The sequence below is a fragment of the Gopherus flavomarginatus genome, chromosome 15 (genome assembly GCF_025201925.1).
Source record: "Gopherus flavomarginatus isolate rGopFla2 chromosome 15, rGopFla2.mat.asm, whole genome shotgun sequence".
NCBI lineage: Eukaryota > Metazoa > Chordata > Testudines > Testudinidae > Gopherus > Gopherus flavomarginatus.
The window spans coordinates 11,213,641-11,355,470 of NC_066631.1; the positions used below are offsets into that span (position 1 = coordinate 11,213,641).

At 43.9% G+C, this 141,830-nt stretch overlaps 7 protein-coding genes and 1 long non-coding RNA gene across 12 annotated transcripts; 4 read left to right on the plus strand and 4 right to left on the minus strand.

Annotated features, from left to right (window-relative positions):
- Positions 1-557: 557 nt before the first annotated feature.
- TRIAP1 (TP53 regulated inhibitor of apoptosis 1) lies at positions 558-6,401 on the minus strand. The gene is made up of 2 exons (XM_050923673.1): positions 6,157-6,401; positions 558-843 (listed from the first exon to the last, which is right to left on the minus strand). Exons 1-2 carry the CDS (start codon positions 6,301-6,303, stop codon positions 760-762), a joined length of 231 nt encoding a protein of 76 aa, XP_050779630.1. The 5' UTR covers positions 6,304-6,401; the 3' UTR covers positions 558-759.
- Positions 6,402-6,447: 46 nt separating this feature from the next.
- Positions 6,448-10,931, plus strand: GATC (glutamyl-tRNA amidotransferase subunit C). Its single transcript, XM_050923667.1, has 5 exons — positions 6,448-6,660; positions 7,595-7,645; positions 9,101-9,267; positions 10,150-10,253; positions 10,676-10,931. The coding sequence occupies exons 1-5, from the start codon at positions 6,478-6,480 to the stop codon at positions 10,732-10,734; spliced, it is 564 nt and encodes a 187-aa protein (XP_050779624.1). The 5' UTR covers positions 6,448-6,477; the 3' UTR covers positions 10,735-10,931.
- A 1,747-nt stretch (positions 10,932-12,678) lies between these two features.
- On the minus strand, positions 12,679-19,579 carry SRSF9 (serine and arginine rich splicing factor 9). 2 transcript variants are annotated; one of them, XM_050923664.1, is made up of 5 exons: positions 19,238-19,579; positions 16,267-16,436; positions 14,443-14,615; positions 13,450-13,601; positions 13,121-13,212 (listed from the first exon to the last, which is right to left on the minus strand). In XM_050923664.1, exons 1-4 carry the CDS (start codon positions 19,450-19,452, stop codon positions 13,464-13,466), a joined length of 696 nt encoding a protein of 231 aa, XP_050779621.1. In that variant the 5' UTR covers positions 19,453-19,579; the 3' UTR covers positions 13,121-13,212; positions 13,450-13,463. The 2 variants fall into 2 exon arrangements, with proteins under 2 accessions (XP_050779620.1, XP_050779621.1); XM_050923663.1 differs by lacking the exon at positions 13,450-13,601 and having other exon boundaries at positions 12,679-13,212; positions 19,238-19,568.
- Positions 19,580-37,632: 18,053 nt separating this feature from the next.
- On the plus strand, positions 37,633-43,417 carry DYNLL1 (dynein light chain LC8-type 1). Its single transcript, XM_050923672.1, has 3 exons — positions 37,633-37,750; positions 39,802-39,939; positions 43,021-43,417. The coding sequence occupies exons 2-3, from the start codon at positions 39,808-39,810 to the stop codon at positions 43,156-43,158; spliced, it is 270 nt and encodes an 89-aa protein (XP_050779629.1). The 5' UTR covers positions 37,633-37,750; positions 39,802-39,807; the 3' UTR covers positions 43,159-43,417.
- A 1,581-nt stretch (positions 43,418-44,998) lies between these two features.
- Positions 44,999-60,821, minus strand: COQ5 (coenzyme Q5, methyltransferase). 2 transcript variants are annotated; one of them, XM_050923653.1, is made up of 8 exons: positions 60,597-60,821; positions 60,123-60,375; positions 59,183-59,332; positions 57,014-57,238; positions 48,101-48,207; positions 47,000-47,088; positions 46,643-46,754; positions 44,999-46,013 (listed from the first exon to the last, which is right to left on the minus strand). In XM_050923653.1, the coding sequence occupies exons 2-8, from the start codon at positions 60,289-60,291 to the stop codon at positions 45,912-45,914; spliced, it is 954 nt and encodes a 317-aa protein (XP_050779610.1). In that variant the 5' UTR covers positions 60,292-60,375; positions 60,597-60,821; the 3' UTR covers positions 44,999-45,911. The 2 variants fall into 2 exon arrangements, with proteins under 2 accessions (XP_050779610.1, XP_050779609.1); XM_050923652.1 differs by lacking the exon at positions 60,597-60,821 and having other exon boundaries at positions 46,635-46,754; positions 60,123-60,370.
- Positions 60,822-67,547: 6,726 nt separating this feature from the next.
- On the plus strand, positions 67,548-91,338 carry RNF10 (ring finger protein 10). Of its 2 annotated transcripts, none has more exons than XM_050923592.1 (17): positions 67,548-68,094; positions 77,227-77,429; positions 78,771-78,970; positions 80,184-80,274; positions 81,459-81,643; positions 81,724-81,860; positions 83,833-83,993; positions 84,685-84,819; positions 85,017-85,266; positions 85,519-85,652; positions 86,100-86,217; positions 86,623-86,724; positions 87,305-87,439; positions 88,206-88,306; positions 88,636-88,696; positions 88,835-88,993; positions 90,159-91,338. In XM_050923592.1, the coding sequence occupies exons 1-17, from the start codon at positions 67,932-67,934 to the stop codon at positions 90,233-90,235; spliced, it is 2,412 nt and encodes an 803-aa protein (XP_050779549.1). In that variant the 5' UTR covers positions 67,548-67,931; the 3' UTR covers positions 90,236-91,338. The 2 variants fall into 2 exon arrangements, with proteins under 2 accessions (XP_050779549.1, XP_050779550.1); XM_050923593.1 differs by having other exon boundaries at positions 85,020-85,266.
- LOC127034634 (uncharacterized) lies at positions 71,550-73,639 on the plus strand. The gene is made up of 2 exons (XR_007769443.1): positions 71,550-71,644; positions 71,692-73,639. It is a non-coding gene; the product is annotated as an uncharacterized LOC127034634 (long non-coding RNA).
- Positions 91,339-93,400: 2,062 nt separating the features above from the next.
- POP5 (POP5 homolog, ribonuclease P/MRP subunit) lies at positions 93,401-96,129 on the minus strand. 2 transcript variants are annotated; one of them, XM_050923669.1, is made up of 5 exons: positions 95,916-96,129; positions 95,704-95,846; positions 94,735-94,785; positions 93,905-93,988; positions 93,401-93,683 (listed from the first exon to the last, which is right to left on the minus strand). In XM_050923669.1, exons 1-5 carry the CDS (start codon positions 95,933-95,935, stop codon positions 93,574-93,576), a joined length of 408 nt encoding a protein of 135 aa, XP_050779626.1. In that variant the 5' UTR covers positions 95,936-96,129; the 3' UTR covers positions 93,401-93,573. The 2 variants fall into 2 exon arrangements, with proteins under 2 accessions (XP_050779626.1, XP_050779625.1); XM_050923668.1 differs by having other exon boundaries at positions 94,735-94,884; positions 95,916-96,126.
- Positions 96,130-141,830: the final 45,701 nt, after the last annotated feature.

Below are 141,830 nucleotides of genomic sequence, written 5' to 3' on the forward strand. Positions count from 1 at the left end.
AGTAGCACAGAGTTAAATTCAAGGTTGTGTCAGTGCCTTTCAACTCTGCATAGAGTGCCTGAGGCTGTTGAAAGTACCTTCTGAAAGCAGTTGCTCCTGTTCACTTCTGGGACAGGCTGTCCCCTTTCCATCTTAAAGGGCACAGGCAGATTTAATTGGAAGTTGTCTCATTTAGTCAAGCGTAACTTTACTTAACAGATGTGTATTCTATATTAAAATAACACCATGCGTGTTCAAACAAAAATAATTGCAACTCTAGCAGTGGTACTTCTATGACACCACTAAAGTTGGACAATATGAAGCAAAGCTGTAGCATATCAGTTTTCAGAAAAACTGAAACCAACCCTATCCCAATAAAAATCCAGCAGCACACTCCCGTAAGTAAATTAACTCCTTTCACATTAATTTTAGCATTTAAAATTGTCTTATAATATAAATAAAAAAGCAACTGATTATAAACCAGCTAATATCTAAACCCATTTCAATAAATATTCCCCTGTTCAGAGTACATTCACTGATGATCATAGATTGATTAAAAAGGCTTTTCACACACCGCATGATGCCAGACCACCAACATTCATTTAAGATGAAACAGTAATTGCCACACAACCTAGCTGAAAGAAACTGCAGAAAAGACTTCTTGCTTCTTAAAAAGCCAGGCAGAAATAACAGCTAATCCAAGGCAATCTTCTAGTCTTGGTGAGGTTCTTTTTCCAAGTCCAAAAGGCCATTGTAATGGCACAATATGCCCAAACAAGGTCAGGAGGAGTTTTCAGCTTTTCCTTTACTGGGACCCATGAATTCCAGCCCTTCAATTGGTATGTCTTTCTCCTTAATAGCTTTCTAGGAGGGAAGGGGGAAAAAAAGGCAAATTTGTTTTAATAATGTTTTGTGGTTCTACATGAAGACATGTTCCCTGCCTGATATAATTTAAGGCCAATGAAGGTTGCTATTAAGGTTTCCATCAAACCATACCATCAGACATGCTCAAAGAGATATTGCGAACATAGTATGAATTGTAGCCAAGACTCCATCAGATAAATTTATTCAAGCCCTAGACCAAACACTTCTCATCCATATATTGGAGGAATTACACCTGGTGCGGTGAGTGAAAGAGAAGCTAATGGGACCTAAAGATGACGTCTCAGTGCTCTGAGCAGAAGCACCAAGGCAACAGATCAAGTTTTCATGGAGTAATGCATCGTGAAAGAAATTGACAGGATGCCTGTTACAAAAGCACTGACTGCCTGTTCTTCCAACTGGAACGTCAATAATAAAGCTTCATGTAGGAGGGACATGGAAGAAAGGGAGGAAAGAACTATTACAAAATGTGTATGTATGAAGAAAAACACTTAAGTAAAGGTGACTGCAATTAAGCTTTATAGGAGAGATTAAAGAATGTACATAGTTTTATATCATAGAAATGTAAGACTGGAAGGAACTTTGAGATGTCATGAAATCCAGAGCCTTGCGCTGCACCAGGTAAACCTACAACATCCCTAACAAGTGTTTGTCTGACCTGTTCTTAAAAAGTCTTCAGTAATGTGGATTCCATAATTGCCCTTTGAAGCCTATTCCACAGTTTAACTGCCCTGACAGAAAGTCCTCTCTCAAGAAGACACATGCACAGTTTTTTTAACCTTTCCTCATAGGTCAGATTTTCTAAGTATTTTATCATTTTTGTTACACTCCTCCCGATGAAGCCATATTGGCCTCTTACTATTCTTCTCTTTCCTTCACATGGGGATAGTCTGTCTCCTGGAGAAACTGCCAGCACTCTTTAAGTATTCCCTCCACCACACACACTTTAGATTCTCTTCCCATGGGACCTTACCTACCAGTTCTTTAAGAAACTCAAAGTCGGCTTTTTTAAAGTCCTTTTTCCTTATTTTGCTGCTCTCACTCCTTCCTTGCCTTAGAATCATGAAATCTATCATTTCATGATCACTTTCACTACCAATTCCTCCCCATTAAATCAGAATCAAATCTAAAATGGCTGTCGTCCTGCTTACTTCCTCTACATTCTGGGGAAAAAAAGTTGTCCCCAATACTTTCCAGTAACTAACTGGAAGTTTTGTATTTTGCCATATTACTTTTACAACAAATGTCCACATAGTTAAAGTCCCATGATACTACTAGGTCTTTTGGATATGGAGATGTCTGCTTCATTTAAAAATGTCTTATCCACCTTCTCTTCCTGATTTGGAGGTCTATAGTAGACCTCTACCATGTTGTCTCCCTTATTTATTTTTACACCTTTTTTCTTTACCCAGAGATTCTCAAGTGATCTGACTCCCATTTTCTTTTAGACCTCAGAACGTGTGTGTAATACATATACTGTAAGTCGATGAAAGTATGAAAAGCATTTCTTAACTAGAAGAGCAGCAAGAAAGTAGCCAGTCAGCAATTTTAGCTACTCAAGTGCTATACCTATTGGTGAAACACACACAATCAATTTTAGAATAGAAGAAGAGTACCTTTCTTTCAACTTTGTTCAAGATCATTTGTTTCAGAACACTGTGAATGCAACAAGGTGACAGATAGCCTTTCCTTTCCTAATACACAGTCAAAGGCTAACAGATGTAAAAGCAAAGGCAAAGGACACAAATTAAATGAGTTTAGAGAAGAAAATAAAGGAATGAATCAAATTAAGGTACACACCTTAAGAAAAAAAGATAACTTTAAATTAAAAAAAGAGCATAAGATCTTGCTAACCAGGAGAGTAAAAGAACATAAGATACTTGTCCACATGCATCTGAAGAATGAATCAGAGTTAGGATGAAAAATAGAAATATTAAATATAAAGCAACCAATAAAGTGTTTTACCATAAGGAAGAAAAGAATCCATATTATGAGCAAATGTAAGAGGAGAGGAAAACAAAAACTCAACTGGAATCAATGTTTGGTGATAGTAAATGTCTCAAAAAAAACAAGGCCAAAAGAGGGCATCCAAAGATTTTAAATGAACAGAAGGAAGTACCACTAGCTGTGATTTTTGATTATTTGGAATACAGATGGAATAATCTGCAACTGAACAAAAAAGCCAAATATTATCAAAATTTTTAAACAAAGGAGACCCAGAAATATATCAACCAATTAGACTTCAACTTCAAGAATGAAGATCTAGGGGGCAACAAATTAGGCGTGAAGCCAAATCAGGGGGCAACAAAATTAGGCCCTGATCATGTGGTCAGACCTCTATGCCTGCATGGAGCCCCAATGAAGTTAATGAGGCTCATAGCACAGGGATTTACCCACTTGCAGCAGCGTGTAGGATCTGGGCCCTGTACATGAGCCAATACTGAGATGAGCAATGTAAGTAAAAAAAAAATAATGCTTCTTTCGACAGCCCTTGTAAGTTCATTGTTTTATGAAATTTCAGCCATTCAACATCCCCCCACAATCCTAGACATACCTAGCACTCAAAATAACGTACTATACTGAGTTACATAGGGCACACAAACTGTAGCAGCTTTTCAACATCACTGCACTTCCAGTAAAGAAATCCTCATTATATTGGGCTTTCTATGAAGAACAATGCAGTGAAACTAGGATGTTTCCTCTTCTTGTTAATGAAAAACAGAACACTGGAGAACATACAGAAAAAGACAAGTAAATGATGCAGAGACTACTGAATATGGCATACTAAGGGACCTCTAAAAAGGGCTCCAGAGGTGACCCCGGCAATTACAGGCCGGTAAGCCTGACTTCAGTACCGGGCAAATTGGTTGAAACTATAATAAAGAACGAAATTGTCAGAAACATAGATGAACATAATTTGTTGGGGAATAGTCAACATGGTTTTTGTAAAGGGAAATCATGCCTCACCAATCTACTAGAATTCTTTGAAGGGGTGAACAAGCATGTGTATAAGGGGGAATCCAGTGGATACAATGTATTTAGATTTTCAGAAAGCCTTTGACAAGGTCCCTTACTAAAGGCTATTAAGCAAAGTAAGCAGTCATCGGATAAGAGGGAAAGTCCTCTCATGGATTGGTAACTGGTTAAAAGATAGGAAACAAAGCATAGGAATAAATGGTCAATTTTCAGAATGGAGAGAGGTAAAGAGTGGTGTCCCCCAAGGATCTGTACTGGGCCCAGTCCTAGTCAACATATTCATAAATGATCTGGAAAAAAGGGGTAAACAGTGAGATGGCAAAATTTGCAGATGATACAAAACTACTCAAGGTACACCTCTACCTCGATATAACACTGTCCTCGGGAGCAAAAAAATCCTACCACGTTATAAGTGAAACTGCGTTATATCGAACTTACTTTGATCCACCGGAGTGCGCAGCCCTGCCCCCACAGAGCACTGTTTTACTGCATTATATCCGAATTCATGTTATATCAGGTCACATTACATCGAGGTAGAGGTGTAGTTAAGTCCTAGGCAGACTGCCAAGAGCTACAAAAGGATCTCTCAGAACTGGGTGACTGGGCAATAAAATGGCAGATTAAATTCACTGTTGATAAAAGCAAAGTAATGCACATTGGAAAACATAATCCCAACTACACATATAAAATGATGGGGTCTAAATTAGCTGCTCCACTCAAGAAAAAGATCTTGGCATTATTGTAGATAGTTCTCTGAAAACATCCACTCAGTGGGCAGCGGCAGTCAAAAAAGTGAACAGAATGTTGGGAATCATTAAGGAAGGGATAGATAATAAGACAGAAAATATCATATTGCCTCTATATAAATCCATGTTATGGCCATGTCTTGAATAATGCATGCAGATGTGATCGCCCTATCTCAAAAAAGATATATTGGAATTGGAAAAGGTTCAGAAAAGGGCAACAAAAATGATTGGGGTATGGAACAGCTGCCGTAAGAAAAGACAATAATAAGACTGGGACTTTTCAGCTTGGAACAAAAGATAACTAAGGGAGGATATGATAAAGGTCTATCAAATCATGACGGTGTGGAAAAAGTGAATAAGGAAGTGTTATTTACTCCTCAAAACACAAGAACTTGGGGTCACCAAATGAAAATTAATAGGCAGCAAGTTTAAAAACAAACAAAAGGGAGTATTTCTTCACACAACACACAGTCAACCTGTGGAACTCCTTACCAGAGGGTGTTGTGAAGGCCAAGACTATAACAGGGTTCAAAAAAAGAACTAGATAAATTAATGGACGATAGGTCCATCAACGGCTACTAGCCAGGACGGGTAGGGATAGTGTCCCTAGCCTCTGTTCACCAGAAGCTGGGAATGGGCAACAAGGGATGGATCTCTTAATACCTGTTCTGTTCATTCTCTCTGGTACATCTGGCACTGGCCACTGTCAGAAGACAGGATACTGGGCTACATCAACCTTTGGTCTAACCCCATAGGGCCGTTCTTATGTTCTTATGACTGAAAGTTAAATTCCCCCTGCATAAGAAGCAATTAAAGAGAGGTCATCACTAATGTGTGAGAATTTAATACTGTATGAGTGAGTGAAATATTCTATCAGTACTGACAGTAATAAAACAGGATACACACACACACCACAGTAATTACGAATAGCATCTCTATAACATTAAGTTTCTCAGATTAATGTGGTTCTCAAATGAAGGGAAGTTTTGAAGAGAAGGAGTCAAATCTGACTGATGCTTGTCCCCAAGAAGTCTTGCAAATTATGAACATTTTAGTAAGAAGATTTTAAATTTCTCATCACAAGTGATTTTCTTCATCTTCAAAATGATACTTAACAATACTTACACTTACTGTAATATCTGGATCTCAACACACTAAGGAATTTATCTTCATTACACGAACCTTCTGAGGTGGGTAAGTTCATCCTCATTTCAGAGATAGTTTATCTGAGCGCTGGTTTTGCTAAGAGATTTCACCAGGGTAACTCAGCAAGCCACCCTCTTCCATCTATTGTACTCACCAGTCATTTTGCCCCAGTAAAGCCCAACGTAACCAAGGCTTCGCAGCCCTGCTCAAGGGCAAGCGGGGCCGGGGCGGCGGCTGAGACACCAACTTGCCCAATGCAGCGCTTGGCTGGGCAGGGTTTGTGCGAGGGCGGGGGCGGGGAGGCCTTTCCCCAGCGATGGAAGCGGAAACCCGAGAACGGGCCACCCCCCTTCGACGAGACCTTCCCCACGCTCGCTCACTCGCCTCGCCCCCCCTCCTCCCTGCCGCGCCGGGCCCGCTGCCCCACCTGCACGCAGAGCTGGTAGCGCTTGAAGAGCTGCACGCAGGGGTCCCCCGCGTTCTCCCCCTTCAGGAACTTCTCGGCGAACCAGCGGTTGAAGCACTGGTCATACTCGCGCTTCAGCTCCGTGCAGGCCTCCCCCACGCTGTTCATGGCGGAGCCGCGGGCCCGGGGAACCGACCGGGCCTCACGTCGCCCTGCCCCAGAACGAAGGCCCCTTCGCCGCTGCTAAGAGCGCCGTTCCTGACGTATTTCCCGTTCTTAGCACGCTGGTAAGCGCAGCGCGATGACGCACTTCCGCTCAACTGCCTGAGCCTACGTCCCCGGATGCGGAAGTGCAGGGGTGGGAGAATGTGGATTCTGCGGTTCGGCCGCTACCTCAGGGGCGCTCCCTCGGGACGCGCCTCGTACTGGGGCGGCCTTTTCCCAGGAAGCCGCTTCACGCAGGCTGCTTGGGGAGGGAATGACGGCCGGCAGGAAGCTGCGGGGGACCCCCGGCGGAGGGGCCGGGTGAGACCCCGGAGCGGCCTCGGTTCGCCCCCATGATATCCGATGGGGGTGGCGCATCCAGCGTCTTCATCCAGTGCAAGATGCATAGCAAGACACGTGGGGACATCAGCCACCCGCCCCAGGAGGGAAGGAGAATCGGGGATCCTGTCATGAATGGGATGTTTAATCGACTGCCCCCATCCAACCTCCACCCAGCCGGTGACAGTAGCAACGAGACGCCTTGTAGGAGGAGTGGTCAATGGGTGACAGTTACAAGCCAGAGCCTAGCATTATTACAGCAGAATACGTAACACTGGATGTGTCTGTGGACCAAAGCGAAGCCCAAAGCTACATACAGGAATCAGGATCCATTCAACGGGCTACACTTAGTGTATTGTCACATACAAATACAGCAAAGAGACCGTAGCTAGAAGACAGTTTATAATGTATCTAATTTTCAAAACTTTTATTAGTCAAATTAAAAGCTGCAAAACAATAGATTAAATTACTGTAAGAAGTGGATTATATTTTGTAATCAGGAGTAAGAGGAACATGAGTAATAAATCAGCTAGCAAGTTTCAGGCAGCAAATATTGTTTAATGTTTAAAGTATAAAACTAGAAGTTAGACTCCTGGATTCTGTACCACAATCTTATTTGTCCCTTTAGCAAATCACAATTTCAGTAGGCTTCCCTGCCCTTAAAGCATTCTGACATGCGAAAGTGCAAAGTATATTTTGTTTTGCATCAACTGATTCATCACTACAGCCAATCTTTCAACTTTATTTCTCATTACATGTGGGTTTGGTTTCATTCTCCTCTCTAGGGCTAATTTCCCCTACAAAACAGAATCAATTTACAAGTATTTTAGACAATGTGTCTATGATCTGAGATTATTCATCCTAAATATTCAAACTACTGTTGCATATTTATCACTGCCCATCTCTTCCACTTTAGGTCTATCAGAATCCAACATGGCAGCATGTGGAACAGAGACCACTCCCTGAGGTATGGTGAATTCAGCAAAACATTTAAACACCTGGTCAATGTAACTTTCCTCTGTTAGCTAGTAACTGCAAATTTGAGAGGAAATAATGGTAAAATTAATTACATCCCTCCAAATCAAAACTCAGGACAGTTTTCTAAACCCTATACCCAACAATGCTGCCATGTTAGTTCCGACTAGAACTTGGAAGACAGAGCTACACAAAATAAGTTGTCATTAATTTTAAGATTAAACTGAAATAATTAAACTAACCCTATGGTGTTCTAGGGCAGCATTTGTTCAAATCAAGTGTTCTTGTGATAGCATTAAAGTTCATAGGTCACTCAAACTTACAGAGGCAGATCTCAGCTGCTATAAATTGTCAGGCTCCACTGAAGTCAACATAACAATGACAGTTTACCCAAGTTATGGATCTGCCCCACATTGCTAGATCTATGGAGAGAAGATCAATGGCTGTGGTAGTGCATTCTTTAGCTCCCCTAACCCAGTGGTTCTCAACCAGGGGAATGTTGAGGTCTTCCAGGGGGTACATCAATTCATCTAGTTATTTGCCTAGTTTTACAACAGGCTATGTAAAAAGCACTGTCAAAGTTAGCACAAACTAAAATTTCACACAGACAATGACTTGTTTATATTGCTCTATATACTATACACTAAAATGTAAGTACAATATTTATATTCCAATCGATTTATTTTATAATAAGGTAAAAATGAGAAAGTAATCAATCTTTCAGTAACAGTGTGGTGTGACTTTTGTATTTTTACAACTGATTTTGTAGGCAAGTAGTTTTTAAGTGAGGTGAATTTTGGGGGGATTCAAGACAAATCAGACTCCTGAAAGGGGTACAGTAGTCTGGAAAGGTCAAGAGACACTGCTCTGGCCAGCTACCTTGTGGAGTTGTGTGTATTGGTTATAAGAGTAACAGCTGTTTTGACTTACCTCTGCTAGACACCAAGTGAGGAGGGGAAAGATAGTGGGAATGCTGGTTCTTATGAACAGCTGGGCACTCGTGCTACATTGTTGTATCCATTCGGCAGTGTGCTTTTTAGGAGCTTCTAATCTGGTTTCACTAAAAAGATAAGGAAATATAAAATACAGCAAAATATCAAGATGCTCAAATACACCTCTACCCCAATTTAACGCGGCCTGATATAACATGAATTCGGATATAACGCGGTAAAGCAGTGGTCGGGGGGGGGGGGCTGCACACTCCAGTGGATCAAAGCAAGTTCGATATAACGCGCTTTCACCTGTAATGCGGTAAGATTTTTTGGCTCCCGAGGACAGTGTTATATCGAGGTAGGGGTGTATAATAAAACAGTTATTTCTTGAACAAGAAATGCTTTTACTCTGAAGAATTTTAGCAGCAATATTTATAGCTTACTCATCTCTGCCCACACCAACTCATCAGTATTTGGCAGTCTCCTTCTGCGACTTTGTTTCCTTCTTTTTGCAGAAAAAAGTAACTGTGGAGGTGCTCGATCACCTGGAACGTCTGGCACTAGTTGACTTCCGCAACTGGGAGGGTGTACAACGGCTGGAGAAAGCAATCCAATTTGCTGATCAACTTCATGCCGTTAACACAGAAGGGGTAGAGCCAATGGATTCAGTACTAGAGGACAGGTAACAAATCATGGCTATTGACCTGCTTATCTGTTAACTTACCAAGTTGTTTACACCCATTGTCTCAACAGAAACACTGTTTTCACTAATCATCCCAGCCACGAAACTGGTCCCTTTTCCACAAAACCTTTATCTAGTGTTCTACGTCAATGTGGTTCTATGTAGGAAAAGTGTCTGTGTAATGTCCCTGAACTAGGCACAGAAGCATAACAAAGATGTACTCCAATTCCGTAATGTATCTTGCACGGATTCTTCATGTCACAACATTCTGTCCCCCAAATGCCCTGGAACAAGATCCTCGGTCACTTCAGAATGTGTTTATCCCTGCTGCTCTTGATACACAGGCTGCCTACTTTGTATTGCTGTCACTTCTTCTGAAGCTTTAGTTGGTCAAGAAGTCAGCTTGACTGTACACTTTCATGTAGGGTTTGTCTCACTCAGCTTTTTACATAGTGCCAATAATCTTGAGCAGTAAGTCCAATGCAGCGCTTCTGTGCTTGTGTCCATGTACAGCTCAGTGCTGAAGGTCCTGCTGATTTGAGGACACTGGGAAATTTCCCAGGGTTTCACTGTAGTTTACAGTAGATCATTTGTATGGTTGTATGTGGAGCCTGACCAGCTAACTGAGCTATAGGACAGGCAGGAGGGAAGTTGAGGTTGCTCACCCACATGCCAGTGTCTCTAAGCAAGAACTATGTAAGATATACTAATAGCATTTTGAACTGGAACAAGCTTAGAAGATAAATGTTAATTGTTTTAGAGCCAGGCAATCTCCGCCTGGCTGTAGGGGCATGACTTTATATCCAGTACCAGATGCTCCTGTACTTAGTTGGCAAAGAAGATAAGTCTCAGAAATTGCTAGTACTCTCCTGTGCTCCTCAGATGTCTGTATCTCAGAGAAGATAACATCACAGAAGGCAACTGCACTGAGGAGCTGCTGCAAAATGCCAGAGAAACAGTTGAGGAATATTTCGTAGCCCCACCAGGTACCATCTTCTGATATACAACTCATTTGGACTTGATAAAGCCCAGGTAGATGGCTTGAGCTGATTTGAGAGATGTAACCTGCCACAGTTGAATGAACTGGTCAGTAGCAGGAAGATACTGAAATAGGGCAATGATAGCTTTGGCTACCCATGGAGAAACACTCGTGTCTAGCTCTTTATTACTTGGCCAGTAGTCATGTAGCAAGTAAAGGGTTTTATTGTACCCTAATGTTATTGCACACATTTGACTTATTCCAAGAGATAACTGTCTGTAAATTAAAGTGGAGCTTGTTTGCAGGGGAAAAGCTAGTCAGCTGTAAGTTTTTAAAGTGAGCCACATGGGCAAGTGTCTGTTTAGTAGGAATGACTAAATAACAAGCAGTTTGTCTCATGCTATCATTGTTTATTTTGTTTGCTAATAGGTAACATCCCTTTACCAAAGCTAGAGGAGCGAGATACTTTTCTGCAAGTCTCCGAGTGAAAGTCAAGCTCTGGAATGCCACTTCGGCTTTTAAGTCATCTGTGACAATTGGCATATATGCAACCATGGCTGTGGAGTATCTTGATGCAAGTGTCTAATCCCAAGAATAATACCGTCACATAATTATTTGATTTTTCTTCCTTCCTTTCTTCTGTAAGAGGACTTTGAAATTAAAGGTTTGGTGTATTTTTCTAGTATATACAAAGGTGGAAGGCTATGGGCCATTTACAAGTCTAGAAATTTGGCCTCAGTGCCTCTGATTAGTCTGTATTTTGTGAAGATTTCCAAATGTTAACCTTGAAAATATCATGCACAGTTAGTACTCTAGACACAGCAGGTGCCTACATCAACCCTGCTGATTGGGGGAGGGAAACTGGTACTATTTTACTGTCAAATTACTTAAGCAGAATGAGTAGAATGTTCCAGTACTTAGATTCATTTGGAGCTTCTCCCATCTTGTCACTCAGTGATCTGATACTTACCCAAAGTCCCACATAGGAGAATGCTACATAAAAGTGGTTTTTGCCTCTACTTACCTTTCCCTACGGACTAAGAAAGCACTTGATTTATTAGATGCTGCAATCTTTATGAACTATTTTGCTTCTACCAAGTACCTCCATGTCAACACTGTATCTTGTTCCACATCTACATACACTGCACTCTATCCAGTGCTTCGTCCAATTTTGAGCTTGCAAATTAGTTACCTAAAATTGTATTTAGGTTGTATAGGAAACGTGTTTGTTTCTTAAGTGAAATAATGGGTTTGGGCTGGAGATCCTTGCTCAGACAGAAAACTGGAAAGATTCTAGGGCCATTATGAAAGTGTATTCAAAAGACCAGTTGCCCTGTTAGAAATGAAGTCCTACTATTTTCTGTCCACACTGATAGCATAGTGAGCTGGTGCAGGATGCAACCATTGTGGGCTTTGCTCAGAGCGAGTGTAATTGCAGTAATGCTGCCAGTGTCTGTCCACCACTAAAAGCACTTCTACGGGATGCAAAAGGTGTTAAGCATTGCAATTGCTTGCACTACTGAAATTCTCTAGCATAGTTAAGCCTTCCTATCATAGGCTGAGGCAGCAAAACTATCATTTTTTTAAATACCTCCACTATATGAAAGCTAGACATCACGTGCAGTCAGGTGTGAAATAAAGATGCACAATAACTTTTTTGGTCACAGATCAGAGCAGATTTTAGAAAATTAAGCAGTCTATCAAGCTTCTGTAGCCCAGGTAGACACTGTGAGCCATGAGCTCAAAGAGAAGCCTCCACTAGAAGCAGTGTGCTCATGGTTAGAGCCATGGACTGGGTCTACTACTACCCTCCTGGATGACCTTTAGCAAGTCACTTCACCTCTGTGCCTCTCATATGCTATCTGTAAAATGGGGATAATGATAGCAGCCTCCTATGTAAAGCACTTTGAGATCTATGGATGAAAAGTACTCTTAAAAGTATTATTATTTAGAGGAAATTTTAGTAGAACAGCCATCACTCCTGGGCTTTATTATTTGTCCTATCATTGACTCCGTGACTTCATATAAATCATTCTGGCTGCATTGTAATTTTAGGCATTTGTAAAACAAGGAGTACTTTTGCATAAGCGTAGAGATGCTTGATAAATGCATAAAGCACTTGGAGATATCCAACTGAAAAAGGTGCTACAGCACAGTTTTATTTTCCCTTTTTTTCCTCATTAAGTTATTGTAAAGGGGAGAAAGCCATCTCATTGAGAGTAATAGCATCCCCTGTGTGAAAATGCCCTCAGGCAGTTCAGCCCTCCTCCACCTGCCATTCTAGAGTGCACTGTTCTGATGCTGCAAGGGAGAACCACTCTCTGTATATATTTAGGCACCTAGTAGCCCACAACCTCAGAGTTGCTTGCACCTGCTCCCACCACCTCTTAATGCCATGATCTTCCTCTAATTGTACAAAAGACAACCACTGCTTATGAGTTACTAAAACATTTAAATATATTTCTACACAACAGGCTGAGTCATACAGTCACTCCATTGCTTTTTATCACCGTCCTGCAGACAAGCCACCAATAGTTACTGTGCTAATTCTCAAGCTTATTTTTCCTCAGTTAGGAGGGAAAAAAGTACACTTGACATTTTCCAAACCAAAAACAAAACTGAACTGCAGAGGTTCAAAATATTTCATTACCAACAACATTTCCCTAGTAAAAACTGTAAGTCGTTAAAAAAAAGATTTTTATTTAATAAAAGGGAAAAACAAAGAGCTCCTACGAAAGACTATATCCATCAGTCTTGGAATGTAACTTCCGAGCAAAAAAGAGGCTCAGTTCACATTTTTAAAAAGTCCCTGTTGGATGCAATCAGTATGGCCTGAAGGGGGATGAGTAGCGTGGTGATCCCCTGCTTTGGTATGGAGAATCACGACCCCTTGAACCAGAACGGGACCGCGAGTAGCCATAGCTGGTACTTCTTTCGGGACAGACTCTGATATAGGAAGTTTCACCCTGAAATTTAAACAAAGAAGAAAACCCAAACATTTACATTGCATCCTGATTAACAGTCCTCCACTAATATGAATAACACCAAATGGACCAAAGCATAAATAACCAAAGACTGGAGTTTCCACAAAGAGGGCAGTATAAATCCATCTGCTGCTGCTTGGGTCAAACTCTGCGCTGGCACTTGATGCCTCGAAGAGGTTCTTTACAAAACAGTATTGTGCATGTACTAGTGAGAAATACCTTGCTAGCCATCATCATCTGCAAGGGCAGAGGCTCAGCAGCCAGAAGAGGACCATGGACAAGTGCCTCCCACATCCAACCACAAAGGAAGAGGCTGTGGCAACCAGTACAGCCAGAGGGTGAAGGTCCCAATGGTCTGACTCCATCCTTAACTGCTGGAGGGAAATAGTTATAGATACTAGTACAGTCCTTCAGCACAGTAAGGAAAGGCCGAACTCTCAGGTCACGATCATGTATCAGCATCTCAAGTTCTGTAAGGAAATCTCCACAGCAAGCACACTCAGCCTTCAGCTGAGAGGATGGTTGGAGCAGAACAGCTCAGACACTGGAAGGCGGTTGCAATGAAGTAGCACAGCTCCAAGAATGTAAAAGCGGTGGTTTACTGGCTCAGACACCAGGAGACCACCAGAAGAAGAATCTCCATGCTGGAGCATGGGAAAAACAGCTATAGAAACCAACATAGCTGTTCACCAGCTTGTTCTTTGGGAGAGTACTGTAGTTTGCTGACAAAGCCCCCAGCTGGCAGAGGCAGCATGAATTGGCTTAGTTGAAAGGAGAAGGCTGTGAGCCACTGTGGCCAAAGGGAAAATGCCACAACAAGCTAGCTTACCCTGTAGAAGTCAGAGGCAAGCAGTCCAAATTCTTGGCTTCCAGGTAATGAAGGGTGCAGCCAACAGTACAGCTCTCAGCTATGACAAATGGGCTTGTCTGAGCCCCGCCCCTTCCAAATGTTATATTTTTAAAACATTCAGTATTAGTTACTTCACGCACTGAGCCAAGACCCTAACATGCCAAGCCACAGTGGGGTATGTGTCACAAAAGGTAGGAAGGATCCTTTATATTATTGTAACAGGTCACTATTAACCACCAACTCCAACGTTATCACTAGGTTCTGTTCTTATGCCTCCTGAGACCAGCGTGACAAGGAAAAAAAGTGTATGCTCCTCCGTGACTGTGCACACACATGCTCTTCCCCTGAAGGCATGAACCCACCTCATGAGAGCGGAATTTGGTGTCATCCAGTTTACGCAATGCGTAGTCCATATCTTCCTTGCGGAGAAACTCAACTACACCCATTCCATCTTTCTGTACATCTGCATAACAAACATCACCAGCTTCACGCATATGATCCTTCAGGTCCTGCCAGCTGCCTGATGGAGGAAGCCCTGAGCATGGAGAACACAAAACATAACACACCATATAAACAAAAAGGCCATCTACTCAGGCTGTCCCAGGGATGCTGACCCTGCCAGGCCAAGGGCTCCATCACTTCAATGTGCTTTGTGATTTTTCCATAGGATCAGAACTGCAATAAGAATGGAGGGATCCAAAAAATAGCACTAAGTTCCATTCCAGAAAACCAGCAGCTGAGCCCTCCGTGGAAGGTACAAAATGCGGGCCTCCTGTCAGTAAGATAGTCCCTGGGTCTCTCTGGAATTCAACGTGCTGAGATTTCAGAGGAATCTGCTATTTGTACTGTTGCAAAGTAATTCAGAACCACCCCTCAAACCCTGTACGTCTGTAATGAAGATTTTGCTCTCAAAGCAGGACTTTTTTTTTCCTTAAGGTTCCTCAAGCTCAGCTCCCCATCCAAGATTGGCTTGTCCCATTCATATCAGTTGTATTAATTTGGGTCCTGAGATTCCAGCAGTTCATCCTCTGGTAGTGAGCAAAATCACATGCGTTTAGCTGGTAATTATCAGCATGTTTACCTAAAGGAAGGCAAAGGGTTGAGTTTCCCTGCCCCACAGCATGTTGGAGACTCTAATGTACTGCTGGTCCTGGCAATTTTCAAGAAGGCTTCACAATACCCTTTACCAATGCAGGTTTTCGTGATCATGTCAAAAAAATCAGATGATTTTCAGTTATTCTCCCCCAGCCCTCCCAGGCTCCTGAAGAGGAGATGTACTCCTGGTTTCAATGGATAGCGTTCAGATCCTGCTGCAATGCTGATGATATTTTATTGCTACAGTAGAGTGGCTTCCTTACAGGGAACGTTTTATTTTTTTAGTCATAAAGTCACAGGAGCATACAGAGAAATGGCGATGTGGGTATTTTAAGGTGATGCATGGAGATAAACATGTTTTTGGGAGACATACAAGTATGTTTTTTTATGGACTGTCCCAAGCATCCGCTGTCAGGGAGTAATGAATCTCCTCCTGGGATTTCATATGCATTGCAGAGCTTCCAAACATACTTTCATTTCACTCCCATAAAGGGCCCCCTCTACCCCTATTTCCTAATGTCAACTCACTACTTGAATGGCCTTTTCAGTTTGTTTCTTTGGTTTTTTGTATGAAGTCCCACCTCAGGAATCCACTGGTTGATTGAGGGGGCTCCCTTCCATGGTGCCTTAGTCATTCTTTCTCATAGTGAGTAGATCATGTGGAGCTACTGAGGTACAGACCACACTTTTTTTTTTTTAATTAACAAAATGTCAACACCTATCAGAGCATATTACATCATAGGAGATCTCTAACAAATCCTTTCTAATTATGATGAAATGTTAGGTACCATTCCATCTAGTGCCCAACTGTTTTCAGAATCCATGGCTGAGTTCACATCTGGCCCCTAAGAAGACATTTCTGCTCACCATTGATCAAGATGTGCTCCAAAAAGCAACAAGACTCCTCCTCGAGTCAAACTGGAAAGGGAACTGCACCGGGATACTCCTTTACAGGAAGAGGTTTCAGGTTACAGGAGAAACCTGAAACTATTTCAGTGATATGAAAAGCTCCTTTTTCGCGAGACACGGACACAATGCAATGAGGCACAGCATTAGGATGAGACCTAGCCAAATTGAAGTGTGTAACATACCTGAAACAAGGACTCGAAATTCAGAACGTCGTGACGGAGGGCCATTCCTCCCACGCAGCCCCCCACCAAAACCTCCACCCCGACCTCGGGAGGATCTGGGGAACTCAACACGCAGTCGGCATTGACCATAATCATAACCATTTCTCCCATAAACTGCATCTTCTGCATCTCTGCAAACAAATAACATGAATCAGTGATTAATGATGGTCAGTGATTCCCAACATCTCAGTGGGCCATCAAGCATGTTAGAAATATTGCAGTTTTAAAGTAACTGCAAATATATTTGAGGATATTTTGGACTGAATCTGAAATGGATTCATCAGTCAACAGTGTATCACATCTGTAAATTGTTAAACGCTTTTTCCAAGCTCTTACGTTCCTGTGCACCATCTATTTTAGGTTACAGCCATGTCCACTGTAAAGAACACAGGAGAGTCACATTATCTATCTTGCATTCACTGACAGGTTCTGCCTATCCACTATGCTTAGAAGCAGAGGCCATTTTCTCATTCTGACTGAATTCTGATCTGCATGGAACAAAGCTCTTTCATAATCTGACAGGCAGTAAGGGCGAATACTTAATCTTCACTAATAAGCCACTTATTAGAAACTGCCTCATTATGGTGTTTTGACTTGCATAATTATATACAAGGGATATTTGTTTTCCTGAGAGCGTTCTGATGTTGTATTAAAGCCTAGACCTAATCTCACTTTCCATCCCACCAAGTCTATGCTAACGCATGCAGAAGGGCATGAACTAAAAACTAAAGCTTGAAAGTAGTTACAAAGTTATATACAACCACAGAATAACTGTTCAATTAAACATAAATCTTTTCAAAATTCAGTCCTCGCAAGCTGAACTTTACAAGTGTGCAAACTCTCTTTAAAATTAATTTCAAAAAGCATTGTGGAAGGTAGAAATAGCACTGGAAGATCATAAGTGAGAACACAGTGCATTAACAGAGCATCCCAATCCTGAGAAGTTTAGCATCTATTGTTATTAGTTGCCACTTGTATTACCATAGGCCTAGGAGCTCTAGTCATGGACCAGGACCTCATCCTCGTCACCCTTATCAAGGTGTGGTTCTCTCTTTACAGTGTCACAAGGGATGGGAGAGAGGGCTATTTATATGTTTGTTTGTTTTTAAAAAGGCAGGAGGGACTACAGATTTAAACTCCTGTGAACCATCAACAAAATATCTCTAAACAAAACACTCTACCCAATAACCTAGGTGAAGAACATCCCTTCCTCTTAGATTGCCTGAGTGTTGCATGGGCTTACTTTAGAAGTGTGGTTCCCAAACTGGGTCTGATCCACCAGTGGTTCTTAACACACTGGCTCATGGTCCATGGAGAAATGGGTGGTCACATAGTTCTGACTCTTATGCCACTCCCACCCCCAAAAATGTTAATCTACATTAAAGGAGCCAAAAAAAACCACCCCACATTGTTTTCTCAGTTAAATGTTTTCTTCTCCCTGAAAATAAGTATTGTAACTGACAAAGGGATTTTGCTTTCCTTGTGATGGGCAATCAGTGATGTAGTGTCTCTGCTAAGCCAAAAATGGTGTCTCCGTAATGTCTGAGGATGCATCTACAATATGTCCATAAACCCTGATTCAAAAATAATGAATGCAGACATGTTATTCGCTTCCATGGATGATATTTTAAACACAATATTAGGAAATTCAGAGGCATTTCACCAGTAATAACTGTACCAAGCCACAGTATGCTCATATTAGAGACAAAACCATATACCTGCATGGTACATAGGGGTGGAGGTGAATAGTTACAATTGCTGCAGGAAAGCATCTGTTTTGAGTTTCTGAGTTGTGCTTAAGTATCAACTAGAATGATTTTTTTTTTTTAAGTGTAGAGAAGAAGATAACACCTTTATGTTTATAGTCAGATGAACAGAAATTCAGAGTCTGGGACTAGGTGTACATTACAAATTGTAACTGCTGGTACTAAAACCTTGTGAAAACATTCCCCAGGCTTGCCAAAGCCCCTTTGATGCTACCTGAAAAAGGTAAGATATGGAGAATTCAGAAGACAGTTAGTTACTTAGACCACTGCAATCAGCTTAACTCATTAAAGAGGACAATAATGAGCATGTATTCCTCCCTCATATTTGTCCATTATTTATTAGCTGTGTTATGCAAAGCAGTAACTGTGGACTACAGTCATACTGGGTTTAAAGTTTAAACTCAATCCATCTGTGCTCTCTCACACACAAAAATTTACATAGCCAAAGTGAATCAGTTCATTTCTCCTGCAAGCTCAAACCTTGGTGCCTGTAATATTACAATTGCTCCCATGCAGACAAAATTGTGACATTATACACTGCTTAGAAGTGGAAAATCTACACATTTTAATTAATACAAAGGGGAAACTAAACGACTTGGGAAGTATCAGAACAGACTGATAGGGCCGTTTCTGGGTGTTCTTTTAAGAGATGATGTAACGGTGTCACTTAGGCAGAGTTCCGTCAGCTCAGAGGGGGGACAGCAGGTCCCCATTCACAGATTTGCTGTGCGCGTCACTGTCACTTATTCCTAGGGAAGATTGCTGGGGGGGAAGTGGGCGAGTCCCTTGATACAGACGGAAGATGTCCGGGAGTGGGGGGCACACCAGGCGCGGAGTGATGCGTGGGGGCAGGAAGGGTGCATAAGGAATCGGGGGAGGAGGGCTTTGCCCGTTAGGAGAGAACAGGCCGGTAGGCTCCTTCTCCGGGGGAGGGACGTCCGGCCAGCCGGGGCCGAGGGTGGGGACGTGCAGCAGGTCCTCCCTGGGGACCGGGGGTGCGCGCCCGGGCTCTGGTGCAGAGGAGTTTCCCGTCGAGGGGCCGGGGCGGGAAGCGGATGTAACTGCCCGGGCGGGCCGTCTCCAGGGCTCCGTGACCTGGGGGAGGGATTCCACCCGCCTCAGGCCGGGCTGACTCTCCCGGGGGCCCGCTCCCCCGTCCCGCTCACCGCGGGTCCTCGAAGCGCACGAAGGCGAAGGGCACTAGGCCGCGCTTGCTCTTGAGCTCGATGTCGCGGATGCGGCCGTACTTGTAGAAAAGCTCCTCCAGGTCCTTCTCCCGCACGTCCGCCGGCAGGTTCCCCACGTAGATCCGCCCGTCCCCCGCGCCGCCCCGACCCGAGCCCCCGGGCCCGAAGCCCATCTCCCGGTCCCAGCCAGACATCCTCGCCTCGCTGCGCCGCGCGTGCACACACCGGCTAGGAACCAGCGCGCCGGGCCGCACACCCCGTCCCTACCTCCTGACGGAGGGCACTAAACAACCCGCTTAAAGGGGAGGATGCGCAAGCAACCGCACACAGCTTTCGTTACGCATGCGTTGTGCTCTGCGCCCCAGCACTGCGCATGCTCGCAGTACCCCCAGGGGCGTGGCTCTTACGCCTATCTGACTGCGATTGCGCAAATTTCCCGTTCAAGCGGACAGAGACGCTCGCCGTGAGGGCGCAGGCGCGAGTTTCAGTCACCCTGGGCTGTGATAGTTGTAGGCCTTTCTCGTGCACACGTGCAACCTTCTCTTTTCATTTCATTTCCCTTTTTGCTTAAAGTGACAGAAGCAATTAAAAGCTTAAATGTTTGTGATTTTCCCAATACCATGTAACAAAAGTATTTTCTCTGCCCTCCCCTGCTGTTCTATGAAAGACAAAAAAGGGAAAGACTACAGGGAAACTGACTCAACACAAAATACTGACAAACAAATTAAGGGAGCAAACAAACAAAAATTGAAATATACTTTTTCCATAATCCCAGGCCCTCATCCTGCATTTATGTGTTTATCACATTTTACAGTAGAACCTCAGAATTAGGAACACCAGAGTTATGAACTAACCAGTCAACCGCACACCTTATTTGGAACCGGAAGTACACAATCAGACAACAGCAGAGAGGGTGAAAAAGCCAGTACAGTACAGTATTGTGTTAAATGTAAACTACTACAAACACAAAGGGAAAGCAATATTTTTCTTCTGCATAGTAAAATTTCAAAACTATTAAGTCAATGTTCAGTTGTAAACTTTTTAAATAACAACCATAATGCCCTGTTCAGAGTTACGAACATTTCCGAGTTACCAACAACCTTCATTCCCAAGGTGTTAGTAACTCTAAGGTTCTACTGTATGTATGTAAATCCTATTGCAGATCAGATCATTGGTCCATCTAGACTAGTACCCTGTCTCCAGCAGTAGCCAGTACCATATGCTTTAGAGAAGCAAGGTGCAAGAAACCTTAGTATAGTTAGTTATTAAATAACATTTGCAAAAGGAACGTTTCTTCCTAATCCCACCACATAGAGGCTGGTTTCTGTCCTAAAAAAATTAGAGTTTACATCCATTCCAAACTTTTTTAATAAAATCCTATGATTGTGACTCTGGATATTCTCATTATCTATATAAACGTCCTATCTTTTTTCTTTTTTAATCCGGTCGAGGTCTTTTGTATTATGTGAAAACAAATATTTCCCTTTTTCAGTTTAAAATATGTTACCTTTCAATTTTAACAACTATCAGACAGAAAAGTTATTTTAAAACTATTAGTTTTGCAAAAATTGTAATTCATAGTTTGAGATAGTCTGCACTACTGAATTCTTTTCCAGTTCCCAGCTCTATTGCATATTCAGGGCTTATCTACACTTGAAAGGCTGCAGCAGAGTGAAGACATTACATACGCTCATGGGAGGGCTTCTCCAGTCAGCATAGGTAATCCACCTCCCTGGAAGGGATATGCATGCCATCTGTTGCTCCACCGCTGTTTGGGAAATCCCATTACTGCAAATCTATCCACTATGTCCTGCACATTACTGAGAGTCACAATCCAGGCAATTAATGGCCCTGCACATTTGCATTGCAACGTCCCTCACAGTGGGTTTCCTGACTCCAGATTTATTCCTGACGGACAGGCAGAAATCTGACTTTGTAAGTTTCCACAGTGTGATCGCCACTTGCTTCTCCACTGTCAGTGCAGCTCTCATGTTGGTGTCCCTGCACTGGAAAGCTGAGGCAAGCTCAGCCACAGATTGAAGAATGTGTCTTTGCACATCTGAAAGTTCTGCAGACACTGCTCATCATCCCAAACCTGCATTATGATGCAATCTCACCAGCCAAGGCTTATTTCTTAGTCCCAGAAGCGGTGTTCCACCATCTGCAACTGTTCCGTGAACACCACCAACAACCTTGAATTGTTTCTTGCTATGTCTACAGTAATCTGTCTTCCAAGGCATCATCTAGTTCCCCACTCATTTGGTTCTTCTTGTGGCTCCGCAAATACTTCAGGATTGTGCGCCCTGTGCTTCCAATGCTCATGACAACAGCGCTAAGCTGTGCAGACTCCATGCTTCTGTCACATATGGGGGACAGCAAGGAGGGACACATAGGTTTATGAGATGTTTTTTAAAAAGCATGAAAATTATGGGCTACAGATAACATTATGGGATGGAGACAGTTGCAAACTGGGAAATTGACCTCATACTCCCAGTCACTCCTGTGCAACTCATTCTGTGGCCCTACCATGCATTGCTAAAACTTCCAAAAGACAGTTTTCTGGACGGTGGTGAGCTGCACCATTGGTGCTGACTCCGTGGGTGCTCTGGGGTTGGAACACCCACAGGGAAAAATTGGTGGGTGCTCTGCACCCACCGGCAGCTCCCCGCCCCCCCGCCCAGTTCACTTCTGCCTCTGCTCTGCCTTCGCCTCCTCCCCTGAGTGCACTGCATGTCTGCTTTTTCCCCCTAGCTCCCAGGGCTTGTGCCACAAAACAGCTGTTTCGCGTGGCTGGGAGGGAGCAGGGAGGAGGGGGAACGCAGCACACTCAGGGAAGAGTCAGGGTGGGGATTTGGGAAAGAGCTCCAATAGGGGCACGGAGGTGGTGGAGTTGGGGCAGGGACTTTGGGGAAGGGATTGGAATGGGGGTGGGAAAAGGGTGGAGTCGGGGTCACAATACCTTCTTCACTCTATTTACTCAACTTCATTGTATTGTCATGGATTGGGTTAAACCCTCATTTAAACTGATGAGCATGATCTGCCCCTCCCATCAGACTAAAGGAGGGAGCAGTTAAATTCCCCTTTGTTTAGTAATAAAAATAGACACCCGCACCCCACCCCACCCCCACAGACCTCCATGGCAAGGCTGAGCAGAATCTTCGCCATGTAGGCTGAGGGGTTTTCTGGGGATTCAGAGAACGATATAGCAAACACAGGAGAAGCTAGGGCATTGATTGGTGGAGCTGTGTGTGTCTGTGTTTTTGAGAGAAGTAACAGAAAACACCAGAGAGCAAGGGCAAAAAAGCCAAGCATACATAGTCAGACCAAGACTGGGATCATAGCCCTGAGAAAAGCAAAGAGACAGAGATTTTAGACTAACTGGTGCTGACTGGAAAAGGGGTTGGAACCGTGAGCAGACACTGTCTCTTGCTTGATTCCTGCTGTTTGTAGATAAACTGGAATGCATCAAAGAAATACCTGACTCCATCACCAATGTTTCCTCCTATCTAGAAGAACCCACAAGACCCTGAATTTTTGGCTAACTGGATGGGTTAAAAAGGGTAGTAGAGGTAGGGTACCTTCTCATTCTCCGGAACAGATTTGCAAAAATATTCAGAAGCCACAACTGGGACCAGAGCTTCATAAAAGCTCAGTTCCCATATTTGGAGTGGTGGCAAAATTTTCAAAAGTGCTCAGCAGCACACAGCAGCTCCTGTTAAAATGACTAACACGGCTGCTACTCTGAAACCTGTTAAAATTTTGATACCTCATCTAGGAGTCTAAATGGGAAATGTTGAGTGCTAATCTCTTGAAAATCTGACTCTTAAAGTGTTTAGAATACTAGTGATAAGTAGAGTATAAGAACCTAGACAGATAGATAAGTGTAGTTCTAATCTGTACAAAAACTATGTAAAATGCTACCGTCTTTCTCCACAGATCTCAACCTTCTGTATGTTCAGAGTCATATCTACTTCTTTTAGTGACAAAAATGTTTTTTTACTACTTTTTTACTCTTGTTAAGCTCATCAGAGCAAACACAGTGTTTGCTGGTGGAATGACTAAGCGGAAGAAAAACATGGTTACAGTAAGCAAGGTCTTTTTTTCAGTGGCGAGCGCTCACAACAAAAAAGCAAAATACGCTTGTTGGCTTGCTACTTAAAGATTATGGGTCATATTCTCAGCTGACATATATTGACATAGTTATACAGAAGTCAGTGGAACTACACTGATTTTAACCAAATCTCCTCAAATTGTGCAGAAAAGTTGTCGGCTCACAACATTTTCCTAGAAGTTGTAATGTGTATGTCCTGGATTTCCTACAAATTCTCAGAAGGGATCATTAAATTCTATGTAATAATTCTTCGCTATTATAATATCCTAATGATTAATACCAACAATAGATTATATTAATAACTGCTGGAATACTGTGTCTAGTTCTGGTGCCAATAATTCAAGAAGCATGTTGATAAATTGGAGAGGGTTCAGAAAAGAGTAATGAGAATGATTAACAATTAGAAAACATGCCTTATAGTGACAGACTCAAGGAGCTCAATTTATTTAATGTAACAAAGAGAAAGCTCTTTGTTTAATAAAGAGGTGTCTTTATTACAATCTATAAGTAACTACCTAGGGAACAATTATTTAACAATGGGCTCTTCAATCTAGCAGAGAAAGATATGACAATTCAACAGCTGGAAGCTGAAGCTAGAAAAATTCAGACTGGAAATAAGGCATAAATTTTTAATGGTGAGAGTAATTAATCACTGGAACAATTTACCAAGGATTCTCCATCACTGACAATTTTTAATTCAAAATTGGATTTTGTTTAAAGATATGTTCTATTAATTATTTTGCAGAAGTTTTATGGACTTTGATAAACAGGAGGTCAGACTAGGCCAGGGTTTCTCAATACATGGGTAAGAACTCAGGACACAAAATTGGATTGCCAGAATGTTTCAAAGGGTCATGTGGCAGTTAGCTCCTATCTCATGGGGCTGGCTGGGCTTGCTTTCCTGATCCAGACACTGCAAGCTTTGGGGTATCACCACCACTCAAGTTTGGCCCAGTTGTCATGATGATGGGAGTCCAAGGTAGGCCAAATTTGAGTGAGTGGCACTGCAACCCCATGAGCCAGGTGACAACTCCACTCACGCAAATTTGGTCCAGTCAGGGGTGTGGCTGGCAATGCAATCCCAGAGGTTGCAACCCCCAGAGTGGAGAGCCAAGGCCAGCCCACAGGAGCTGCAAGAGCCATCACTGTGGGGGGAGTGCCAGACATGACCCAAACCAGGTCTGTCCTTACCCATATGCAAACTACGCAGCTGTGCAGGGCACCAGGAAATTTAGGGCACCAAATCTCCTTGTGCCATACACAGCTGTATGCTGCTCCAGCGGCCAGCCGATCCTCCGGCCGGCTGAGCCAGCCAGGAAAGCTGCCCCTGCACCTCCTCTACTCCTTCCCCAAAGCCCCCACCCCTGCCCCACCTTTTCCCACCCCTGCTCTACCTCAGCCCTGCCCCCACTCCACCCTTTCCCCAACACCCCCACCCCTGCTCCGCTCCAGCCCCACCCCCATTCCACCCCTTCCCCTGAGCTACATCCCAGGGGATTGCAGTCACCAGGCAGCAGGAAGTGCAGTCACCTGGCCTCAGCCTGCTCCACTCTGCCGGCTCCCAGCTGCACTGCCAGTGAGTACTGGGGGGTGGTTCCCCCCTGCCCCTCAAGTCCCAAGGCTGGGAGCCAAGGGAACAGAGAGGAGTGGTCTGGGGTCGGGTCACTCCACTTCCTGCCACCCCGAGAGTGTGGGGTTGAACCTGCCCTGCAATCACCAGGTGGCAGGAAGTGGAGCGACCTGGCCCCAACCTGCTCCACTCTGCAGGCTCATGCTGAGGGGCTGTCATAAACAGATAGTTAAGAGTTAATGCCTCTTTTACCTGTAAAGGGTTAAGAAGCTCAGTAAACCTGACCAGAGGACCAATAGGGGGACGAGATACTTTCAAATCTTGGTGGAGGGAAGTCTTTGTTTGAGCTCTTTGTTTTGGGTGTTGTTCGCTCTTGGGACTAAGAGGGACCAGACGTTAATCCAGGCTCTCCAAATCTTCCTAAACCAGTCTCTCATGTTTCAAAATTGTAAGTAACAGCCAGGCAAGGCGAATTAGTTTTATTTTTGTTTTCTCAACTTGTAAATGTCCTTTTTTACTGAGAGGATTTTACCTCTGTTTGCTGTAACTTTGAACCTAAGGCTAGAGGGTGTTCCTCTGGGCTACACGAATTTGATTACCCTGTAAATTATTTTCCATCCTGATTTTACAGAGATGATTTTTATCATTCTTCTTTAATTAAAAGCTTTCTTTTTAAGAACTTGATTGATTTTTCCTTGTTTTAAGATCCAAGGGGATTGGATCTGGACTCACCAGGGACTGGTGGGGGAAAGGAGGGGGGATGGTTAATTTCTCCTTGTTTTAAGATCCAAGGGGTTTGGATCTGTGTTCACCAGGGAATTGGTGAAGCCTCTCAAGGCTGCTCAGGGAGGGGAAGGTTTTGCGGGGGACAAGAAGTGCTCCTGACACTGAAATTTCTGGATAGTGGCAGAGTTACCAGATCTAAGCTAATAATTAAGCTTAGAAGTGTCCATGCAGGTCCCCACATTTGTACCCTAAAGTTCAGAGTAGGGAAGGAACCTTGACAGGGGCGGTTTCCACTCTGCCCCCCAAGCCTGCTTCTGCCCCCCTGCAGAGGCCTGGGGATGCCCCCCCCTGCTGTGGAGGCTTGGGGACCATGCAGGGAGCTGAGTAGGGCACCAAAATGTCTAGAGATGGCCCTGACCCAATCTCCCAGGGGGGCAGAATCTGACTGAAACCAATCCAGGGCCTCCACCCACAGACTATTTGTGGGTTGTGACAGGCCATAAACATACAAATGGGTCCTGAGGCCAAAAAGGTTGAGAACCACTGGACTAGATCACCATGGTCCCTTCTGACCATAGAATCTATGAATAGTAGCACCACAAGGATCCAGCACAGATCAGGCCCCATTGTGCGTGGCACAGGACATACATATAGCAAAAATCAGCCTTTGTCCCAAAGATCTTACAATTTAAATCAATTCCATGTATGGTTTGAATCCCATGACACCTCACTACACAATCTTCTTTTATGCCACCTACCTTACTCTAGCTATCATATTCGCCTTTCCCTGCAGCTCTCTACTGAGGGTGAGGTATACTTTGATGTTCTTGATTAACAAGCAATGCTTTCATGTTTTGTTTAAAGCCCTTGTATCTCCTATACATTGGTGTTTCCTGCAGTCATCATCAAAGCCTTTTTTTCCAGCTCACCATTGTTTAAGGAATGCTTAGAAATTTGTTGCAGCCAGCAAGTACAACCTCTCCCTGTCACCACTTATTTATGGGCATTTCTAAAGATAGCAGTATGTGCTGATCAAACTGCAGGATGCTTAATGGTTTATTTCTACAATTCCCGCATTCTGTCTACTGTTGGAAGAGGCACTGACTACACTGCAGATGCCACACCTCCCGATGCACACCCCAAGGCTATCCGTAGCAAAGGGAGGTTCTTCCTGGTAGGTACAGAACCCCTGCTTGCTGTGAGAGCCCAGAACTAGGGGATGTGGCCAGTCATCCCCTATGCTTGTCTATTCCCCACTGCTTCAATATCCCTAGGTCATGGCAACTCAGAGCTGCCCTAACTGGCACTGGGGGCCAAAGCAATCTCCAGCAGCCCAAGAATTGTGATGATACATTGAGGAATTCATGCCATGGTTCAAAATTGATCAAGAGCAGATAGGACCCAGACAAGATCCTCACTGACTTACAACCCTCCCATGTTGCACTATCTCCCTGGATGGGGCAATAGTGAATAGAGAGAGAGTCAGTTCCTGTTTCAATGGTTTTGTTGTGGGTCAGGGAAGCATATTTTGCTTTTTAAAGTTACAAGCAAAAAAAATCTTTCTTGACCCTTTAACTGTTCCATTACATCACATTGTTTGTTAGGCAGAATTCCTTAGTTGACCTTATGATTTGCAGAGCCCCAAGCTGCTAGTGGAAGTGAAGGGAGATCAAGCTGTAAGTTGCTTTTGAGAGACTCTAAAGTAACCTCTGCAATCCTTTTCCTTTTTCTATCATGAGAATAGCCATGCTTTGCTGAGGTTACCTTCACCCTACAGCTCACAAGAGCATGGAGTTGTAAGCAGTTGTGTTGCTTATGGGTGACACTGAGCCTATATCTGGATTTGATCAGCATGAACAAATATTTGTATTTCAGAGTGAGGTGGATGAACACTCTTGAAACTCTTTATGTAGTTTTTAATTTCTGCAGAGAACTTCCCATCAAACAACTTTTCGAAGGGCTCTCTCACATGCTGCCCCTTATGCTAGTTGCTATTTTGGTCAGACACAGGGGAGCCAGGGTAGGGAAGGGCTCAGATCTGGGAACAAAGAGATTCCTAACCATGGGACTCTCACCAGCAACACTAGCTGTTGTTGGGGGCTTAAGCAGAGAGTGGAACAAGGTAACACAGAAAGCCTTGGGCCTGGCAGAGATACTTCCTTCATGTTGCAACAGCAAAGATGGGACTAGACATGTGCCTAGAGATCAGACAGGAAGGAGAAGCCCTTATGCAGCTTTGAATGAACTCCCACTACAAATAGGTGAACTTCAGGCCTGTGCCAGATAAGCTTCCAAATGTGCAGAGGTTTATCTGGAACCTTATCCTATCCTGACTACATGAACACGTGTGCAAAGAGGTATAAAATGCTACCAAATCAGAATTTTCCACTCATCCCAGTGATAACATTTTATATCCACTTTGCACTCACTGGGACAAATCCATCCCTAGTGTAGCTCCATAGTACTCCAGGTGTGAATCTGGCACAATGTGCGCAAAGTGGGTGTAGAAAGCTACAAATACTGTGAATGGAGAATCAGGCCCACTGAATCTGCAAATATGGGCTGGAAAACTCTGACTCCCAGCACTTCTGATTCCAAGAAGAAAGACACTGTTAAATCTTGTGATGTATCTGTTGTAAACTGATAACATTCCAACCAGCAATCATTGCCTGTGTTCAGTTCAGTAGCTCTTTCCCAAATGCACATGTATCAGCCAATTCAAAAGATAACAAATGTAACAATGGTTGAATCTCACTAATCTGCACTTTGCTGAATTGCCAAAAAAAAAAAACTGTCCATTTTTCTCCACCTCTCAGAAAAGGTTTAAATGCAGAGTGTCATGAGCTGCCACATTACTAAGATTTAATTTGTTTTACAAACCACACAACAGAACATTTACTAGAGCATTATGATGTACATAATTAAAACCAAACTGCCATTGTCAAAATAAAGTAACTAAGCACATTTTGTGATATATCATCCTTTATTATTATTTATGTACGTACCTGTTAATTCACAACATTCAGTAATTTTCAGTTAATTTCTCTGCCATTAGTGTGAATTAACCATGTTCTAATCTGCAGCTGACCTGCTGAATGGATTACCTGAATAAAAATAACTTTGAAAAATTAACCCCTTCTCCCACTTCTGTGCTGCTATAGTGTTTCAGTGTAGACATTACCTATGCTGATGGGAGAGGTTCTCCTGTCGCTGTAGTTAATTCATCTCCCCAAGAGTGGGATAGCAAAGTCAATGAAAGACTTCTTCCATCAACCTAGTGCTGTCCACATTGGGGTTAGACCGACTTAACTATGCCTCTTGGGGGCTATGATTTTTCACACCCCTGAGCAATGCAGTTAAGCTGACAATTTTCTAGTGTAGACCAAGCCTTAGATTTCCAAGGCGGGGCCTGGTCTACACTAGAAAATTAAGTCATCTTAACGACTTTACTCAGGGGTATGAAAAATTCACCCCCCTGAGCAGCATAGTTAAGCCAACCTAACCCCCTGTGCATCAGCACTAGGTTGTCAGATTCTAGCCAGGAGAAGGATGGCTGTAGGTGGGAAACAGCAGCAGCAGTGCAGCCTCTCCTACCCCATGGCGGGCTATGCTCCCGGCCTGTACCTGCTGCTGCAGAGGCTGCTGCCACGCTGGACTCGGGCCGCCTAGCTCCCCCCGAGTGGCACCCGGTTTCTGCTGCTCTCAGCTGGCAGGTGCAGGCCCCAGCCGAGCCCAACCCCTTGTGTCTCCTCTGCGGTGGCGCCCCCTGTCCGCTTCCTCTCAAGTGGCTGCAGTGGCAGCAGCCAGGGAGCTTGAGAGGAGGAGTGGCCCCCGGGCAAGCGGGGGAGACTCTGAGGTGAAGAGGCTACTGGGGCGGACCAAGCACTGAAGACTGACAGGTACCTGCCTCTGCCCCATCCCGGCACCGCCTCCCCCCAGCCCACTGAATATTACCTGTCCCACCAGCCTCAGCGCCCTGCCCCATACTGTCAGCCACCCCAAGCTCACTGTGACACCAGCACCCTTTGGCAAAGGGTGCCCTGATCTTCACAAACAGCTGTCACCGCAGGCCTGACAAACTCACTGCACCCCACATGTGTCTTACAGGGCACTTACCCACAAAGAGGAACGTGGAAGGGATCTACACAAGGCTAGTAACTTGTCAAGATTGAGAACCTTTGTGAGATGTGTGCATGGGTAATATTGAAGGAATAATGGATTTACCTTAAAAGTCTGCTTTATAGGCTTGCAGTAGAAATTAGTTACCAGGGGATAATGGCCCTTTGGGTCAAGGAGGATTAGTTACCAGGGGATAATGGCCCTTTGGGTCAAGGAGGATTTGTCACCTTGTCTAACCTGGCTGGTGATGCAATGGAAGACTCAATTGTTTAGCTTTGCACTTTGACTTTGACTTTGAATGGGACACCATCAGAGGCAATGGCAAACAATTTAAACCCCTTAAAGGTCAAAAAGAAACATTACAGAGTCCTTACCCGTTCTGACAGGCTGTTTATAATGCTAAGTTTACTAGTTTTCGGAAGTTGTAGGGGGAGGGAGGGGAGGAGGGGGAGGGCAAGGTGGAAATTTCACCTAGGGCACAAAATATCCTTGCAGCGGCCCTGTCTCCTAAAGACCATCAAGTTCAGAACAATTGAAGCTTTCATAAAGACTTTACTGGGCATACATATTTCTACACAATAACACTGTGTACAATCAGTTGATTCAACTGGTTATTCTTTGGGATTCAGATCCACTGTTCTCTGCTGAGGGTGTCTGGAGCCTGATTGTCACAAGCAGCAATAATTTAAAAAAATCAAGATATAACAAATGGAAACATGTGAAAGCTGATGGTAAGGACAACAAATTAACAGTTAGGAAATGCAGACAATTAATAAGACAGACTAGAGGTGTAAATGAAAAACCATTGACCACTAGGATTAAGGACAATAAGAATAAATTATTTAAGCATATCAGGAACAAATTAAATCCTAATAACGCCATATATCCAACAGCATATAGATAAGCATGGTAAAAGTAAAAAGCAGCAAAGAGTCCTGTGGCGCCTTACAGACTAACAGACGTATTGGTAGATGTAGTCTACAAGGTGCCACAGGACTCTTGGTCGCTTTTTACAGATCCAGACTAACACGGCTACCCCTCTGATACATGGTAAAAGTGTCAATTATGATACAGAAAAGCCATGAGTATTCAATAAATATTTCTGTTCTCTATTTAGAAAAGAGCAAGATGATGTATTAATATCTTCTAATGTTAAATATTTTCTATTCTATCAGAAAATAGGGAGGATGTTAAACAGCATCTATTACAGTTAAATATTTTATGTCTGCTTGACCAGATAACTTGCACCCAAGAGTATTAAAAGAATTGACCAAGGAGCATTCTGAAACACTGTTGTTGATTTTTAACAAATCTTGAGACACTGAAGTTCCAAAGGACTAGAAAAAAAGCTAAAGTAATCTCAGTATTTAAAAAGCGTTAACACATTCACCCAGGTAATAGGCTGACATCAATCCCAGGCAAAATCATGGAAAGGCTGATTTGGGAGCCAATCAGTAAAGAATTAAAGGACATAGAATTTTTATTTAAAATAGTCCTCTGTCAAACAAACCTGTTATAATTTTAATGTAGATTACAAATTTGGTTGATAAAGATAACTGCTCACATAATAGACTTCTGTAAGGCCTCTGACTTAGTTCTGTATGACATTCTAATACAAAAAAATAGCACTATACAAAATCAAGGTAGCCCATATTAAAAGGGTTAAAATTGATTAATATGAAAATTGCAAAAAAGCAATTGTAAATTAAGAATTGTAATCCAGTGTGAGTATTTCTAAGTGGGGTCCTGCAGTAATTTGTTCTATGCCCAAAGATATTAAATGTCTTTATCAATAATTTAAAAGAATACATAAAATAATTCCTGGTGAAAGTTAAGGATAACACACAAATTGGTGCAGTGGTAAATAATGATAGAGACAGGTCACTTATATAGGTTGATTTAAATTTCTTGGCAAGGTGAGCTCATTTGAACAATATGCATTTTAATAAAATCTAATGCAAGATCATACATCTAGGAACAAAAAATGGAGGTCACAATTGCAAAATGGAGAACTGTCTCCTAGACTGCAGTGACAATGGAAAGGGCTTAGGAGTCATGGTAGATAACCAGCTGAACATGAGCTCCCAGTGTGATGCTGTGGCTCAGAGGGCGAATGGTACCTTTGGATGTATAATCAAGAGAAGATCAAATATGACTCAGGCCTTGGCTACACTTGCGTGTTATAGCGCAATAAAGCTGTCAAGAGCACTCTACCTCACTCCCCGTTCACACTGGCAAGGCACGTAGAGCGCTCTGACTCCGCGGCTGGAGCACTCCTGGTTCTCCACCTCCCCAAGAGGAATAACGCCTGTTGCGCTCTTGCTGGAGCACCATGGCGCCAACGTGGACACCTAACGCGCTCTGATTGGCCTCCGGAAGTGTCCTACAATGCCTGTTCTAGCCACTCTGGTCATCACTTTTGAACTCTGCTGCCCTGTCCTCAGGTGACCAAGCGTCAGTCCCGCCACTTAAATTCCCTGAGAATTTTGAAAATCCCCTTCCTGTTTGCTCAGCCAGGTGTGGAGTGCTATCAGCGCATCCTTCCAGGTGGCCATGCCTCCATGCGCCAGGTGATTTCCAGCATGGAGCAATGGCGAGGTCAGAGGTGAAAGTAACTTAAAGGACTTGCCGGTACTCCAGAATCCTGCAGAGGGGGAGGGGCCTCAACCGGCAGAGGAGTGGCCTCTATCGGAAGAGGTGGGGCCTTTAAAACCCAGGGCTTTTAAATCAGGATTTAAAGGGCTCAGGGATTCAGCTGAAGCTAGGAGGTGGGCCCTTTAAATCACCCCCATAGCTACCAGCTGCAGAGGCGGCTGGGAGCCCTGGGGTTTGGGCAGGGGTGAAAGTAATTTACATTTCTTACCCATATGGTCCAGTCGCAAGCAACCCACCGCTCCTACATACTTCATGGACTCCTCCCATTGCATGACATAGATAGAGAAAATAAAACTACAATTACTACTACCAGTACTGTCTGTAATAAAACTTTACTATTGGAATAATCTTGAAAAAGTGAAAACTCATTGTCACATTTTTCTCTGTGTCTTCCCTCCTCCTCCAGCCAGGCTGCAGACACTAGGCTCCATGCTTTCCCCCTGCCTGGCACTGAGCAGCAGCTGCAGGGGCTTCCCTCTAGCTTGCAGCAGGGAGCAGGGAGACTGGCTGAGGGAGGGAGAAGCCCGCCTCCTGCATAAGAACAGTTTAAACTCAGCTGTTCCCTGTGCAGTTCAGTATCATTTCAAAGAGGATCTGCAAGCAGTTTGGACATCACAACCATGATCCTCTGCTGGGGGAGAGAATGGGATAGATTTGAACTTGGAAATGGTTCCTGATTTTGATTGCGTTTTTTTGTGCATAGGAGATCTCCTCATCCCGGGGGCAGAAAAGAACTGCCCCTGCCATGGTCACACACACACCCTTCCCACCCACCAACAACAACTGGGAGTGAAATTAACAAGGATGCCAGAAACAGCTTCTAACCCTGGTGGCTGAACTGTGCAGGGAACAGCTGAGTTTAAACTGTTCTTATGCAGGCAGCAGCAGCGGGCATCTCAGCCAGTGTCCCTACTGCAAGCTAGAGCCTAGAGGAGAACCCCTGTTATGGGGGGAGGGGGAGGAATGCAGAGCCTTGTCTGCAGCTTGGCTGGAGGAGGGGGAGGGAGGAGATGAAAAACCAATGTGACAGTGAGTTTTCCCCTTCCACCTGCTTTTATTAGCTCTGGATTTAAGCTGTGCAGCCAAATGCTTGTATTTATTGTGTGTATTAGTATTGGAGACAAGATCCCCTCATCCTGGGGGCAGAAAAGGACTGCCCCTGCCATGGTCAAACACACCCTTCCCCCTCCCCGCAGCTACTGTGAGTGAAATTAACAAGGATGTCAGAAAACCTCCTAACCTCGAGGGCTGACCACTCAGGGAACAGCTGAGTTTAAACTATTCTTATGCAGGGGGCAGGCTTCTCCCTCCCTCAACCAGTCTCCTTTTCTTACCGGTCCTCCGTACTGGCCTACTTTTGCCTCTGGGTGAGGTGCTGGACCTCATCAGTGTTTGTTGGGAGGAATCTGTGCAACCCCAGCTGCGCTCCAGATGTAGGAATTACGATACCTTAGGGCACATATCAAGGGCCATGATGGACAGGGGCCATGATCGGGATGCGGTGCAGTGTCGGGCTAAAGTAAAGGAGCTGTGGAATGCCTAACACAAAGCCTGCAAGGCTAATAGCCACTCCGGTGCTGCCCCTGCAACCTGCAAATTCTATAAAGAGCTGGATGCAATACTTGGGAGTGATCCCACCTTCACTGCAACGACCATCATGGATACTTCCGAGCCCAGCACAGCAAGGGGGGGAGGAGGAGGAGGAAAGCACGAGCAATGATGCTGAGGTTGCGAGAAGACACCCTGGAATCCCCAGATGCATGCAGCCAGGAGCTATTCTCGAGACAGAAGGAAGGCAACCAGTTGTGGCATCCAGTGCTTGGGGAAGAACAAACAACAGAGGAGGTTCCTGGTAAGTGACTTTCTTTTCAGGAAGGAAGTTTTTAGGTACAGGCTCTTTGGGTGAGGATGGGGGACCACTGCTGCACACAGGCAAGCTGCGTATGGGCCAGGGCAGAAGCTGCACTGTAGGAGAAAACCCTCCCTTGCTTCCCTGGTCACCCTCAGCAGTGAGATATCTTCCAGGATGAACTCCTGTGGAGAATGTTGGGACACTGTTCAGTGTAGGTGCTCCCTGCAGCTGTTGGCTCTCCCCAAGGCACAGAAACCCAGAGGACAGTACAGCCATGAAACAATCAGTTCCCATGGACCCTGTGCTTACTCACCATTTTTGGGGCTCACGTGGGTTATGTGCACTCACTTTGGGACAGGCAAAGTATATTTTTTGTGATTGCCCTCCTTAAGTACAGGGGAATCATTGCTCTATATGGTGTGTACAATGCTGCCTCTGTTAAGTGTTGCATTTTCCCTGTATAGGTGCAACCTTGAGAGCTCAGTTGTCATTCTTATCACTGTCCAACAGATTGAGAAGACTCAGGAAGAGGCCGCGTACAAGCAAAGAAGACTGTCAATTTGGATCTTAAGCAGCAACTCAACTGCCAAACAAGACGTGCTGGCGAGACTCGTCAGCATGTTCCGCAGCAGTTTGGGCTTCATTCCCACAGACTGAAAGGGAAGACAAAGCATGCTCTGCACAGAAACCGTTGAAAGATGGTGCCAAATGTAGACAGAAACACAGGGATTGCTGGGATGTGAAGCGATGCATCATAGGGCATTGGGACAGGATCTAGAATGCCCCACACCCCATGCCTCCTTCCCACAAGCCACAGCACCAGAATGGGAAGAGGTGCTCTGTGGGATAGCTGCCCATAATGCACCGCTCCAAATATCACTTCAAGTGCTGCGAATGTGGCCATGCCAGTGCGCTTGCAGCTGTCAGTGTGGACAGACTAGCGCACTTTCCCTGGTGCGCTCTCTGAAGGCTGGTTTAACTCAAAGCGCTCTACATCAGCAAGTATAGCCATGGCCTTGGGAGATAGTATTATATCTGTACACAGCTTCAGTGAGACCATTACTGGAATACTGAGTCCAAGTCTGGTGCCCACATGTAAAAAAAAAAGTGTTGAAAAATTGTGAAGGGTAGGGAAAAGAGCTGCAAATATTTGAGGTCTGGAAACACACCTTATAGTGATTGGCTTCCATTTTTGTTTACCAAAGAGAAGGTTAAAAGGTGACCTGGTCACAAGCTACAAATACTGACTTGGGGAAAATATTTCTGATAGTAGATGGCTCTTTATCACAAAAATGCATGAGATTAAATGGTTGGAAGATGAAATTAGACAAACTGAGATTAGAAATAAAGTGCAGATAGGTAGCACTGAGGGTAATTAACCATTGGAACAACTTACTGAGGGATATGATGGATTCTCCATAGCTTGAAGTCTTTACCTCAGGACTGGATCTCTTTCTAAAAAGATATGCTATAGTTCAAACAGATGTTATGGTCTTGATGCAGAGATTACTGGATGATTTTCTTTGGCCTATATTATGTCCTAGGTCAAACTAATCATAATGCCTCTTTCTGCTCTTATCGCCTGCATTTGTTTCAAGCTGCAGTCACGCTGTTTTCATATGTTCTAAGTGAACTCGACTGACAGGTATTAGAAATTAATATCTGATCCTTGGTCTTCCATTGTATCTCCAAGGGCAACTTAATACATATGTGGTATGCTAATGAATTCATACCAATCCAGATATGCCAACTGTACATGAATCTTACCCAGGTTCCTGTTCCAAGAAATAAATTAATTGGCTCATATCCAGTGGGTAACAATAAAAAGTGAGTTGAGAAACTGAGTCACACATTGTTTTTCTTAACAATATTACAGAAATTCCTCACATTCGGTTCTGAGTATTTTCTCATTCTTTAAGCTCCCAGAGGGATTTCAGCAGATGCCACTAACCACCTTCAGATCAGAGAATGAGGTAAAGCTTAAAAGCGTTCCGTGGTCTATGCTTGTCTACTACCTACTGAGCTTCATTCCTGCTGCAAATTCAGTTCTTATTCTCTAGTGACTTCTGGAGGAAGATAACTGGTCCCTGAACACTGTTGGGTCTGTCCAAAAGAGATAGATCTGATTCCCCCCACAACTGCACAAGATGATGAAGTCCTTGCAGCATCTGTTTCCATTCCCGCTCTTTGTATATCTTGTCTACTTAAGAGCAGCAAAGAGTCCTGTGGCACCTTATAGACTTACAGAGACGTTTCGGAGCATGAGCTATCGTGGATGAATACCCACTTCGTCAGATGCATGTAGTGGAAAACTCCAGGGGCAGGTATATATATGCAGGCAAGCTAGAGATAATGAGGTAGTTCAATCAGGGAGGATGAGGCCCTGTTCTAGCAGTTGAGGTGTGAAAACCAAGGGAGGAGAAACTGGTTCTGTAATTGGCAAGCCATTCACAGTCTTTGTTTAATCCTGAGCTGATGGTGTCAAATTTGCAGATGAACTGAAGCTCAGCAGTTTCTCTCTGAAGGGGACTTCGGGACCAGACTTCAGAGAGAAACTGCTGAGCCTGCATATATATACCTGCCCCTGGAGTTTCCACTACATGCATCTGACGAAGTGGGTATTCACCCACGAAAGCTCATGCTCCAAAACGTCTCTGTTAGTCTATACAGATCCAGACTAACATGGCTACCCCTCTGATACTTGTCTACTTAGTCTCTAAGCTCTTTGGGCCAGGGACTCCTCTTTCTCACTTTGCGTGTGCACTACTTCAGATGGGGTCTCTAGGTGCTCCTAAATATAAATACCACTCTTGATCAGTGGCACCTTTTCTCCAAGGAAGGGGCCACAACCCTGGATCCTGGGGAGATGGACCGCCACATGCCAGTCTCTGGAGGAGGCTTCTGTATTCCCGGGCCCCTGTATCCCTGCGGAGATTTGAGCCTAGGCCTCTCCATGCCTCTGAGAACGGGGTGGGGGGGAATCCTGTCCTCAGCAACCCCCCGTCAATGACAGCCGCCCTCATCGCTGCTCCTGGGTGGGATCCCCCATCCCTTTTATCGGATGAGACGTTACGGGAGGGATCCTTGAACCCGGGTGGTTCCGCAGGCTCCTCACTCTCGAGAGCAGGCCTCGAGCTTAGGCCGGAGGACCACGCATCCTGTCGCTATGGGAACAGACGCCAGCGCGATGCATGCCGGGCTGAAACAAAACGCAAAAGAAAGACGCAGCGGTAAGCGGTAGCTTTCGGCCAATGACGTGCGCCTGAGATTGTTGCATAGGCCAATGATTGGTGCACGCGGGCGAGTCTTAGTCAGAGGGGCGTGGCTAAAAGCATTAGGCTACGGCGGTGGCGCCGCGCGCTTTCAGTCACATCGGAGAGCTGGCTGAGCGAGTGCTGGTTGAAAAGCTGCCTGCCCGCCCCATCCCTTCCCTCCGCGCTCGGAGCCGCCCAGCACACGGTGAGTTCCCGACCGAGGCAGGAGCCTCGAGCCGGTCACAGGGCGCTGGGAGAAGGCAGAGGCCTCTGGTCATCCCGCTGGCGGAGGGAGAAGGAGCGGATAAGAGGAGGGCGCCCCGGGGGCGTGGGTTCTTGTGAGGCTTGGCGGGGGGGGGGGAGGCTGCTGTGATTCTATGTGTAGAAGGGGGTGGGCGGTGGAAGTCCCAATTGGGGGAGGGTACGGGAGGGCGCCCTGGCTGGGTGGGCGTGGGGAAGGTGACGGGGGGGGTGTGTCCTGGCTGGGTGGGCGTGGGGAAGGTGACGGGGGGAAGGCGCCCTGGCTGGGTGGGCGTGGGGAAGGTGACGGGGGGTGTGTGTGTGCCCTGGCTGGGTGGGCGTGGGGAAGGTGACGGGGGGGGTGTGTGTGCCCTGGCTGGGTGGGCGTGGGGAAGGTGACGGGGGGGGTGTGTGTGCCCTGGCTGGGTGGGCGTGGGGAAGGTGACGGGGGGAAGGCGCCCTGGCTGGGTAGGCGTGGGGAAGGTGACGGGGGGGGTGTGTGTGCCCTGGCTGGGTGGGCGTGGGGAAGGTGACGGGGGGGGTGTGTGTGCCCTGGCTGGGTGGGCGTGGGGAAGGTGACGGGGGGGGTGTGTGTGCCCTGGCTGGGTGGGCGTGGGGAAGGTGACGGGGGGGGGGGTGTGTGTGCCCTGGCTGGGTGGGCGTGGGGAAGGTGATGGGGGGAAGGTGCCCTGGCTGGGTGGGCGTGGGGAAGGTGACGGGGGGGGGGGGGTGTGCCCTGGCTGGGTGGGCGTGGGGAAGGTGACGGGGGGGGGTGTGTGTGCCCTGGCTGGGTGGGCGTGGGGAAGGTGACGGGGGGGGTGTGTCCTGGCTGGGTGGGCGTGGGGAAGGTGACGGGGGGTGTGTGTCCTGGCTGGGTGGGCGTGGGGAAGGTGACGGGGGGGGTGTGTCCTGGCTGGGTGGGCGTGGGGAAGGTGACGGGGGGGGGGGGGGGTGTGTGTGTGTGTCCTGGCTGGGTGGGCGTGGGGAAGGTGACGGGGTGGGGAGAAGACCACCGACTGGGCATGAGGGGATGCTGATGGAAGTATTGTGGCTTCTTCGGTGCTTTAACCCCCCGCCCCCCAATACTGAGATTTGTCTTGGCAAAATGAGAGTGAGGACGCATGGCAGGACTGTCAATGGACACTCCCCAAAGAGCCCCATATCTGGGAATGCTACGCGATAGCTTGTCTGTGCCAGGGAAACTACATAGAATTTTCTAGCATCTCTCTCTTCACAAAGTATTCCAAGCTCTGAATTTAATTTCCTGAAAATGTATCTAGTATTTTAAACTGCTCAGGGTCTCTATTTGCACTCAAATTATGACTAAGGGCTACTAGGAGGAGTCCACCTCATGATGGTACTGACTATACCAGAGGTTCTCAAACAGGAGGTTGGGACCCCTCGGGGGTCAGGAGGTTATTACATTGGAGTCACGAGTTGTCCACCCCAAACCTCGCTTTGCCTACAGTATTTATAATTGTGTTAAATTAACAATACTTTTATATATTTATATGGGTGGTTGTGTTCAGAGGCTTGCTATGTAAAAGGGGTCCCCAGTACAAAAGTTTGAGAACCACTGGGCTCTATAGACTATCAGTTTAAACTGATAAGCTTTAGAGTTTAGCTTAAAAACCAAAAAGTGATTCTACAGATTCTGTCTTGGGAATGAGATCATGATTAGTGAAACTGAAAATGCTCCTAACTATGCTTTCAAACCAGTTACTTCAGCTGAAACAGAGGGAGGAAAGTAGTACTACAGCTGAAAAATTACATCCAGTTTACTTTACTGTCTGTATAACTTATGTCACTGGCTGTAGAGCTGACATCTGCATGCTTTGAGGAGATGTGTTTTGCATTAAGGCTGGGCCAATGTTCTTAAGCTACTAGATAGTGACCATAAAAATTATGCATTGTACAAGACCAAGCCTGTTAAACAGACTGTCTGTGGGAGTTTTGGGTGGTGGATGCTCCTACTGCCATGTCAAATTATTTTGTGTGCGCGTGCGTGCTCCCTAGGTAACCATGTGTGATCGAAAGGCTGTGATCAAGAATGCGGATATGTCTGAAGAGATGCAGCAAGATTCAGTGGAGTGTGCCACTCAGGCCCTGGAGAAATACAACATTGAGAAAGATATTGCAGCTCATATAAAGAAGGTAAATCCCTGTTGTAATAGCTTTTTCCCTCTGTTGCTGGATATGCATGTTTTAGAACCTAGTATGACAAGAGTACTGCCAGAAGGGACCTCTAAAAGAAAAAAAAGCTTTAAGTGCTCAGCTCTACAGAAGTTGTATACAAAGGCCTTCATTTGCCAAGTAATTTTATGTTTAACTCTTCTGAAGATCTGTGTCATACATACCTGTTCCTGGGTTTGGTAACTGTTCTTTTTCTTTCCTTTGGGTTTTTTCGTATCCTAGCCATATACTTGTTCTAGCAGCAGGGGAGCTGTTGGGAGAAGCTGCAGGTGGATGTTGCCAACTGAGCCTAGTTGGGAGAGGAAACTGTAGTTTACTATTTTTCGTACTTCTGAAGTTTGCTGAATTGGCAGTGCTAATGGAAGATGCTGGCTTGCCATAAGAGTGGGAAGGCTGAATTGAATTGAGACTACAGTGAGTGGAACAGACTTCTAAACAGCAGTCATTGACAACGTATAAAACCTAAGTCACCCAAGTGCTCTCCTTAACTGTTTTTTGAGTTCTTTATTGCTAGCAATTTCCAGTGAGAATAGCAAACTTCTTTAAAAAAAAAAAAAACCCACTCCTGCTTGAGATGTAGAAACAAGTATAGATTTTATTCCCTTTAGAGAATGCACCACTTAAAAATCACTGAAGCAGAAACATCAGTTTAATGTACTACAAAACAATTCTATCTCATTGTCAAACTTCAGTATAACTTCCCAATGGCTGTGGAGAGGGAGGGGATGTGATGACAGACACATTGGAAATAGAAACAATTAGCCTAGAGGCTTAATATAATAATCAAATACAAAACAGCTGGATACCTTTGCTTGTCCCAAAGCTCTAAATTTCATAACTGCTGGGCATAGATTTGTATAAAGCACTTTAACAAGTCTGACTCTTCGTGGTCATCACATTGGCTAGCAAAACTTGGAGTCAGACTCAAGTGTCTAACTGTAAAATACTACTCATTTGTGAATAAATTTGGTCTATTAAATGAAGCGAGTTCTTTTCTTTTAAGAATAGAGTATTAGGGCTTATTATGGTCTGATCTTTCCCTCTGTGGATCAACTCACTATCTTCATTTCTGATCTTATGAACTAGGATGATGCGAACTAGCATAATGGATTAACTAGAATGCCTCCTAAGCACTCTGCACTTTCATTGTGTGTGCCTGTTTGTGAGATCCTGTGTCACTCCTCCTCCTCCATATGCATTCCCTCTACTGCTTGACTTCCAAAATTTTTTTTGCAGATCACTAACAAGGGCTTTGCCCTATTGCTGGTTGAGAAACTGTAGCTTGAAAGCTATTGTGCTAAAGATCTATTAGGACTCGCTAGATTCTTGGATGCAAAGAGAGAATGCTTACACCTAGTAAACTGGCTTGATTTCTGCAAGATGTGGCAGGTGGGCAGCTGTAACATTAACCAGAGTACAGTCTGGACTGATGGACAGCTCTGTCCGCTCAATTCCCTAATCTGGGGTGCCTTTTGTAAACGCTGCTTTGCTGTGAGAGCAGCCACTCCTGATCTGCTCTCTATCAGCTTCCAGCATGTAAATCACTCCCAGCCATACTGTATGAGTGCTATAGGCAGCCACTCAAGAACTACACTGCAGGACAACACCAGCCAACTCCCAGTCCCAGACTTTCCCCCAGAAATGTTTGTCGTACTGCCCAGTACCCTCCTGGATGAAAAAAAACTTGTATCTAGTCTGTCATTTATTAATAGAAAATGATATGCACAAATCTTGTTAATCCCAAATGGAGTTTCCCAAATACTTCAATCCAAACCCACTGGTTTAGGAAAAATAGATTAAGTGACAAGTATAAGTCAGGATTGGTTACATGGAAATAAAAGGTAAAACACAACTATACCTAACTTAAGCTAAGTGAATATAAAGCAAAGGGGTCTCTCACCACAAGTTCCAGCAGTCTTCCTGGCTGAACCTCTTCATCAGGATTTCCAGCCCCCAGTCCAGTGGTCCTTCCTTTCATCTTCAGGGGTTGATGCTGTGGGTAGAGAGTGATGATTTGGGATGTCTGCCTTCTTCTTACAGCCCTTTCTCTTCTGCAAGTGTCATCTCCAACTGATGTAAGGTTTCTGGCCACCTTCTACTATATATATATAAAATATATTCCCCCCCGCACACAGAAGAGTGGCCACTTAATCAGGTTAGTGATCTGTTTGAGCTAGCTGACGCCTGGCTGAGGCACTGGCTAGCCTTTTATCTCTGGAGAACTTGTTTGTGACTGCCTTCTGGAACATGTCTTTGGTAATATCGTATGGTGAAATTTTCTTTCACAGTCTTGCCACACCTTTTACCAGGACAATAATTTGAAAACTCATGATTTCCTGATTATACATCGGTGTAGGCAACCTATGGCATGTGTGCCGAAGGCGGCACGTGAGCTGATTTTTTTCAGTGGCACTCACAGTGCCCAGGTCCTGGCCATGGGTCTAGGGGACTCTGCATTTTAATTTTAAATGAAGCATCGTAAACATTTTAAAAACCATTATTTACTTTACATACAACAATAGTTTAGTTATATATTATAGACTTATAGAAAGAGGCTTTCTAAAAAAGTTCAAATGTATTACTGGCACACGAAACCTTAAATTAGAGTGAATAAATGAAGACTTGGCACACCACTTCTGAAAGGTTGTCGACCCTTGCCTTACATAGTATGCTTTGTACAAAACTTAATAGCCTTAGGAATGGGGTGAATAAGGGTATAAACTATCACAGCAGTAAAATACTATCTGTACTCCTGCAGCTACCTAGTAAGACAGTGACTTCTGCTGTCTCATGATATAATACCTTTATTGCCCAATTGCTGGTTAAGTCAGCAATTCCACTTCTCCCTTATTATCAAAGCTGTGGTCTTAATGCAGAGCAAAGGATATGCTGTTCTTACCCTGCCACACACCTTAGTGTTTGAACATTTAATATAAAGATGCAGGTGAGAATACAGCAGTTCAAAAAATCTGCAACTTTTGTGTGTCTAAGAAAGGCAGTTCTGCTGTGGTAATATTGTGCATTTTGTTTTTTTTCTTCCAGGAGTTTGACAAGAAGTACAACCCCACTTGGCACTGCATTGTGGGAAGGAACTTTGGCAGCTATGTGACTCATGAGACTAAGCACTTCATCTATTTCTACCTAGGCCAAGTTGCTATTCTCCTCTTCAAATCTGGTTAGAGCACAGACTGTGCTATTCAAACTTGCATCCGGTTCCAGGACTGCACACTAACTCCAAATAGAGACTGAAATCTTAAGCCTTCCCTGGGGAACACACTTTGCTCTTCAAGCCTTTTGTTGTGGTGGTAATGGACAGGGACTCCTCTGTACCAGTTTGTTTTCATTGTTGCTATAAAAAATAGCAAAAAAGTCTTTCTTGTATTTATTTTCTTTCCAAAAACCTGCTTCCCTTTTTAATAAAACTGTTGGATATACTCAACCTTTAAGAGTTTATTCTAATAGTTTTATAGCCATCTATCCCACTGAGCCCTATATTCTTGTACTAAGCTCTAAATTTGTACTAAGCTCCATGAAAACAAGTGAAGTATTTCATAAAGTGAGTGTATTTTCTCTAACCCAAAACTTGATCTAAAGCTGTTAGTATAGAAAAGTTCACTGCTGTCATAGACAAGTACAACTGTCTTTACTAAAGTTAAGTTGGAGCTGTAATTCCTGTAAGGCTGGCCTACATTTTTCTCCATCTGAAGTTCATATTTTTCTTATTCACTCACTTAAAACATTTGTCAACGGGCAATATCTCCATGTAATTCTGGTCCAAGGCTGTGAGTGGCTGTACACTTGCCTTCTCTATTTTATAGAACATATTTGTAATATTGTCCAATAGTAAAACATTGAGTCTTAATCCATTTCTGTGTCACTTACAAAAAGTCTCTAACAGATTCCATGATGCTAGATACTACATAGATCCTTTAGGGTTGTGCTGGCAGAGGCTGCTATAGTCCCAGTAAGCAGGACCAGTTCTAAGGATGTTAGTGAGGAGCACAAGTAGTTCTTAATGTTGAAGCACTTTCCTAGGGCTAGCACTAACTTTGAGCTGGGAACTATATCCTTTCAAATGCTGACTGTAAAGCCCCAGCTTGCAACACTTAAGGATGTTCACCATCTTCAGTACCAAGAATCCTTAGCCATCATGTTTCTGCTGCTCTACACTTGAAAGTTACAGCAGCTTTTGGAGAAGGTATGCCAGCCTTATCAGGTACCAAGGCAGGAAAAGGTAAGGTAAAAAGGGAGATAGGGTAGTGCTTTTGTTTTAAAAGCCTCATTAGAAGTAGCACTGCAACAATTGTACTGTGAAGGATAGTAGTACAACAGCTATTCAATATGCATGAGGCTTTATGATGCTCTTCATTAGTATAGAAGTAATGTTCAATTACGTTATGCTTCCATGTTTAACACTTGAGTATTAATTGTTCTACAGTTATGAATCTTGCTTAATACTTGTTTGAAAATTTTTTTTGAGGTGGAAGAGTAAAATATCTACTTACTGATCTGATCTAGATTCCAGTGGAAGTAGTTTGACAGACAATGTCCTGAATTCTAAATGATTAGGTTAAGTGTCCTGCTGTAGCAGGAACCTGTTAACCTAGTGAATTAGGTGGTAGTCCTACAATAGATGATGCACCAAGAGCTGATTAATGTGATTTATCTAAGGGCATATGAAATCACATTGCATCCAAGCTCCTTTAATAGATATTTTATACTACTATATCGATTACCATTTTGCAAGTTACTAGCAGATTACAATAACTTCTGCTATGTATCAAGCCTGCTTATGATTTGTTTCTACCAATTATGCAGTCTGAGCTAGACAACTCTGTGGCTATCTTTTCCCTTGGGTACTTACCACATTTCAATCCTACACACTTATTCTGGTATAGAAACACAAATTACTAAACCTTCAGGAAGCTAGTAAGAACTGAATTAAACTACACACTTGAAACTTTGGTAAACAAACTACCAGAATGCAGCTCAAATAAGGGTAAGTAAAGACAGGATAAGATTAATACAATATTTCTAGTTTTTCCACATTCATTACTGCAGAAGTTTCCTTGGATCTGAGTAACTTGTCAGTCTTAACAGGATACAGAGGTAAAAGAGTGGAAAATTTCTTCAGACATGGTATAAGGTGATGGGTAGTGTATTTCACAACTATAGCACTGTTTCATGACAGTATAGTTAAAGTGAGGACAATGAACAGATTCTTTCAGAACTTTATCCCCATCATTGAGGAAATACATTAATAACTTACTACTTCTGCAGACAAGTCTTCAGAGATCAGTGAGACATTTACCACACAAGTGAAAGACTGATATATAAAATTTAATATGATCTTTAAAATAAATACACAAACCCTGTGTCTCACATCTGTAATTTTAGGTGTTGCCCATATTTCCATACCTACCTTGAACTAGAGTCATTACTTCAATACAATATAAGGTGATATCTTGTTTCAAGGCAAGTTGGTCCATATCTATCTTCAACCAGTTCTATTACTATATGGAGTATATGCTGTCAAGCTTAGATAAGTTAAGTGTAATTTTTGCCATATCCTCACACTGTACTTTAGAAAATAATATATACTAAACAAGTCTAATACAAAAGTCACTGTCTGCGAGGTTTGGGAAAAGTGGTAATCAGTTGAGAGTGAGCACAAACCAGGCATCAAGGAATCACTTGACCCATACTTACATAAGTACCTAATTGGCAGAGGGATTCCAGGTCTTGACCTGGTTGTAAGAACATAATTTAAACTTCTCAGAAACCCAAAGTCTGAAGCTTTAGATTCTGCAGAGGGACCAAATCTTCCCCTCCCCTCAGTCCATCTTGGCAGTGAAGTTTTTGGAGTTGCATTGGTTTTAGCTTCCTCAGGAGAAATACCCTTTATCCTTCAAGAGCCTTGCAAAGTAGGAGGGTCACAGTTTGAAACCTGAGTGAATGGCTACAATGCCCGATGTTAGATTTCGATATTCCACTTTCAGAAAACCTGCATCTTCAACCATTGCCTTGAACTCATCCTGAAATATAGTAATAAAGAACATAAGAATAGCCAGACTAGGTCAGACCAATGCTCCATCTAGTCCAGTATCTTGTCTTCTGACAATGGCTGGGGCCAGGTGCTTTGGAAGGAATGAACAGGACACAGCAATTATAGGGTGATCCATCCCCGGTCATCCAGTCGCAGCTTCTGGCCAGGGACACCTAGAGCATAGGGTTGCATACCTAACCAGCTTGGCTAACAGTTATTGCTGGACATAGCCTCCATAAGCTTAATTTTTTTTTAACCCAGTAATAATTTTGGTCTTTACAACATCCATGGCAATGAGTTCCAAAGGTGGACTGTTGTATGAAGTACTTTCTTATGTTTGTTTTAAACCTGTTGCCTATTAATTTTGTTGAGTGATCCCTGGTTCTTGTATTATGTGAAGGGGCAAACAACACTTCCTGATTTACTTTCTCCACACCATTCATGATTGTGTAGACCTCTCTCATATCCCTGTCAGTCATTTTGTGTGGGGGGAGGAGTAACTGAAATTAGCAGAAGTAAACTAGCATATGCCTTCTTAAAGGCCTAGTCTCTTTACCCATAACCCAGCTGACCCCATGGTGACAATACACTAAAAGTTCAAGCAGAGCACCTTGTTACCTGGGCTGGAAAACGTCGGATGCTTTCCACAAGGTACTGGTAGGATTTCCAATCTCCAGCAATAATCTCACCCAGAACAGGGATAACCTGGAAACTGTACAAGTCATAGAGCCTGTCCAAAGAGACGAATTGCAGATTAACATGCAGACACTAAAATAAAACCACCTAGGACTAACTTTTTCCTAAAGAGGAATTAATTAGTCTCTGTATATCATCTTTGCTGTGGATTTCTACAGAGTTTGGATTTAAGTGTGCGATAGTGTTTCAAGGGCTTAGGATTCTTCCACATGTTTTTGTCCCAGCTCAAGAAAAACCCTTATGAGAGGAGAGAAAAGACAAAAATTTACATATTCCAACCTGGAAATAAGGGGGTTGTTGACTTGACTGAATTCCAGACACAGAAATCTCCCTCCTGGTTTCAGCACACGATATGCCTCCTGTAGTGCCTGAGAGAGATCAAAAGTGGATGAACACAGTGTAGGAAAGCACCTTCCCTATTATAATCTCATGAGGATGTGAAACATGGATGCTCCACCTCCTTGGGTTGGGCACAGTCCAAGCAGAAGAAAGACTGTTCTGGTTAAAGTCACCAAAGTGTCCTGGGATTTTCATAGGGAAAATAAAATATTTAGACTTGGACAATAATACCACCCACCTATCCATTGTGGGCCTAAAACTGTATGTATGCTTTAAATTAGGTAACATTTTCACATAAGTCCCTTTCTGTCAGGCTAAACTCAACCCACTCAGGTCAGAGAAGCTCAATATGGCTGCACTATTATATTTTTAAATCATATCTGTTGCTTTTCGGTGAGATTGGCCTACTTTAGGATGGTATTAAACATTAGGTATTGCAGCCTACTAGCAAATATCCAAAGATTCATAATAAGATTTCAAGCTACATCCACCTTCTTCCTGAAGATAGGAGATAACACTACAAAACCAAAGCAAAAAGAAGCGGACATGCAGAAAGTCTTTCATCAGTTGTGTAAACAAGTAATTACACTTTAAGGGATTCAAAGCACATCTCAGCACATGGAATATTACATGCAATTCCCAGTTTGATCAAAAATATCCTCTCAGGCAGAACAGTTATAACCAATCTCAAAATACCAGGTCCCAATTGAAATCGGTGACATTACTTGCTAGAGTGCTTACAAATATTTTTTAATTTTTAAGTAAGGACTACTCGGAGCTTCCCAGAAAAATGTATGCAAGTATTTATACCATGCTTATCTCCATGGTAAAAATCTGAACCCTATGATGCCCCTAGAAGGGCAGGATATTTATTAACCTCAATTTCTTTTCATTCAACCAAACTGTAGGGCTATATCCCAGTTTCTTTTACACGCGAGAAGCTGAAACAGAGGTTCCCTCATAACAGGAGTGTTTCTTCTTTTCTTGGTGCCCAGAAAGCCCAGGAGAACTGTATATCCCAAGACATGTTGCCCTGCTTACCTGGTCAATATGAGTTACATTCCGTATTCCAAAGGCAATTGTGTAAACATCAAACTTGTTGTCATTGAAGGGCAGCTCTTCTGCATTCCCAACCACCCATGACAAGCCTTAAAAAAATACAACAAAAACTCACATATATACTAGGAGCTGCTCATCCCAGAAAACTTTCAGAAAGACTAGATCTTCACTCTGTTTTGGCAAAGGTAATACATATATAATAGGGCTGTCAAGCGATTAAAAAAATTAATCACAATTAATTGCTCTGTTAAACATTAATAGAATATTTTAATGAATATTTTTGGATGTTTTCCACATTTTCATATATATTGATTTCAATTACAACACAGAATACAAAATGTACAGTGCTCACTTTATATTTTTGAGTACAAGTGTTTGCACTGTAAAAAAACCAAAAGAAATAGTATTTTTCAATTCATCTAATACAAGCACTGTAATGCAATCCCTTTATCATGAAAGTTGAACTTACAAATGTAGAGTTATGTACAAAAAATAACTGCGTTAAAAATAAAACAATGTAAAACTTTAGAGCCAACAAGTCCACTCAGCCATACTTCATGTTCAGCCAATTGCTCAGACAAACAAGTTTGTTTACATTTGCAGCTGCTCGCTTCTTGTTTACGTCACCTATAAGTGAGAATAGGCGTTTGCATTGCAGTGTTATAGCCGGCGTTGCAAAATATTTATGTGCCAGATGCACTAAAGATTCATATGTCCCTTCATGCTTCAACCACCATTCCAGAGGACATGCGTCCATGCTGATGTTCGGTTCTGCTCGATAACGATCCATAGCAGTGCAGACCGACACATGTTCATTTTCATCATCTGAGTCAGATGCCACTAGCAGAAGGTTGATTTTCGTTTTTGGTGGTTCAGGTTCTGCAATTTCTGCTTTGGAGTGTTCCTCTTTTAAGACTTCTAAAAGCATGCTTCAATACCCCATCCCAATCAGATTTTGAAAGGCACTTCAGATCCTTAAATCTTGGGTAGAATGCTGTACCTATTTTTAGAAATCTCACGTTGGTACCTTTTTTGCATTTTGTCAATCTGCAGTGAAACTGTTCTTAAAATGAACAATATGATGGGTCATCATCCAAGACTGCTATAACATAAAATATATGGCAGAATGCAGGTAAAACACAGAGCAGGAGACATACATTTCTCCCACAAGGAGTTCAGTCATTAATTTAATTAACATATTAACGAGCGTCATCAGGATGGAAGCATGTCCTCTGGAATGGTGGCCAAAGCATGAAAGGGCACATGAATGTTTAGGCACATCTGGCACATCAGTGCCAGCTACAAAAGTGCCATGCGAACATTTGTTCTCACTTTCAGGTGCCATTTGTAAATAAGAAGTGGGCAGCATTATCTCCCATGAATGTAAACAAACTTGTTTCTCTTAGTCATTGGGTGAACAAGTAGGACATAGTGAACTTGTAGGTTCTAAAATTTTACATTGTTGAGTGCAGTTATGTAACAAAAAAAAAAAATCTACATTTGTAAATTGCACTTTCAGGATAAAGAGATTGCACTATGGTACTTGTGTGAGGTAAATTGAAAAATACTATTTCTTTTATCATTTTTACACTGTAAGTATTTGTAATAAAAATAATGTAAGGTAAGTACTGCACACTTTGTATTCTGTGTTTTAACTGATATTATATTTGAAAATACAGAAAAACATCCAGAATATATAATTCTATTATTTACCAGTGCGATTAAAACTGCAGTTAATCGTGGTTAATTTTTTTGAGTTAATCGTGTGAGTTAACTGTGATTAATCAGCAGCCTTAATATATAATTTTTAAATCATACTGTGATTCTTCTTTTTGTTAGGGAGGACACCTCAAGTTTATTCCTGCTACCCTTCAAGGTCCTGCATCATGGCAATTCCCCATCAGACAAGGAAGAAGGCCAACAAACTTGTTCCTAAATCAAAGACTTCCTCCTCCCCACTGGAGCGAGGCATGCTCTACCCACAGTACTTCAGACTGGGGGAAATGAGACGGAACCTACTTCTTTAGCATGGCAGAAGACAGCAACAGTTATTTGGCTGCCCCTATGTTTTAGTGTAAGGATTCCCTTCTGCAACATTCTCACTATTACAATCACTCATGGGGATAGTTTTTGCAATGTGTTGTACGAAGTCCACAAAACACTGAAAATGTATGCATTTGTTTTGATGTCAGAATGAGTTTCATGACAGAAAGTAAATTGTGGTCATGAATCCTATATGACTACAGAAGGAAGAATCATAGGGTGGAATTAAATAATCTTGGAGTCATATACATTTTTTAAAAATAGATAAATACTGGTAGGAGCAAATGTCCTGTTCCATCCACACATGGGAGTTTCCACGTTTTATATGGATTTTATGAAATGCAGACATTTCATAAAAAGTTGCCCCAAAACAACATTTCTTTGTTTGAACCCACTGGTTATTGTCTCTCTATTTATCAGCACTGGAGAGTAACAAAAGATTATTATAGCAACAAAGAAGATGATGGGCTACACAGGGGTAAGCAACCTATGGCACGTGTGCCAAAGGCGGCACGTGAACTGATTTTCAGTGGCACTCACACTGCCCAGGTCCTGGCCACCACTCCGGGAGGCTCTGCATTTTAATTTAATTTTAAATGAAGCTTCTAAAACATTTTGAAAACCTTATTTACTTTACATGCAACAATAGTTTAGTTATATATTATAGACTCAGCGAAAGAGATGGTCTAAAAATGTAAACGTATTACTGGCACATGAAACCTTAATCAGAGTGAATCAATGGAGACTCGGCACACCACTTCTGAAAGGTTGCCGACCCCCGGGCTACAACTAGAGGCCAGAAAGCCAGTGTTTGACCTTTGAGCTCCCCCTTCTGGAAGAAGGCATGAAGTCGGGGTAAGTGAGAAGAAATCAAGAAGCTGACACTGATACTTGAGAACAGGCATTTAAAATGATCTTATCTAGTTTCTAAGTCACACACTAGCCTAGATGACCAAGTTACTTCTATGAGAAATCATTAGCTTACTTAAGCAACTACTAGGATGAGGGGTGGGGCAGGAAATCACAGACATTATTAAAGTCATTCAGTGTTTCATCAACACAATACAAAACGAGCCCTCTACAGGATTCCTTTACATCATTTTACCTACATATAGCACATTTTCTTCTCCAGCTTAAAAAAGAAGAAACATTAATTATCTTTTGGTGTTCACCAATATGTGCAATTCTTTTGAATAAGCCTGGGGGGAAAATATTTTTACCTTGCTAATTTTTTCTCTACTTGAAAAACATTGATCTGTTTCCCCCACAGTTATTTCTCTATGCACTACCTGCACCAATGAGGTAATCAGGAGTGCAGAGAGAGCTGGGTGTAGTAATTGGTTTGGGGTACGTAAGACTAAAAATTGTAACTGCTCCCCCAAAAGTTCATCAAGAGGAAATGAGGGAGTTGAAATTCTGTTCACGTTTTCAGTCAAGTTTTAAAAGTTTCAAAAGGTACTTCAAATGTTGAGACTGACTGTATTTTCCAGTTACTGTTGATAAATCTTTAGTTTACTTTGAAACAAGGACTGGTATTAAACAGTGTTTTTAAAACCAATTTAAAACAAAGTTTTATATAAAATATACCACATTTAAATACATATAGTAAATCTTATTTAAGGAATGTTTCTGTAATTGAAGTAGGAGAGGACAAACAACTATTCTACAAATACTGTGCATCAAGCACAATTTATTAATTAATTACTTCTTAAATTAATCCTGATTGAAAGGACCAATGTGGTCCCCAAAAGGATTTCTAGAGATCACTCACTGAACTACCCCATTGACCTGCAAACTAAATATTTAATATGACTCAGATTCCAAAAGCACTATAACCTACTCTCTATTGGAGGTATTATCTCTACATAGGTTCCCCGCCCTTTGGGCTCATGACATTTTTATTCGCTGCTTTGATTTTTAAAGTATTGCTTATGAGATCTGTGGTGTAGTTAGATTTTTAGGGCCAAACTATCCTATTTTGTACCTATGCAGCTTGACTACACTCAGTAGAATTGCATTGGTGTAACAGAGCAGTATTTTGCTCACTGGATGATTCTGAAGGAGAATCAAACACTTGGTTTCAGATTAATACTCAGACTCATATTTTCAAAGAGATACAAGTGTTAAAAAGACTCACTGTGCCTCTATAGAGAGTAGCAAAGAATCCTGTGGCACCTTATAGACTAACAAACTGTTAGTAATAGTCTGTTAGTCTATAAGGTGCCACAGGATTCTTTGCTGCTTTTACAGATCCAGACTAACACGGCTACCCCTCTGATATCTATAGAGAGTATAACTCACAGTTGCAGAATTGTCATGACAATTGGCCAGCTCATGTACATCATCTTACTTACCCATTCTTTCCATACTGTTGAGGATAAAGAACCTACACCTGATATTTGTCCATCAGAACAGTTAGTGCTCCTGGCAAATAAGCAAGTAGAATTTTGGACTATTGCTACATAGGGATTTTTTAGCATCACAGGTCTGGTCTACACTACGCGTTTATACCGACTTTAGCAGAGTTAAACCGATTTAACCCTGCAACCGTCCACACAACGAGGCCCGTTATATCGATATAAGGACTCTTAAAACCGATTTCTGTACTCCTCCCCGACAAGGGGAGTAGCGCTGAAATCGGTATTGCCATGTCGGATTAGGGTTAGTGTGGCTGCAATTCGACGGTATTGGCCCCTGGGCGGTATCCTACAGTACACCATTGTGACCGCTCTGGAAAGCCATCTGAACTCGGATGCACTAGCTGGGTAGACAGGAAAAGTCCCGCAAACTTTTGAATTTCATTTCCTGTTTAGCCAGCGTGGAGAGCTGATCAGCACGGGTGGCGATGCAGAGCTTATCAGCACAGGTAACAGTGCAGTCTCCTGAGAATCGAAAAAGAGCTCCAGCATGGACTGCACGGGAGGTACTGGATCTGATCGCTGTATGGGGAGAGGATTCCGTGCTAACAGAACTCTGTTCCAAAAGATGAAATGAAAAAACATTTGAAAAAATTTCCAAGGTCATGATGCAAAGAGGCCACACCAGGGACTCACTACAGTGCCGTGTGAAAGTTAAGGAGCTCAGACAAGCCTCCCAGAAAACCAAAGAAGCAAACGGAAGGTCCGGGGCAGGGCCGAAAACATGCTGCTTCTACGTTTAGCTGCATGCAATTCTTGGGGGGTCCGCAACCACTACCCCACCCCTGTCCGTGGATTCCGAGGTGGGGGTGGTAATCTCAGCCATGGCTGAGGATTCTGCGGACGGGGAAGATGAGGAGGAGGAATAGGATGATGAGCTTGCATAGAGCACACAGCACTCCATTTGCCCCAACAGCCAGGAGCTTTTTCTCACCCTGACGGAATTACCCTCCCAGCCCTCCCAAGCCACTATCCCACACAATGAAGGGACCTCTGGTGAGTGTACCTTTGTAAATATAAAACATGGTTTAAAAGCAAGCGTTTTTTAATGATTAATTTGCCCTGAGGACTTGGGATGCATTCGTGGCCAGTACAGTTACTGGAAAAGTCTGTTAACATATCTGGGGATGGAGTGGAAATCCTCCAGGGACATCTCCATGAAGCTCTCCTGGAGGTACTCCAAAAGCCTTTGCAGGTTTCTGGGCAGGGCAGCCTTATTCCGTCCTCCATGGTAGGACACTTGACCACACCATGCATGTAGCAAGTAATCTGGTATCATTGCATGACAAAGCCTAGCTACGTATGGTCCCAGTGTTTGCTGGCATTGAAGCAACATCCGTTCTTTATCTCGCTGTGTTATCCTCAGGAGAGTGATATCGTTCATGGTAACCTGGTTGAAATTCCAGAATTTAATTAAGGGGACAGAGATGGCCATTCCTACTGGGCTCTTTGCCTGTTGCTTAAAAGAAATCCTTCCTTGCAGGTAGCCAAGCAGGGGGAAGGGGGGCAGGTGATTGGCGCTGAGCTTTTTCGCGTTTGGCTAGCAGGGATCTTCCCTGCTACCAGCCACATGGGGGGGGGGGAAGGGGGCTGTTTAGCAGTGATCTTCCATGATATGAACCACGCGGTGGGAGGAGGGGTAAAGCGATCATCCCAGAGAATTGGATGGGGGGATGGTTTCTGCTGCTGCATGTTAACAGGAAAGCAGCAGCACTGAATGGGCTTTGCTTGCTATTTGGTAAAGGAGGGGGCTGGATATAGGAAGGCTGCAGAAGAAAATGGCTTACCATGGCTGCATGCAAGCCGAATTCTGCTGCCCGGACCTGCGTCTGCGAGATCTCTAACAACAGAGCCATAGGCACTCAATATTAAGATGCAAAATGCGACCTTGTAGTCAAATCACATGTGCTATGTAAGGTGAATAGTGTTGTTCACTGTGAAAGAGTATAAGCATTGTTCTGTAAAATGTATCTTTTAAAATACTTCTCTCCCTTTTTTCCCCTCCCTCATGCAGCTGCAAATTTTTCAAGCCTCCCTATTCCATCCCAAAGGCTCTCTCAGATAAGGCGGCAGAAAAAAAAAGACACAAGACAAAATGTTCTTGGAAATCATGGAAGTGACCCGCAATGAAAGAGCTCATCTGAATGAGTGGAAAGACGTGATAGCAAATTACAGGAAAGATGCCAGTGAACGTGAGGACAGGAGGGACGCTCAAGATGAGAGGTGGCAGCAGGAAGATCAGAGGTGTAGGCAGGAAGATCAGCGGTGGTGGGATGCAACTCTGGAGCTGCTGTGTGATCAAACTGACATGCTCCGGCGTCTGGTGGAGCTTCAGGAACAGCAGCAGGGTCACAGAGTGCCACTGCAGCCCCTGTATAACCACCCTCACCCCTCAACATGTTCCACATCCTCCTCACCCAGACGTGTAAGAACATGTGGGGGGAGCCTCCGTGCACCCGCCCACTCCACCCCCATGGACAGCCCAACCAAAAGGCTGTCATTACTTTGTAATTTTTTTAGTGGCCTTTTCCTTCCCTCCTATCCTCCTCCCAAACCACACCCGGGCTCCCTTGTCAGTTCTCTACCTCTTTTTATAATGAATTAATAAGGAATACATGATTTTTAAACAATAGTGACTTTATTTCCTTAAGCAAGCTGTAACCTAAGGGGGAGGGTGGGTTGTTTACAGGGAAGGAGACAATCAAGGCGAGGGGGGAGGGGATTCATCAAGGGGAAACAAACACAGCAGTCACACCGTATCCTGGCCAGTGATGAAACTCGTTTTCAAAGCTTCTCTGATGTGCACCGCTTCCTGGTGTGCTCTTCTAATTGCCCTGGTGTCTGGCTGCGTGTAATCAGTGGCCAGGTGATTTGCCTCAGCCTCCCACCCCGCCATAAAGGTCTCCCCCTTACTCTCACAGAGATTGTGGAGCACACAGCAATAACAAAGGGGACATTGGTTTGGCTGAGGTCTGATTGAGTCAGTAATGTGCGCCAGTAATGTGCGCCAGCACGCCTTTAAACGGCCAAATGCACATTCTACCACCATTCTGCACTTGCTCAGCCTGTAGTTGAACAGCTTCTGACTGCTGTCCAGGCTTCCTGTGTATGGCTTCATGAGCCATGGCATCAAGGGATAGGCTGGGTCCCCAGGATAACGACAGGCATTTCAACATCCCCAACTGTTATTTTCTGGTCTGGGAAGTAATGACCTTGCTGGAGCCGTTTAAACAGAGTAGTGTTCCTGAAGATGTGAGCATCATGAACCCTTCCTGGCCATCCCACGTGGATGTTGGTGAAACGTCCCTTGTGATCCACCAGTGCTTGCAGCACCACTGAACAGTACCCCTTGCGGTTTACATATTGGGTGCCCTGGTGCCAAGATAGGGATATGGATTCCATCTATTCCCCCCGCCCCCAAACAGTTAGGGAATCCCCTTGAAGCAAAGCCATCCACTATGATCTGCACATTTCCCAGAGTCACAACCTTTCAAAGAAGCAGCTTAATGACTGCTTTGGCTACTTGCATCACAGCAGCCCCCACAGTAGATTTTCCCACTCCAAATTGATTCCTGACTGACTGGTAGCTGTCTGGCATTGCACAGAGGGTTATTGCCACTCGCTTCTCAACTGTAAGGGCTGCTCTCATCTTGGTATTGTGGCGTTTCAGGGCAGGGGAAAGCAAGTCACAAAGTTCCATGAAAGTGCCCTTACGCATGCGAAAGTTTCGCAGCCACTGGGAATCGTCCCAAACCTGCGGTCCCACCAGTCTGTGCTTGTTTCCCGGGCCCAAAATTGGCGTTCAATGGCTAGAACCTGCCCCATTACCAGCAGGATCTCCAAAGCGCAGGGGCCCGCGGTTTGAGAGAATTCTGTGTCCATGTCCTCATCACTCTCATCGCCGTGCTGCCGTAGCCGCCTCCTCCTCGCCTGGTTTTGCAGGTCCTGGTTCAGCATAGACTGCACGAGAATGCGTGAGGTGTTTACAGCGTCCATGATTGCTCTCTTGAGCTCAGCAGGGTCTGTGCTTGCTGTGCTATGGTGTTTGCACAGTTCACCCAGGAAAAAAGGCGCGAAACGGTTGTCTGCTGCTTTCACGGAGGGAGGGGTGAGGCTGCACCCAGAACCACCCACGAGAGTGTTTTTTGCCCCATCAGGCACTGGGATCTCAACCCAGAATTCCAAGGGCAGGGGAGACTGCGGGAACTATGGGATAGCTACCCACAGTGCAACGCTCCAGAAATCGACACCAGCTCGGTACATGGACGCACACCGCCGAATTAATGTGCTTAGTGTGGCCGCGTGCACTCGACTTTATACAATCTGTTTTAAAAAACTGGTTTCTGTCAAATCGGTATAATCCTGTACTGTAGACATATCCTAAGTTTCTATCACTCACAGACCTACTATAGAAGTGATATAATACAGGACTTACCTTCAGAGTAGCCAAGATGTTGTGCTTTCTGCTTTCCAACCTTTAGCATTTCCTTATTAATGTCACAGACCACCACTTGGGAACCTCCTGGCAATTTAAGTTCCTCTTCCTGGTAACTCTTAGAGATTTCCTCCCATGATAAATTCTGATGGGATTTCAGTTTCTGTTTGATCTGGTGCTCCCACTGGGACCGAACATAATTGATAAACCGAAAGGCGATGTCACCTGTATTAGTTTTGAAAGGGAGATGCAAAATATGGAATATTTTCTGACATTATAAAAATTAAATATTCAACAGGAAGTTAGGACTTTTAATATTTAGATAAACTGGAACTAACATGCTCCCTAGCTTTATTTTTTTAGATGAAACATTAACAAGTCACTTTCCCTCATTACTGTTAGTTGAAACAGAGTGTCTGTAAGCGTAAGGGGTGGCTGCTGGATCGCTAGACGGACTAGATAGCCTTGCTTGTGATGCAGATGCCTGGCCGGGCTCCAGAGTCTTGCTGCCCTGCATGGACCTATGCTGCTCTCTGGACTTTCCCGTTCCCATACAGGATGTCAGGGAATGCCCTCTTCTGGTGTGCTTCCCCTGCTTCTTAGCAGGTACCGGGGATTGGGACAGGTGCCAAGAGGCCAGTGGCAGTGGCACACTTCACACCCATGCTGCTGTGATTGCTGCAGAGTCTGATCTCGGGGGCTGACTCCACAAGGAGCGCTTACGTCCCGCTACTTTTTAGTCCTTTGCTGGAAGCTCTTGCAGATGTGACACATCACTAACGGGGGCTTCTCCCAAATACTTCAAGCAACTTTGATAAGCGTAGTTGATCTGCATAGGCTTTTTACAGCAATCACAAGGCTTGAAGCCCAGGTCAGGGCATGCCTTGTTCGTGGGGTAAGTCCTAGAGGGGACTATCTAACTCATCTACAATACTATTTGCTAGTCATTAAGGGACCAAATAAACTACTTATCTGGAACTATTTACACAATGTGATAGTGGGAAGAGGGGGGGGGAAGAAGGGTAAAGAAAACGCTTCCAGCACTGTCACTGGCAGTAAGAAGGTACTGCGGGAGGGGGCCAGTGGTGCCCTTATACTGGCAAATATGTATGCCACTCCTGAGGGCACCAGAGCCGGTCCTTATGGATACCACTGAGGGAAAAACTTCCCGCACTGGTGCATGTGGTGAGAGCACACACCTAACATGGAATGGACATGAGCAACACATCTCAACGAACAGCAGTTACAAAAGGTAAGTAACCGTTTTTTCTCTAAGTGTAATACTTTGCACTTCTGGAGCAGCTTTATTCAAGGATCTGAAGTGCTTCAAAACATTAGAAAACTAAGGGTATGTCTTCACTACCAACATTAAAGTGCTGCTGTAGCATTGCTTTAACATGGCTGTGTAGTTGTGGCACCAGCACTGTAAAAAAGCCAACCCCATGAAGGGAGTAGCTCCCAGCACTGGTGTACTATCTACACTGCCACTTTACAGAGCTGAAAGTTGAATCGCTCAGGGGTGTGTTTTTTCATACCTACCCCTGAGCAAGAAAGTTTCAGCGCTGTAAAGTAGCAGTGTAGACAAGGCCTAAGACTCAAACCTGCCCCTTGAAGAATAGAAGTTATCGTCATTCTCCAGATAGGGAAACTGAGGGACAGAGCAGTTAATTACTTGCTTAAGGTCATAGTGTGTGTGTGGCAGAACAAAGACTACAACCTAGTATTCCCAATATCAGGCCCCTTATTTAGCCACCAGACCAGTGGTCCCCAAACTTTTTATGTTGTGTCCCTGCTTACTCGTAATGTAATCTGTTCGTGCCCCCTGGAGGACTGAAGCTACAGCTGGGAGCCAAAGCTTGGATTTGGGCCAGGGCAGAGCAGGCCTGGGTGGTCTTCCCTCCCTACCGAGCCCCCCCGCCCCCTCACAAATGTTTCTCCGTGCCTCCCTAGAGGGCACACCCCACAGTTTGGGGACCACTGCACTACACAGTGTTCTCTGGAAAGTCATGTAAATGTTGTACTAAGTGCAGCTATGATTTCTATTGTCTATATTGTACTTATTTTCCATTTTAATCTATAGGTAGATGAATTTCTGCTCTCCATTAAGGAATCATTACTCCAGCAAATAGTATTCCTTAATAGTAGTACTAGAAATAAAATGGAGTGCACCTGTCCCTCCAGCAACGTCTAGCAGCTGAGTTCCTGGGTAAGGGTTCATTTGATGCAGCAGGATATCCTTCCAGAGCCGATGAATCCCCAGACTCATTGAATCATTCATTATATCATACTTCTTAGCCACGCTTTCAAATACATGGTAAACTGAAATAAAATTACATTATCATGCAATACATGTCACTTCGAGGTAGCAGGGGATAGCATGCCACTTAATTTCATTTCTACGTATTCACTGTCCTCTTCCTATGCCTATACTAACATATAGCCCTGTAAAGTCTCAGGCAAGAATCCTATTTTTTTAATTTCATTAGCTAGATTATCATACTTCATAAAGTTTATATTTTGTTACATGCATTTACTTTCAACACATTCCTATATTTCACCACATTCCCAATCTAGGAAACACCATGTGAAGGAAGTGCAATTTGTTTTAAAAGTTATTTATAGATAGATTACCTGAAAGCATTCAGGTAAGCATTAACTTGCTAGGAAATTCTCATCCCTCAGACAGCTAATCCTTGAACTACAGAATGCACCCATTTATTATAGGAGTAAATAAGCTATTATTTCTATTAGGGTAACTCTAACAACTTCCAACCAAGATCAGAGATCTGTTGTGCAAGGCAGCGTTCAGGTACAGAGCAAAAAACACTCCCTAGCACAGAGTTCTCACTATAAATGACCAGACACAGGGAGAAGAAAGAATATATGGAGAGAGCAAGTGACTGGGAGGAGGAGGAGGGTGGGTGTAGGTGTGTCTGTGTTTCTCTCTCTCTGTCTCCTCGGTCCATTTTGTTTCACAATAACTGGACCGCACTGCCTCCTACACTACACCAGTCATGGGGGTATTTAACGGTCCAGCAGTCATTTCCCCTCTCCCTCTCCCCCTCGATCCCCGGCCAAGTCGCCTCGCCTTGCTCCCACCCCCCCTCACCTTTCTCCCCTTTCTCCGTCTCCGACACATTCTGGAATCCGAAATGTGTCTCCCCCTCCGCGACAAGGCACCGCGCCCCACTGAAGAGCCCCTGACCTATAGACAGCAACTTCCTGTGGCGGCGGCTGTGCAGAGCCCTATAGATAACCGCGCCAATGGAGGCCGCCATCTTCGGTAGCGGCGTAAACTTCGCACTCGCAGAACGCGTCTCCGAGTCACGTGACGCTTCAGGCCCCGCCAATGGGAAGCCCGTCTGGAGAGGAGTAAATAAAGCGCGTGATTCTTACTGGCCCGACGGCAGGGAGGGCGGGTTTTATTATGTAAACCAGGCCCGGGGTTACCGAGGGAACAGGGGCCTGGTATGTCTGGTGCTAGTGGCTCGTTCGCCTCCTGCCCAGAGAAATGGGCTTATGCAGCGCGACTCCGGATTTACCGCCCTCGCGTGTGCGCTGTGACACCGCACCGCAAACCCACCGCCTGTCGCGTCTCTCTCCGCCCCCCAGCACCGCACTGCAACCCCCGATCTTCCGCTTCGCGTGTGCGCTGTGACACCGCACCGCAAACCCACCGCCTGTCGCGTGTCTCTCCGCCCCCCAGCTCCGCACTGCAACCCCCGATCTTCCGCTTCGCGTGTGCGCTGTGACACCGCACCGCAAACCCACCGCCTGTCGCGTCTCTCTCCCCCCGGCTCCTGAAATCAACATCATTCTCTCAGGCTCTCAGTTCTAATCTAACTTCGGAGTCCACAACCCTCATTCAGTTGCCTAGCCTCATCCACATCAGTGAAGCAAGCAGGTAAGTAAGAGCTGCACAATAAATATAGGTAAAGTGGCATTTAGGGTACTACTTTCCAATAGCTCACAAAGAATCTCTAGCAGGTTACAAGTGTTAGTTTAGTTGGCCTCATTTAAGGCTGATTTTTTTCAAACATGGACATTTGTATCAATGTATAGAACCATAATATGCATGGTTATAAAGACTCAGATCTATGAATGTATTTAGGAACCAAACTCCTATTGATTTCAATGCAAGTTATGCACCAAAATACCTTTGAGGATCTGGCCCATAATCATGTTCACATGTAAGTCAAACAACTTTATAAACCAGTTTAACCACAACTGCTTTTAAAAGATGTTTGAACATGACTGAAAGCCTTGCCTAAGCAGAAACGGAGAGCTAGCCATTCCCCATTACTGCATTTAAAATTTAATTATGTCATTACAAATTTCAGGTACATGAGTGTGTGGGTTATTACTCCATTGTGGTCTGATCTGTTTATTGACATTTTTTTTTAGGTACTGAAGTTTGTTTAGCTTAGAACAGAAAATATAAAATACCCAAAGCTTTGTACATTATTATTTAGGTTGTGATAGCACCCAAAATAATGTGTTACACACTTCCCCAAACCAGAAAAAGACACATCCCTGCCTTAACATATATCCAGTCCAAGGACTCTGATCCTACAAGTTGTTCCATATTGACTCAGGGATCCACTTGTGTAGAACAACTTACAGGATCACAACCTAAAAAGATGGACAAAGGGATACATTTTATAAGACTAAGATCCAATTCTGCAATTAATTTTGCATGGCCCTTCCCCTTTGACTTTTTGATTTTGGAGCCCCTTTAACTTCACTGGGGCTCAATGACCATGAATGGCTCTGCTTATGCAGAAAATTGTAGGCGTAGGGCCCTAGTGAGCAGTGTTCACAACTGATTACAGTTTACTTCTTATCAACCCCTTCTCTTAAATGAGTAGTTCACTCATGAAATAAATAACTTGATGATTTAGCTAAGTTTACATAGCTTTGCAGAAGTAATGGGTCTTCTCATAACATAGGAATGAGGGGACACCAAATGAAATTAATAGGCTGCAGGTTTAAAACAAACAAAAGGAAGTATTTTTTCACACAACGCACAGTAAATCTGTGGTTAATGGTTGATGATCACTTGTTCTGTTCATTCCTTCTGAGGCAGATGACATTGGCCACTGTTGGAAGACAGGATACTGGGCTAGACGGACCTTTGGTCTGACCCAGTATGACTGTTCTTGTGTTCAGGAGTAACTTAAAAAAGAGAACGGTGGCTTTGTGGACAAGCCTGGGGAGGGCATTCCATGTATGTGAGGCAATGTGGAAGAAAGTGAAGAGACTTGAGGGAGAAGCAGATAACCAGACATGAAGGTTAAAACTGATTTCTTCATAAATATGAAGATGAGATACTGAAGTACAAATAAAAAAGAACGAGGCGTACTTGTGGCACCTTAGATACTAACACATTTATTTGGGCATAATCTTTCATTGGCTAAAACGCCACTTCATCAGATGCATGCAACAAGACTAACCAAATAAGGTGGGCTATGATCAGCAGGAGAAAATTTGTTTTAATTAATTTGCATACTGGACACCATTAAATTAGGCTTGAATAAAGACTGGGAGTGGATGGGTCATTGCACAAACTAAAAACTTTCCTCATGCTAATTTTTCCCCTACTGTTACTCACACCTTCTTGTCAACTGTTTGAAATGGGCCATCCTGATTAACACTACAATTTTTTTTTCTCCTGCTGATAATAGCCCACCTTAATTGTTTAGTCTTGTTAGAGTTGGTATGGCAACCCCCATTTCTTCGTGTTCTCTCTGTGTGCGTGGGTGTGTGTGTGTGTGTGTATATCTATCTATATCTATCTATATATATCTTCCTATTGTATTTTCCATTCCTTATATCTGATGAAATGGGTTTTAGCCCACGAAAGCTTATGTCCAAATAAATGTATTAGTCTCTAAGGTGCCACAAGTACTCCTCGTTCTTTTTGCTGATACAGACTAACACAGCTACCACTCTAAAGTACAAATGTACTTCTTCCTCTGGACCTCCTTGACCGTGACCAGACACATTAACCTTCTAAATAAAGGTAATGTTGTATTAAGTTTGTTTTATCTTTCTAAGCATCTAGATAGCTAGTGGTACATTTCTGATGGATTCATCACCTTAGTATTTAGGCATCCACCTCTTGGTCAACAGACCATCTAGAGAATTTGTTGATCCATATAAAACTTCTCATACTTTTTTTGGGTATAATTAACATGCTAAAATGAAGCAGAGGTCCTTCTGGATTCCAAGAAATGTGGGATAGTAGCTGACACTCCCCAACCCTCAGGGTTATGGGGCGTGTTGCCTCAGATTTATGAGATACTGGATCCTGCAAGGGAGGCAGCATTTTATGGAGTCTCTGTCATGACCTGCAATCCTGCATACATAACCCATTAGCAAGATGGAAACAACTACAGCCTGTATTGATATTTTGCTTTATACCTTGATTTTCCATCCAGTTTTAAAATACTAGTACAGGCATATGAATTGGAAAAGGGGGTGAACAGTGCGGGGACAAAATTTGCAGATGACATAAAATTATTTTGTGATGTCCAATGAGGACTATGAGGAATGGTAGAAAGCCCTAAAGAAGCTAGGTGAAAGGGCAACATGACAGATGAAATTAACGTTGATAAATGTAAAATAATATACACTGGAGGGAAAAATTGGAACTACCTCTACACCTTAAAAGGGTTTAAATTAAATGGATCAGGTCAGGAAAAGGATCAGGGTATTGGTGTGGGTAGTTCAACAGAGATCTCTGGTCAATGTACAGCTGTGGTAAAAAATGCAAACAAAATGTTAGGATGTATAAGGAATGAGACGGAGTATGATACTGAAAGTATTATAATGTCATTGTATAAACTAGTGCTTCACTCTCACCTGGAATACAATGTTCAGTATTGTTCACTCCATCTCAAAAAAGATACTGTAGAATTAGAGGGAGTGGAGAAACAAGTGATGAGCATGATTAGGGGTAAGGAAAAACTCTTTTATGACAAAAGATTGAAAAGATTGGTTTACTTTGAGAAAAAGCAAGAGGCCTGTGATAAAAGTATGATAAAAGACTAACTTCTGTTGGTGAAGGAGACAAGGTTTTGAGCTTACACAGAGCTCAGGCTACCAAGGAAGAGCTCTATGTAAGCTCAAAAGCTTATCTCGCTTCACAACAGAAATTAGTTTAATAAAAGCTATAAGAGCTCTGTGTAGCTGGAAAGCCTGTCTCCTTCACCAACCAAAGTTGGTCCAATAAAAGATACTACCTCAGTCATCCACCTTGTCTTTCTAGTATTTTTCTATGGTGTTATGATTCTGTAACGTGCGTATAACACAGGTTGATTTCATCTGTATGTGAAAAACCATAAAATTGCTTTACAATATTCCGGGGTTGCATATTTGCATGAGTCTATAAAAGAGTCCCAAAACCAACTCAGATGTGAAAAGGATGACAACTCCCACAACGCTGTGCTCCGGATACAGTAATACGAAACAAAGCAGAGAACTAATGGCGTGAAACTAAGAAGCGATGGAATGGATAAGACAGGGTCTGTCTGGCCAAAAATCACACTGGGTAAAAAAGCAACTAGAGCTTCCCCTGAGATAGTGCTTGGGGTGTGCCATAGACCACCGGGATCTGATTTGGATATGGATAGAGACCTCTTTATTGTCTTTAATGAAGTAAACAGAAAGGGGAAATGTGTGATTATGGGAGACTTCAACTTCCCGGATATAGACTGGAGGACGAGCGCTTGCAAGAATAATAGGGGTCAGATTTTTCTGGATGTGATAGCGGATGGATTTCTTCATCAAGTAGTTGAAGTACCTACGAGAGGGGATGCCATTTTAGATTTGGTTTTGGTGAGCAGTGAGGACCTCGTAGAAGAAATGGTGGTAGGGGACAACCTTGGTTCGAGTGATCATGAGCTGATTCAGTTCAAACTAGATGGAAGGATAAACAAATGTAGATCTGGGATTAGGGTTTTCGACTTCTCGAGGGCTAATTTTAAAGAGTTAAGGAAATTAGTTAGGGAAGTGGATTGGACGGAGGAACTTGTCGATTTAAATGCGGAGGAGGCCTGGAATTACTTTAAGTCGCAGCTGCGGAAATTGTCGGAAGCCTGCATCCCAAGAAAGGGGAAAAAAACCATGGGCAGGAGTTGTAGGCCAAGCTGGATGAGCAAGCAACTCAGAGAGCGGATTAGGAAAAAGCAGAAAGCTTACAGGGAGTGGAAGAAAGGCGGGATTAGCAAGGGAAGCTACCTTGGTGAGGTCAGAACATGTAGGGATAAAGTGAGGAAGGCTAAAAGCCGCATTGAACTGGACCTTGCAAAGGGTATCAAAACCAATAGTAAAAGGTTCTACAGCCACATAAATAAGAAGAAAACAAAGAAAGAAGAAGTGGGGCCGCTATACACTGAGGATGGAATGGAGATTAAGGATAACCTAGGCATGGCCCAATATCTAAATAAGTACTTTTCCTCAGTTTTTAATAAGGCTAGTGAGGAGTTTAGCGATGATGGAGGGATGATAAATGGGAATGTGGATATGGAGGTGGATATTACCGCAACTGAGATAGAGGCCAAACTTGAACAGCTTAATGGGATAAAATCAGAGGGCCCGGACAATCTCCATCCGAGGATATTAAAGGAACTGGCGCATGAAATTGCGAGCCCGTTAGCGAGAATTTTTAAGCAATCAATAAACTCGGGGGTTGTGCCGTACGACTGGAGAATTGCTAACGTAGTTCCTATTTTTAAGAAAGGGAATAAAAGTGATCCGGGTAATTATAGGCCTGTTAGCTTGACGTCTGTAGTATGTAAGGTCTTGGAAAAAATTTTAAGGGAGAAAGTAGTTAAGGACATAGAGGTCAATGGTAATTGGGACGAATTGCAACATGGATTTACTAAAGGTAGATCGTGCCAAACCAATCTGATCTCCTTCTTTGAGAAGGTGACGGATTACTTAGATAAAGGAAATGCGGTAGATCTAATTTACCTCCATTTCAGTAAGGCGTTTGACACGATTCCACATGGGGAATTGTTAGTTAAATTGGAAAAGATGGGGATGAATATGAAAGTTGTAAGGTGGATAAGGAACTGGTTAAAGGGGAGACTCCAGCGGGTCGTATTGAAGGGTGAACTGTCAGGCTGGAAGGAGGTCACTAGTGGAGTCCCTCAAGGATCGGTCTTGGGACCGATCTTATTTAACCTTTTTATTACTGACCTTGGCACAAAGAGCGGGAATGTGCTAATAAAGTTTGCGGATGACACAAAGCTGGGGGGTATTGCTAACATGGAGAAGGACAGGGATACTATTCAGGAAGATCTTGACCACCTTGTAAACTGGAGTAATAGTAATAGGATGAAATACAATAGTGAAAAGTGGTCGATAGCAGGATGACTATGAGCCGCCAATGTGATACGGCTGTTAAAAAAGCAAATGCGATTTTAGGATGCATCAGGCGAGGTATTTCCAGCAAGGATAAGGAGGTGTTAGTACCATTATATAAGGCACTGGTGAGACCCCATCTGGAATATTGTGTGCAGTTCTGGTGTCCCATGTTCAAGAAGGATGAATTCAAACTGGAACAGGTCCAGAGACGGGCTACTAGGATGATCCGAGGAATGGAAAATCTGCCTTATGAAAGAAGACTCAAAGCGCTTGGCTTGTTTAGCCTGGCCAAAAGAAGGCTGCGGGGGGATATGCTTGCTCTATATAAATATATCAGAGGGATTAATATTGGGGAGGGAGAGGAATTATTTAAGTTTAGTATTAATGTAGGCACGAGGACGAATGGGTACAAACTGGATATTAGGAAGTTTAGACTTGAAATTAGACGAAGGTTTCTAACCATTAGGGGAGTGAAGTTCTGGAACAGCCTTCCGAGGGAAGTAGTGGGGGCAAAAGACTTATCTGGCTTTAAGACTAAGCTTGATAAGTATATGGAGGGGATGTTATGATAGGATAGTTTAATTTGGGCAATTGATCTGGATTATCACCAGATAAGTCTGCTCAATGGTCTGCGGGGAGATGTTGGATGGGATGGGAACTGAGTTACTGCAGAGAATTCCTTCTTGGGTGCTGGCTGGTGAGTCTTGCCCACACGCTCAGGGTTTAGCTGATCGCCATATTTGGGGTCGGGAAGGAATTTTCCTCCAGGGCGGATTGGCAGGGGCCCTGGAGGTTTTTCGCCTTCCCCTGCAGCATGGGGCAAGGGTCGCTTGCTGGTGGATTCTTTGCAGCTTGAGGTCTTCAAACCAATTTTGAGGATTTCAATAACTCAGTCCTGGGTTAGGGGTTGTTATAAAAGTGGATGGGTAGGGTTCTGTGGCCTGCCTTGTGCAGGAGGTCAGACTAGATGATCATATTGGTCCCTTCTGACCTATGAGTCTATGAAACATTAAGAACTACAACTCCCATAATGCCTTACGATAGGCAATACAAACCAAATTCGCTCAGACCCACCAGAGAACTACAACTCCCAGCATACATTAGGTCAGCCGGCTCCCTATATAATAAGTTCCATCCGGGTTCTTTTCTTGCTGCTGGCGACTCGTCGCCATTACAGGGGAACAGCTACAGTAAGCGGTAGCTGTAGGAGCGGCGCCGAGGAGCCCGCGCTGCCTGGGCGGCGCCGACCACCCGCACCGCAGCCAGTGCCGGGCCCCGCGGGGCTCCTCGTCCCGTTGCCACCCCGCCTCCCCTCCCCCGGAGCCCCGCAGGCCCGGCCCGGCCCGGCCTCCTCCGGCTCTCTCTGTTTAAGCGGAGCAGCGAGAAGATGTCGCCATGAAGGAGGCCGAGTCAGCGCTGCGCCGTCCCTGTCGGTCCCCTTCGCGGGCCATGAGCTTGGGCTCCCGGCGCCTCCCCCAGCGCCCGTCCTACCCCCTAGTCCAGAGCCGCTGCCGTCCACTCACCAGCGCCGTCGGGGCGCCCGTTGATGCTGCAGAGCTCGTCCAGCGCGGCCCCCGCCTCAGCTTCCGACATGGACAAGAACAGCCCCTGCGGCTCCGGGATCCCTGGCTCCTCGGCCGGCTGCAAAGGGCAGCAGACTCGCTCCTCCTCAGCCGGGCCGGCTGCGGGGGAATCTAAGCCCAAAGGCGGTAAGAGACGGGCCCGGGGGGAAGGGGCGCTGGGATAATAGTGTAGCTGAGTCTCCAGCCAGGGAGCGGAGCTGGCAGGTCTTGCGCACTAAGAGGGACGGGTCAGGGGTCCCTTTTGGGATTCCAGGCTGTGTAACAGTCGGAGGGCTTAGTGCTTCTGGAAAATGTTAACAACACCCACAGGAGGTCGACGTGGGGCAGGGATACTAAGTGTCCAAGGGGTTGGTCTGCAGCCCAGGTGGTAGTGATCCACTGTTGTCCTCCTCTTTCTAGCCCTTAACATACTGGGCATCTCTAGTAGTTTTGGAGAGGTCAAGAATTTTATGCTTGGCGTGCATTGCCACTGTATTATCATTGAATGGAGCTTGGAAACTTGAACTTCTCTTGCTTGTAGGTGTTCTTTAGGTCAGCACTGAGACACACTTGGAGGGGCAGGGGGGATGTCTAAGGAAACTTTCTTACTCCCATTTGTGTAGTACAGGAATGGACAGTCACTTTGCCCATGCTATCGCTTGAGCCTCTTGGAAGCAGGAAGTTCACTATGTTGTTAAAAAACAAAGGAAGCTTTCTATCAGTTTCTGGCCTTTCTATATCCTGCTTCGCTTAAACTTTCAGCAGAACTATTATCTCCTGAGTATGGATCATAAAATCTCAGGGTTGGAAGGGACTTCAGACAGTATCTAGTCCAACCCCCTGCTCAAAGCAGGACCAGTCCCCAGACAGGTTTTTGCCCCAGATCCCTAAGTGACCCCTTCAAGGATTGAACTCACAACCCTGAGTTTAGCAGGCCAGTGCTCAAACCACGGAGTTAACCCCTTTGTCGTGTTAATAGAAGAGTGTGGTGTATATCCAGGTGATGTGACCTGAAGTGGAACTGTGTCTTTTGAATGGTGGCTTCCTTCCTAGAATGTCTGAGCAAATTGCAACTTGACCCTCCTTGAGGCAAGGGCAATATCTTAACTACAGATGGAAAGACTGGGACTTGCCCAAAGTTAAATATTGGGAAGCTTTGTTCCAAGCTCTTCCAAAATCCAGCAATAATAAATCCTCATCCGTTGGTCTAATTAAAGATGAGTGGTGTCAAAGTTACTTGGTGGAGAGGATTGAATTCCACTCACATTTAATGGGACAGAGTATAAATCTAGAATTACATACATTACTCAGTCCACAACAGACTGCTTCCTTTTGGCAGGAGGCTTATACTGGGATCAAAATTAGAAGTGGAAATTGAACATCTCATTATCACTGTTACCTATTCAGTACCTCTTGGGAGAACATGCTTATCAGGACTATTATTATTTCTGCCCTTTTGTTTCTCTCCATTCTTCTTTGTTTCTCTCCCTCTTCCCTGTTTGTGTTCTGTCTTTCCCTCAGGTTCCCTTAACTGCAGCAACTCCTAGTTCTCTCTTCCAAGGGGGAACACTTCCATTCCTTTCCCCATTTTACTGCTCATCTTTTTAGCAAGTGAAGTAACCTTGTAACTGAGCTTTAGAGCCCTTGTTTCAGGCTGCCTGCAGACTTTGAGAAGACAGCCCTTATTAGCTTACACTTGGATCACATTTTTAAGGCTTTCTTTGCAACCATGAGTACTGAAAACTCTTAATGAATGTTTTCTGCATAGTTTGTCATGGAGGCCATAAAGAGACATCAGGGAGGCTGGATCAATCTTGCAGCCATATGTTTGACACACTTGCACTCTAGTACTAAAGGGATCTTGTATGAACCTATAGTAGTTAACTATAACATTTCCGTTTAGACTCTTATTGCACATAGCTTCTCTGACTAATAGTTTATAAACTACCTTGTGTATCAGTCTACACCATTGCACTACATTATTTAAGCTAAGGGTCTGATTGTCAGAAGTGCTTAGCAGTAGCAGTTCCATCCCAAGGTAGTTGGAGTTCCTGGAGCTTGACACTCTTGACAGTTCAGTCCTGTCTCTAAGTATTGAAATTTGCAACAATACTTGATATTGCTGGACTCTTTGACACAGAATTATGCACATTACAGTCTAATTGGAATGGTGCTGGGATGGCTTGTACTCAATTTCTTTCCTCTTGGGTGGTTTGTCTCAATTGTGTTATAAAAAAGTGTGTTGGCGTAAAGGCAATGTATACCTTGACGAGTTTGCCAGTGAAATGAAATAAGCTTCAAAGAGTAGCCATAGGCAGTTGAAATAAGTGGCTCTAACTCTTGAGGTGTTAGCTTCTCCCCAAGACTTCACTGCATATGTCATGTATTGGCAGCCCTTCAATTTGACATACTTGATCTGGATCTCTCACAGAAGCAACTGGAGTGTGACACATTCTTTTTAGGCTGCACTGTAACTGACATTAATTTTAACTTTAACCCAGTTTTTAAAGATGCTTTTTGTCATTGAGAGTCAAATACATGGGTTCTTTTTAAAAAACTGAAAAACCAAGTTCTACTAAGATCCCTTCATGAGTCAATACCTATTGGGTTTGAAGCTGGGCCTTTTAGACTCCCAGCACAGACCTCTGCCACTTGAGATAAAGGAAAAAATGTTATCCTCAGTGAGCCAGCTACTAGGAGGGGGGAAGGGGAGGATACTGAACAGTTCTGGGATTCTGGCCATGTAGGGGGAAGGGGAACAGGATGGTTTATTAGACAGAACAGCCAAGTACAGTACATACACTTATTCTGAAAGGCACTGTGACTGAATGGATGAATGGTGGATCTGTCATTGAACTATATTCCATTCTAGTTCTGCCAGAAATGCTCTTGTAAAATCCTTCTTATTTGTAAAATGGGGCACAGTGGTGATGCTTGCCTGCTTCCTATGGTGGGGATCTGGTGCTTTGCTCGGTGACAGTCCAGAGAAATATAAACAACTCCATGGTTTTCTGATACCCTTTAGCCTAGAGAGAGGTGCACTGGTCAGGGAATCTGCAGTGAAAGTTTCTTGTTTCTCCCATCCCCCAGCAGAACATTCTCCAACTTGGCAGTGCTGCAGAAGAGGGATGCTAATATAACTGAAATGGAGATCATACGTTAGAATCTGGGACTCTGGGGAGGACTGAGTGAAGAATTAAGTCATAGGGCTGTCTTTTACAAGAAGCAGTAAGGAAGCAACAGAGCCTCAAAGATTCCTACTTCATATCAAAAGTATGACCTATAGGCCATATACTAATACAAAGAGAATATACCAAGGGCTGTTCTTATGTCTAAATGTTTCACACTAACCTTTCTAAGCTGTTTCCTAAATAACTCCAAAGTGGAAAAATTGGGGGCTGTACCTTTTTTTTGAGGCATCAAGGTTGCCTGAAAGGATTTCTTCAACTTTTTTTTATGCTTGTAATTCAGGTTGTAGGCTGGAATAAACTAGACAGCTAATGTCAGTTACATTGCAAGAAGCTGTAAACTGAGCTGTTTTAAAAATTGTGTTAATGCTAGACTTAACATTTTGAATAAATACTAAACTTCTGAATCTTGTATAACATCTGAATGTATATCCATTCAGGTACCATTCTAATGTCTCAAAGGTATTGATGCAATAGCTCTCTTGCTTGCTTTTGTATATAGCTGTATTGTATTGATGCAATAGCTCTCTTGCTTGCTTTTGTATATAGCTGTAAGTCAGCAAATAACTGTGAGAATCTCTCTGAAACTGGAGGGATACCAAGTAGATGCAATTGAGAATTAAATGATTTAGGATCTTAGATCCCATTGACTTTCAGTGGAAATTAAGCTCTTAAATCATCTAGGCACTTCTGTAAATGTCACTTGCTGTGAACAGCTGAGAAACTGGAATAGAGTACTTTATCACAACTTCTGACTTGTGGCTTAGGCACCCTGTGCTCCTGCTCAGGGTGCACCTTGAAACAGTTTATAGAACTGCTAGTGTTCTAAATGTGAATTCAACCTTTGAAAAGTTAAACACAGTGCTCCCCTGTCTGAGGGGCCCCCACCTCTCACAATTAAAGATAAGAAATGTGATCTGTTCTACCTATAGTTCATATACTTGAAATAAGATAACTATAAGAAATGAGCCCTGCTTCATTAAAATGTGCTGGTTCTGGATTAACAGTTCTAGAAAAGATTAATGCTTTCAAAAGTGTTCATTAGACTGGAACAAAGAGCAGGGCCCCTCAAGTGAGGATGTTCGTTTGGCAACCAGTAGCAAAGGCCTGTTGGGAAATGATATGTACATGTTTTAAAAACAACTTGTCATTAAAATCATTTTTTGTGAAGTGGAGGTAGGGACAGGAACTGAAAGCTTTTTTTTCTAGGCCAAGGAATAAAATTCTGAATTAAATTTTATTCTAAATACAGAAGACAGCTGGATAAGTACCTTTTGGTAGGAGAGGTCACCAGAGGCAGTTCATAGTACCCTGAAATCCATAACTGAGGCATATCAGAGAAGAAAGATGACAGTGGACAGTAGATGCTTTTTTCTGATATGCTGCCTGCCAAAACAATCAGAGGGAAGAAAAGCAGTTTTCCTGTACTTGTAGGGAAATAGGCAATCCGCTCTAAGATGAGCTTTTGCAGCAAGACTAGACATTCATACTCTTTCTCTGGTTTTACATCTGACTCTTCTCTCATTTCTATCTTGATTTACTACAACCCTGGAGGTTCTTGGACATCTTGGGAATTTTCATGCAGACCATCCTGAAGAGGGGAAACTGCCTTCATCTAGTAAAGTTGTGAAGAAAAGGTGTCTGGAGTCTATACCATTCTGGATTCTTGGTCAAAAGGCACATTCCTTGACCATAAAGTTTGATGCAGTAAAGTTGTCATTATAATGATGAAAGGGGAAACGCCTAAAAGCCATTGAGTCAGGTTGAAGGGATGTAATGTGATAGGAATGTTCTGGTAAGAGTTAACTGACAATTTAATGTTCATAATGGCTGTAATTTTGTGTTTGCTTTACTAAGGTGAGAAATTTCCTTGCTGTCAACTGCAGGGGAAGATTATTGTCACACCTGACAAGAAGTAATCTGACCCAATCTAAAAAAAGTGAGGCTATGCAGTTATCTTGACCCCTGTCATAACTAAAATGGAAGGGTAACAACCCTCCTGTAGACAATGCTATAAAATCCCTCCTGGCCAGAGGCACCAAAATCCTTTAACTTATAAAGGGTTAAGAAGCTCAGGTAACCTGGCTGACACCTGACCCAAAGGACCAATAAGGGGACAATATGCTTTCAAATGGGTTGGGGGTGGGGGAAAGAAGGGAAGGCTTTTGTTTTGTGTGCTCTGTTTTTGGGTGTGGTCACTCTTGGAACTAAGAGGGGACTGGACATCAATCCATGTTCTCCAAATCTTTGTGCACAAGTCTCTCATATTTCAAACTTGTAAGTAACAGCCAGGCAAGGTGTGTTAGTTTTATCTTTGTTTTCTCAACTTGTAAGTCTTCCTTTTACTAAGAGGGTTTACCTCTGTTTCTGTAACTTTGAACCTAAGGCTAGAGGGGGTTCCTCTGGGCTCTTTGAATCTGATTACCCTGTAAAGTTATTTCCATCCTGATTTTACAGAGATGAACTTTACTTTTTCTTTTAATAAAATTCTTCTAAGAACCTGATTTTTGTTCATTGTTTTTAAAATCCGGGGGTTTTGGATCTGTGTTCATTAGGATTAATTGGTGAGGGTAGACTCTCAAGCCAACCTAGGAAAAGGGGTGTAAGGACTTGTGGGGAGGAGAAGGATTAGTCTCAGATCTGCCCAGGAAAGGGAGGCTTAGGGACTTGGGGGAAGGCAGAGTTCCAAGTGGCTCTCCCCTAAGATTTGGAACACGCTTGGTGGGGGCAACTTACTGTTAACCTAAACTGGTAAATAAGCTTAGGGGGTCTTTCATGTGGGTCTGCACATCTGTACCCTAAGTTCAGAGTGAGGAAGGAACCCTGACAACCCCCTTGTTTGCAGATACATTTTTCTGTCCCCTTGTGCTCATGAATTGAGAACCCAAAATTGCTGTGGTCTGGGAGGTCTATACCTGTCTAGAGTATGCACAGTGATTGTAGATGTAAGAAGGCTGTTCAGTGATGGACTTCAGCTCTATTGGCTTTTCCATATAGACTTAAAGTTAATTTATGAAAATAGCTAATTCAATAGCCATTCCTTGTCTTTGGAATGAATTTTAATTCTACCAGAGACGATATCCTAGTCTCAGTGGTGTAAATTACAGCTTCTTCTCTACACTTGGTCTGTCCAAATCACCAGAGTCCAGGCCTGGCTACACCCTAAATATTTAGCTGCAACTGGTGTGCTTCTCCAGATAAAACACTGCCCCTAAGGTGTCAGACTGACTTGCAGTCTCTCCCATGTGCACTGTAACTGTTGCACAATTCAAAGACATGCTGTGATGCCAATAGTAGGACCTGTTTGAGTTCTCAATAATTCGGAATTTGGCTCTGCCATTAGGCCAAGTACATGACCACTTTTGCCAGTAAATAATGGCAGAGTGGTTGCATAATGCCTCTTGAAAACTTCCCTGCTGCTTAACTAATGATTGATTACTATCCTCCTATTTCTCCATGTCATGTGAAAGGTGTTTGGCTTTAGTCTTAATTTTGAAGATCATCTTCTGCACGATTATCACTCTTTGGAAATCACAGGCACATCTAACAAGTAAAATTCAGAATTGCATGGGGTTGTGACTCCACTGGAATCTGAACTGTGAAAACTGATGCAGTAGGCCTCTTAAACTAGTTTTTCCCCCCACAACTCTAAAATGTGCTGGCTACACATTTCCATCCTGTGCATTTCCTTTCTACTAAGAGGTTAAAGCTTTAATTGGTCTTCAGATACATTTGCTTTTTTATTTATTTTTTTAAAAGCGTCTGGATGCTCAGTCATGAGGTATGCATAGCCCTTCTCACTGTTCCCTGAACACACTTTTGGGGGGCATTCAGGAGGGAGAAATGAAATTTTTGCAGTGAAAAGTGTGGAGAATAGACATGAATGAGATCATCTGGTTACTATGAATGTGCAGTTGGATTGCTCCTGATGCCTGTCACTCAGGAGTAATAGTGGAAGATAAAAGCAGCAAAGAGTCCTGTGGCACCTTATAGACTAACAGACGTTTTGGAGCATGAGCTTTCGTGGGTGAATATTCACCCACGAAAGCTCATGCTCCAAACGTCTGTTAGTCTATAAGGTGCCACAGGACTCTTTGCTGCTTTTACAGATCCAGACTAACACGGCTACCCCTCTGATAGTGGAAGATAGTTACCAGGGTTAGTGGAACAGTAAGTAATATGATCTTAAAATAGGGAAGAAGGGAACCTGTTAGCTGTAGAAGACTTATGCAGAATCCTGAGTGGTGAAAAAGGGGCAGAAGCCTGCTACTTCCCAATATGTGGATCTAGATGCAACTGATGTTCTAGTGCTGTTGTGAGGCATTAGATTTGATAAGTCACAATGGACCTGATGCAATGATAACTCCCTTTCTGAGAGGGAAGGGTGTATTGGCATATCTATGGGCTGATATTGAATATTAAGCTCTAATTTTATTCTGTTTCAGGAAACAAATGTATCTAGTGGCATTACCAGGTTAATACACAGGGAAGTGGATTGCCATGTTTGGACTCAACCTGATTTTACATTTAAGAACTCACTGGAACTTTAGAGGGAAGTACTTTCTAATGTTATGGAAAGATCCTCTGTAATAGTCTAGGAAGCATTAGCAACTCTTGTACACATTTTAGAATATCTGACTGCTTTCTATTCTTGTGAGCTTTAGAATTAAAGCCACCACTTTGTGCTTGATGCTAGTGCTTTCTGTGTTAAAATGCCAACAGTGCTCGGCACTCTCACTAGGCAAACAATCCCTGCCTCCAGGATTTGGGGATTTACTGACTAAAACACCGGTTAGATAAATACACTGGGAGACCAAAGGTGGTAGTGGTGTGTTGTGAAAGAAGTGGGTTTTTAAGAAGAGCCTGATGGATTGCACTGCCCGAAGCATAGGGCTTAGGATGAAAGAAGCACAAAGGAGAAAAGGAAATAAAGATAATAGTGATTAAAAAAGAGAAGTCCACATAATAGAGCAATGTGAGAGATCTAGAGACAGACAAATGCAGGCATGGTGGTATCTTTTACACAGTCTAGACATGAAAACTCACATAATCAACTAAGGGCATGTCTACAATACAAAATTGTCAACTGAAGTTACGTCAGGCATACAACTGCTGCAGTAATTAAATTGTGTTGTGTCCACACTATACTGCTTGTGTTGGCAGTGCAAGTCCTCATCAGGAGCCCTTGTACCAACTGTACTGTCAGTGCAGGGCATTGTGAGACTGCTTCTGAAAGCAGTTGATGTAAGCATCACAGTGTCTGTGCTGATGCTGTGTTGACCTAACTACATTGACATTGATTCTATGCCTCTCGTGGAGGTAGAGTTAAGTCAGCATAGCGGGGCAGTTATGTTGACAGGAGCAAAATTTTAGTGTAGACACTTACATGTTTAGGTTGATGTAAGCTGCCTTGCAGTGACAGATATCTCTAGCGTAAGTCAGGCCTATGTATTCCCAGAATAAAGAACTAAATGATGGCTATTGAGTGTTTTGGAAAAACACTGGAAGCTAGAAAATTCAATCTTGATTACTTGGTGTAAAATTGTTCTAATTAAACACACCCTGCTTGTGGCTGTTCCTGATTCTAGCCTGAAACTAGTTTTGTGAATGAATTGTGTAGTATCATACTATCCTCAGTTCAGCTACATACCTGCCTTATGTCTCTGGTCCTTTTTGCTTAGTATAAGCTCTAAGTAGTGGTAGATTTTGGTGTACATTTCAGTAAATGCTGATTAAGGAGCTGATTCTGCATAGAAACTATCCATGGTAGGAAGAATCCAGACAATAGAAGCAACTTAGCTGCATTTTATTTCAAGGCAGCTAAGAAGTCTCTTCCTTTATTTGCTGCATAGGTTCCTGGATACTAATGTGCCTGAAAAGTATTTTGCTGTGGGTTTGGTGGTGTAGTTAGAGAAGCCTTGGAGCTCTGGATAAGTGTCTACAGCAAGACAATACTGACTGGTATACAAATGATCCAGGCCAAATGCAGTCCTGTCTTAAAGGCATAAATTACTTGACAGCCACTAGAAAAGCACTGGAAGTATCTCACTGAGCTTGTGAGGTCTAACTTGTTTTTTGTTTTTTTTTTCAGATGGAAAGAATGCAAGTGGATCCAAACAACGTTACAATCGTAAAAAAGAAACTTCATATTCAAAAAATGAGAACTTTTCTGGCCAGTCCCGTCGCTCCAATTCACAGAAAAGCAAAGCTTTTAACAAGATGCCCCCTCAGAGAGGGGGCACTGGGGGAAGTTGCAAACTTTTTAGCTCTTGTAATGGTGGAAGACGAGATGAGGTGAGAATTGTAATGCCATGTCCGCAAGGCCTCTTTTTATGGGACGAGAGGATCACTCTGACCTCCTAGTTAGGTCTCCTGTGTTCCCTTTCTGGGCTAGGAAGGGCAAGAACCGTGAGGTGGTAACATCGCTGAGATGCCAGATCAGAACAACTCTGCAACATCTCAGAAGAGGATGCTCTTTGGTCTGAGATTCCTTCAGTAACAAGACCAGTGAAACGAACAGAAGTACAGTCTGAGGAATGGGTGTATAGACAGGCCACATACATATTGTGAAACACAGGTTCTTCATGTACAGTTTTCTGACACATTTATGTCCAACCACTTGTGTATTCTGAATCCCACATGATGGAATATTTAGCAAAGTAATCCGACTAGCCTTGATGTGATCTAGTGAGGAGTAAAGGCAGTAAAGTACTATGGGTGGTCTGCCTCCCCCTTGGCATATTTAACCATGTTACACCCATTTTTTGTAAATTAGCAATTTAATCTACAAATACACCTCTACCCTGATATAACGTGACCTGATATTACACAAATTCAGATATTATGTGGTAAAGTAGTGCTCGGGGGGCAGGGTTGCATACTCCGGTGGATCAAAGCAAGTTCGATATAACGCGGCTTCACCTATAAAGCAGTAAGATTTTTTTTTTGGCTCCCAAGGACAGCGTTATATCGAGGTAGAGGTGTCACATTCAGTTACTGTATGGGGGAAGGATAGCTCAGTGGTTTGAGCACTGGCCTGCTAAATCTGGGGTTGCAAGTTCAAGCTTTGAGTGGGCCATTTAGGGATCTGGGGCAAAAATCTGTCTGGGGATTGTTCCTGCTTTGAGCAGGGGGTTGGACTAGATGACCTCCTGAGGTCCCTTCCAACCCTGATATTCTATATTTTCTGAGTTCTAATTCTGTCCATTTCAACTATATGGAAACTAATCTAAAATCATGAAATCTCTGGAATGATCCTAAAACTTGCAATACTGTCTCTTTAAAGGGATGTTGTCATTTAAAAATAGCTTTTGTTACCCATGTCTCTAAAACTAATTGTTTAGGATTAAAAAGAAAGCTTTCACTTTCACTGCATAGGTTGCTTTTACACTTCCATTTGTACAATGGAAAAAGATAACTCAATCTTAACTTTAAGTTCCTTTGCATTTCTAATGCTGTAGTATTAGTATCAGATCTGGAGTGGGAGAAGGTGAGTAGGTAGGGGTAGTGCATTTCCCTGTATATCGCTGAAGGGAATGGATCTGTGTTTGTGCTGATAGGTTGCAGTGTACCAGCTTCCAGAAAATTCTAACCAGACCTTTGTGTCTTGTTTGTTTTTGTGATGGGTTTTTTTAGGTAGCAGAGGTTCAACGGGCAGAGTTCAGCCCTGCCCAGCTCTCTGGTCCAAAGAAGATTAGTCTGAACCACTTATTGAACTTCACCTTTGAACCCCGTGGCCAAGGAGGTCACTTTGATGGGAATGGTCACAGCAACTGGGGGAAAAGGAACAAATGGGGACACAAACCCTTCAACAAAGAGCTCTTCCTACAGGCCAAGTGAGTGGAAGATCAGGGCTCCTAGACATTCATACAAATGAACTTTAAGGGAATATGTATTCACTCTGTGTAGGTGACTGAGTGAGGGGATTATGTATTTAATTATACTGAATGTTTGTGGTGGTCTCCCCGCGCCCCGTGTTGGTTACTGAAGTTCTGTCTCCACAGTATTGGTGCAAGGGTTACCTTGTGTGTATACGGAAGGGTGAAATATGTTCTTTTCCTGATTATAAAAGGAGATATTGGTATCTGAGAGAAAACAAAGGAAATGCAGTTAAAGGGACTGAGTGTGAAGGATGGAAAGGGTAACACACCCTTCTGCCCAAATACTCAAGCACCACCTGTAAAATGTAATATTCCCTGTTTGGGTCCAGGAAGACCTGTGGTCCCTTTACCACTTAAGTAGTTCATATTTCCTTTCTAACTTGAGTAATGTGGTGTAAACAAAACAAACTCAATCCATCTTAGTAGGGTGAGATGTTAAAACTTTCTTCTTTTGAGATCAAAGCACGTCTCCATTTTTAAGTCCTCATGTGCAGAGGTCTTTGTTTTTAAACAGATACATTGTAATAGTTATACTGTCTTTAAAGGTGACATTAATTTTAACTTGTGTAGAAATATGTACTGAATGCATCAATAATCAAGGTAGTCAGTCAATATAGCAGATGAACTTTTTTTCAAGCTAATATATTAATGGCTTTATCTCTAATTTGGGGCAGGTTCAACATTTTCTGTATCTGATCACTTCCTTTAAGACCATGAAAAGTACTGCTAAAATTGCAGTCATTGGCATTTTTGTATACTATGGTAAAATGTGAATACACTTTATTTATATAGACTTACTATAGCACTTGTCTGAATAGTATGTGATTTCCTGCCTTGTGTTCTACCTATTTCAATAGTTTCCTTTACAGAAAGCTGTTTCCTCTGCATAAGTTCCCTTTCATTTAGTCTGTACTCAGACAAGAACTCCAGGCAGGATGGCCAAACTGCAGGGAGAAGAACTGTCCAAAGATGTGCTGGCTCTGACCTTAGCCCTGTTAGGTTCACTGATAACTGCCGGCCATGGTCAGCCTAGATTTCAAGTCTTTTCACATACCCAGCATATGACTTGGTTTCTTGAGGATCTTAGTGCAAAGGCCACTTCTGCCGTCACCTGGACACAGTTGGAATAGGTGACTTATCAATTTATGCCTTTGTGTCTTCCTTCCAGCTGCCAGTTTGTAGTGTCTGAGGAGCAGGACTACACAGTGAATTTTGCTGACCCAGATACCTTGGTCAACTGGGACTTTGTGGAGCAAGTGGTCAGTAGTGATGGGATGGGTTTTTTAAATGTATTTCTTTTCATCTACCTATCTAATATAAAAAAGTGCCTACCTGTTGCTCTAGTTCCATTTGACATAATGTGAATTTAGTTGCCATGAAGTCTCATTCCTTCCAGTATTGCATGAGTGACACGAGAATCTGACAGGGAATTACTTTTGAAAGACTGTACATAACAGGAGCTTAAGACTGCCAAAGAGTATTATGAGGAAGAAGATATCTTCCTCTGTGCTTTATGGATGGAAGTTGATTAGGAATATTAAGTGTTTCTGACACTTCACTTCACTTCACTTTTTCCCCGTAGTATTATGCAGAAATGTGGTCAGCCTTCTGACAAGGTCACAGGGATGAAGTTGATGGAAGCGTGCTGTGTAGAATGCTTTTACAGACTCTTATCCTGTGCATGGGCAAACGTCTTTTTTTGCCTCACAACAAAAATCTGTAGCTACTTGAAGCACCCCAGGATTCTAACCAGATCTAGAAAATAGCGCTCTCTCTCGATACTCTTCATCTATGATGTGGTGCATGCATTTGGGAGGGAGTGTTTTTACTGTTTTATCCTGAGCTTGATGCTTCTTTGGAAACTCGTGTGCATACTTCCCCCAGTAATCTTAAACAGATTACATATACATTACATAAAACACATTGTCTATTCTTCTAATGTCGTTTATTTAGGACCCATAGATTTTTCTTTAATCTGGGAGATACAGAGATATTTAGTTGTGTAATTAGGTTGTAAAGTCAATAAGGTGACACCAAGGAGTCCACTGCTGCCTGCAAGATTAGTTGCTTTCAGATGGCAATGCTAGTAATCCTGGATTTGGGGGTCAGTGAACACAGGAAAAGGGAAACTAATCTAGGATACCAAGCCTTATCCTTGTCACTCTCCAGTGTACATCCTGTAGATGGCTCTACCGACTACCCTATGCGCATTTTAAAAACATTGTTCCTGCTAAAATTGCTAAACCATATGATCAACATCTTGGTGACCTGAAGAAATCTACTATCCCTGCTTTCTTGGAAAGGTTCCAGTCTGTCTTGTCTCTTTCTCTAGAAGGCAAAAATATTTGGCCAACTTTGCAACAAATTCCCAAACAGATATCTCAATTTATAATCTCTAGTTTTAGTAAATTATTTGTATTATGCTTCTCTTATGGTCATCCAGCGAATCTGTAGCCATGAAGTGCCCTCCTGCCCAATATGCCTGTATCCACCTACTGCAGCCAAGATCACCCGGTGCGGACATATTTTCTGCTGGGCATGCATTCTGCACTATCTCTCCTTGAGTGAGAAAACCTGGAGCAAATGTCCCATCTGTTATGGGTCTATTCACAAGAAGGATCTCAAGAGGTAAGACTTGCAGACAATTCAAATCCCTTCATCTTTCTGTAAAATTAATTCTTGATACTTAGTCTGTTCCTGTATTGCAGTGTCATTGCTATGGAAACACGCCAGTATGCAGTTGGGGACACCATTACAATGCAGTTAATGCGAAGGGAGAAAAGTGTTTTGGTAGCATTGCCCAAATCCAAGTGGATGAATGTAGAGCACCCCATTCATCTTGGAGGTGGGTACTCAGGAAGACTCTCCTGGAACTTTGGCTGCATGTATGACTAAAACTTGGATGTGGAAGCTGGTTGCTATGGGAAAACCTCACTCTAGGTGCATTTATATTGGGCCGATTACAAAATGTTGCTTTCAAATACTGATCAAGTTAACTACCACCTCTTAAATGATTAACATGCAGTCTCCTACTCCATAACTCCCTTCCATAAACTTGCATCATACATACTTCTCTAGTTTCTGTGCTGCAAGGCCCTGCCATCCCAGAATAATGTACAGAACAAGCCAACATTCAGTATTTCATAACTATTAGTGCATCACTGCAGAGCTCACTTCCTTTTGTTGGTCTCTGTTCTTGTTCCCCATGTTTTTGTTTGGTTTTGTCCCCCTCCCCTCGGCTCAGCAGCAGAGTGAATTATTTTAGATTTGATTTATTCTGTAGTTTATGCTAAATTTATTTCAGAGATGCTGTGTGTAGGAACAGCATATGCATGATTCTACCAGTGGAATCTTCTAGTGGGGGAAACTGTGAAAACTATATTACCTATCTGGGGCTTGATCATAAAATCATAGAATATCAGGGTTGGAAGGGACCTCAGAAGGTCATCTAGTCCAAACCCCTGCTCAAAGCAGGACCAATCCCCAACCAGATTTTTTGCCCCAGATCCCTAAATGGGCCCCCTCAAGGATTGAACTCGCAACCCTGGGTTTAGCAGGCCAATACTCAAACCACTGAGCTATCCCTCCCCTCTCTGACCTGTTCCATATGCCTCATAATTTGTCTTCCCTTCTCTACCTTTTCCAATTCATAGTTATTTATATAGTCATAGCCTAATTTTGGCAATTAAATGTATCCCATCATACCATCTCCTCCATGCATTTAAAACACTAATGGATACAACAATGATACAACTTGTGTGACTGGTGATGAGGTTCTTCATATTATTACTGCTGCTTTATGGGTTATTTTCATCTGTGGTCTTTCAACCAATCCTGTAAGAGGAAATACTGTAAACTTAGCTCTAAAGGTCAGTCTCCCATTATAGGATCCTGGAGCATAGAACTCATTTCAGATGTTTGCCTTGGATATTTAAAAAGTTAAGATTTGAGTGTGCATCAGTAACTTTGGGTAAAAAACAAAACATACAGCACTACAGGGATATTGTAAGACTTGGTGTCAGGATAATTGCAAATGCAGAAAATTTCAGCATTAAGCTTGCACTTAAAAGAAATCCAAATATGGCAAGATATGCAAAATACACAGACAAGGGGGGGATTAAGAGACTCTTAATTTTGCTCTGTAGTGACACTATGAAATTGGGGTGAGGATTGGATTTAAAGGAATGAAGATATCTACTGTCCTTTTAAAAGTTTGTTTCTAATTGGGATTTCAAACACTGAAATTGCTTTTATTAATTTGGGACAGAGCAAAAGAAATGTTTTTTATCTGTTTAAACTTCAAGTTTAATACCAAACTGAGACTGAGTTTCCCACCCTCAGAATGAGAGCCAGCATGCTCTGAGGTCCTCCATCAAAATCAGGGAAGATCAGACTTGCTATTCCTGATGCTGCTAGGGGGTTAAGGCAGCAAATACCTTCTAGGCACTGCTTATTTCATAAAGAGACCAAAGCCCATCCCTTTTTTAAAAAAAACAAGCCCTTTGTGTGTTCTTTAAATGTGCAGAGTGTGTTTGTGACCAAGTCACTAAAACAAATATCTAGTGCAGAAATTATTGTTTAAATGTTTATGGAGATTTAATTTCATAACTTGCTATTGGGATTTACGATAAACTGATCTCCTATCCTAGTAACTTCTCACCAACATTGCTTATGTGCAGATCTAGTCTTCCTAGCAGACTTGCCCACAACAAGAGAGTAGATGAGATTTTAATAGGAATGGCAGAGTTTGAAATTGGAGCTTGCTGCACACTGGGTATCTGCAAAGGATGTCTTACTGATATTCTTTCCCTGGCCAGATGAGCAGCACAGCCAATTCTCTAAGCTGCTGCTGGCATCCAGGGAGCAGGTGCTGCAGTGGGTGATACTGGAAGAGAAAGCAGCATTATTACAACAGTACGAGGAGGAAAAGAACACCCCTGAGGCTTGCTTTATTGAGGCAGCTATCCAGGAACTGAAGGTGAGGACCCCTAGTTGTGGTGGACGATAATGGTTACTTCATGACAACTGTTTTTAATGGAGGCCAAGTACCAACAGCAGGTTTGATTTTGGGGGGATGGGCGAGTGAGATGAGAATCCTTTAAGCATCTAAATATAGAGATGTGTGGTGATTCAGTATCTGCAATAGTAATGAAAGAAAATAGTTAAAATCTCAAATATTCTTCCTTTGGGGCACAGAATATTGGTAAGGTAGTTTGATATTGGTGACACCTGCCAATCAAAAGCAGCAATATAAACACTGAAAGGGAATAAAAACTACATGCACCCCAATCACTGTTACTGACCAAACTCTGCCACCTGGAATACCACCAGCCTCTGAATAGTGTCTTAACTGTAGAGGTAGTTGTGGAAGCTTACCATTGGTGAAGCCAGGCTCTCCTTGTGCCAGGAGTAGCTAATTATTGGGATAATGATTCTTTAACCAAACCTGCAGGCAATTGCTTGTTTCAAAGCCAGTATGTGGCAGATGGCCTGCAGAGGTTCTTTCTAAGTAAGCTGGTGTCTCCCTCTATTATAGAAGTGGCCACTGGGTGAGAGAGAGTCTTGATCTGTGGCAGTCTGAGACACAAGGGGAGGGGATACTGATGTTTATCATGTCTCCTGGAATAAATAAATACACTGAAACGTGTTCTTTTTGGGGTGGCCTGTAGCATCGAGAGAGGGCTCTAACTTCACTGGACCAGAGTAGTGATAGTGATGTCGCAGGAGCTACAGCAGCTGTAGAAGAATTGGTCCTGATGGAGCCCTCTGTGGCCATGGAGCCTGCAGCTTCCCAGGAGAGAGAGGTGGGTTTTTTGGTCCCCTTTTCTCCCCCAAGACAAGCACAGTTAGGATCTAACTCCACCTCATCACTCTAGTGTAAGGTGAGCAGGCACTGAGGATATCTATCCTTCACAGAGCATTTGTGTACCAGAGATTATAGTTCTTCTTCTGAATGGGATGATGTGAGCTGGATACTGACTCTACACTGTTTGTGCTATAACAGTGTGTTCTGGAATATCTTTCTGCATTTGATGAAAAGATGGTGGAAGCCTGCTCTGATTCTAGAAGCTCCTTTCCTCTTCCCCTGGAAGCAGAAGAGGAGGAGGTACCTGAGGTGGACACTGAGGTGGTACCAGATGTGTGTGCTACAAAAGAAACTAGTCCATCAGAAAGTAACTACCAGGAATCTAAAGTTACAGCCAACAGTGGACGTTTGAGCAGCAGCTCTCCTTTTTACTATTTCTACCAAGGTTAGTGGAATGGAGTCTGTTTCTGGAGGGAGAGGTAAATGTTGACCAAAAAAAAGTGCCCCGGAGGAGGCATTTGTAGCTTGTTAATTAACCTCTATGAAACAGAACTTCACAGAAGAAAGTCTAACATTTCTTACCATTAATGTTTGACACTTTGTGGGGAGATGGGTGGCTTTGAGAAATCAGTAGTTCCAGGGGAGTTAAGGGTGAGTGGGAAGTAGAGAAGTGACAAGTGAATTTCTTCCTTTGTAGCGGAGGATGGACAGTGTATGTATCTTCACCCTGTGAATGTTCGCTGTCTTGTTCATGAGTATGGCAGCCTGGAGAACAGTCCAGAGAAGCTCATTGCAGCTGTGGTGGAGATAACTGGCTACTCTATGACAGAGGTAATTGCTGTAGCTTTCCCTTGTGTTATCAGTCATGGCCCTTTTTCTTAGGGAGGGCAGTTGAGAGCTGATGGTGGGTAAGATACTATTAGGAAAGGGTTGTCAAGTGGTTGTCAAGCACTTTCCAATACTTGCCGAAGCACTTTTTTTCCCCCAGGCTGGGGGTAGGATTAGGATCCTCTTCAGGCACCTTTGGAAGCAGCAATGTCTAATATCAATTCCCCTGAATTGACTGGTTTCGTTGGTGTTGCTTTTGTTTCCTCTTCCTGAGAACAGATGAATGGGGAGTACTTGGCATAACCATTTCCAAGACAATTTCCTAGAATTTCAAGTGTTTAGTGGGTGAGAGTAATGTCACCTCCTAAAAAGCAGATGACATAGATGGTTGCGAAGGGAAAGACTTGCAAGTTCTGCTGCAACAAGATATCAGATCTTTTCTCCTTTCAGGATATGCGACAGCGCCATCGTTACCTTTGTCACTTGCCTCTCACTTGCGAGTTCAGCATCTGTGAACTGGCTCTGAAGCCACCTGTGATATCAAAGGAGACCCTTGAGACATTTTCTGGTTAGTACTTTCGTTCGTTTTCCCAGTATGGGTGATGCCCTGTAACCATAAAGAGTTTGGAAGAAGGGATGTCTGTTTCTGTGGCTGTGGGAGGACAAATAGATAACAGGAATATAAAAGGCTCGCTTGCTGCTCAGTCAAACTAGTTCATGATTATCCTAGCTAGAACTAGGAATTGCCCTGCTGAGGTTAAGGAAATCCTGACTTGTCTGCAACAAGTGAGGTTTTTATTTGTGTGGATTAGACAAATGGTTTGGGAGAGAAGAGTATGGACTGGGGTGGGACACTGCACTAACTGGCTTACGGGTAAGTTAATGATCAACTAGTAATAGTGCTCCAAAACTGGAAAAAGCATTACCAAGTATTAGCTTTTACGTGGTTTCCTATTATTTGTGTGACACTTAGATGACATTGAAAAGAGGAAACGCCTGCGGCAGAAAAAAGCTCGTGATGAGCGGCGTCGGGAACGCAGAATTGAGATGGAGGAGAATAAGAAGCAGGGCAAGTGTAAGTCTTGCTTACCCACAACTGGTGGGTTTCTACATCTCTTCAAATCCTCGGAAGGCGTGAGGTTTGCAGATTAGGGGTTAATACATTGGGGTGAAGATTGGGGGGCCTGCCATGATAGATTAGGTATTCATTTGTAACCTTGCCATAGACTGGGCTTGCTGTAGCACTCTAGCACCCTTTCCTTATACGGTGAGATCATAAGTTGTGCTAGCTGGGTCAAATAAGTGTTTAACAGAAACTGCACAACTAACATTGAAGCTGAAGAACATGGTGGCGGGCTTGCCATGGAAAGGATATACTGTCTTAATGTAACTCCCAGGATTCTGTCTCTAAATCTAAACTAATCCCTTCAGCTGGAAAGGTGAAGGAGAAGCAAACATCTGCATAGGGATTACCTCTACTCAGCAGCAAGGCTTCTATTTGGTTTTTTCCTCAAGGTGGCAGTATTGTTACATTCCCTTCAAGGAAGAGACTACTCCCAAAGCCCTTGAAACAACTCAGCACTTGCACACCTGTGACCAATTACTCCATATTAAGCAATGTTCTTATTAAAACCTTTTTCTGGCTTTCTCTCTAGATCCTGAGGTCCACATTGCTTTAGAAAACCTGCAGCAGTTTCCTGCCTTCAGTGCTTGCTCAGGAGAACTCATCAGCAGTGATAACCAGAGCTGCTCTTTGTCCCTTCTTGGCAGAAGCTCTGTCTCTCTCACAGGTGAACAGTTGGAAGAATGCATAGATTGATGCAGTCCCTCCCTCAGGCTTTGACTCAGAACACAAAGCTAGACTTTCATTGCTGGCCACAGAACCCTTGGGTATTAGTGTGAAATCCAAAAGTTCAACACCCAGAAATAGGACTAAAGTATAGATCTTCATAAGTGTTGTTGCCTATCTTCCATTATGTCTTGTCTATATCCTGGGTCTGAGTGGTGGCTGCAATGCAATGCTTACAAGAAGCCTTATATTGTAGGAAAAGGAATAGCTGCCTCCAAGAAATGGACCCCCACTCCCAAGGGGAGCTGGGAAGGTTTGTAAGTAACTGTACAATTCTGCCTTGGGTGAACCACCATTTATTTTTCTTGTGTACTGTAACCCGAACCATGCTACCCTTAACACTGAATATAGGATATGTTTTCCCATGTTAGTCCCAAGAAGGATCAAGTCAATGACTCCACCACCTTAGGTGTATCTCACCTTGGGGTCTCCTTTCCAGCATTCAGAGACAGTTCTTGGTCACTTGCTCTCTAGTAAGTGTCCCTGTACAAAAACATCTTGGGACAATCTGTATAAGAGGCTAAATAGCAGAGGGGGAAACTGAAATATCTATAAGATATATTGAGATGAAAGCTGAAAATTAGGGACTATTATAATGCATTGTTTGACTTGGCTGGCACCAGCTTCTTTTTCGTCCATTGCACAAATGTGGGATTTTGCTCATGTAATTAGCTTTCCTGTTAACTGACTGAATCTTGTCTCTGCAGAGTCTGTCTCAACTCCATTGTCAACTGCTGTCAGCCTGGCTAGCCCATCACTCTGTATCGGAAGCCTGGAAGAAGAGTCTCCCTTACCCTCCTTTGCCCAGGTAAATCCCCTTCCCTTAAAGTTGCATATGCAACAGAACGCCCAGCTGACTATCCTACTTGCTGTTTCCTCACTAGTCTGAAATTTTTAAGACGTCCAAGTACAGTCCTAGTGGCTGCTAAGATGGGATGGTCCCTCTGCTCTTCAGTTAATCAGTGATAATATTTAGCAAAAGACCCATAATACTAGGCAACGTCCTGTTTTCTGGCTTGAAAGTTTTATTGTACAAACGGCCTGGATTTCCGTAACTTCTGGGGGTGTGGGAGGGGATGCTGGCTGATAGGCCTTGGTCTGCTTTCTTATGTATGCTTTTTTCCCCTCCCTTGGTAGATGTTGAGAGTTGGAAAAGCAAAGCCAGAAACGTGGCCCAAAGCTGCCTCAAACTCAAGAGGTAAGGAAACCCTACCTTCAGTGATTATCTTGCAAAATTTCAGGTGTAATGGCTCCTGAATAAAAGTGCTCTTGTACAACCTCAGCAACACAACCTTTCCATCATCTGTGGCCTTTCTAGAAATCTTCTTTCTTCCAGATCAGAATACCCTGGCACCTCTTGTTCCAGTGGATAGTGATGGAGAGAGTGACAACTCTGACCGTATGCCTGTGCCCAGCTTCCAGAATTCCTTTAGCCAAGCTATTGAGGCAGCCTTCCTGAAGTTGGACAAACCGTCCACATCTGACCCCCTCTCTGGTAAGAACAAAGCAGTCTGTTACCTAAAGTCTAACGTGCAGAGCTCCCTGGCAGTGCGGGGAGTCCTTCCCAGTGTACAGGGGCCATAAAAGCCCCATCACTGGCTGGGCAAGTTTCCCCCCAGTGCTGGCACTGTATAAGGCTTATATGAGGTCCTATGTAAGTCCAGGTGTAGTAGCGTATTATGTTGGGGATGGAACTGTAACATCCAATACTAGAAACCTTCTGAACAGTTCTAGGTTGTGGAGCTGCTCAGAGGCCACCTTAACACACAGCTGCAGTGAGTTGCACCAGCCTCCAACAAGTCCAGAATCTCATAGGCACAGAAGTGGCTTAAAACCACCTTTGCCCTCTCTCTCCCTGGACTGCACCTGACTTGGACCTTAGAGGCACAGCATGCAAATGTCTCTTGGGTTGTCATCATGCACCAGCTTCTGCTGGCTTTTCCAGCTCACCTCAATTCTTCTTTTTTGTGCCTCCGGCACTACAGTGATGAATTCTGCAGCCAATTGTAGTCATATACTAAACTAATTCATATCTAGACACTTTAATTTAAATGAATGGGCATTGATTGATACACTAGTCCTTGTTCTTATGCTCAGTTTCATGCTTCCATGAAAGTTGCAATGTATTGTAGACTCCATATTGATGACAGATAACTGTTGTAGAACTGTTTCTAGCAGTGGGAAGGAGATGTACTTATTATTTCTAATCTTTATGAATGGGGTTCAAGTGACCCCTTCTTTAGAGGCAAGCTACTCCTATCCTTGCTACCCAATATCTGCCTGCATGCAGCAGTGTGATGGATAAGTATGTTAGTTCAGAGCTACTAAAATGACAGCAATAACAGCTCATACTGCTTGACTATTTAAAACTCTAGAGACCCAGAAAACAACCCATCAGACTGCATGTGTTTCACCTTTGGACAGCTTCCTCTGTAGCCGCCATAAGGGCTAGTACTGTAGTTTTTAAAAAGTCCTAAAATTCTATAGCCTTGGGTGGGAAAAATTCCTCAGCAATAGAAAACAAAGTCCTAGGTACCTACATTGAAACTAACCCTCTTCCTCAGCCTATTAACCATGACATGGGAAGATCACTGTAGCTGGGGGAGAAATATGGCTTAGTCTAAGCCAAAAAAATTTTTATACATGTTTTTTCTTTACAGAGGAAAAGGGAAGCAAGAAAAGGAAGAAACAGAAGCAGAAGCTGCTATTTAGCACCTCAGTTGTCCACACAAAGTGATGCTGCTGTCCAAGAAAGTTGTCTCCTGGTTTTCATTTGCTTTTTGTCTTGCTGCTATAGTTTAAGCTTGAACAGACTAAATCCATGTTTCTAGGCCTGAGGGGGGAACCATAGATATCCACTATTTTTTTTTTCCCAGCACCTTCAATTGTTTGATACAAAATCAAAGTATTGAGAGAAACTGGAACCTGGCAACCGTTAGCCAAGGTTTCCAGTCTGTGCCAAGTTGGCTCTTTTGGCCCATCAGCAGTTTGAATGTGTTTTACTGCTGTCTGTGGCACTACCCGTTTTTTGTGGTATGGTGTCACTCAAAAGGCAGAGAAGCTCTACTCTTGCTATGAGTGTGTGTGTATATATATAGTGAGGAGACAGTACACAAAATCTAGCAGTAGGTGCAGTTAGCTGTAAAGCAAAATCCTTTTTCTTAGCAAGTGCAGTTGCTCCCACTGGAAACAGGCAATACTGAAGAGGTTCTTGTTTCTAGATCATAGCAGGAAGGAGGGTTCTTACTTTTTAAAATGACAGGAATAGCAGTTACTAACTCTTTCTGGTGCCTAAGGATTAGATCTAGAGTGGGAATAAAGTAGATCCTAATTACCAGACTCAAATTACAATACATACAGGACTCTCTGCATTTCAGAATGAATGTCAGGGAATGACTGTTTTATTGTATTATAAAGCAGCTATGTTACTGTGTTAACATGGATGTAGTAATAAGACTGATATTTTAGCCAGCATAGGTTAAAGAGAATCTTTGCCTCCATGATCTGGAGCAAACATTCCACTCTAGAGTCTAAAACTATATGCTGGGTGGATTTTTTGAGATCAGATGAATAAGTGATATCTAAAATCTGCAGAATTATTAACCCCACAGCAAGGAGCCAAGCAGTCCGGTCCTGGGGGGAACAGGGGCCTCATTCTGTTTTGTGCAGGGATGCAAGTTGGATTGTACTAGGCTCATCTTACTATAAACCTTTTTCTCTCCCCCCACCCCCCTTTTTATTGGAGCAGTCTCATTCTGCACTGCCTGTGGTTTAATTTGAAGCTAATGCATTAATTGGTGTGGATTTTCATTAAATAAAATGAACAGGAGGTGTAATGTACCAGCAAAGGCAAACAGTTGCAATAAATGATATGCACAATTGGAATTATAGTGTGGGGGGAAGGGCAGGAGTCCTTCCTCTACTGTACTCTACCCCATCTATTAAGGCTTGATTGGAAAGGTTTAACTTCTGCAGTTTAAGCTGAACAGCCACTACCTGAAAAAGAAGATCCTTCCCCTGGCTCCCTTTACCAACTGCCTGTAAAGGGAAAGAACAAAACTGTGCCCTTTAGCTTGCAGGTCCTCTTTATAGAACAGCAGCTTTAAGTTGCTTAACTATCATGAATACCAGCATGTCCTACCTTTTTTTCATGTGGCTATGCTGAAGGATTTACTATGCAGTGAGCTTTCTTGCCCTACAAAAAGGGGAAGATATTGGATTAATATGCTAGAGAGGACGTCTGGCACCTTATCAAGAGTCTTTAGAATTACATCTTGCCATGTTAGTTCTTCCTTGGTATCACAATATCCCTTTGCCAGCCTTTTATTCTAACATAAGAATGGCCATACTAGGTCAGACCAAAAGCCCATTTCATCCCCCTATCCTATCTTCTTACAGTAGCCAATGTGACATGCCCTCAGAGGGCATGAGCAGAACAGGTAATCAAGTGATCCATCCCCTATTGCCCATTCCCAGCTTTTTGCGAACAGATGCTAGGGCTATCATCCCTGCCCATCTTAGCTAACAGCCATTGGTGGACATACATTCATGGAGGATATCTAATTTTTTTAACCCTGTTATAGGCTTGGCCTTCACAACATCCTCTGGCAAAGAGTTCCACAGGTTGACTAGGTGTTATGTGCAGAAATACTTGAAATTAATAGGTAGCAGTTTTTTAAAAAACATTTTAGTAGCCCCCTAGTTCCTTTTAGAGTGTAAATTACACTCCCTTATTAGTGTATCTACATCAATCATTATTTTACAGGCCTCTGTCATCTCTTTCCTAAGCTGAAAAGTCCCCCTGTTGTTAATCTCTTCTCATATAGAAGCTGTTCCATACCTCCAATAACTTTGTTGCCCTTTTCTAAACCTTTTCCAATGCCTTTTTTTTTTTTGAGATGGGACTAAAAGTAAACTTCCCTATAAATCTTTCAGGCCTTCTTAAAGCAGCCACTGTCCAACCTACCCCTTCCTTTGCAATCCATTTTATTTAACACAAAGTAGGTACTCCATCTGACATAGGGTAGACTGCTTTGTTTACACCAGGACTCAACTGAAAACATCCCACTACTTGCTCCTGCAGCCAAGAGCAACTTCAATAGTCAGGTTGCATGGAGTAGTTTTGGTTTAGAGAAGGTGCTGGCAGCTCCCCAAAGCCTTGTCTATACCTCTTCTATGTGAGGAGCTGAATTAGTTCAATGATGGGAAAACTTTGGGGGAAAAAAATCAGTATAAAACTTTACACCAACTCCTATGAATATCTTGAGCTTGATTTGTAATGCCTGCTACACTGGCTGTTCTACAGTCTAAACTTTACTAATGTTATGATTCCACAGATACTTTGGGGGGGGAGGGAGAACACTTTTGGGAGGGGGCCCTCACATTCTTCTACCAGCAATGGGGCACCTTTCCTCCCTAGTGTGAATTAATACACTATGAGCACACTTCAATCAAAACCCAGAGGTAGATATTAGTGTTTTGCTGAGGGTAGTAGAGTAGTTATTCAAACTGCGTCTTTGACAGTTAGAAACACAGACTACACAAGCAGGGCACTATATTTAACCATCCTCAAAGATGGCATATTAAGTCAGTTTCATCTCTTCTGCTATAGAAAAGCAAGCATGATCCAGTATTAGGATATGATTCCCCTAGCTGGGTGTAGTTGGAGGTTAACTTAGAGAAGGCCTTGGACCTGTTTTAAAAAAAACAAACAAACCTGCTCTATCCTTCAAATAAATCCTTTTGATAAGAGCTTGCTTATGCCTCCCTTGCCATTAAAAATCCAGCCACTCCCTTTTCCCCCTCTTGGCTTGAAGAGATTCAGACTTTCTGCTTAAACAGAGTAACTGAAGAGTGCTGTAGTTGAGTTTAAGACTGCTGCACAGTGATTTTACAATAAAGCAACATTTTACCCTTTGCTTTATTTCCAAAAAATCAAATATGTTTAAAAGAGTGGGGAACAAGATGCCTTGATCCTTATCTGCTCAGCTTAGGGTAAAAAGCCCAGGATCTCTTTTAACTGCAAGTTATCTGCTTGTCTCTCAGGAGGCACCGCACTAGTTTTTAGGTTTATGTTCAGTCAGTCTCTGCAGTGTCATCTTCTTCATCCCCACTTTGAGACTGCTCCTCCTCTACTTCTTTAAGGCAACAGCTTAACAGTGACTTCTGGATGGACTGTCTTTCCTCTGCAATAATGAGGGTTAGGCACACAGTGAAAAATGTCACTATTCAACATGCCTTCACATATAGGGAAGTACAAGTATTTCACTTAACTATACTGACCAACTGAGGAGCCCAGCTCTAACAAATAACCCCACTGACAGGAGCGAAATGAAACAAATGCATCATACAAAGTCTATGTGTAACAGGGTCCCTTTTAGAAAGTATGAGTGGAGCAGCTGCTTACCTTCACTGGTGCAGTTGTGCAATAATAGCAGCAGCTGTTTCCTATTGTACTGAACAAGGAACTTCTGACATGTTCTTATTGTCCCTGTTGGAGAAACAAGTGCACCCGTTCTGTATGTTAGCAGAGGGCTGATGTAACAGAGCAGGGCAAGATTCCATTTTAATGCTGCTATGCTATATTCTTCCTACTCATGCAGGAAGTAGGAATGTAGTGGATCAAACAGCAAGAACATCACAGGCTATAATATTAATCAGCTACTGCAATAGTGCTGAATAACAAGGAAAAAACTCTTGCTATCCCTCCAGCCTTCCCTCCCTGTTTGAAACTTCTTGACAGAGACTCAGTTGCTACTTTGCTCCACTTGAGATTTGATCATAACAGCTCCCTGATGGCAGATTACCAAAGTGTGAGGGGGTGGCCTGCTCTTTGCTGTAAGTAGTGAAGCTGGGAGAAGAAAGTTACACCTGCAAAGTAGGAGGGCTTTTGCTTTTAAAGCAGTATCAGTATCAAGAAGAATAGATGAGTGATTAACTCAGCATAATGGAAAAAACAGCAGATCTTGTAGAGTCCATAGCAGAATGAATAATGTCTTAGCTTTTAGATGACCTATTGAAAGCCATTAATAGTGAGTTTACACTAGTCTCAGTGAGGCATTACATGGGCTTCATCTGTCATATAACTGGAAAAATATTAAATAACTTAGGGCTCTTCCCTCCTAATCATTACAAGAGTAATAAATTCAAGATCTCAAGTTCTGAGATGTTGCTGCACTAGGAGGAATTAGTAAGACATAACACAGGCCACGAAAGAAAAGCTACTGAAAACCTTACCTCCAACATGTAGTGTGTTGAAGAAACAGGAATAACGCTGGTTCCTGTTCTCTAAGTAAGTGATAAAGGGAAGAGCTGACCATAGGAGCCTGTAGAAGTCCTTTCGGCAACGCAAGAGAACTATGCCTGTATAGGCATTGAGATATTTCACTGGGTACACAAAACAGCTCATTAGAACAGTTGATCTTCCATCGTACACTTGAATATTAGATCGTATTTCAGAAATTCTGGTTTACGGAACCTGAGGTTCCAAGTAGCTTATAGTGAAGCAAAACCTCATGTTTTCCAGAACTAATTCTACATATTTGCTGGCTATGCAGCCACAGAATGAAACGCTGTACACTACACATAGCGAGAATTTATGCTGATTTTTCCTAAACCTCATTACTTGGCAGCCACTCACCTCCAGTCAGGAGGATGGGTACAACAACTGGACTGCAGGGGATCCTAGAATGGAAAAACTGCCACGTGCAAAGGGATTGCACTTCAATCTCTTAAACTGGGGAGCGGAGGGGCGGGGGTGCTGTAAGATTAATCCTTGAGGGGGGCTATTTAGGGAACTCGGGGTTTTAAAAACAAAACAAAACGGGGGATTGGTCCAGCTTCGAGCAGGGGGTTGGACTAGATGACCTCGTGAGGTCGCTTCCAACCCTGCTATTCTATGATTCTAAGCCCCGGGCAGTGCTCTGGGAACTGAGGGCCGAAAGACCCATTCCGGATTGGTCGGAGACCCTGGTTAGCATAAGGCTGTCCAGAAATGACACACATTTGTTGGTGATTTTTCAAGACTCATTCACTCCTTGTAACACTGAAACAAACAGCCCGCGCCCTACGTCCAGTGATAGATGGGCAACCCCCGACCCCGTCTCTGATGTGCGCGTAGTACTCCGAGAAACGGTGTCCGGCCCCGCCTGTGGGCCTAGCCCGAGGGTCAGCACCGCGGAGGCGGGGGCGGGGGCAGGGGGAGACCTGTGAAGGCGATGGAGCAGCAGGCCAGCCCGTAGTCCCCGTGGGTCCGGGCAACGGCATCCTTCGCCGCAGCGCCCACCGCCCGCTCGTCGATGCACTGCCGGCAGCGGGGGTCTTCGGAGACGATCTCACACAGCAGGTACCTACAACGCAAGGCAGCGCGTTAAGGGGGGAGAGGGGAGTGACCGCGCGAGCGGAGACTGCACCCTCACCTGTGCTTGAACCGCACCATCTCTTCCTTGTCCTCCCGCCGGGCTCCCAGGGACGCCGAACCAGACAGACACTCAGCTCAGCCAATGGGAGCGTCGTCTCTGGGCACTACAGCCAATCGACATTCGGCAAGGGCGGAAGCGGAGGGGCAAGAAACATCGCGAGGGAGCGTCGCGGGCGCGCATATTACGTTCTCGTGCGCAAGGCTCCGAGTGGCGCGAGCGGCTCTCGGCAGCTGATGTTTGCTCTCTTCCCGCGGCCGGCACGCGGCTGGCTGGTCGCGCAGGGACACTCATCGGCGGATAACCGCCCCTCCCCCTAATCACCGCGGGTTCCCTGCGGCTGCCCGGGCAGGGCCTCGTAGCGCAGCCCGGCCTTCACGCTCCCGCCCAAGGACCCATCTCCAGCGTTAGCCCCGCGCGGTGTCAGCAGAGCATCGCGCAGCGCCCCTCGCCTCCCAGGTCCTCCCATCTGCCCCGCCTCTTCCGGCCAGTGCGAGCTGGGGCAAGGCGGGCTGGTTGGCGGGTTTGACTGAGGTTCCGTCAGACCCCTGGCCCTGCCCCTGGCCCCTCTGTCCTCATCTTCCCCCCCCCGGTCTTGTTTCTGTTGCAGTCACTTTTTGGAGGCGCTTTGCCAAGCAATGACCCCTGCTCTGCCCCCAGTCACAGGCCCTCCTCCATGGTGAGAGGCTTACATCTGCTCTAGGTCCCCTCCAAGGATATAGCGCTCTCAGCTGGCCCATGGATCCCTACACAACCACTGTTGCCCATTCACCTTCTGAAAGACTCTTGCCATGTCTCATGTATGTGAGGGGGTGAGTGGAATCCCCCTATCCCAGTGAAGCCAGGGGGTGGGGCGAGAAGACCTTGGTTGAAAAATGAAGTAGAGAAGAGCAAGGGGGAGTAAGCGCACAAGGGTGTGAAAGATGGTGATGGGAAGACAGAGAGGGGAGAAGGGAAGACTGAAGAGAGAGAGGACAAATCAGTAAGGAAAAATACTGTGAAGAAAAAGACATGGAAATGGAGAGAAGCATACATGTAGAGGAAACACTTGGCTTGCAAAAGCTCAAAGAAAACATCAGGATAAATGAAGAAAAAGTTGAGAAGCAGGAAGGAAAGATTGAGCAAGCCCTTTAGCAAGTAAGTTCTTTCCTCTGGAGAAGTTAGTTTCATTTTCAGTAAGTGATTTCATGGTGACTTGTCTAATTCTAGTGCAAAAACTAAAAGTTGAAAATGTTTCAGGTTTTGGATGGGGAAGGGTTGGCCCCCACTGTCCTTAGATCTGATCCCACCCTTGGATTGGCATGGATTTCTCACCCTATCCACTTATTTTCTGATAAAGGTGCAAGTTAAGGCAGCCCTCAGCTCTTTTCTTGGTAATGGAGTTTGGGCAGCCACTGGAGGTCAAAAACACATGGTCTCCTAGTAGGAACTGTTCCTTGGAAACTTAGGATTTTTGTGCTCTCACTCTGGGAAACTACAGAGATTTATGTAAATCAAGTTTCCCTAATCGCAGTTTGTCCAACATGTAAGTAAAATTCCAAATCCGTGGGAGGTGGTTAGTGAAAGGATTTCTAAAAGAGAAGCCTGTCCAGAAGCCTGGTGCTTGGAGCAGTTTGGATTTGAGGGGGGGTGAATCTTCTATGTCGCTGTATGATGGGAACCTCATGCTCCGTTTGGCCATAGTGCTGACTCCAGTTTGGGTTGAAGATAGTGAAAAGCCAAAGAGATCTCAAATGAAGACATGTCCAAGTCCTTGAAACCGAACCCAGTGTCAGGGAAAGAGGGTCAGTGTGAGTTCCATTGTGGTGTGTGAAGTGGATGGGGACAGGCAGTGGGCACCGTGGCAACCAATGCAGTATGGGTGGTACAGGGCAGGGAGCTTGAGTTCCAAGTCACAGGCATGTATGGGTGGCATAGGGTAAGGAGGTCAGTGGCCCCAGGCAATAGGCACTGGGTATAAATGGTCTTGGGCAGGGAACTCTGTAACCTTGAGTGATTGGACTGGGCATGGATTGCATTGGGTGGGTTCCTCTGTGGCTCCAGGAAATGGCCACAGTGTGAATGGCACTAAGTGGGGGTTCTACAGTCCTGAGTGATAATCGGTGAGTGGGGCATTCCATTGCATTGAGCAATGGGTGGATGTGGATGGTATTGGACAGAAAATTCCGTGGCTCCATTGATGGGTGAAGTGTGGTTGGCTTCTCTGTGGCTTTCCTTTGTTTTGCACTGTTTTGTATTAAACCCACTAAAGGATACATTATTCAAAGGAGATTGAGGGGTACCATGCTTTTACTGCAGGAGCCAGGCATTGCTCTGGCACTGTCACCAATTTGCTGATGCAGAGGAGGAGACATTGTCAGTGCAGGTTATCCTGGTAAAGAACAAACAGAGACGTGCCATCTGGTTGCAATTCCTGTTGAGTGACAGGGAGGGTTTGGCTTTGAAGGGATCCCAGCCAGCTCCCCAACTTATATTGTTTTGCGCCTGTAGAGCTGCCAAGCTCCAACTCAAGATTCTGCCTGTTACACTTCCCACAATCCAATTGCCCTTTGAATTTAACAGAAAGAGAACAAGAACATAAAGTAACAGCAAGACACTCCAGTGAGCAAGAGGGTCCTTTATTCATAAACTACATCCAGCCCCACTCCATTTTCACATTCTACCTGCAACCAACTCCATTTCTAACTGCTGCCAACACCTTAATCCCTCCTGTTCTCTCCCTGTGGCACATAATAGTTTGTCTTCTGAGAGCTGTAATACTTTCATCTAATTCTGGTTGTTGGGCTTGATGTGGGAATGGCTAGGTGGTGTTTAGTGGCCTGTCGTATATACAGGCGGTTGGCCTAGATCAGTGGCTCTCAATGTTTCCTGATTACTGTACCCCTTTCAGAAGTTTTATTCGTCTTGCATACCCCCAAGTTTCACCTGACTTAAAAACTACTTGCTTACAAAATCAGACATACAAATACAAAAGTCACAGCACACTATTACTGACAAATTGCTTGTTTTCTCATTTTTACCATATAATTATAAAATAAATCAATTGAAACATAAATATTATACTTATACTTCAGTGTATAGTATATAGAGCAGTATAAACAAGCAATTGTCTGTATGAAATTGTAGTTTGTACTGACTATGCTAGTGCTTTTTATGTAGCCTGTATTAAAACTAGGCAAATATCTAGATGAGTTGATGTACCCCCTGGGAGACCTCTGTGTACCCCCAGGGGTACACGTACCCTCTGTTGAGAACCACTGGCATAGATGATATGGCGGTCCCTTCTGCCCTTAAGCTCTGTGTCTAGTCTTTGAAACTCAGATACACAAGACGTTTCAGTCCTAGATTTCAGTCTCTGGTTTGACAGTCAACGGCAGCAGTGGCAGCACATCTGGTAATACATTAAAATAATTCCCATTTCTCTCCTGTTTCCTCTGCTCTCCTGGCTGCCTGCTGTGAATCCTGGTGGCTTCATATAAGAGAAGCTTACTGCTTCCTTCTGAGAGAGACAATTGGCTGAGCAAGTAGAGTGGGAAGAAGGCAGTGTCCTGTGGCTTCTATTTCCCTGTCTGCTTGGGCATGTGGAGAACCTCATTTACACTTCAAAATCTGTTTGTCTGTGCTTGTGCTGCTGATCTGCAGACACAAAAAGATGCTTCTCTGCCATTCACCCCCTCTTCACTAAGTCCAGATTGGGCTGGACAAAGCCTGGAAGTTTCATTAAAGACTGAGGAGTAAGATGGCTCCACAGGACATCACACATGAGTCACCTTCACCCTCGTCTTGCCCTCCCCTGTATGCAGCCTTTGGGCCTCTGTCCTTTTGCTGCCATCATCAAACACTCTCTTAATGATTAATGCAAACATAACTAGTTTGAGTTGGTGCTGAAGGCAGTGAATGATGGATCCTGCAAGCTTTATCCTGTCACCTGTTAAAGCTAATGGGAGTGTGTCACAGTTCCCATGTTAACTGTGCCTCTGACCCCATTGTGGCCCTCTTGAGGGCACTGCACTTAGGTCTCAGGCCTCCAGCTGTCACCTTTCTCTAGGTGGGATCCTGCAATCGTTTTCCTCCAGACCAGGGACTTAGGCTTCAAACTCCTGTAATTCACCATGATCACCTCAGCCAATCTGATTTCATCCCAGCACCTGCAGTTTTACTCTTTCAGGGACAATAATAGGGTTTATTCAGTGGCCAGCCAGCTCTTGTGAAGCAAAGTACTATTTATTCAGAACAAAAGAATTTAAGAGAAAACCGACCATAAAAACAGTAATCAGCATCTTTTGCTTACCAGATGGTCATCCATCTCACACATGGAGACTCTGGTAGGGCTGATGTACTCTGACTTTCTCACAGGTCTTGCCTCTGTTGGTCACAGATCATTGCCTGAGCAAGCCCTCCACAGGGCCAGATGCTGTGGAGAACATTTTGTTATGAATAGAAGGGGATTTCCACGCCAGTACATCCATGGTTGGATCTTTCCACTTCCAGTCCAGTGCTGGCTGTGATATGGGGAGACCCAGAGCCAGTGACACAGAATATCAGTGCTGTCTCCAACACGCTTTGTGGAACATGCCTGTAGTTGTGTACTAACTGGTGTATGTGCTTAGCACTGTCCCTGCTGGATGGAATGTTAGACTGTGTGTTCTTTTGAAAGCCCACAGGATAAAAATCATATTACTAGCAGCTATTGGAGATTCTCCTTAGAGAAGGCATAGAGGCCTGTGAATTTTGGGACTCTGGGTCCTGGTTTGTCTCTCTCTTTGTCCAACCAGGTGAAAACAGACACAGAAATCCAAGTGTCAGAGCTCCTCTTTCTTGCTGCACTAATGTAGTGGTTCTCAGTCTGACTCTGGTCCCTGACAGACCACCTGAGAAAGCAGGAAATGTGCTTGGGAGGTGGTGAAGACTTGGTATTGGGAGAGCAATGAGGAGGCTGAAAGAGAAGGTGTGGAATGGGAGACCAGGTAGAGTATTTAGGTATGAACGATTGGGAGGGTAGAGCATTGGGGGCGGGGGGGGGGAGGAGGAGCTGATTGGGCTGGCATGTGATTCATGGGATGGACTCCCTCTCGCAGAGGGTCCTTGGAATGAAATCATGTGGAACTATTGGCATGCTGTATGGGAAGGATTTAGAGGAAAGTGGGAGCTCATTGTTAATTCAGTGTGGAAACATCTCCGTTAATTAACTGAATTCTAGACAGAGAGAACAGGATAAACCCAATGGAAATTCTGTCTTGGACGATAAACTCTTGCCCTCTGAAATGGATGCCAACTCCACTGATCTGGTTTTTCTTTCTTCACTCCTCTCCCCTCCACCTGGGATCACATGTTTTTCCTCCAAGCTTCTATGGCAGTTACAGATTGTGATGTGAATAGCTTTATGGGGAGCATGGACTCTAATATGGGTTTGTTGAGAGCCCTTCATCTTTGCCCTCTACAGGTGATGGGACTGATGAGAGGGTGTCATCTTGCCCTGACAATGTCATGGATCGAGTCTGCTTCCCTCGTGAGATGGAATGTATTGAGCAGGTCTCTGCTGCATTACCTTGTGTTTCAGTATCAAGATGATTTCACCTAGTCTTCCCATCCCCTGGGCTCTCAGGGAAATTAATTGTGTCTGCAACTCATCCCACTTATAGATGCAGTGAGCTCCCAGGTGATATTGATCTGTCCTCTCCACTTTTAGGTCTCACCAAGGCCTCTGGTGTTATCAACCAGGTTCCTGCTCTAGATACACACCAAGACTCATGTGTTTCCTGCCTATAGACTGGGGTCCTGAGTTATCATCCTGAGGTGCCTCTCCCCGCATGCAGAAAGTCTCAAATTACATCTGCTTGCTCATACAGTCCCAGGTGGAACCCTGTGCCCAGCCTTCTGACTGTAATGTGCAGACACAGGTTGCTTGCACATATACCCCCCTCATTCCCTTTACTTTCTGCAGAGACACAGCTGAGTCTCTGACAAACTGGGCCACGTGAGTGTGTTCTGCCCTGTAATCCAATAGGACATGTGCACTGTGCATGCTCAGGGCTTGGCCCTGTGCACAGCTAAGGCTTCTGTTTTCAGTCCAGGAGGCTGATTAGGAGAGACACAGAAAGCAAAGGAGAAACAGTGTTTAGAGAGAATCCTGTCCCACTTCATTTCCTGCAGAATGTTGCTTGTGCTTCACTGTTGCTGACGTGGTAGAGATACACAGAGCAGCCCTGAGCCATCCCTGTTCCATCTGCAATTAATGCTCATGTTAGAACATGCTTCCTGACTCTGGCCAGGCTTGACAGGGACTTGTCTTGCTTGGAAGAGGGGAACTCAGTGTAAGAAATCTCTGAGGGAGACTATGATAGCATGCAGTATATTCACTGCACGGCACCCTCATCAACATAACATTGCGACCAGCATCTATGATCCAAGAAAAGGTAACTGGCAGGACAACCCTGGCCTGGCTGCACTGGGCTCTGTTCTGGTGATTTCTTCATCACCTTGTAATGATTATGAAGGGACTGATAATCTCTTCATAGTTGACACCCCTTCACCCTACAGCTTTGGGTAGAAAAATTTTTGGAGGATCAAACTTTTTCTGATAATGAAATGTTGTCCTTCTATAATGCCATTTGTCTGAGAATCTCAAAACACTTTACAAGAAGTAATGAATTAGGAAGCCTCTTAACATATTTTTGTGAGGTAGATATGATCTCCATTTTGCAGGGAGGGAAACTGAGTCAGAGAAAAACTACATAACTTTCTTACAAGACTGTAGGATAGCCAGAAATAGAAGCAAGAATTCCTAACTTCCAGTTCATTTCTAACCATGAGAGAATGCTCCTTGTAGGCCTTGATGTGATGATTCCTGTGAGTATGTGAAGATGCCCAAAGCATCTGACCTCTGCTGAGCTACAAACCTCCACTGAACCTGCTGATAGGACTAAGATGGATCCTCCTGGATGTGGTATGTCTGCTGTGACAACATCTGCTCCCTTTCTTCTCAGAAACATTTACAATTGCTATATTTTCTTTATGGCTTCCAGATCCAGGACCCAGTATGACTGGGCATGTTGACCCTGAAGATAGTGTTGGTCACCACTGTTTGCTTTTCAAAGCTGAGTTCAACAAACACGCTTCACTAACTGTAAAAGCCTGAATTCATGCATCTGTGTGGATGAAGGATGGGATAAACAGCCATAAGGAGAGAGAGGCGTCTGCTGAGAAAGTGGGGGGTCAAAGATAGAGAAGTTCAGCAGGAGAGCGATTCTGGATAAAGACTAAATTGAGAGAGTTGCTGTGTCAGTGGGTAGGAGTTGCCTTGCTGCGGGAGACCTTAAGAGATGCTAGAGGAGACAAGCTGTTTTTGATTGGGGTGCCTCCTCAAAACAGAGTCACTCAGTGTTAAGGAGGGTGGGGGATGATAGTGTCCCTGCTCCGTACTGTGTATTAAGCACGTTGTAAATAGTTTGTAAAACACTTTGAGACCTTTGGATTAAAGACAGTCTATAAATATGTCTTCATCTTGGACTGTTACAGAGTAAACTGGTTAACTGGGAAAGGTCACCAGCTGCATGTCTTCAGTTGTAATCTATATACTGATTCCATCTCATCAAGAATACAGAGTGTGCAGGAAGTGGCTGATATAAATCCACATGCTCTGGGGAGTTGCAGAAACTGTGTTTCAGAGTTGCCATAACAGGTCCCAGAGTTGTTACCCATAGGTGAGCGTCAGAGCTTCTACCAGGACTGCAGTTAGATATATTCTAGCTAACATTCAATGATCTTCCCCCAAAATGTCTAAGTCTATTAGAAACATCTCAGAGTATCCTGGACCCCACTGGCCTTCCCTTTCTTATTCTGAAACTTCCTGAAATGCAGAGTGGGATGGAAGCAGGCAGAGGATGAATCTGCTTGTGGGATGGAGATCTAGCATCCTCTGTCATCCTTGACCTTTAAGCAGTTCCACTCCAGAGACAGCCAGCCAGAACACTGGTGCTCAGCAGCCTAAGCCCTCAGCCAGGCCTGCAGGAGCTGACATAATGTGCTTCACCTTTTCACTGTGTCTGTTCAGGGCCTTAAGAGGATGAGTCAACACAAACTGGCTCTGACCTTCCTGTGACTCAGTTCCATATCCGCCTATATTTAGGGACATTAAAAATGAGTCTTTATGGCATTAGCCTGGAATTTGGAAAGGTGAATAGGGGAGGCTGAAGTCTCTCTTATCTCCCCAACTTCATTCCTGGGGGGATTTCAAGAAAAGCTCATCTCCAAACAGACCCATCTGGTTCTGAGTGTGGTGTTACCAACTGCATTCATCATCTAACCTGTCATAGCTGACTTCAAGATCTATGACCTGATCCCTGGTATATAAATTACTTTTCATCTTCAAGAGTCTTTACAGAAAGTACCTAATTACTCCTCAGGCCATCCTTGTTTAGGAGGTATAGGGTTGGATTGGATTTGTATTAGGAAGAGCTGTGTGAATAAACTGCAATGAACAATTTACATAATGAATTTATACTTTTTTTCTATCTGCAAACATATCTGAGAATTAGCAACTATATTGCTATTTGAAATTACTGACAAATATCTCCAGTGGAAAAATTCCTGGTTTGAGGGTAGTTTGTGAAATACTTTCCATTCAAAGATTGCAATTTGTACTGTGTGGTCTGTTTCTATAAGTCCTGTGGTATTGTTTCTGTTCCCTGACTGGATGACTTATGTAACTAACTGAACCGGTGCAAAATGTGAAATTTACAAGATAAATTAATTTTTAATAGTATATTTTCATGAGGATTTGTGGCAGTTAAATATTCGTGGGCAGTGAATGTGAAGGGATGTGAATATGATTAAATCAAAATTCACTTTCAAGTTTGAATTAATATTTGTGAATGTTTTCTTCACTATTGGCTAATATCTATTATTCTTATCCTCATTTACAGAAGGAGAAACTGAGGTACTTAGACAGTAAGTGACTTGTTCAAGTCCCAGAAAGGGTCAGAGGCACAAAGAGGTTAAGTGAGTTAGTGACAGAGCTGGGAATATAGCACAAGGACCCAGTGAGAGGAAGAAGGCAGACCTGGAGCAGCTTTGTGATGAGAGTATCTGCTTTGTGCATCTCTCATAATACCTCCTGACCCCTATCTATGCAGCTAAAGTAATGGGTTTAAAAGTCAGGTTGTAATATAATAGTGCTCTATCCTTGTTATAATGCAGTTTGATCTTTCCTGTATAGCTAGAACTAAACCATGTAATAACCATGTCACCCAGCCATATTAGAGCTTTGTTTTTTAATATGAATCTGTTACATGCATATAACACTATTTGGTCATAATGTAAGATCAAATGATGTTAAAACATGATCTCCTAACACAGCTAGTTTGGCTCTAGACTAAGGCTACATTTACACCAGAAGCGCTGCTGTGTCTCTCTGGCACTTCTGGTGAAGATGCTCTAAGCTGACAGGAGAGAGATCTCCGATCAGATTAATTACTCCACCTCCCATGAGAGGTGGTAGCTATGTTGGGGGAGAGCTGCTCTGGATCAGTCACTCCCTTGAGTGCTGTAAATTCTACTGAAGTAAGTTCTAGTATAGACAAAGTGTAAGGGCATGCCTACAGTAAAAATGTCAACCTAAGTTATGGCGACATATAGCCACTGCAGTAATTAAATCGCTTTTGCATGTCCATACTATGCACCTGTGCCCATCCTGCTGAGCATTCATCCCTCTCTATCTCCAGTCAATTGCTTCTAATCATTGTGTGTGCATGTGGGAAGATCAGCTTAGGGATCAGGTACCAGATTCCACAACTGGGTGGTGTCCCTGGCAGCTGATACCCAGATCCTTTTGAGCAGACCAACCCAAAAAGGTCAGAGAGAGCACTCATCAGCATTTGATGGGATGGCAGCCCAAGGAGAGAGGAATCCCAGAAGGACTGCAGTGTGGTATGACATAACGCAAATGTCTTCCTCATAACAGCAGGGTAGGGCTGAAAAAGGAAGTGCTAGCAAGTGTAGTGGTTACAAGCACAGGACTAGGAACAGGAGATCTAAGTTCTGCTCCTTGCTCTACTGCTGTCTTGCTGGTACACACATCTTTGTGTCTCCATTTTCCATGCAGAGCTAAGAATACTTGTCTACCTCACAGGGATATTTGAGGCTTAGTTAAAGATTGTCAAGGACTTCGAGATCCTTGAATCAAGGGTGTGCTCTGAGTGCAGTGTAGTAGTAGTATTAACATTGAGAGAGCAGAAGGTGGAAAAGAATGTTTTTCTTTTGCCGGAGTCACGTCGGTGGGCTGAAGGTGTGCTTCCAAAGTGGGAAGAATTGGTTTGGATTTAGAGGTCCTGTTATTATTTTAAGTCCCAGGCATATTGGGGGGCTGACAAATATCTTGATCTTTACCTGTATCTTATTCCAGTGTAAGTACATTTTATCCCAAAATAACCCCATGATTGAACATACAAAACAAACTGGCTAAAATTAAAACTGCCTTTTAAAGCCTCCATCTGCTGTTGCCTGAAGCTTTTTGTTCTGTTTCTCATTTTGCAAGGTCACTGAGACAGAAGAGCACATTCTTCAGGCACATTGGCTTCTGCACAGACTTTCATTTTAAGGGCTGGGAAGTCCTCTCTCAGCTTCTGGTCCCTTTCTCATCTCTCCCCTCCCAGCCTTTCCCCTTGAGCTCAAGGCCCTCAGATCAATAACAAGTCTGTCCTGACCTTTACACTTAGGAATAAAAGCAGATGCTGCTTAGCGGCCACATGTCATTGCTGCTCATTAGCCTTTCAAGCTAGTCTCTAATTAACAGGAGGCTTCTTCAGGTGAAAGAGGATGTGATGTCTTATGATTTCTTTTTTAAAACAGGCACAACACCCATTTTTCCTTTGCCCCCTTTCTGTTATAGTGGCAGAGCTGAAAGAGCATCTGCCTAGGCTGCAGAGGGCCTGTACTTGTTGGCTTATCAGCTGGAACTGCCAAAGGTGTTGCTCGGAGCATCTTCAAAGCCCTTCCCCTTTATCCTGCCATGTGGAAGGTGTGTTTGAGAGGCCATGGTCTAGTGGTTAGAGCAGGGGGCTGGGAGTCAGGACTCCCAGGTTCTATTTCTGCTGTTTCCCTGACTGAAAACATGGTCCTGGGCTCGTCACTTTGGCAAAAATGTTTTAATAGGGCCGAGCATCCTAAATGCCAATTTAAGTGAATGGGAGGTATGTGTGCTCAGCATGTCTGAAAATCAGTTTCAAGATCTTTAAAGCTGGGCTTTCAATAACTGAGACATCTAAAATTTGAGACCATCTTGATGATCTGAGCCTAAACTGTTGAGCTCCATGTTTGTTCATGTGTAAAATAGGAATAATAGTAATACTTTACTCACTGGTGTATATTGAAGGGGTAGCCATGTGAAGCACCCTCTTGTATAGCCTTGACTTCCATTAAACTTAGAAAAGTTTTTTCATAGTGGGAGATTTAAGCAGGAATGGAGGGGCAGCACACTGCTCATTAGCAGCCCTCAAGCTGCTCTTCTGCATAGCTGATTCCAAACTAGTTAATTCACTTAGGGAGAAGGCTAGGATACTAGTTGACATAATGTAGGATTGTTCACGGTTCTCCGTATGGAAACTTTGCAACTTATCTCATCTAAGTCTAGTCTATGTACATACACTGTATAAAATACATATTTAATACCTGCCTCAGAGGGGTGTTAGAAGGGTAGTAGAAGGCTCTGAAGATAAATGTAAGTTATTAATTAATTATGTGGAATTCCAAAATTGTTCATCTTCACACAGCCTCTGTCAGCAACTGGTAGCCCTTTAACCTCTTGCCATCTGTAAGGCTGGAGTAGAGCACTTCAGTGATGCTACAGGGAGAACTCCCACAGACCCAGTATGCTGTAATGTCCTTAGAGATTCCCATCTAGAACAAGCTCCTCAATGCCTGCTGGTGGGACAGGACCCTGAGACCTTGGTCAGTGCCAAGGGAATACCAGGGCAGGCCAGATGCAATTGCTAAAGTTGATTGTGTCCAACAAAGGAGCCTCCAGGCTTTACTTCAAAGTACAACTCATGGGGATAAATTCCAAAGAAGTTCTGGCTGCCTGTCCAGGAAGACAGCTTTTGTACAAGATCCCCTGATGTAGAACTCCTTGGTATCAATGTATCACCCATTGGTTAAGGACAGAAAACAGAGATATCAGCCATGGTAACAGGTTGAGATTCTTGAATCAAGGGCAAATGTTAAGTTACTGATTATTTTCAGGAGAGCTGAGCACCCCAGCCTACAGAGGAAGGATGGTGGTTAGGTGCTAGCCTGGGGTTCAGTTCCCTCCTCTACCACAGACTTCCTGTGTGACCCTCAGCAAATCACTTAAGGCTAGATTAAAAAAGGGTCTTTGGTGCCTAATTGCCTCATTAGGCAACTAAACCCAATATTTAGATGTCGCTGACATTCAGAGCATCACTACTTCAGGAGAGGATTCGTGGGAGAGAACTCCAAATGGAGATATGGTCTCCCTCCAACCTGTCAGGCACCAAAGGCCCAGATCAATGTGAGTTAGGTGCCTAAATAGCTTGTGGATCTGGGCTCTATGTCCTACCCCTTTCCTCTGCATTTTACTCCAGGCTGGCTTAGGTGGCTCCGCGCTCAGCTTGCTGGCTTCTGAGAATCCCTTTCTTAGGCTCCTAATTCTTCCCATACAATGCCTGGGGAACCTGGGTGCCTAACTCAGGGCTTTGAATTCCACTGGGTGGCAGGGTATCTAGGAGTTAGGCATTGCCCTCAGTTCCCCATATGCTGATATGTAAAATGGGGATAATAACACTTCCATACCTCATAGGGTGTTGTGAGGGTAAATAAAAAATACTCAGATTGCGAGATGCTTGGGTATTGTGCTAATGTGGCCCATATAATTAAGTACCTAATGTATATAGATAGATTGCCCTGTCCCTTTTCCATCACGTTTGGGTTGGCGCTAAGAGGCTCAGTCTTCTGAAGCAGGGAATGCACAGATTCTTTCCCCCTGCTTCCCTCCCCCAAACTCCCATATGGATATTAGTAGGGGGTCCTAACGTATTGTAGAATGGATCTGCTGTTATCACTGAAAGATGACAATCCTCTCTTAGTTCTGTGTCAAGCCTCTGCAGCCCAGAGTCAGTGATATCTTCCACACAACACTGCCTCTCTCCCTAATGAGGAAGGCAATGAAAACCATTTGCCTGTGCATCCGTCATTAAGGCAACTCGGGGGTGATGGCACAAGGACAGGCATTGAGGGATGACTTTATATAATCTGTGCTTGCTACATGGGATTTGGTAGGGCAGCAGCAGCAACAACCTTTGACAGGAGGAGGGGAGCTGCAGTGGATTAGCTGTGTGGGGATGAGACTCTGATTGGCAGCTGGAGGGTCTCAGCTTGTGCTGGTGTCAGCTTGGTGCCAAGAGTATGCCATTCACTGACTAGTTGGGGTGCACAGATCTGAATTTCATGGCTGACCCTCTCCGACAGAGAGCTGCCCATCTGTCTGTTTCAGCTTTGATCAAATTCTGGTTGCAACATCCCACTGACCACAGCAAATGAGAGCCGCTGGGAAAGAGAGTGTGGTGCAGCCTGTGAATGAAGCATCAAGAGAGGACATGAGCACACATTTTTCCTTGCTGCTGAGCTGATTGGGTAGCTCATGGAGACACATGTCAGAACCCAGTTGGGTCCAGCACAGAGAAAACAATTATCTGGGGACATCTGCTGTAATTAGCTTGGAGACAGAGAGCTCCGGAGACCCTTGTGGGTTTTTTACATGTTTAATATTATCAGTTTTTTCAAGAGGTGTTTGCACTTAAGTCAAAGGGGTTGGAAATAGCTGTCACTTTTCTAGCTGTGCACTTCACAAGGATAGGAACAAACTAAAAAAGTCCTGTTGCCTTTGCTTGACTTACTCCACCAGCAGCCCCAAGGGGATGGAGTTTGAACTGCACTTGGGATGACTCCTGCTGCTGCTGGCTGGTCCTACACCAGGGTCTTCAGTGATGGACGCAGCAGCCTCCTTGGAGAGCTAGATGCCCTCTCCCACAGAGAGGTAATTGAGAGGTGATAGACTCAGGTCATCTATCTCATACCACCTAAGCTGGAGCCTCCAGAGTACCTTGTGAAACCCAAACAGTTGGTGCTATGTGACTGAGGAGTTTCAACCCCATCCCCACACCTGTGTTGCTTGAAGGCCGTATTCATCCTTGATATAAATCCAATGTCGTCTTCAGGGATGAATTTGCCCCAATATCTCCAGACATAACCAGTTTCCAGCAAGTCAACTAACGCCTCAGTTTCTTCTCTCTTAAACCACAGGGGGCATCTGTTTTCTCTTTCCAACTGTCCTGGCAGAGCTCACTTTTCCACATTTCAGCATGTGCTTTTTGCACATCAGCACTAATGGCTGCCTGTGTCTCAATTCAAGCAACCAAAGAGAACCATCCTCTACAAGGGACCCTATGCTTACAGTGCAACCCAGACTCTACAGCAGAGGTTCTCAAACGGGGGGTCAGGACCCCTCAGGGGGTCATGAGGTTATTACATGGGGGGCTGCGATCTTTCAACCCCCATCCCAAACTCCGCTTTGCCTCCAGCATTTATAATAGTGTTAAATATTTTTAAAAGTGTTTTTAATTTATAAGGGGGAGTCGCACTCAGAGACTTGCTATGTGAAAGGGGTCACCAGTAAAAAAGTTTGAGAGCCACTGCTCTACAGTTAGGATGGGAAATCTAAATCAAGAGTCCATTTTGTGGATCAGATTCATTTCAAACCCAGTGTACGCAGGTGGGTCAAGAATCTAACCCAGAGCCAATGAAGGTTTTTCTCTGTCTGTGAATCACACAGGTGCCAAAGTTTCCACCCAGCACTGCCACAGGAGCTGGCATTTCATACAGTGTGGATCCTCTTACACTGTTATCTCAGTCTCTTGAGCATTTGGCAGGGTGAATTATACATTGGACACTTGCTGGTGCATTAACAGGGCTATCAGAAGACTTGTCTACTTATATGGTCCCAACACCACAGCTTCCGAGCACCAAATGCCAAACCTCTTCCAGAACACACAGGGGTGACCCTATTTTGGCAGGGTGATAATGAATGTTGAAGGTTTATATGGGAGTGAGGAATTGGTTGACTCAAATAACTGATTATTCCCAGACATGCTGGCACTGAGTTTTCTACACTAGAGGCTTACCTCCAGATGCAGATTGATTGTTCCCTCTAACTCACCCCGCATCCCAACACAAAATTCCCTCAATTGTGTGTTGCTCATGGCATAAGTTGGAGTAGCTACACTAGAGTGCCATTTTTAATGTTTTTTTTTAAGTGTAGGATATTTGATAGGAAAGTGTAATATGATGGTTTTGAGCGTAGGCCGGCCTCCACTGAAACACTGTCAGTCCTTTAACTTGTTTGAAAAAACCTACCACATTACTCTGTATAAAACCCTGATCCCTGGGTGAGCACCTATACTTTATTATATAAAAATACCCAGTATTGCCAGCCCCAAGCATTCAAAATTCATGAATTAGGTAATAAAAATGGATGTGATTGCCTTACAAATCATGAGATTTTAAACATTTAGGATTCTCTTTATTTGCCTTCTGGTTTCTGAACCTTTAGGGTGCATTTAGGGCACAACTTCAAGCATTTCTCCACAAACATAAGGGCTAAAGGCTTACTTTTTGTTTTAAATGAAAGTCAACAAACTCATGAATTCACATTATGACGGGACCTCAGGCTTCAAGTAAAAGAAAAACCAATTTTGCATGACTCGCAATAAAATCACAAGAGCTGACAACACTGAATACCGCATTACTCTCCAGATAGTGAATATTATATCTTTCCACACAGGTACCACAGTGTCCTACGTGTAAAATATTCTGCAGTCGAAGGATATTTTAAAGTTCAAATTCCATTTGTTTAGTAATTGTCTTGTCATAATCTGCTCTTCTACAGGTGAATGTGTTTAGAGGCTAGGGCACAGGTACCTTCGGATTAAACAATGGAGTTAAGCCTCTGTATGTAAATTGGGCTCACTTTCTGGCTGTCAGTGCTTGATACCATATAACTAATATCCAGCCTGATGTTTCCTTTATTATTATTCATAAGCTTCCTTTCCTAACAGCAATCAGACTCTTCAGGCTGCGCTGTTCTTCTGGGGATTATCACTCTTGCTGGGTGTTTAAAGTCGCTCCACCTCAAGTCCCCTGCCTGTGACGAGCACCCGAGGCTAATCACCACAAAATGTGATGCCTGTCATGTCTTCTTGCTTAAGTACATGAGGCAGACCTGTCATTCACTAAAAGCCTTTACATCTGTTATTACGTGGTAATCCTCACGCATCAGGCTTCCATGTAAGGAATCAGTGGAGCCCAGCAATCTATAGCTCAGTCTTAGTTTGCATAATTCCCACAATGCAAGGCAGCTCACTTTCCTTGCTGAAATCATTAATAAGCAATAAGAGCATTATATAAGTAGTAGCATCTTTTTTTAAAAGTATGATCATATCAAATGCTCTTATAATTAGGACAAAGATGAAGAGTTGGGCTGAGGGAGGGAGTGGATGAAGCTTTAAACTGAACCCCACCATGATGTGAGTGGGTTGCTCTGTATGTGATCCCTGTCAGGGATGCAGTCTGATGTGTAAGGAGGGAAGTAGATAATTAAATTATTAATTATGTTTGTTCTGATGGAGCAATGTTGAACATCATAAATAACATTACCCATTTATACCTCTCTAGCCCATTTATACTCAATTAGCTCACCCCATTAGAAGATGCCTGAGAAGATATAGGCCTCATGATGTGCCCTTGCAGCCATCAATTCAGGACTCTGTTGGATAAAGCAGGGAAAATTGTTCCAGTGTTAAGAACTCCCTCATGTTTCCACATTTAAATTAGGGTGACTGCCAGTTGGAGTGTTCCATCTGATTGCAGCTACATTGCTATTGCTTGGCAAGAGACATGGCCGCTCAGGTACCCAGCTCCCAAATTGTAACTTAGATCAGATGTGAGAGACTTGTAGATTTTTCTCCAGGAAGAAGCTATGTGACTGGGTTTGAAGAATCAGTACCTACTGGTAAATGAGAGCCAGGGGAAAGTATGGTTAATGGATGTAATTAATAGGCTGATTACTTCTGAATAGGAGAGATTTAAAAAGTCACCTGTCAGAATTGGTTTCCCTCTAACTCTGCAGCAGCCCTCAGAGATTAGTATCTTCCTGATGTGCCCCCTCAGTCACATGCATGAACACGGGAGAGGGGTTGGGGGGGGTTAGGTGGTGGGAGGCAGCTGCACTGACACTATGAGGTTGCAGGAGCATGATGGCAATTTAGCAGAGCGATTAAATGATTGCAAACATTTATTAATAGCTTTGCTGCTGCAGCAGCTCCTCTGGGGAAATCTTGCTCCCTCAGGGATGCTCTTATGTCCTGCTCGCTTCATTCCAGGGCTTCAGGATTTGGAGATGCAGCTGTGGGCCGGATTTCAACATAAAGCATTAGACTTATATAAAATAGCACACCACCCAACGGCACACAATTGCCCAGAAAGAAAATGCCCAACTGTGAGAAAGAAACGAGCAGGAGCTTTCCAAGGAAAAAAAGGAAAGGAATATTTTCCAGATATTGTTTGAGCATCCCTTCCTTCCTGGGCACAGTGGCTATTCACTCCAGTCCATGGTTCAGTGGTTCCCTAGGGCCTGGCTGAAGTGGACTAGCCTCAACAGCAGGGCCAGAAATATTTGTCATGCTGTGCAGAAAAATCAGTGAAAGGCAGAGCAGTATTAAAACAGAAATTGAGAGGATCTGTTAAAAGAACCCTGCAGAGCAGTCAAACTTTACAAGAGCTGGCTCTCCCACTGTTGCGGTGGCTGCTTTCCATTTCTTCAACATCAGAAGGGGGCAGAGGTTCTACAATAAAGAGAGAGGGAGAGAAGAACTCGCTCAGCAGGTGATCGCCTTAAGTTTGAGGGCTGAGCCTGATGAGCAGCAGGTCAGTGCTGTCCAAGGTGTAGTTGAGATGACTGTGATGGATTGGATCACAGAAACTCCCTTGGGGCTGCCAACTGATGTGCCAAGACTACTTCTGCCCCTGCTTTCCTGCCCTGGCAGCTTAGGACTTCAGTGCCCTGCCTGGTTTGAGTCAGACCCACTAGCCTGCTGCAAACCCAGACTCAGGGTCTGAACCACATCCCCTAACAGCTGTAGGCTTACCTGAAAGCAACTTACAGAAGTGTTCCTGTCTTTAACACTCAGATGTCCAACTCCCAATGGGGTCCAAACCCCAAATAAATCCGTTTTACTCTGTATAAAGCTTATACAGGGTAAACTCATAATTGTTTGCCCTCTATAACACTGATAGAGAGATATGCACAGCTGTTTGCCCCCCTATCCCAGGTATTAATACATACTCTGAGTTAATTAATAAGTAAAAAGTGATTTTATTAAATGCAGAAAGTAGGATTTAAGTGGTTCCAAGTAGTAACAGACAGAACAAAGTGAATTACCAAGCAAAATAAAATAGAACATGCAAGTCTATGTCTAAGAAACTGAATACAGATAAAAATCTCACCCAGTAAGCTTCCTTTTACAGACCAGTCTCCTCCTAGTCTGAGTCCAGCAATCACTTACACCTCCTGTAGTTACTATCCTTTGTTCCAGTTTCTTTCAGCTATCCTTGGGAGTGGAGAGGCTCTCTCTCTCTTTAGCCAGCTGAAGACAAAATGGAGGGGTCTCCCGGGGTTTAAATAGACTTTCTCTTGTGGGTGGAAACCCCCTCCTTTCTCCTATGCAAAGTCTAGCTACAAAATGGAGTTTTGGAGTCACCTGGACAAGTAACATGTCCATGCATGACTGAGTTCCTTACCAGCCAAGCCACATTCCTGGGAAAGCCCAGATGTGGATTGGCATTTCCAAGTTCATTGTTGGCTTAAAGGCTTCTTGATTGGGCTCTTACTGAGAATGGTCTTTTCTCAGGAAGCTGACCAACTGCTTCACTAAAACCTACTTAGAATCAAACAAGTGTGCAGCCCATATTCATAGCTTCGAATACAAAAAACGATACATGCATACAAATAGGATTACTCGATTCAGTAGATCATAACCTTTACATAGATATGTTACATGGCATATGCAGTATAAAACATATTCCAGTTGGGTCATATATACATTCATAAGCATATTTCCATAAAGCCTTATGAGGGGCACCATCACAATAGCTTTACCTTTTTGCATCTTATTTGAGACATCTCTACTCCACTGGAGCTGATCATGGCTCCTGACTGGTGTGAGACTGCAATAGGAGGATGAAAATATAAGCAATTGCACACTCTGTTGCCTGCCCTGGATTCCCTATGCAGAGGGGAAAAACTAGTTCCTTACAAATCTTTCTAACTATATCTAGGCCCTAAAACAAGTTAAAATGGCCCTGAACAGCATATTGGGAATGAAATCTTTCTGTCAGGCACCAACAGCAGCAGGTACAAGTGTTTGGACCCCTATGATTGTTGTAAATCAGACCCAGAATTATGTGGGGAGCACAGAGCACCACTGCACTCTTTCCCTCTGAATGCTTATTCCCCAGTCATTGCTACTCCTGTACAGCATGTCCAAGCAACTGGAAATGCCATTGGGGCACCAGCTTCTGGCCACCTGGGTTTGACTTCTTGGCTCCATCTGGCGGTTTTATCTTTTTTTCAAATGTACTTGCTCTGCATATGTTACAAACAAACCACAGGGTAATTTTTAAAAATGCCAGTGCACAATCTGTGCATCACTGCTCTGTACAGTAGAATGGGCAGCTGGGAGAGGTGAGGGAACAGAGGAAGGATTAGAAAAAGGAGGTGTGGAAGGGAGTGAAGGATGCAGGAAGAGGAGCAAATGAGAGAGTGAGCTAAGCAGTATAAGGCCTACATGCTTACCATCTGAGCCAAGCAAACTCCATTTTTGTGTTATTTCCATAATGTTATAGCTGGGCTTGGTTCTTTCCATACAGATCCCCCTCCCCACAGAATTTACAGTCAAAACTTTTCCTCACAGACCCTATAATATAATCAGCTGTATAGCATCATTTTAAAGTGACCATTTTCAGGTGCTGATATAAGAACTGGTTAAAAGCCATTGATGGACCTATCCTCCATGAATTTATCTAGTTCTTTTTTGAACTCTGTTATAGGCTTGGCTTTCGCAACATCCTCTGGCAAACTGTTCCACAGGTCGACTGTGTGAAGAAATACTTCCTTTTGTGTGTTTTAAACCTGATGCCTATTAATTTCATTTGGTGACCCCCTCAGTTCTTGTGTTACGAGTAAATAACACATCCTTATTCACTTTTTCCATACCAGTCATGATTTTATAGACCTCTATCTTATACCTCCTTAGTTGTCTCTTTTCCAAACTGAAAAGTCCCAGTCTTATTAATCTTCCCTCATATGGAAGCTCTTCCATACCCTAATATTTTTTGTTGCCCTTTTCTGAACCTTTTCCAATTCCAATATATCTCTTTTGGGATGGGGTGACCACATGTGCACACAGTATTCAAGATGTGGGCATACCATGGATTTATATAGAGGCAATATGGTATTTTCTGTCTTATTATCTATCCTTTTCTTAATGATTCCCAACATTCTGTTTGCTTTTTTGACGGCCGCTGCATATTGATGTTTTCAGAGAACGATCCACAATGATTCCAAGATCTCTTTCTTGAGTGGTGATAGCTAATTTAGACCCCATTATTTTATATGTATAGTTGGGATTATGTTTCCTATGTGCATGACTTTGCATTTATCAACACTGAATTTCATCTGCCATTTTGTTGCCCAGTCACTCAGTTTTCTGAGATCACTTTGTAACTCTTCACAACCTGCTTTGGACTTAACTATCCTGAGTAATTTGGTATCATCTGCAAATTTTGCCACCTCACTGTTTACCCCCTTTTCCAGATCACTGTTTACCCCTTTTTCCAGATCATTTATGAATATTTTGAACAGCACTGGTCCTTGAGGGACCCCACTATTTATCTCTCTCCATTCTGAAATCTGACCATTTATTCCTACCCTATGATTCCTATCTTTTAACCAATTATGGATCTATGAGAGGTTCTTCCCTCTTATCCCATGACAGCTTACGTTACTTAAGAGCCTTTGCTGAGGGAATTTGTTAGGCTTTCTGAAAATCTAAGTACATTATATCCACTGGATCACCCTTGTTTACACGCTTGTTGACCCTCTCAAAGAATTCTAGTAGATTGGTGAGGCATTTTTGCCCTTTACAAAAACCATGTAGACTCTTCCCCAACAAATCATGTTCATCTATGTGCCTGGGAATTCTATTCTTTATTATAATGTCAGCCTGTTTGCCTGGTACTGAAATTAGGCTTACTGGCCTGTAACTGCCAGGATTGCCTCTGGAGCATTTAAAAAAAAAAGATGTCACATTAGCTATCCTCCAGTCATCTGGTAAAGAAGCTGATTTAAATGATAGGTTACATGCCACACTTAAAAGTTCTTCAATTTCACATTTGAGTTCCTTCAGAACTCTTGAGGGAATACCATCTGGTCCTGGTGACTTATTACTGTTTAATTTATCAATTTTTTCCAAAACCCCTCTAATGACCATTCCATGAGATGAGACTGTATCTTCTGCAAAGTGACCATGAGATGGTTGAGTTCAAGATTCTCACAAAAGGAAGAAAGGAGAGTAGCAAAATATGGACCCTGGACTTCAGAAAAGCAGACTTTGACAGCCTTGGGGAACAGATGGGCATAATCCCCAGGGAGGCTCCAGCCGGGGCCGCAGGGCTTGCCATGCTCCCGCCTGCGCTTCGCTCAAGGGAGCGGGACCACGGAAGACCCCTGAGCAGATCGCAGCCAGGGACCCGGGGTAAGTTTGAAAAAAAAAAGTGTCTAAGGTGCGGGGCCCTCTTAGGCACGGGGCCCGATTCCTGGGAATCGGGCGAATCGGCCTAAAGCCGGCCCTGACCTGCCATATTTGCTATTCTTTCTGTACATCGGAATGGCTCTCCTGGCTGGAGCCCCGGCCAGAGCGCAGCAAGCCCCGTGGCCCTGCTCTCCCGGTTGGAGCTCTGGGCCTTTAAATAGCCTCCAGAGCCCTGGGGTAGTGAGGGGCTCCGGGGGCTATTTAAAGGGTCAGGGCTCCAGCTGCCTGCCTCTGCCACCCCAGTCCTTTAAATAGCCGCCAGAGCCCGGCCACCCCCATGCATTCCCCAGGGCTCCGGCAGCTATTTAAAAGGTCCAGGGCAGGGTAGAAGCTGGGGAGCCCCAGGGCCTTTAAATAGCCCCAAAGCCCTGGGATAGCAGGGAGCTTGGGGGCTATTTAAAGGGCTGGGGCTCCAGCTGCCTCTGCTGCACCCCTGCCCTGCCCGCACCAGCCCCGCTTCCCCTGCCTGCAGCCAGCTCTGCACCCTGTGCCCACAGCCAGTCCCTGTCAAACCCCCTGCCGTGTCTCCAGTCAACCCCTGCCACACACCCCTGTGGCCCTGCCCAAAGCCAGCCAGCCCCACACACACTGCTGCCCGCACCAGCCCTGCACACCCTGCCCTGTCTCCAGCCAACCCTTGCTGCACCCCCCTGCCTGAAGCCAGCCAGTCTCACACTCCTCTGTCTCCAGCCCTGCCAACCCCTGCTGCATCCCCCTGCGGCCCTGCCTGAAGCCAGCCCGCCCCACACACCCCCCATATCTCCAACCAGCCCCGCACCCCTTGCCCTGCCTGCAGCCAGACCCTACCTCCAGTCAGCCCCTGCCCTGCCTCCAGCCAGCCCCATGACCACTTGTGCCCTGCAGTTCCCAGGGCAGTAACCCTGCACACTTGCTTCAATGAGGTGGGCAGGGAGCAGCTGGAACCCACACATGTGAAACGGCAGTCATTAATAACCAATCAACAGCATATATGATGCAATGTATATAATATATAATTTTATTATTTATATAGTTATGGAAAGTAAATAATACATGAAAGAAATGAAAGGCTTTTTTTTCCACTTTTTTTTTAAGTCATCCCTGCCAGGGCCCCTCCGAAAATGTTCGAATTGGGCCCTCACTTCCTAAAGCCGGCCCTGTGGCAGGTGACCATCTTGGCTTTACAGTGAAGCCTTTGGTGAGCTTAAACATAAAAAGGAAGCTTACAAGAAATGAAAACTTGGTCAGATGACTAGAGAGGAGTATAAAAATATTGCTCGAGTGTGCAGGAGTGTAATCAGGAAGACCAAAACACAACTGGAACTACAGACTGGTCAGCCTCACCTCAGTTCCTGGAAAAATCATGGAGCAGGTCCTCAAGGAAACGCTTTTGAAGCACTTGGAGGAGAGGAAGGTGATCAGGAACAGTCAACATGGATTCACCAAGGGAAAGTCATGCCTGACCAACCTGGTTGCCTTCTATCATGAGATAACTGGCTCTATGGATATGGGGAAAGCAGTGAGTGTGATATATCTTGACTTTAGCAAAGATTTGATACGGTCTCCTACAGTATTCTTGCTAGCAAATTAAAAATGTGTGGATTGGATGAATGGACTATAAGGTGGATAGAAAGCTGGCTACATTGTCAGGCTCAATGGGTAGTGATCAACTGCTTGATGTCTAGTTGGCAGCCGGTATCTAGGGGTCAGTCCTGGGGCCAGTTTTGTTCAACATCTTTATTAATGATCTGGATGATGGGATAAATTGCACCTTCAGCAAGTTCACAGATGACACTAAGCTGGAGGGAGAGGTAAATACGCTGGAGGGTAGAGATAGGGTCCAGAGTGACCTAGACAAATTGGAGGATTGGGCCAAAAGAAATCTTATGAGGTTCAGCAAGGACAAGTGCAGAGTCCTGCACTTAGGACGGAAGAATCCCATACACTGCTACAGGCTGGGGACCGACTGGCTAAGCAGCAGTTCTGCAGAAAAGGACCTGGAGATTACAGTGGATGAGAAGCTGGATATGAGTCAGCAGTGTGCCCTTGTTACCAAGAAGGCTAATGGCATATTGGGCTGCATTAGTAGGAGCATTACCAGCAGATCAAGGGAAGTGATTATTCCCCTCTATTTGGCACTGGTGAGGCTACATCTGGAGTATTGTGTCCAGTTTTGGGTCCCTCACTACAGAAAGGATGTGGACAAATTGGAGAGAGTCCAGCAGAGGGCAACAAAAATGATCAGGGGAATGGGGCACATGACTTACGAGGAGAGGCTGAGGGAACTGGGCTTGTTTAGTCTGCAGAAGAGAAGAGTGAGGGGGGTTCCAAAGAGAATAGAGCTCAGCTTTTCTCAGTGGTGGCAGATGACAGAACAAGGAGCAATGGTCTCAAGTTGCAGTGGGAGCGGTCTAGGTTGGATATTAGGAAACACTATTTCAGTAGGAGGATGGTGAGGCACTGGAATGGGTTACCTAGGGAGGTGGTGGAATCTGCATCCTTAGTTGTTTTTAAGGGCTGGCTTGACAAAAACCTGGCTGGGATGATTTAGTTGGTGTTGGTCCTGCTTTGATGAGGGGGTTGGACTAGATGACCTCCAGAGGTCTCTTCCAACCCTAATCTTCTATGATTCTATGATGGAGCCTGCCAAGGGGGTCTGGCTATCTTTCTATTCCTAGACCATGTGCTTGGAAAGATCACAGCAGGTTGATCACATTGAGGCAGAACTGAGAAAGTATGTGATCTGAAAGGGTGGATGTGCCCTCTACAGGAATCCACACTGGGGCATTTGAAACAATGTGGTATACAGCACTAGAAATCCTGGTGTAAGGACACAATGCTGTACTGGCTTCCAGTGTATGGACTAAGTAGTCTAACAGGCCGGCAGTTTTTGTGGCCTTGTAGAGCAATGCTCTTCCAGGGACTACAGTAAGTCACGTCTGCCCCCTTACCCCTGATCTGCAAGCCAGCGTACCATTGCCCAACTATAGTCCACTCTGACCCTGGAGAATTAATTCTTTAATTTTATTCCTCCGCTCCTTGCTTTTCTGGCCATAGGGGAAGTCACCAGAGACTGTGGTGACCCATGGATAGATAAGGGAGGAGGTCATCATGTCCTGAATGTTCATCACAGGCAGGAGACGGCATGGATATCTGGAAGGGGTGGGGGAAAAGCGCCTTCCACAGGTGGGGAGGGAGCTAGAAGGGGACCCACAAGTGTCAGTCCCATAAAGAACAGTCCTGCCAATAGGTCTCTTCCATTGCTGATTTCTCACCTGGAGACCTGACAGCCCAGGCCTTTCTGATGTCAGCAGCCGCATTGCTCCAGCTGCTCCTTGAAGGCTACATTTCCTCTCTTGGAAATGTCTGTTTTGTTCAGCCAGCATCTTTAATCTCTGAGGTGGTTCTGCATAACTACAGGAGGATGTAGGAACCTTGCAGTCTTGGGACAGAGATGAGCATGCCCCTTGCGGGTTTGAGGTTGAGTTGTCAGTGGCCAGAGAGGCCAAACTGCAAAAGACCAGTTTGTTCAGAGCTGGTCTTTACATGTGTTTAGAGCACTGGTTTTTTTTTTATCCACACCTTTCCCCTGACATAGAGCTCCCCATGCTGAGTCTAATGCCTCCCCAATAGCCCATCAGGATCTTGCTGCCAGCCCATCTTCTTGATAATTAAAAAGAGAGATTACTGTACCTCCTGGGGCTTGACCCACCAGTGCTGACTGCCAGCTGTCTTTGCTTGCTGCCCAATGATCAGTGAGGACAGTGGCCTGAGCACTTCCTCCTCTCAGGACAAATGCTCCTCTTCCTTACATTGGTCCAACTCCATTGGAATCATGGGAGGTTACACCATCATAAACAAGAGAAGAATTCAGTCCCTTGTGTTTTGTCATTCTGCCTGGTGTGAAGTTAAGAGCATGCCACCTTTGTGGGCTGTACTTCCCTGGAGTTCTTTGCAAACTGGCAGCCGTATTAAAACTGGCAGTTACATTAGCTAAAAAGCATGTGGTTCTGCCACAGTGATGTTCAGACACCTGTGTGTACTTAGGGTTCTATTTGTTCCCAGCCATTCTTCTTGACTGGGGCAGGTAAGCAGCACTGCTGTAAGTGTTGAATAAATTGAAAATAGGATAGAAGAGATTAGGTGAGAGGTTGGGGTATCCAGTTCCTTTAGAGGGGTGCTTAATGCAGGAAATTGGCAATTAGGGCTCCTAGCTTTTTTCCAGCTCTTCTGACTTGTTGTCACTTCCCCTTTTTGTGTCTCAGTTTATCCATCTGTAAAATGGGGTAATAGTTGTCTTTCTGATAGGGTGTTGCGATGCTTAAATTCAGCATTCTGAGAGCCCTGTACATCAAGCACTAGAGATGTGCAGAGTTTTATTTATATATGCCCTATATTTTCTCCATTTTGTTGTCCTCACTCTTTAAGGCAAAGAATATTTGCATGGAGACAGAGAGCCAGATTGTGAGCTGATGTAAATCTGCATTACTTCACTGAAGTCAGTGGAGCTACACTGATTTACATGAGCTAGGATCAGTCCCAGAATCTTTGGGCAAAGTCATCTCTGTCACAAGAAAAAATGATGGAAAATGAAGCAGAAGTGACCATGAAGTGGCAACGGCAGCCAGCCAAGGAGTTGGAAAGCTCGGCTGTGAGCCTTCACAGGACCCATGTTTGACTTAGGTCAGGGAGCTTTTGGAGACCCTGTGATGAGTCTTGTATCCTTTAGTGACCTCACAAAGACTACGAGGGACTGCATTGATTCCCTCACTTTGATGATGTCTCTTTATTTTTCCCTTTTTTGCAGCGTGCCTCTCAGTCTGAGCAGCAAGTAAAAATATTACAGCTGAGCTACATCTAAAATAAATTGCACGAGCCTCCAAATAGAACAAAGGAGCAAAGTGCTAAATTTCTCATTTTATAAATAAAGCAGGAGAGGGAATATTTTTCAAGATTTTAAATAAAATTCCCTTAATTAGAGATGTGAGAAAATGTTGCTAAAGAATTCATCAGGTACCAGGGATTTGCCTAATCTGCTCCTCTCCTACTATTAAATAGAGATCTGGTCTTGTAACAGATCCCATGGAATTGACCCATGAAATTCATTTGCTCAGCCATCATACCACATTGGAGTAGGGATTGGGATTTGCGCACAGCCATAGGAAATACACTCCTGGGATGCACCTAACCAGTTCACAGACTTTCATAGACTTTAAGGTAGAAGGGACCATTATGATCATCTAGCTGACCTGCACAACACAGACCACAGAATCTCACCCACCCACTCCTGTATCAAACTTGTGTCTGAGCCACTGAAGTCCTCAAATCATGGTTTAAAGACTTCAAGATGCAGAGAATCTTCCAGCAAGTGACCCGTGCCCCACGCTGCAGAGGAAGGTGAAAAATCCCCAGGGCCTCTGCCAATCTGCCCTGGAGGAAAATTCCTTCCCAACCCCAAATATGGCCATCAGCTAAACCATGAGCATGTGGGCAAGACTCACCAGCCAGACACCCAGGAAAGAAGTCTCTGTAGTAACTCAGATCCCACCCCATCTAACATCCCATCACAGGCCATTGGGCATATTTACCGCTAATAGTCAAAGACCAATTAATTGGCAAAATTAGGCTATCCCATTATAGCATCCCCTCCATAAACTTATCAAGCTTAGTCTTGAAGCATGATATGCCTTTTGCCCCCACTACTCCCCTTGGAAGGCTGTTCCAGAACTTCACTCCTCCAATGGTTAGAAACCCTCATCTAATTTCAAGTCTAAACTTCCTGATGGCCAGTTTATATCCATTTGTTCTTGGGTCCACATTGGTACTAAGCTTAAATATTCCTCTCCCTTCCTGATAGTTACCCCTCTGATATATTTATAAAGAGCAATCATATCTCCCCTCAGCCTTCTTTTTGTTAGGCTAAACAAGCCAAGCTCTTTGAGTCTCCTTTCATAAGACAGGTTTTCCATTCCTCGGATCATCCTAGTAGCCCTTCTCTGTACCTGTTCCAGTTTGAATTCATCCTTCTTAAACATGAGAGACCAGAACTGCACACAGTATAGGCCACAAGATACCCCTGGGAAACCTTAATTCTGCATTAACCAAGGTTTTTGTCAGTGAAAAAAGGAACTAAGATGGAATAGGTTGGATACCCCATAAATTCTGTAAGGAATATAAAGGCCCATAGTAATGTAGATAGGTTCTTGTCAAGTGCTGGGTTGATAGAAGAAGGAAGGGATGGTGAATCTGCCTGTGTAGGTGTTGGGGTTGTGGAAGGGAGGGAATGAGGTCTTTAGTTTTCAGGCATTGACATAGAAGCAAGGCAAGAGACACAGCAGTCTCTCCACTGCAGTTCTTGGGAAGGGAGAGGAGGAGAAAAAGTGATAATGAGAAGGAGAAGTCAGAAGTGGGAGTGGGAAGGAGAGTTGGCTTTTCGAAGCACATGGGTGTAGAGCTGGGGTAACTTTTAAAGGCACTAAAGAGCAAGGGTAGAGAGAGGGTAGGGGACTTTTCAAGGTGCTTTGTCTCTGGAAAGCCTCTCTTCTGTTTAGAGAAAAAAAATCTCTTCAAAGACAAAATGCTGCCAGGCAACATGAATTTAGAACAGTTGAATGATGAGGCTGCTCATGATGAAGTTGGAAAACTCAGAAGTAGGTCAAGTTTTAAACTATATGAGAACAAAGACATTAACATTTCACAGAGGAGGCTTTCTTGTTCTGGTGGTAAATTAAAAACTGGAGGAATAAATGCAAAGGCAGTTGATATAAAACTGAGTGGGAAACATTCCAACAGGATTATTGTATCACCCTGTCATGACTGCATTACTCAGGATTCTCCATCACTGAGACATGACTACATCACTTTTTCTTTTAGAAAAACATCCACCACCTCTTCTGTATCTCAGCACAGCACCCAAGAGCCTTCATCACCAAGACATGACTGCATCACCTCTGCTATAGCACAGTACAGCATCAGGGAGCCATTTGCAGTGAGAAACTGCTAGGTGATCTCGGCTGTATTTCAGCCAAAGTATTGAGTGACTGAGTATTGAGAAACTGAATGAGCTGAGATCTTGACTATTCTGATTCTATCTTGAACCTCATCATTCCTGTTGGATTTTATTTCTTTTCTTTTCTAACCATTGCCACTCATGTGTTTTCCCTCTCTTATTCACAGGTACAGCTCCTCTTGTGAACCACCAGCAAAACCATGGCTTCAGTTCTCTCACCAGATATTACTGAAGGGAACAGCCAGGTTGTCCCATTGGCTTCACTCAGTGTTAGAGCTCGCTTTCCCAGATGTCACTCATGAGATCTGTCACTGTCGTCCAGTGCAATTTGTGAGAAACTGAAGAACAAGTTTCCATAGTTCATGTTTCTTTAAACGCTACATTTCAGGAGACCAGCGTCACATGATATCCTCATTTTCTTCCCCACAGTCCTGCTCCTTGCACACCAAGGAGACCTGCTTCCGAGACCTTGCCTGTTCGTCTCCTACACCATCAGATTCATATTCCCTCCCTCCCTGATATTCTTTTTCTTCTCTTTAATCCCATCTCTTCCCCTGACTCCTGCCCCTGCTGTGAAATTCCCCCATCACTCATCGTGTCTCAGGCAGACATGGAGTGCCCCATTCACATAGCCCCATTTCTCTAAGTGAGGGCTCTCATTCTCTCACATGCTTGTTTTCCTGCAATTCAGAGGGCATTAGCCCCTTTTATCTTGTGTTTGGGGTAGGCCCTTCCTTAGTGAGGGTCCATTTGTCCACTAACAAGCCCCACACAAGCAAAGCAAGTTGCTTCTGGAACCTCTCTTCTTTTGGAGGCCTCGCATCCCATGCGAGTTCTGGGACTCTGCACTGAGATACCTTCCTCTCCAGCAGCAGGACCGGAGGAAGAGGTGTCAACCCCATCTTTTCCCCTCACCAAAACAGGAGGCAACTCATGGCCAGATTTCCCCGTTCTAGCAGTTTGGGCACCTACAAAGCACAAGGATGGCTTTGTTTCCTATTGTCATTCCCTGCTTCTGTCTCCAGTCTCTCCCCTGGGGAGGCAGAGGCAGTTCTTGGAAAAAAGGTACATGGCAGGTCTCCTGGTACTTGACCTGCCAATTATCAGGGGTTGGATAGCAGAAATTTCCTGCATGGAGACTGAAGGATTTGCCCCATAAGGGGACACTTATCATCTCCATCACACACCAACTAATGGGCTACAAGTTCTTATCAAAGGCCAGGCAAGCAAGGAAGATGGTATGGACAAAAGAGGCTCAGGGCACCAGTGTCTCCATTTCTAGATCCTCTTGAGAGTTTCTCTGGAATAAGCATTATTCTAGCTCACACAGAGATGGACTTTTTTGGGAGCATGTGGGTAAGGGGTAGGGATTTGTTTGTTTAGCCTCCCTGTCCCCAGATTACTGCCCTTTGAGAGAGAAGAGTGTGTTCTTTGCTCCTGGCAGCCACACGCAACCTGACACAGTTGGTGTGGTGGGAGCCACAGAGCAGGCAGGGATAACTCATTCTGCCTCAATGGCTCATTCAGGAGCTGCAGGGAGAAGCTATTTATAACCAGCCCTTTCAGGTTCAGTGCAGCAGCATCTTCAACACTGTGGAAAGGGAGGGGATTTTTCAGTTACAAATATAAACACTACAGTGCCTCCAGAGGCACCCAGTGAGCAGCTGACCTCAGCCAGTCCTCTATCCCAGTCCCTTTGCCCAGCTCTCTTCATGTGTTCTTGTCCCACCTTGGGCTCTGCTCATTACCCATGTGCACAAAACACAGACTCTTGGCACTTATCTACCTGTCACCCATTCTGTCTGTCAGTGAGCCTAGCAAACTCCCCTAACTCTGTCTGTCTTGTCATTGAAGCAAGTTTCTTCCCTGGATGGTCTCAAACAATCTTCATACCAATAGGAAACCCCATCTAAAACCTTCTGAGGTAGAATTGCCAACACTGTAGTTAGAAAATAAGGGACTGTTTTCTTAGCACATCTGCCCCACTCCCCTGATATTATTATTATTATTTTATTTTATTAATAGTAATAATTAATAATAAGCAGTACTCACCTACATTAACCAGGGGTATTTCTTGCTGCTTTTTGCAGCATTCAGCAACTCCCAATCTTGTTGTACAGAGATGAAAAAATAAAGGATGTCCCTTGTAATAGGGGACTGTTGGCAACCGTAGAGTGTCCCTTATATAGGAACTAATGCTGTAATTAATAGGATTCCTGAATTATTTTCCTGACCTTGCCACAGACTCACTTCATCTCTCTGTGCCTCAATTTCTGCACATATTAAATGGGGACAATGATACCTATCTTTGTTTAGCATATTGAGATCTATGGATGAAAAGCGCCCCCATGTTGTTATTACCGGAGAAAGGGGCGCAGACTAATAAGAAATCACATCACATAATAGCAGGGAACAGCATGTTCCAGAGAAATATTTTCTATAAGCATCGACCTGTCTAGATCTAAGTATTTGTGTGGCATGCATCATGGAGATTCTGAGCATGTTTCTGAATTTTATGTTAAAGTAAATGGGTTTGATTTGTCTGTCCTCTAAGATGCTTTTGAAGTCAAGTCTGCAACAACCCAATGAGCTCCTGTTGTCTTGATATTTAGTGTGTGTCCCTTACCATATTCTTAATCCTGCATATTGGGAACAACTCAGAGATCAAAGAGCTGCATGGCTCGCATCATTCTGGAACCGCTTCCCACAGATTCTGCACTTTTTAGCTGGCTCTGAAGCATCACTTCACCATGGGCCTCCTCTCTTTTCCCATTCCCACCTCTTTGTTTCTCATGTCCATTCACACCAACAAGACCACTGCTTCTTCACTGTGTATAGCCATTGTATAGGGCCAGTGCCTCCACAGGCCATCTGACCCATCCACAGCTGCTAAATCTATACCAGCAGGCCATCTGCTCTTCAGAGTTCCCCCAGCTGCCCAACTCCCTTCACTGCTCCCTTACCTGGCTGCCTTAAATCATTGCACCCTGAACCTTCTGGGCTTATTGGCCCTATTAGCAGTGTCATTTTGTGAATAGTCTAGGCCCTGAAGCCATGAAATAAATAACTGACTTGTCCCTGTTTTCTTATCAGTTAACTTTATGACTAGCACACACTTATAAAATAGCCAAGCAGTGATGCTGCAGGAATCATTCCTTTCCCAATGTCCAACTATGAAGTTTCTGGCTGAGACCAGTAAATGTGAAAAGACGTATTCTTCAGTGGGTGACCAGGTCTTGCACTGGGCTGATAGGCAGTGGTATGGCAGATCAGCACATCTCTCAAGCTGCCATCTTCTTCCAAATCTCAGCTTTCACTTTTTAAAAAATCAGGGCTTTGTCTACACTTAAAATGCTGCAGCGGCACAGCTGCACCGATGCAGCTGCACCAGTGTACCGCTTCAGTGAAGATGTTCTTTGCCCAATAGGCGAGAGCTCTTCCTTTGGCATAAAAAAACTACCTCTGCAAGTGACATAAGCTTTGTCTGTGGGAAAACTCTCCCGCCAACATAGAGCTGTGCACACGAACGCTTATGTTGGTGTAACTTATGTTGCTTATGTGGAATAATCACACCCCTGAACGACACAAGTTTTGCCGACATAAGCTGTAGTGTAGTCATAGCTATTTGCACCAGGAGTTAGGCTGGTATAACAGCACTGCTCAGGGGTGTAGTTATATCAACATAAATTGCTAGTGTAGACCAAGCCTCAATGTCTATCTATGATGGTTGCAAAGAGAAACTAACAAATGTGAAATGAGTAATTGATGCAGAGGTGTTTACATGAACCTGCAGAGAGCTTGGGACAATATCTATGATAGATGGGAACTGCACCATTCATTTCAGTGAGGTGTGAACTCAGATGACTGGTGATGATATATTAAATGTCAAACACCATTAGCTATTTCATTTCTCGACTCATCTTGCATAGGTCATGAGATGGTACCCAGAGCTGTCCTTGGCCCATAGTCACAGGATTACCCTTTCCAGCAGCTGTCTTGCCCATTTTCCCTTCTCTGCCCTGGACACGAGCTGGCACTTACCTCACCTGTTTCAGACCAAGTACTTCCTGTTGATAACACTCTTCAGGAAAGCTCAGGAGTTGACAACTACCCCCTCCAAGCCCAAGAGGCCATAATCTAAGTGCCAAGTGTGAGCTGCCCTGGTCAGTCTCCATGATCCCAGAGTTGTCAGGGCCATGGAGGGGAGATCAAGAATGTGTGCATGTCAGAGGCTCAGGAGGGATTTACCTTCCTGCAATTCCAATTGCTTGTTTTCTATCTGGGGAAAATCCCTTTTGACAGCCCAGGCGGAAAGCTTCTAATTCCCATCTATGGCTCATTTTTCACTTCAATCCCTCAGCGAAAGGATTTTAATGCTTGATGGATTCAAACTAAATTATTTCCGTTCCTGTGGCTTTGCAAAAGCCTCTAGGGTGTGTGTGTATGCAGGGGAGGAGGGCTGGGGCTTGTTTTCGTTACATTCCGATAATCCCCCTCTCCAAGGGAAATGCAGTTCATTTCTTCGTTTAGGAACTTCTTACTGATGATCCCTCTCATGCTGTCTTTCTGGTCTTAGATCACAACAGTGCCCATAGAAGAGCTGCCATTTCAGGGGCAAATTAGTGTCCCTTTCCCCTGCTCCACACCAGTATTTCTAGTACAAATATGTACACAAATAAAACAACCATTGGGATGTGCGCCAGGAATGGTACTGGAGTGGTGGTTGCCTAGGTGGAAACGTGCATCTTCCACAGACCTTGCCTCTCATAACAGGACTCTTTGCAGGGAATGGGGAGGGAAGCACTGGTTATGAGACTAGCAATTACAGCCTGGTACATGGCATCACCTTAACTGAGTTCTATTCCTATTTCTGCCATTGACTCACCATGTGACTGTGCGCAGGTCATGTCCTCTCCTGTGCTTAAGTTTCTCTTACTGTAAAATAGGGATCATGGTGTCTGTCTCACAGCAGGAGCAGTGATTGTGAAAATTAATCTATGCTTCTAAAGTGTTTTGAGGTCCTCAGGTGGATGGGACTATAGAAGGGAAAAATATTGTTATTTATTCCAGTCCCAGGCTCTCCCATCAACATAAGTCACTCTAGCGAATGATGAAGGGACACTACCTGTGAGAGAACTTGTTGCAGGCCCAGACTTTCCCAGCCGGAGGCTCTCTAGGGAATAGTATAACCACAGAGGCTATGGAGAAGCTCAGAGCTCCTCCAGTCGCAGTGTCTCCCAGAAGGCATCTGTTGGGTAAGTAAGTAAAGTATATTTTCAAAATGAAATCAGTACTGTTTGTCCAATTGTAAAGTGACATTTCTCTGATAAGAACAACAAGCTGAGGCCATCACGGGCTGTTTCCTGGACAGTGGCAGGAGAGATAGCCTCATCTCTAGAGGAAATGATTGTCTGCTCATTCGCTCTGTGGAAGATTTTCTTTCTTTCTTTCATATATATAGAATAAATAAAATGAGTACAGAGTGCGCATGCCTAAGAGAAGGAAGATACCCTAGTCTCCTCTCCCAGTTTCTCCTCTTTTTGTTGCTCTGTCTCATGACCTTTACAGAGGTTCTTGCATTGGTGCTTGAGATTTCTCCCCCCTCGCCCCCCGCCAAATATAACACTTCCCACCTCCTCATTTGCCTTTGATCACAGCCTTGCAGAGGGTTCTGACATTGTACGCATTCCCTACACCGGTGCAAAGCCTTAATCCTTTTAATAGATGGAGGTTTTTAGTTTAAGTCATTTATTAATATTAATTCTTAACTGTAAAGCATTTTGGTGACATCTGAAAATCTGTCTTACATAACATCCTTATTCACACTTGAGTCCTTCAGATCTGGAGTGCCAGGGAATAACTCCCTCTCTCTTTTGATCTCCCCGTTCTGTCATTAGTCCTTGTGCCTTTAATGCACAAAGTCATTAAAAACATTTCAAGTGTTTAAGCTCAGTTAATGTATTTTTTTTTAAATTGCACTGTATTATGTGGAATGTGATTTGCTGTCATGTTTGCATTTAAGTGCTGCAGCAGTCAGCAACAGGAGTAGAGCAGATGACTCCATGGTCTTCTAGAGGTGCAGATCTAATGGGAAGACTTTAGATAATAATGTGCGCTATGCTATAGAAAACTATGAGATAGAGAGAAGATCTTTCCCAAAGTGCTGAGTGCCTCTAACTTTCTATATGTAACAGCTCTTGGGAAGGGGAACGTGATGGAGAACCTAGGACTTGGTGTTTTAGAGAGTTGGGGATTCTGGGGACTAGGAGCAAATAGCTCATTTATTTTTATAGATATTCCAGCAAGGCACTGAACGAGGGAAAGGGGAAAAGGATCTCAGCAGGTCCAGAGTCATAATGAGCCTTGTTCAGTTTGAAGTTCTTAGATTTGCTCTGAATTTCCTGAAGATGATTATTCTTTTCCTGACTACAGTACTGAATCTAGTTGGTTCAGTTAGCTGCCAGCCTTTTCCAAATGTCAATTGCAATATTTGCATCTTTAGTGAGTGCTTGAAGTATTCTTTAAAACCAAATACTGGCCTCTTCATTGATGTGAACCTTCCTGTAGCTGAGTGGGAGACTTTCTTTAGGCCCAGAGTGCTTTCAAATGTTTCCTTACCTCAGCATAGTATCAGAGGAGTAGCTGTGTTAGTCTAGATCTGTAAAAGCAGCAAAGAATCCTGTGGCACCTTATAGACTAACAGACATTTTGGAGCATGAGCTTTCGTGGGTGAATACCCACTTCGTCAGATGCATGTAGTGGAAATTTCCAGGGGCAGGTATATATATGCAGGCAAGCACAGTTGAATAACAGCAGCAGCTGGTATCTTTGACTGAAAATCTGTTCTTACCAGGTTTTTGGCCAAATTCTGCATACTTAGATTGTTTGCATGAGCTTCTGTAAAGCATCTGAATATTTGGGTGTGTAGGGAAACTAGATTTGAACTCCAAGAGTTTGATCCTTCTCTCAGTCACACTGGTGAAAATCATGAGTGATTCCATGGAAGTCATTGGAAGCAAGCTGGTGTGAGATCAGTATTTAGGCCTCTTAATTTTTTGATGTTTCCCATTATTAGTCCATGGGGGACACCCCTATGTCATTGCAGAGCCTCCTTCTCCCCTTTTAGACCAGATAGTTCTAAACCAGGCTGTTGTTTCCTCTGAGCAAAAGACTCCACCACCAAAACTTGTTTTCAATAGGATGCTGTCAAATTAAGTTTGGCTCAGATCTAGGTGGTGTCTAGGGAGGAAAAAAACTTTGATAAGACCTTAAACCAAGATAATTGTTTCTATTAAATTAAAAATTAAGTGAAGTCCAGTGGAAACAGTGTTGTGAGTTTTTAAAGAAATAAACAACACCATCCTGTGTTCATAATCCAAACACTGTTGCATAGAGGTAGTTAGTACATAAGAAACTGAAAGTGAAGCTGACTTGAAACTGACTAGATACCAAAAGTGAAGTGACTGCCCTTTTCAGTTCAATGTACAGCCTGAAAGAAATGCAAAGAGTAGACAAAGAGCATTAATGCTAAATTAAATTTTGAAAATTATTTCAGTTTTCATACACTGTGGTGTTGTTAATAACTAGATTACTTAGAGAGGTGAGCTTGAACATCAAATCTGAATCGCTTCCTTCATCCCAGCTTGGAAAAGATGAGAGAATGGATCTGGACCTATTCCTATAGTTTTAGGATCAGGGTCACATCAAAAATTGAAAGAAGCCTAGTTTCTTGCATCTGGCTTGGATGCTGCCCAAGAAGACAGGAAAACAATCATTTCCAAAACCACAATACTTAATACTTTGTACTTAAATAGAAATCCTTAAATAGATATAAAACAGTTTCAAAACACTTTAGAAAGATGGATACCTACTTTTCATATAAAGTAACCAAGGCACAGTGAGGTGAAGGGGTTGATTGTTATAGGTGCCACTCAGTATGAGAAAACATTACAGCATCTGGCCTCAACTGTCTCAGATAAAGTCACAGGGGATCAGAGAGGGGACTAGAACACAGGTGTCCTGACTTTCAGCCCCCATGCTGTATCCACTAATTTGTGCTACCTCAAAAAAAAAATAGGGAGGTGATTTTTGCCATTGCAGATAACTTTGAGCGCCTGTGCCTTATCTTCTTAGTAAGATCAAATATGGCCTGTTTGTTGTATTTTCATCTAAAACATGTTCTACTATACAGCCCTAGATAAAACAGCTACTCTTTCCATGAGTGCTAATTTGCCCCTGTAAAAACTTGTCTCCTTGCCTTATGGAAAAGTACTGTAGAGTTTAATAGCAATGAAACCAAGACATTTCTCTAGGTATTTAGTAAGGTTATATAAAAATTGGTTTAAAAAACCCTATAAAATTTAATAGAAAATGACAACCTTACAATGGAGGGGTTTTTTAATCATCCTGTGGAATTTAATAGAGAATGCTATCCCTGCCATAGAATTCCATAGGATGGTTCAGAAAAAATCTATACTAAGGTTATTATTTTCTATTCAGTTCTATAGGACTTTTCCATAAAAGTTAGGATCCTTCACTCTAATCCAATCCATCCCCCTAGAGGCATGTTAAGAAATTTAACTTCATTTCTGTATCATGCAGTTTCCATCAGAAATGGAAGTACCTCACATCAATACTTTGTGAACTTTTCTTGATTTTGTTTTGCCTGCTAGGATTTGTAGCCACTCTATTTTCCATCCATTTTGACAAGGTGCTGGCACAGTCACTCTGTGCTGCTGTGTATGTGAATGTGTGACATTTGCGAATGCACTAACACCTGGTTCCTTGTTCTTCATTTTAAAAAATTCATCTGAATGTGCAAGTGTCCAAGATTTATTTTAGGCCTGCAAATGGGTCATAGAGTATGCCTAGTGCACAGGGATGTAAGTCAGGAGACCTGGAGTCTATTCCAAGCTCCTCTACTGTCTTGGTATATTTGCTGGACAAATAATGTCAGCATCCTGTATCTCAGTTTCCCCATCTGTAAAATATAGATAATGATTCTCACCCTCTTTTGGAAAGTGAGTTGCCATCCTGGAAAATGTGGTAAGTACTCAGATCTGGGTTGTAGTCCCTAAAAAAGATTTTGTGCTTTTTGCCCCCCCGGGGGGAATATTTCTTAATGCAATCCTCTTGATTGTTCAGTTTGTGCTCTAGTATATAGGATTCCGTGAAAGCTCAGTTAAGTGACATGGGATTTAAATTCCCAGGGAACAGCGAGCCAAATAAGAGCTATGGCCTGAGGCAAATCTCATCCCAAATCTCAGGTTTATTTGTTTCTCACAAGATTCAGTCTGTTAACATAATTAATAATTATTATAACAATTTCCAGTTCTATAGCACTTTTCACTCTGAAAGATCCCAGTTCTCTTTTCATACTGTATATCTAGAGCTCTTTCTCCCACCACTGAAATGCAGCCATCTCTGAGGTGTGACACCACAAGCATTCTGTATTTATAACAGTACTGTTGGAGGAGAAATGAGCAAGGACTTCCGTTAAAACTGAATGGAAAGTTAGGCAGAATGGCCCTGATCCTCAATGGTATTTAGATGCCTGTCATTGAAATTAATGGTAATTAAGCATTGAAATAACTTTGAGATTCTGGGCTAATTAACTATTCAAGCTGTTAGGAAATCAGGGTAGTACTCAAACTCTTGCAAAAATATTATTGGATCTTTTAGCGACTATGAATCCTCAGTGCCTTTGTGTTATGTTTCATGCACAAGATGATACCTCCAACAGCACAATGCCCCCTAACAGTGTGATAGGGTGTTGGTTCAGCATTGACTCAGAGAAAAGAGGGCTATCTACTGGTCTCAAACTTTTCATATTATGATCAGGATTTGGGTTTTTTTTTGCCTTCCTCTGCAGCATGTGGGTGTGAGTCACTTGCCAGGATTATCTGGGTATATCTCATTTAATCATTTTCTTGCGATTGCAGAGGCCTCAAGCACTGATGTATCTCGGTCTTTCCTATTCCCTCCTATCTCTCCCTGTGAAACATAATCTAGTTTTTTATGGGTCTTGTTTACTTTGGTCTTATTTCGGTTGTTGGGTTTAGTGTGCAGGTTGTGTTGGTGGCCTGTGCTACACAGGAGGTCAGACGTGATGATCTAGTGGCCCCTTCTGGCCTTGAACGCTATGATTCTATATTTGGGTGCCTAAAGTTAGGAACCTAAATCCAATTTAGGCACCTAAGTAAAAGTGACCTGATTTTCAGAGGTGCTGAGCTACTGCAGCTTATGTTGATTTCTATGGGAGTTGCAGGCCACTTTTCCTTAGGAGCCCTAGCCAAGATCTTTGCATACATCATTTTAACGCCCAAGTTTGATAATTTTGACCTGAGTCACCAGCACCACCTCTTGCAACCCCCTTGGGATTGCCTTAGACAGCTCTCAGGTTCTAAACAGACTTAAACCTGCTTAATGTATATGAATTAGGTCCTGATCCTGCAAGAATCCCCTTGATTTTAAGGATCAGATCCAAGCCTGAGGTGATGAAGCTTCAAGCTATTGTGGTTTATCCTCCTCCTCACAGTGAACAGGGTTAAGTTGAAGTTGGTCAGTGCATGTCCATATTTTCAGACTCATGTTTTCATTTCTGTTTATTGGCTGTATGTGCCAAATTGTCTCTCCAGAGCTATGTTCTAATGGCACCTTGTTGATTTTGTACCATTAGCTATGTTCATTATGTAAAATCTTTGCAATGAAGGGAGAACAGCTGCCCTGGAGCCTGGAGATAATGAGTGAATCACTCTGACCAATCCAATCTGAGTTTGAGTTAAGGTTATTTATTTTACACCCTTAGCTCTTTTGCTGTAATAACTGAGTTCCCCCTGCAAGTGTCATGATGAAAGCTCATGTTTTAGTTGTTATATTGGAGAGACCAATGGATGAAAAGGAGCAACTGCTTGTGTCCTAATTTCTCAAACACTCGGCAGGGGGTGGCAAGATGAAATGGCACAAGAATCTGTCATCATCTGCAAATGGCACACACGGACACTTCATTCCCAGTGAATCCTGAGTTGCAGAAAAGAGCCATTTGCTATCATAAGGTCAAGACGTGTCCTCTACAAGGGATGGACTGGCTGCAGCAAAGATCACCGTGCTAGGCTATAAATAAAGGCAATAGCAATAGCCTCGGTCCTTCCCCAGTGCAGATCCTTGCTCCCATTCCATCCCTCAAGAAGCCCTCCAAATGCAACCCCTCAGTGTTTGGTAAGTAGGGTGTGATAAATAGAGAGTAGTTTTTGCTTGCTGGCACATATTAAAAATATGCCAAAGCAGGCAAAAATGGAAGACATTTACAACATAGGCAGGGATACTTTCACCTCTGCTCAGTATTCAGCTCAAGAGTCCCCTTATCTCTCTGAAAAGAGGGCACTGCTCATATGACCCAGGTGTAATTTTAGGCCTTCCTCTCTTCCCTTCAGGGGAAGAGATCACCCCATCACATGACCTGATTCCTTGAGACTGCCTCACCCTCCCACAGGCTGGAGGCTGTGAGCTCCAAGAGGAAGCAGGGTGTCTAGGAGATTTGGACTCATCCAGGAAAGATGCCTGGGAGAGCTGGGCTCATCTGGAAGGAGAGTATTGAGGGGTCTCTTGTGAAAACTTTTCCTCCCATGTTAATTGTTGTGCTCAATTAGAGCTAAAGATGAGCCAATTGATAGAACTTTACTTTCCTATTTACTTTCTGGCACCACATGTTTTTTTGCCCTGGGACTTCCGCTTGCCATCCACAGACTAGCACCCACGTGTGCCTGATAGAGCCATGTCAATACTGCTTTGATTTTTTTACATGAAGAATTCTTTTTAACACAAGGACTCAGAAATCTACAACTTAATGTTCTGCTCCATCTGCCATGTGGTTTACCCTCCCCTTCTTCAACGCCACAGAATGTCCTGCTAGGTAGAGGTGCACTGTGAAGTGGATCACAATTTGGTAGGGAATGGGTCTGGCAAGAGGAAGGACCACAGTTATCCACTTTGAGTGCAGAGTGAATGGATCTGCAGGGCCAACCCAGCTTTAAGGACTGAGTTAATTCCCTCCCCAGCCTGTAGGGCTAGAGCTGGGTCTGTAAGAGGGAGCTCAGAAGGATGCAGCTCTAGGAAGATTCCTGGGTTTGTTATGGAACTGAGTTGGGGTGAGCTGCTGCTTCGCTGGAGCTTGGGTGAAGTTAGGCCCTGCTCTTCGGCTCAGGGAAGCCCTGCTGTATTTGTCCCTTAGAGGGACAGGGCATTTCTTACATTTCCTTTTCTGCTTGGTGTGGCCAATTGCAAAGATGTTTAAAGTTCATTGATGTGTGCAATATCATCTCTTGCTTTAAGTGCCTCATCATGATAGCAACACAGGGCCCTAGCCATGCGAAGATCTGCATCTTTCCTTAGCATCATCATGACAAGAAATGCTGTTTGCCCCTGTATCTTTCTCCTTCACCCCATTGAAGATCGCTCCCATGTTCCATGTCCCCACTGTCCTGCTAGAAGGGCACCACCTGATTCTCCCTCTGACAGGCCTTGCAGCATCACTACATCCCCTGTAGCTAAGAAGACAAAACAGAGCTTCACTTTCTCTCTCTCATATTTTTCCCCTCTCCTCCTCTCTCTCAATCGTTCTTGGCTCTCTCACACTATCTCTGGTTCCTGTAGGTTTTCTCTTCTCTCTTGTAGGCTGCTGTCTCTGTCTTTCCATCTTTGCTGCCACTTAGATTGCTGAACCCTCTTTCTTTCCCATCCCTCCCCAGAGTCCCCACGGGGCCACTTTTGTCCCTTTCCTCTTCAGAGTTATTTGATTGCAGAACTCAGTCCTCTCCTGGCTGCTTGCTGCCCTTCATCTAGTGCTGGCTGAAATGAGCTTTCTGTTCCCAGTGACACTGCATGTGTAGGTAACCGGAGTGGATTTGAGAAAAGTGATTACAGCCAGAACAATAATGCCTTTGTAATGCTGTGGGGATTATTCTTCTCCTATGGAGTAAGACCTAAAGAACAACGCCACATCGTCAAGCAAACAGAACCTCCAGCTGTCAGTGCTGTAGCTCCCTTTAGAGACAGACACATGCCTGGCCAACTGCAATTCCCCTGAAGGCAGACACTTGGCACCCTTGTTCCCATTGATACACGCTGTGATTCTGCATCATCATTTGACAGAGACAGAGAGGTAGCGGATGTGAAGGGCCTTCTTTTGCCATGGGACAAGTCCCCTCTCTAGCAACCCAGCAGCTCTGCCTAGTCCACCTTTACTTTCAGTTTGTTCATCCTTCTCACTCCTTTTTCCTTTGATGGATGATTCTATAATAAAAATGACCTTCTGGAAGAAAAGAAGTCTCTTCTAATTTCTATCTTATCCCCTACTCCTTGAACTTAAATTCCTACCCCTTTCCTGTACCAAAATGGGTCTCTGTAGGAGCCTTTTACACACTCTTATCATGCTTAGATCCCCATAAAGGCAACAACTTTAAAGACTAAAACAAGTTCAGTTTCACCTCACTTTCCTCCGGAAAGGAATCCTTGTTCCCCAAAATCCTCAGTAAACATCTTTCTACCATTATCATTTCAGAATGCCTTTTCAGTCGCAGCATATGAGCCAAATTCTGGTTCCATAAACATCAGTAGCAAAATGCCCATTGGCTTGCCTGGGAACAGGAGTTGGTCTAGCATGTTCTGGAGTGATTCAGAGGCTATTTCATGTTCACCAGTAATGGGCTCAGCGCTCTACAGAGCCCAGAGGAAGAGACGGCCTGTCACCCAAGGAACTTACATTCTACATTAAATAGCCAGTACAGCTTGGATACATAATGCCATAGCTGCTTGTCAGATATCCAAGCAGTGATTTATCACTTTATATAAGGTAATGTCCTACTCTTGATCCCCTGGCAGGATCCCACTAATAGGTTTCACAGGGCAAGATGGGATCGTAATAAGAAGAGAGCGTTCATTTAGTGCACAAGGTTAGTGAGTGAGTTCAAAGCTAAAGCAGCCCTATGGAAGAATGTCTGAACGTGAGAGTGGGAGAATGATAGAAAAGGAATGCTCAGGAGGAGATAGAATAGGGGCTTCTGGGAGTCAGGACTCTTCTATTCCCAGCTCTGTTGTTGACTTGCTATGTGACCTTGGGTAAAAGTCATTTTAACTTATTTGTGCCTCAGTCTCTCCACGTGTAAAATGAGGATGAGACCTGCCTGTCCCATACGTGTAGTTGTGTTTGTAAAGCACTTTGAGATGCTCAGATAGAGGTGCTCCTTGAAGAGCAGAGTGTTATAGTTTTAATAAAAGAAAATAGTGTTACCCCAAATGCAAGTGTAAGGAAGACAAGAACCAGGAAAATGTGATACTGCAGAAAGATCCGTTCCAACGAATCACAAAGCCCATGGCCTCTCCTTCCTCAGGTATTTTTGGGCTTCACAGCTTGTCCTGAGACATTTCTCACTCATCTCACTGTCAAGCAGTTCCTTAACAGGGCTGCTCCGTAGTCTCTTTAATACAAACTGAAATGTGCTCTTTTGAGTTCTCTTTAGGACAGATAAAACACCCCTGGTTCCTTTGAATCCTGTTCCATTTCTTCCAGGCCCTTTTCACTAGTGCTAAGGAGGGGCAAAAGGATTCAGATCCCAACAGCAAAGAGATTTTGTTAATTGTTATAAAGGCTAGGCGGGATTGTTACCACTTACAGGCAGTACTGCATTCATAATTACCTGCTGGAATGGGACAGGCACCTCCGTGCCATCTGCTGACATTGAGATGCCTATGACTTTGGGAATGGAATGCCATCCCCTTTCTGGATTAGTCTCTGATTTTGAATTACACAAATAGCTTTGACATTAGTTCCATCTCAGGAAGAAGTGAGTGCGCATGTTATGTAATATAATCTTAGTGTCTCAAAGATTCTGTTCTGTCCTCTTTTGTACTGCCAGATGGCACAGAATATCCATTCTCTCTGGAGAGATGTTCATATACATCTAACAGCTGGATTTATGGTGGTTCACTCTGTAACTGGGCACTGTTGTTCCTTGGCATTTGGCTCCTGCAGATCAGCTAGCTCTTTAGTATTCAGCCAATGCCACACAGCTTCTTGCCTTACACTGCGATCCCAAGATTAAACTGTCTGCAAGAGGACATAAGTGAAGAACTTTAAACACAAATTTGAAAGGAGAGGCCATTTCAGATTCTCCGAACATGTTCCTTCTCTGATGAGACCTAGGCCTGGGTTAGTGAACAACAGGTGTTAGATCCATGCTCTCACTCTGTTCCATTCTGCACTTGTTTCAGCTGCTGCCTGTTTCCTTGCTGCCCTGTTCTATAACATGGCTCTTAGGCTTCATTGTTATTGACTCAGCGGAGCTGTTTCTTACCTTCATCCCTGAAATGCTCTCCAAAGTGATGAATCACACACCTGCATAAGTGACTCCCTTCCCACAAATGAGGCATCTGCTCAAAATTCTGCAGTGCTCAGTTGGTTGAGACAGGGAACTATAACCCATCTGCTGGCAGTGGTATCACCACAGTCCTCAGAAATAGCCCCAATAACTTCATGCTCCTTCACAGCAAGCAATGTCAAGTAGCACTCCAATGGTGTGAACTTCCTCACAGCAGTGCACTGTCAGTGCCAGCTGGGACTCTAGGAATGCCAGCTTCTCTAAAATATCATAACTCCAGCACGATGGTCTTCCCAAAGCACACCTAATGTCTGTATGAGTTCCTCATTATGGATCCTCATACCAGTGTGCTGTTGAGCCTGAGCTTCCTTGCAGAAATGCTTCTTCAGTATCCATGAGTTCTCCAGCTGCAGTCGTTCTAGCAAGGACTCTGCTTCTCATACATGTAACCATACTGCTTCTGGAGTGCAATTTTAGTTTAATATTATAAAATATGAACAGCCAGTTATACAAAAGGGCAGCTGGGCTGTAATTAAGAGCAAGAATGACAGTGTAGATTTGATCAGGAAATTACTACTGGACAAGTGTCCTCATCACAATAACCACTATCACAACTGGCACTAATTAGCCAGAGAAATTGGACTCTTCTCTTGACCCTAGAGAGGACTTGAGGCATATTGTAGGAGAATCTTGCACTGCAGCTGAACATGTGTACCTGTTCTGTAGCTAAGCGCCTTCAGTCTCCAGGACTGTTAATGAAACATAAGCACAGCATGCAAAAGTTGGGGAAGGGGAGAGTGTGGCCTTTACTCACTGAGAACATGTCTGATAGGAACGTTTAGCACTTCTCTTTGTCCAACAACAATTGATTAAATTTTAAAGCCCCTTTTCAAACCTGTCACCTTTTGCGAATAATGTCCTAGGTTTGATTACAGTAAAACTTGAGACACTAATTTCTTAGAAACAAACGTTTATTTATTTTTATAATGACCTTGAACCAAGGCCCCAGGTCCACTACCAGGTTTGCATCACAGGAAGAAGCTATTTCTAAAATAGTCTGAACAACTGACTCCAACCCTCCTGAACTTTGAGAACTTTGGGATTTGGATCAGGAATCTGAACCTCCACCTTTTGGATGTTTTGATCCAGGGAATTGTTCCTGCCAATTACACCAGTAAGAAGTTTGGATCCAGGTCTAAGATTCCAGGGATGTACCACTTAAGCAGTGTGAGCTCCCTAAAAACAGTGCTCAGAAAATGCCTGCTAGAACTCTGTGGAATGTGGAGTCCCCGACTGCAGCGCTAACTACCACTTTCATAGCTGCAGCATCCTCACAGCAATGCACCAGTGGAAGCCATCACTACACCAAAGGGAGCTTTCTCACAGCAGTGCCTTCAACTCAGCTAGCACCTCTGCAGTGTGAGCTTCCTCACAGCAGTGCCCTACCCCTGACCCCTGCAGTGTGAGCTTCCCCACAGCGGTACCCTGCCCCTGCCCTCTGCAGTGTGAGCTTCCCCACAGCGGTGCCCTGCCCCTGCCCTTGCAGCGTGAACTTCCCCACAGCGGTGCCCTGCCCCGACCCCTGCAGTGTGAGCTTCCTCACAGCAGTGCCCTA

Excerpts from the sequence above, each read along its gene's own strand:
- TRIAP1 (XM_050923673.1), bottom strand. The coding sequence starts at position 6,303 with ATGAACAGCGTGGGGGAGGCCTGCACGGAGCTGAAGCGCGAGTATGAC. Across the intron at positions 844-6,156 it reads GCTACCAGCTCTGCGTGCAG|AAAGCTATTAAGGAGAAAGA; the intron begins GTGGGGCAGCGG and ends CTTCCCTCCTAG.
- GATC (XM_050923667.1), top strand. The coding sequence starts at position 6,478 with ATGCGGAAGTGCAGGGGTGGGAGAATGTGGATTCTGCGGTTCGGCCGC. Across the intron at positions 6,661-7,594 it reads ACCCCCGGCGGAGGGGCCGG|GTCTATCAGAATCCAACATG; the intron begins GTGAGACCCCGG and ends CTTCCACTTTAG. Across the intron at positions 9,268-10,149 it reads GATTCAGTACTAGAGGACAG|ATGTCTGTATCTCAGAGAAG; the intron begins GTAACAAATCAT and ends TGTGCTCCTCAG.
- SRSF9 (XM_050923663.1), bottom strand. The coding sequence starts at position 19,452 with ATGTCTGGCTGGGACCGGGAGATGGGCTTCGGGCCCGGGGGCTCGGGT. Across the intron at positions 16,437-19,237 it reads GTGCGCTTCGAGGACCCGCG|AGATGCAGAAGATGCAGTTT; the intron begins GTGAGCGGGACG and ends ATTTGTTTGCAG. Across the intron at positions 13,213-14,442 it reads CCAAATTCCGCTCTCATGAG|GGTGAAACTTCCTATATCAG; the intron begins GTGGGTTCATGC and ends TTTAAATTTCAG.
- DYNLL1 (XM_050923672.1), top strand. The coding sequence starts at position 39,808 with ATGTGTGATCGAAAGGCTGTGATCAAGAATGCGGATATGTCTGAAGAG. Across the intron at positions 39,940-43,020 it reads TTGCAGCTCATATAAAGAAG|GAGTTTGACAAGAAGTACAA; the intron begins GTAAATCCCTGT and ends TTTTTCTTCCAG.
- COQ5 (XM_050923653.1), bottom strand. The coding sequence starts at position 60,291 with ATGGCGGCCTCCATTGGCGCGGTTATCTATAGGGCTCTGCACAGCCGC. Across the intron at positions 47,089-48,100 it reads ATGTAACTCATATTGACCAG|GCACTACAGGAGGCATATCG; the intron begins GTAAGCAGGGCA and ends GATCTCTCTCAG. Across the intron at positions 46,755-46,999 it reads AACAACCCCCTTATTTCCAG|GCTCTATGACTTGTACAGTT; the intron begins GTTGGAATATGT and ends CTCTTTGGACAG.
- RNF10 (XM_050923592.1), top strand. The coding sequence starts at position 67,932 with ATGCTGCAGAGCTCGTCCAGCGCGGCCCCCGCCTCAGCTTCCGACATG. Across the intron at positions 81,644-81,723 it reads CACAAGAAGGATCTCAAGAG|TGTCATTGCTATGGAAACAC; the intron begins GTAAGACTTGCA and ends CCTGTATTGCAG. Across the intron at positions 83,994-84,684 it reads CAGCTATCCAGGAACTGAAG|CATCGAGAGAGGGCTCTAAC; the intron begins GTGAGGACCCCT and ends GGTGGCCTGTAG.
- POP5 (XM_050923668.1), bottom strand. The coding sequence starts at position 95,935 with ATGGTGCGGTTCAAGCACAG. Across the intron at positions 94,885-95,703 it reads CTGCTCCATCGCCTTCACAG|TGAAATATCTCAATGCCTAT; the intron begins GTCTCCCCCTGC and ends TTGTGTACCCAG. Across the intron at positions 93,989-94,734 it reads CAACACACTACATGTTGGAG|GGACAATAAGAACATGTCAG; the intron begins GTAAGGTTTTCA and ends TTTCTCCAACAG.